This window comes from Lepidochelys kempii, chromosome 5, assembly GCF_965140265.1.
Source record: "Lepidochelys kempii isolate rLepKem1 chromosome 5, rLepKem1.hap2, whole genome shotgun sequence".
NCBI lineage: Eukaryota > Metazoa > Chordata > Testudines > Cheloniidae > Lepidochelys > Lepidochelys kempii.
This window is the reverse complement of record NC_133260.1, coordinates 13,269,984-13,414,162: the sequence shown is the minus strand read 5'-3', so window position 1 is coordinate 13,414,162 and position 144,179 is coordinate 13,269,984. Positions and strand designations below refer to the sequence as shown.

The 144,179-nt window shown below is 44.5% G+C and overlaps 2 protein-coding genes across 2 annotated transcripts; both read left to right on the top strand.

Annotated features, from left to right (window-relative positions):
* Nucleotides 1-41,599: 41,599 nt before the first annotated feature.
* On the top strand, nucleotides 41,600-143,385 carry LOC140911113 (lipoxygenase homology domain-containing protein 1-like). Its single transcript, XM_073343459.1, has 13 exons — nucleotides 41,600-41,689; nucleotides 44,822-44,938; nucleotides 67,576-67,699; nucleotides 75,561-75,769; nucleotides 85,156-85,341; nucleotides 92,719-92,846; nucleotides 97,636-97,753; nucleotides 109,383-109,560; nucleotides 116,361-116,546; nucleotides 129,816-129,986; nucleotides 133,496-133,634; nucleotides 137,692-137,853; nucleotides 142,823-143,385. Exons 1-13 carry the CDS (start codon nucleotides 41,648-41,650, stop codon nucleotides 143,301-143,303), a joined length of 2,241 nt encoding a protein of 746 aa, XP_073199560.1. The 5' UTR covers nucleotides 41,600-41,647; the 3' UTR covers nucleotides 143,304-143,385.
* Nucleotides 55,338-65,381, top strand: LOC140911695 (lipoxygenase homology domain-containing protein 1-like). Its single transcript, XM_073345235.1, has 4 exons — nucleotides 55,338-55,421; nucleotides 59,292-59,454; nucleotides 63,430-63,584; nucleotides 65,163-65,381. Exons 1-4 carry the CDS (start codon nucleotides 55,338-55,340, stop codon nucleotides 65,379-65,381), a joined length of 621 nt encoding a protein of 206 aa, XP_073201336.1.
* Nucleotides 143,386-144,179: the final 794 nt, after the last annotated feature.

Below are 144,179 nucleotides of genomic sequence, written 5' to 3'. Positions count from 1 at the left end.
CAGTGGGAGGAAACGGTGGGACACTGGGAAGGCGGACATGAGGGTGAGTGATAAAGTGAATGAGACAGAATAGGGACAGGTGTGCTTGTCAGCCCCACATTCCCCTCCCATGTGTGTGTCATGATCTGGGCCCCTCACCCACCAGCCTATCTACACAGGTATAACCCCATTCCTTGCTCCCATCATGTGAGCCGTGTTCTGGAGGGGGCTTGTCTATCTAGGGAGTTTGAGTCTCCTCTCCTTATTTTCCCATGTGAGCTGGGATATGGGAGTCCCTGTCCCTGGAGGAGTTTGAGACCCTCACCCGACCCTCCTATCTATCTGAGTCGAGATTGGTGTTTCCCAGCCAATGGGAGCTGCGAAGCTGGCACTTGGAGTGGAGGCAGTGTGCGGAGCCCCCTGGCTGCCTCTATGCATAGGAGCTGGAGGGTGGACAAACCGCTGCTTCTGGGAGCCGCACGGCACCATGGCAGGCGGGGAGCCTACCTTAGCCCCACTGCACTGCCAACCAGATTTATAACGGCCCCGTCAGTGGTGCTGACCGGAGCCACCAGGGTCCCTTTTCAACCAGGCATTCCAGTTGAAAATTGGACACCTGGCAACCCTAGATACAGCCCCAGTAAAAATAGAAACCCCCCTCCCCAGCATTTCATTAAGTTCACAGCTTCTAGCAACTTTGAAGTTTGAAACCCACCCTGGACAGAAATTTGAGAATGATCTGTAAACATCTGGGGAAATCTGCCTCTGTCAAGATTCTTGTTTGTTTGCAGGGGGACGTTGTTTTGTTTTTGAGAAATGTAGTCTGAGGGCAGCAGGATATTCAGTAGGTGCTGAAACTATGTTTGAGAAGAAAATAAATTACACATGCAACTGCTCACTGGGAAAGGAGGGTGATTAGAGGTGCAACAGTAGCAATGAGGAAGAGGGGTTTGGATCTATAGTGAAGGATATAGCGTATTATGGGGAGGGGCATACATGGGAGTGGGTGGCAGGGGAGGGATGAGGGTTTGGGGGATGCTGGTAAATGGGAGGGGGAAGGATTAGGGTGAGTGAGAGGGGAGACAACAGGACGGGAAGCAGAAGTAGGGTGTTTTTAGGGGTGCGGTAGGGATCTGTCAGCCCTGAATTCTCCTCTTCTGTGTGTGTGCTGGGATCTGGGAGAATGCTACCCCTCTGCAGGGCCCCTCTCCCTGCCGGTTGTGTATCCTGAGACATGGGGGACCCTGCTCCTCTTGGGGTGTGTGAGCCCCGCTCCCTGCCCCTCCTTGTGAGCTGGGATCTGAGGTTTGGAGGGGCTGAAGGTGACACAAATGTATATTTAAGGTACATATCACCCCTGGGGGAATGGTCAGACTGTATGTGGGAGGGTCCCGGTATAGAGTAGGGGTGAACTGGGTGAGCCAGGGACAGCTGGGGAAGCCTGGGGGAAGCCGGGGCAGGAGTCTGATCTGGGTATGGGTACTGGGTAATTGGAGTGAGGGGCTGTCATAAATATAAAGGGAAGGGTAAACACCTTTAAATCCCTCCTGGCCAGAGGAAAAAACCCTTTCACCTGTAAAGGGTTAAGAAGCTCAGACAACCTCGCTGGCACCTGACCAAAAAGACCAATGAGGAGACAAGATACTTTCAAAGCTGGAGGTGGGGGAGGGGGATTGTTCTTAAGATCCAAGGGTTTGGGTCTGTGTTCACCTATGCAAATTGGTGAGGATTTTTATCAAGCTTTCCCCAGGAAAGGGAGTGCAGGGCTTGGGGAGGGGATTTTGGGGGAAAAGACGTTTCCAACTGGGCTCTTTCCCTGTTATATTTGTTAGACGCTTGGTGGTGGAAGCAATAAAGTCCAGGGACAAAAGGTAAAATAGTTTGTACCTTGGGGAAGTGTCAAGGTTCCTCCCCCACTCTGAACTCTAGGGTACAGATGTGGGGACCTGCATAAAAAACCTCCTAAGTTTATCTTTACCAGCTTAGGTCAAAACTTCCCCAAGGTACAAAATATTCCACCCTTTGTCCTTGGATTGGCCGCTACCACCACCAAACTAATACTGGTTACTAGGGAAGAGTTGTTTGGACCCGTCTTTCTCCCCAAAATACTTCCCAAAACCTTGCACCCCACTTCCTGGACAAGGTTTGGTAAAAAGCCTCACCAATTTGCCTAGGTGACTACAGACCAAACCCTTGGATCTTAAGAACAATGAACAATCCTCCCAACACTTGCACCCCCCCTTTCCTGGGAAATGTTGGATAAAAAGCCTCACCAATTTGCATAGGTGACCACAGACCCAAACCCTTGGATCTGAGAACAATGAAAAAGCATTCAGTTTTCTTACAAGAAGACTTTTAATAAAAATAGAAGTAAATAGAAATAAAGAAATCCCCCCTGTAAAATCAGGATGGTAGATACCTTACAGGGTAATTAGATTCAAAACATAGAGAACCCCTCTAGGCAAAACCTTAAGTTACAAAAAAGATACACAGACAGAAATAGTTATTCTATTCAGCACAATTCTTTTCTCAGCCATTTAAAGAAATCATAATCTAACACGTACCTAGCTAGATTACTTACTAAAAGTTCTAAGACTCCATTCCTGGTCTATCCCCAGCAAAGACAGACTATAGACAGACACACAGACCCTTTGTTTCTCTCCCTCCTCCCAGCTTTTGAAAGTATCTTGTCTCCTCATTGGTCATTTTGGTCAGGTGCCAGCGAGGTTACCTTTAGCTTCTTAACCCTTTACAGGTGAGAGGAGCTTTCCCCTGGCCAGGAGGGATTTCAAAGGGGTTTACCCTTCCCTTTATATTTATGACAGGAAGTTTTAACCTAAGCTGGTAAAAATAAGCTTAGGGGGGTTTTCATGCAGGTTCCCACATCTGTACTCTAGAGTTCAGAGTGGGGAAGGAACCTTGACAGAGGCCCTGCTCAGTGTGCAGCTCAGGCTACATAATCTAGGTAACATGCAGCCCTGCAGTAAGCTGTTTCCTGTCGCAGCACTACAGGGCAGGAGACTACAAGGATCAACTTCTTATGTGTTAATGGCTTCTACAAGCCAACTAATGGCTTGATGGGATGGGATGCGGGGGAGGAGGAAGATCTGGAAATGTTGGTGGGGGAGCTACATGTTGTGGGAAATGGCAGGACAGGTGGTGGGGAAGGAGCAAGAGAGACACCGCTCTTCTCTCACATGCTTTAAGTTATTGTAACAACCATGTAATAAAATTATCACAGTTTTGGGACTTAGACTGTGGATGAGATTTCTCTCACCCACCCTGTTAATAACTACATACTGCAAACATTTCAAAGCACAATCATTATCCCCATTCAAGTATAACTAAATGTACAGGAGTGGAAGGGGTACTTAAGGATCACATAGTAATGTGGCCTAGTGGAAAGACCACTGGTCTGGGACTATTCCTAGCTTTGCAACTGGCCTGCTGGGTGACCTTGGGCAAGTCACTTCACCTGTCTGTGCCTCAGCTTCCCATCAGTAAAATGGGGATAATGATGTAAAGTGCTTTGAGATCTACTGATGAAAAGCACTATATAAAAGCTAGGTCTCATGATTATTACCTAGCCAAAATAATATAACAACTGCAAACCTAGGAGAGAACTACAACTGTCTAAAAGACCACTAACTCCTACCATGAACATTTCTCTTTTTATTTAAAAAACTGGGGAATGAAATGACATAAAATGCAATGAGTAGCTTGTTCAAAATATAGTGTTATTAAATGGCAAAAAAATTTGTTAACACAGAGTTAAGCTTGTTAGGCGATAGCTCATGCTGTTTCAGAAGGTCGAGTTCAGCAAAAGTCAAACTCTGAAAACCAGGAAATAAATAGTTAAGGTAAATGCCCATGTAACCTTAACTATGCCCTCTTTGAGCGATGTGCCAATACTCCCATAACACACACACACAGACACACACACACGCTCCCACTCTGCCTTTTCACTCTAATGGACAGGTGCTACCAGCACTTGTGTTGTGCTCAAACACTGAGCCTGCTTGCCTGACAGGTGACCACACTTAGAAAATGTAACAATCACTTCAAGCCCTTTTACGACCCCTTCACACTGTTACACAAGACACCACCATAACCTATACTTTCCTATACCAACCATTAAATCCATGAACTGCTCTCATATCCCACTTTGCTAAGGACAATACCCATGGCAAGAACACCTCAGTGCCCTGCTACTGGCACAAGCTACACAATTCTGTACTGAAATGACAAAGACTGGAACCTCAAGGTACACATGCACCTCTTTCCTTTGATAACACAGAGGGGGAACTCAGCCCCAGGTCTCCTCATACCAATCATAGCTCTTCCAAACTGCTCTATCTTATTTCTCCACCATTTAATACAGCTACACCTAACACAGTGAATGCAGCTGGAGTAGATGCAGATAATTCCCAGTAGCTATTGCCAGCTCCATGGGACAGAGTTAAGGTTACATGGGTGTTTACATTAACTCTGTATTTTCTGGTTTTCAGAAGTGAGAGTTTTGCTGAACTTGACATTCCAGAGGGGCATAAGCTATCACCCGGCAACCTTAACTGCATTAATAAAGTGTTTTGCTATTTAATAATGTTTTGTTTGGAACAAGCTGTTCTTTGCCTCAGCATTTTCACACTGGTCACAGCCCCTGGAGAGGAGGCTGTTGCAGGGGCCAAAGCCATTTGGACTTGCTGAGGTAATGCGGTTGGTAAATAGGATGGTAGAACCTGATGATCCAGTCTAAAAGTGAGATGAATCACGGCATTCCACACTGAGAGAAATGCAGGCGTCGACCTGGCACTTGAAGGAGGTACCGATAGAGAAGAGAGGACAAAGGGGTAGCTCACCCTGAACTGCAACCAGGCTAAATCATAGTTTAAGCAAGGGTGCTGCCCCAGAAGCAGTGCAGGAAGCAGTCTGTGACTTTGAGGTTCATAATGTACCATTCCGTCTTTGCCTGACTGTGATGGGGCATGTAACCTGCACCCGGCCTGCACATCTCTCAGCATGCCAGTGTAGCTATGCTAGTGTGCACACTGGTGGCCAGGGTCAAGGCTCTGCCCACTCCCCACCCCATCCTGCCCATGTGTACGGCAGAGGGCATCACAGCTCTGCAGAGGCTATATCTATCTCTGTGCTTCTACCCATGATCGGGTATCCAAGGCAGGGAAGTAAGTGGGTGCCTTAAGTCCCTTAGTCTCCTGTACAGCTGCACAGGATGGGCTGCTTTGCCCCTTTATTACCTTTCAGTGGGGATGATGATGTCTACCTGCCTCACAGGGATTGTTGTAAGAATTGATGACTTTTCAAACTCTTGCAAGGTGCTGAGCTTCATGTAGCTCAGTAGCAATTGTGCTGCATACAGGTGAGTGAGTTTGTTTGCACCTCTCTTTGTTTAGTTCTGAAAATCTGTCGTTACTGGTATCTGGCTCTAACTAGCTCACATGTATCTTCTCGAGTGCTTACAGGTTACTCCTGTAGCTGGTTGGCTAGCTTGCAAAGAATGGGGAAAAATAGGAAGGAAGCCTAAGGCTGGACTCTCTCTTTCTAAAACATATCGGTCTGTTTATTGGTGGGTTTGATGTCTCTTCGCCCTGAAGCTCTTTCTCAAGTTTGCAACCAATTTTCCCTTCTGAATTCTTTGGTAATGTGCAAGAAAGGGGAACCAGAGTTGGTGTTTATACTCTGGGTTTTTCTCCTTTTGTCTGTAACAATGTACTGACTTGTGGCATTAGTAAAGTAAAAGCCAATACATTAGCAAAATTACCTAGTGAAAGTTTGAGCTGTGAATCAGAATGTTTGGAATTAATTATGGAAAATGAAATAAATTTCAGTTACAATAAGTTGCATTCTGAAGTTGCTTTATTAATTTGTGTCTTCACAGTGATAAAGTACCGGGTAACCGTTTGCACTGGGACAGTAAGCGGAAGCGGGACAGACGCCAACGTCTTTGTCAATCTCATTGGGGACCAGGGAGATACGGGGGAACGTATCCTCTATAACAGCATAAACACCATGAATAAATTTGAGAAAGGCAGTGTAAGTTGGCCCCGTGGCCCCGTAAGCCTGTCTGAGCATGCTGCTTAAAAAGTGCGACAGTTGGCAACTAACTGAGCTCCTTTGGGAATTGGGTTGGGGGGATGTAGTTCCTAGGACTGTTTTAAAACATTGCCGACACTATCTTGATATCACAGGAGCTACATGTTGCACTGAGGCATAGGAGCCGCTGCAACCTCAGGAGATTCAGCTGCAAGCTTGGCACTGATACTTCTTGGGACAATGGGGGTTAGTGGAAATCATGTGCATGGCAGAGGTGTCCTGATAGGTTTTGAGTGGAGAGAGGGTTAGGTGAGGAGGATGGTGAGAGGGAGGAGTGTCCTTTGCTTGACAATGTCTGGATGTGCATTGTCTGGCCACACCAGAAGAAAGAAAAGGAGGACTTGTGGCACCTTAGAGACTAACCAATTTATTTGAGCATAAGCTTTCGCGAGCTACAGCTCACTGCATCGGATGCATACTGTGGAAAGTGTAGAAGATCTTTTATACACACAAAGCATGAAAAAATACCTCCCCCCACCCCACTCCAAGGTAACCTATTTCCCCTTGTTTTCTCCCAATCCCCCCCCCTCCCCAGACGCTCCTGCCAAACCCTGGATCTGCACTGGAAATGGCCCACCCCAATTATCATACACATTGTCATTATCATACACACCAGAAGAAAGACAGGAGGCAATGGATGTGATGTCATTAGGTTGTAATTTTATTCACTTTAAATGTCTGGGAGTACCTGGTAACCAATTGTACAGTGCAGGTCATCATCCTTTCCTTAATCATTTCCACATGATCCCCAACTAAGTCCCAGCTATCCTGCTGCTGGGACCCCGCCTCCCTCCTCTCATAAGAAGGGTAAGGGCACTATAAAAGGAGAGTGGGTCAAGCTCCCCACTTTATGAGACACAGGAACTCCAAGCCCCTCTTACTCAGCTTCCTTAAGGGACACTTTCCATCATCTCCTTTTCCAATCCATTTTATCCAATCACCATGGTCCCTTCCGTACTGAGTATCTGCATTGGACATCCACCACAACTTTTACAGACTAAGTGGTATTAGTTGCACCCCCGCCCCCGCCCTTGCTCCCTCTCACATGGTCTCAGACCTGCTGTGAGGAAGGTGAGAAAACCCAACTTGCCTTGGCCAATTCATCAGTAAGGAGAAAATTCCTTCCCAGTGCCTCAAGGAAAAGGGCAATGAGCGTAATGCCCACAGCGGGTCAAGAGAGGGCCCAGTCCTTTTGCTATGTGAGTCCAATGAAGTTAAAAGAGGGCCTCCCCAAGGTTGCATGGGATATAAATACCCCTGGCCTCCATTCTTCTGGTCAGCAGGAAGGGCAGAGCAGTTACCTTCTTCTGACCTGGCCCCAACTGCTTCCTACTCTTCCTGTCCATCCCTGTAAGCTTTTCCCTACCTCCTCACCCATTATAGAGAGTCCTTAAAGGGGCAATGCCCCTTGTCTCTCAGCTAGCTGGACAAAGACCCACACACACAAATGGAAGACTGCGGTGAGCACTTTCATAGCATCCTGTAATGAAGCGACTCTCGTTTTGGTCTCTAGGCTGAATGTTGACTGTTGTGATGGTTTCCGGGAGAGGAGAAACTCTAGGAAACTCATCAGTCCTCCAACAATGAAAGACAGACTTCCCCCATGATCTGATGTTGGGGAGAGCAGGATATTTGGGCAGGGGAGGGAAGAGCAGAATGTTGCAGGTAAAAATCAGAAATTCATTATAAAACCAGAAGGGACCATTTGCGATAATCTAGCCTGACCTTCTGGGTAACACAGGCCATAGAACTTCCCTGAATTAATTACTGTTTCAACTAGAACAGATCTTTTAGAAAAACCCATCTTGGTTTAAAAGTTGCCCATGATGGAGAAACCACCACATGGTAAGTTGTTCCAATGGTTAATTACCTTTCCTGTTCACATTTGCACCTTATTTCTTCAATAAAATGTTTCTTCTGTGTGTTTTATTCTCATTTCCACCCCACTCGCATTGCCACACCAAATTTTCATGTCATTTTCATGCAGTTATTTTCTTGTCAGAATATCGTGTGTTTTTCTGTCCTCCCTGGAGGGCCAGGGCCAGGGATGGAGACTGTGCACTGCTTCTGTGCAAAGCATGGAATAATAGAAAGGCTTACTAGTAGGTAAGGCCACTGCATCATTAACAAGCAAATAACGCACTGATTTGACCCATGGGGTCAACCTACTTAATATGCATTCAATTGTGCCTGACACTTTGGATTTCTGGTTTTCAGTTTAAGCTGTTAAAAGCCAGGCATGCATCTCTAAGGGAAGAATTTGAGAATCTGATCAGAGAATCATTCAAATTTGCCATTTGTGTGTGGATTTTTTTAAGTCATTTTTAATTAAAAATTTTAAGTGGCAAGAAAATGTGAATAGGAAAAGTGAGATTTTCAAAACTGGCCATTTACGTTGTTCCTGCAAAATATACAGTCACAGATGGGACCTGATTTTACATTTCTAGAGCTTCCAAACTCCCACTGAAATTCTTAGAAGTCACAGGGAGTTTTGGGGGCTCCCAGGATGCAGAACTGAGCCCTTATTGTGTCTACAAAACCTGTAGTTGTGCACACAGTTGGTATTTGCATGGCAGGATGCATAGCTGTGCTTGAAAACTGTGTATTCAACTGCATATTTACTCATGCAAATGTGCATTTTGCAAGTGTAATGTATGCACATACATATTTTTTCAGACACTATTTATAGGCCCAGTTTTGAAAAGTAGGCCCAAAATGTAAGAGGAACTTTAAAAATATGGGATGATTTATTCCAGTCTACAAAGTAATAATTTTTAAACTGGAGGAAAAGTTACCTCTTACCAAATGATAGCCAAGCAAGTCTCATTTTTCTGTTAGTTTGGAAGCCTGTTTCTGTGATGTTCCAAAATCATAATCATCATAGTTCATTTCCACCAGAAACATATTTTAAGCACAGATAATACCTAGTTTCTGACTTATAAGAATGAGTTGTATGGCAATGTGCATGAAATAAATAGTGGATAATAGCAAAAATAAATTTTAGAAATCCTGTTCATACTGTAATAGCAGCCAGACTATATAAACTAACCTGGGATGCATTAAAGAATAATTGTTCTTTTGGCACTGAAAGCTGGTGAGTGAAACAGAAAGATATACAGGGCTTAACTCTGACCAAACAGAACATGTCCATTCAAAAAAATGCAATAGTTTAAATAAATTTAATCAACTAATCAATCAATTAAAAATTAAAAATAAATAAAAAACAAAAATAAGTAAAAATAAAAAAGTGCAAACCTCTAATCTAGATGCACTTAAACCAGTTTAACCCTATCTTATATTAGTTTCGCTTAAGCAGGTAGTTTACCGATGCAAGCTAAACTGATGTAAGCAAGGGTTAAACCAATTTAGTTTTTTATACATTAGCAGGTTGCACTGATGTAATTTCATTGACTTAATTTATACAAGAGTATGGTAAATGCTCATTTATTTACACCAGTGTATGCTAAGTGATCTTAGAATCAGGTCCAGTATAGCCAACTTCATTAAGTTAGGTCAAACCTGCTAGGTTTTGATCAGTGAATAGGTATTTGTGAGTCTGATCCTGTGACCCTTTCTTATGTACGTAATTTTTGCTCACGCAAGCACACCCATTATTTTTAACACTTAAAAGTTCAGTAGTATGTTTTTCTGCCTTTTTTTGAAAGGACAGTTTTGCTGAAATCTTTTAAAACATATTTTGAAAGTAGTGGCTGATATTTTTGTAATACTCTTTCTTGGTTGGGAAAATTTGTCACCCTCCTAACCCTCTATCTGGACATTAACAAAGACAGGCCGCCACCAGCAGCAAATTTGTGCTTTCTGTGGAGAGAAGAGACAAATGCACAACAGCACTATGTTCCCTCCAATTTTCTCCTGCCTAACCAGGCATTAAAGCAAGGGGCCCTTGTGATTGCATCAGGAGCACGGTAAACTACAGTGGTCCTCTCTGTGTATATGTCTGTCTAAGGTACTTATATGGCCCCATTACTGGAGTACCTGAACACGTCACAATCTTTACATGTATTTATCCTCATAGTGCCCCCTGGGGTGAGGAAGTGCCACCTCCATTTATAGTTGGAGAACTCAGGCACACAGAGATTTACCCTAGCTCCCCAGGAAGTCTGAGGCAGAGCAGAGAACTGAACTTGGGTTTCCCAGATCCCAGGCCAACACCCTTAGAACTGGACCATCCTTCCTCCCTACTAGGGGGAGGTATGAGACTATGGGTAGGAGTAAGCACCCAAAAGCTCTGGCTGCCGTTGCTTTATCAATCCCACCCTATGAGTCTAGCACAGATGTTCCGGTTCATTCTTTGGTAAATTAACTTGAACTTAATGCATTCACCTGCTTCTGAGGGATCTTCTCCATCCTGCAGCTCTGGGATTGGTTTGATCACAGTAATAAATGCTTGTGTTTCGTTTTGTTTCTTAGGAGCAATATTCCCTAATCTTGTTTCTTTTTCTCTCTGTCAAAGGCTGATGAGTTCTACATTGAAGCAGTGACTCTGAAGCAGGTGAGGAGGGTGAGGATAGGGCATGACGGCAAAGGAGGAAGCAGTGGCTGGTACCTTGACAAAGTGATAGTGAGGGAAGAAGGGCAGCCAGAAAGTCAGGCTGTGGAATTCCCATGCCACAGGTACTGGAAATGATGCTCTCAAATGATGCCTGTATTTACTGATCTGTCACACTTCCAAGAGCCTCATTACCGTTCAGGCTTGGACTCTTCTGAGCTCATCTAAATCCTGCCAGATAATTTTTTTGCTTGGCCTCAAAGCAAAATGTGTGGATTGGGAGATTAAGTATAATATGGCCCTCTCCTACTAAATAGGCAGCAATCTGAAGAATAAACTTTACAGCCAATGGGGCTGAGGATTTCCCAGAGACAAAATGCAACCTTCTGGTGATGAATCCAATGTCAATGCAACCTCCTCCTGCAGGAACATTCGCATTGCTTCTGCAGCCTCCTACTTTTGTTGCAGATGGGGGGCCTTCTTCTGCCCCCACATGCATGTCCCATGATCCTGAGAGCTGCGGCATGCTAGTCTCTTGTTGGGAGTATGCAAAATCGATAAGATGCTGTCATTAAAACTCACCACTGGAACGGAAGTGCAGATCGCCCAAGGGCAGGTGGGAATTGAAGAGAAAAGGGCCCGTGACTCTGCCACCCAGGCAAGTTACAAATGTATTCTTCTCTTTCCTCAAGACAATAAGTGGCCGGAAAGAAGGTATGAAGCTTCCCTTGGAGAAGCTATAGCTAGCACTCATTTTCACATCCCACACACAAGTGCTAGCCAGTATCTGCCTCAGTGTGGAGAGTGCAAATAATCAATAGCTAGGTGGAAACATTGCAGACACAGCTTCAACACAGAGTCCTGGGTCCTTCAAATCCCACCTTTCTTTGCAGAGGATTTCATGCTTTGCAGGGTGAATTCCACGGAATAACAATGAATTCCTGTTTTTAAAAATATAAGGCATGCTCTTCCCACAGGACTGGTAGAATTTTATATACTAATATGATTATTCTCAAATTGCCAACAAAGGTAAAGCCACTGAGTCTGATTCTGATCTCATGTTGGTATAACCGGCAATTACTCCCCTGAAGTCAGTGTAAAACAATGTGAGCTCAGAATGAGGCCCACTGAATTACTAAAGCCACATCACATAACAGAGAGCAGAGCCAACTTGCCAGTGATGTAGAATTTGACACGAGATGCGACATGTTCATTGCAAAAATTGGGCAAGTTTCCAAATTATAGCCCCCTTAACCACAAAATAAACCCATCATGTTATGATGTTACCACTTTTTAATACCCATTTAATAAGTTAACTCACAATATAGTAACCAGACAGGCATTGATTTGGACATGAAATGTCCACATTGAGAACTGTTATGCTGAGTATCTTCAGAGATCTTCACAAGTCTAGCCATGTGATACATATAGCTCACATTAATGGCTACTTCTGAATAACCTCATGACTGAAGCCACTTAATTAATGGCCTTCATCCCCTTGGGATGAAGATCCTGTTCTAGTAAGGTTACGCTAAAGCACTTGGCACACCATCCAGTTGTGGAAGAAAAGATTTCATTGACCGTTAAAAACAACAACCATAAACAAGAGGCTGCAAATTAAGACCTGACTGTAGACTATCCAGCTTGCACATTCAGCCTTCACACCATGAATCACTGGATTCTGCTCTTCTTGTGTTTTCCATGATCTGTTGTCCAAGTGAGACCATTGTCACTCACATGGGTTGTTTTGCTGTCCTTGTGCCACCATTATCTGTTCCTCTCAGATGGAAATGGTCACATGACCAACAGAGTGGGAGTAAGTGGAGTACTGTTCCTACCACTGCCTCTGGTGCCTGCATCTTCTGCAGGATCATGAGAAAGTGGAGCAGAATGACTGTCTACAGTTGTCGTGGAGGCTGGAAGTATCTGAAGGCAAAGGTGCTCACCCACTGCATCCTCCATAGGAATGAATAAACTTCTCCATGACCAGCAGCGTTTGGATGCTTCCATTCCTGCTGGCCAGGGATACCTCCAATTCCCTTGCTGCTCTGGATATCATTCAGAGAGGCCTGCTCCTCCAGGATACAGATACTTCTAGAAACCTGGCTAGGAGGAGCAGCCCTTTCTTAATGAGCCAAGGCAAGCAAGTGGTAATGAGAGGTAGAGACTACAGTTCAGAAAGGCCAGGGAGAGCATTTGTCTCAGTCAATCTGTTGCCAGCTGGTGGATATGTTGTTGTACCCATCACCCTTCTCTTCTGTGGCCTTATCATGTTCAATTGTTACCTATAGCACATTGACAAAGTCCAGGGGAAATAATTTTTTTTCTGCTGTGTCCTGTTATTTAGGACTGGTCCAGGGACATGCTCTGAGCTCAGCTGCTTCTGCTGTGATCCAGCAGAGCCAGAGCACAAATACCTTCTTCCAACAGGAACAGATTATACTGGTGCAGAAGATGCTAAACCTTCTCCCACCGATCTGGATGCACTAAGATATAGGAAATACTTCCATTGTGGGGTGCTGGTTACACAGCTCTCATGATGTCTGATGCCGCAAGGACACCAACATGGATTTCCTTTCCATGTAACACACTGAAGTCTGTTTTGTTCTTCTCATTTACGTGTATAAACACGTGGCTAAGATTTTTATTAATTTAAAAGCTTTTAACAATAAGCATTTATGTAGCACTGGAGGAAGATGCACTAATTAAATCACAACAGTCCTACAAGGAGTATTAGCAAAGTGAGGTACAGAGAAACTAAATGGATTAACAGTGAGTTTGTGGCAGAGCCAGGACTAGAATCCCGGAGTAATGTCTCCCAGTCCTGTGCTTTAAACTACCAAAATAGTTGCTGTAAAGAAAATGTAATGGCTCAGAGTTATTCTCAGAGTCAGTGCATTAAAAATGCTCCTTTGAAGTACATTTCCAAGAGCTCTGCGTAAGCTCAAAAGTGTGACTCTCACACCAACAGAAGTTGGTCCAATAAAAGATATTACCTCACCCACCTTGTCTCTCTAATATCTGAGTGTTCTTTACAGAGTGCTAGCTCATCATTCAGATGCCTTGAAATTTTTTATGACTTTCTGACATTAGAATAATTCAGATTTTTTCAAAGTGAATCACTGAACCATTCAGTGCAATGACTGAAGCCATCTGTATATTATAAGTACTTTACAGTTTGGGTGCTATAAACATAAATAGTGCTCACAATAAAAAGGATAAATGAAAGGGCTGAATCAAATAAGAACCACCTTTCCCACCCAAACCTAGAACCACACCTATATTGAGGATCAAAGCTTAAGTTTTTTATTTTTCATTTTCACTTTGGGGCTTTGTGCAAGGACAGGAGCGGAGGAGCTGACATTCAGTAAAAGAGGCTGCTTTCATAATATCCCAGGCAGAAATGAAATGGAAATCAAAGACAGCCCAATCTCATGTTAGGCCACATCCTCAGCTGGTGTAAATCATTATACCACCGTTGAAATGATTTTATACCGGCTGGGAATATGGCTTGATATTTCTAGCTGAGCTTTGCAGACCCAAGAAATCTGAATATTTGTGATAAGCTTTGGATAAGTGTCCAAACCTGACCCGAATCTCTGAACTTCTTGTGGTTTTCACATCATTGTGTGTTTTGTAAATATTTGTGCAATATGGGATTACAGAACATCATTTTAGCCTGATAGTGTGTGTAGCTCAGAGTGGTACCAGACTGAGGTATGTGTGTGTTAGAAATATGTGGACAGATGTATGTAAACTACCTAGGGATTATTGATGATTTTACATTGCAAACCAAATGCTTCTACAAGCACTTTGTACAAGAAGTACTTTGGCTGTTAGGTCGAATGAATGCTATTTTAAATGGCCTGATGTGTTTAGAATGTGTTGATCCATTAATGTCATGTGTTTATATATAACCTAGTTGACATCATTCTAAACCTTGTTCATTATACACAGAGTTCTTTTGTCCCTCCGAATTTTTGCAAACCTTGCTGCTGGGCATGGGAGGTACCTTGAGCTTGATGTACAAGGGACAAATATGTAGATACAAGTGCTTTATGGCGTTCCATTGTGACACCAGTGGAACAACATTTGAATGGCACGTTGTGCGGGAAAAGGAGAAACAAGAATGTGTTGCAAATCAAAATCACTCATCTATTATTATTCACACGTCTTCATCTTGCGCTGCTTGAGGAGACGGTGTCCTTGCCACAGCCTGCTAGTCTTTTGGTTAACACAAGATTGGGCAATGGTAGCTGCCTTAAGTCATTTCTGTTGGTGGTCTATCCCCATCTTTCTTTCACCAGCCTGTAGCAAGCTTTCCACACCTGATTTAAACTCTTCCTTGCCTCTTCATCAGTAGCCCCCGGCAAAGAGCAAAGCTCTTCTCCAGAGCAGTCTTTCTTCATGAATTCCCTTGCGGCACTCCCTTCTCCACCAGGGAAGCAGTTAATATTTTCCCTTCTGCACCCAAAGTTCTGTTTCTTGTGGAAGACATTTTGATTCTTTCACCTTGGCTCAGGAGGTGTCCTTGGATTCACTCCATATTGGGTGATTGCACCAGCAACAGTGAAGGATACAAAAACAACCACATATACACCAGCAACAGAGGAAGCAGCTTCCAAGATGACTGATGCTAGATTAGCACAAAAAGCAGCTGGCATAAAGTCAGCTATCCCAGGGGCTTCTCTCTTTCTGAAGGGCATTCTGAATTGAGAGGATCATGGGGTGGGCAGAAATTAAGTTCTGTTTTCTGGGGGCACCCCATTTAAGTTCCATGTATGCAGAGGCATCTTGACTTTTGTGATGACTTAATTCCCTAGTTGTTGGATACCTGTCCAAGAGTGGGACCACTGAATCAACATCAAGGACTACACAACACACAGGTACTAAGGATCAGTTGCAACAGGTAAAAAAACCCCAAACCAATGACTAATACAAAGACTTCCTTCCGTAAGACACATGTTCTGGTACGCTCTTCATGTGTCCTCCATACACTCCACACTTGGCTCCAATTCTTTACATCAATCTCTCATTCTTCAACACAGATAGCTGTGCTTCTATATCCCTACAGTCCATCTCACTCACCAACAAGGGCGAACATCGCACCTGATAACCTACCACAGTGTTAAACTGATATTTCTTCATGCTGATATAATTACCGCTAAACCTCTCCAACACACATGGCCACATGTTTTACAGAGTGAAAGGGAAGAATACTGGGTAGATTACATACCCGACAACCAACAAAAGATTAGTGGGGAGACTGGGGTGGGGGGAATGGCATTACATGTGTCTCTCTTCTGCATGCTGCCGGGCACTTAGTCTTGCTGCAAAATCCTGGTGGCTATTTCATGTTCCCCTTATGAATTCTGGGCTACAGAATATTCCTGGGGCTGTTGCCAACTCTGAGTTCTGCTTCGTGTTTGGTGTTCCTGCAAACTGCTGTTTCTTCCACATAGCACCTGTGCTGATATTATTTCTGTGTGCAGGGGTGGGTGCAGAAAGGAGATTCTAACTCTTTTTTTTTTCAGATGGAGGGAATTAGAACCTGACAAATTAAAAAAAAACTAGCAAAACTGGTGGGAAAGGGAGTTGGTAGCTCAGGGGATTGATCATTGGCTCTGGATCCCTTCATCTCTAGATCACCATTCAAATCCAGATGGTAGTGACTTTGAAGGTGTTACAGCTTGATGAGTGTTTGGCCTATGAGAAAGGAAAAGATGGTCTCATTCTAATTGTTGGTTGATATTTGTCCACATTCTAAAACCACCGCCTCATCCGCTCTCATTGGCTTCCTTGTAATAGCAGTCACAGCAGCAAAGCTGAAGATTGAATATGATGGAAACTGAACTGCCCTCTCCCTTTGTGTAATGGGTAAGGATGGAGTACATTGACAGAGGACAGTGTGGGGAAACTTGCCTTGCTTCTGCGCAGCACTTGTTCAGTCCACAGTTCTGTTTGTGCCAGTTCTCTCTCTCTAATTAGCCTAATGATTTGCTGTTACATGAATGTTGTGATGCAAATATATTCCTCCCTCCCTCCTGTGTTAGCACTCCAGGGTGAAGCATGCTACTTCCACAGCACATCCAGCTCTGAAATCGAGAGGCAAGGTCCAAAAATATAATTCAGCTCTTGTCTGGTTTCCTGGTTACCCATAGAAAGCGTAGGATGAAAAGATAAAGGAATCGGCAGTCATAAGAAAAGATGTCAATAGCCATATCTGATATTATTGTCAGAATAAAAGACAATAAGAATTTCTGGATAATGGGCAAGATTTTCAAAAGGCCCAGCCTGTTTGCCGGAGTGATTTGTATCTGCTGAATTTACACCTTCTATGTAAATGCAAATGCGAGTCACAATAGATGCACCTCTACCTGTGTTGCAAATGGAAGATGGACCTTTTGAAAATATTAGCTGTTGGTGAATTTAGACTAATGTGTGACTGCTGCAGGGTTAGATCACACTCATGTTAACTAGGTCTCGTCTTCTTCACAGATGGATAGCCACCTAAAAATGTCACTTTATCTACACAGTGTTACTTTTTGTTACATACTGTATCTGTCTGGACCTTTAAAACCCTGAATGTGGTAAATATTAGGAGATAACTTACTTCTATTTGCAAACCAGATGGCTTGACAAAAATGAGGATGATGGTCAGATTGTTCGAGAGTTAGTACCGGCTGGGGATTCACCGATCCTGAAAAGTGAGTTTGGTCTGGGATGAAGAAGGCTTTGGGTTGGGCTATTTATTTATGTTTAAATTAACAGGAAAACTACAATATTTATACCAATAACATCTAAGAAATGTGTGCTGGGCCATATGGGGGGAAATCTCTGATCTTTAAATCATAGTTTATGAATGGCATTAATTTGCATACAAGAGGATGACCGCTACATTTTTGTGTAATGGAAAGAATTTTTAAAACATTTTAAGAATGGCTTGTTTTGTGTGACTAGAAATTGGATCCTTAAACATTTGTCTCCTGTGCAGGGTGAATTCCATTGAATAACACTGAATTTCAGCCAATCCAAAAAAAAAAAAAAAAAACAAGACAAAGATGACAACCCTCCCTTATCAGGATTTTAAGGCATCAAGAGTGTAATTTCCTAAAACATTGCTAAATGAGAACAAGAACATAGCTCTTAGTAATTATTTTGCATGCAAAAAAAAATGGCTAAAATCAAACTGTAGGCACAAAAGTAGATAAAGGCTACTTCAGTTTCTAAAAAGCTTACTTTTTTGTGTTTTGGTGGTAATCTAACCCTGTGGGTCTGTCATCAGACATTCTCAGTCCATTTGTATATCTGTTATGTTTTTCACCACTTGTATAGCTGGTGAACACATCTCATAGGTTTATGAGCTCCTTCCAGTCTGCTCCTCTGGGCAAGACTCTGATGCAAATGTTTCCAAGCCTCTCTCATTCATGCTTGTGTTCTATTCTAGTTTGCAGCAAGCTTCAGTGATTCAGGATGAACTTTGGCAGTGCATCATGTGTCTGTGTTGTGTACATTAATATCTCTTTAGATGTCAGCTATCACATCAGTGTGAAGACAGGAGATGTTCCTGGAGCCAGCTCAGATTCTAAAGTTTTTATCAAACTGTATGGTGACAAGGCAAACACCAGCAAGGAGCCTCTGTTAGTTTCTGATAATGACCTAGGCAATTACTTTGAACGTGGGCGAGTGGATGAGTTTATTTTAGAGACACTGGATATTGGAAAGGTAAGACTTCATTACAAGTGGGTCAGTATTATATGCAAGTGATTTGTGTACTAATCAGCACAGTACTAAGGGAACTACTGCACTGAAATAGAATCTGACCTTTGGACAAAATGTTACAAACCACATTTTCAAATAGGCTGCTACAATTGCAACTAGGGATTTTTCATAGATACCATGGTGTCTGCACATGTAAGGCAATGTTTCCATGTGCAGTGTGGCTCTCTGGCTACCTAACTGTCCAAATTGCATGATTAAGGGAACATTGTATGTTCACAAGATGATACATATAGAAAAGGTTTGCATGCACACAGTGAAAGAACAGAACATACGTGGGAAGTAGATTTTTATTTTATTAAGTAAATGCCTTCCTTGTTCCCCTCGCCCCTTTTTGCTTTTTCTTTTCAAGATCAACCGACTTCTGATTGGACATGATAATGCAGGGCTCCGATCTGGTTGGTTCCTGGCTAGTGTCCAGATCACAGTTCCTGTCCATGGAAGGCAGTACATGTTCCCATGCAACCGATGGCTTGACAAAGACGAGGCTGATGGGAAAGTGGAGGTGGAGCTCTACCCAAGTGAGATTGTGTCCATTGAGAAATGTGAGAGAGCAAAGCATTTGATGTTATTGTTATTATTATTAATATTATTATTAATAATAATTATCTGTATTATTGTAGTGCTTAAAAGGCCTTGGGATGAATCAGGACCCCATTGTGCTAGGTGCTGTACAAACCCAGAAAAGACAGTCTCTGCCCCAGTGAGCTTACAATCTACGTATAAGACAAGAGATAACAAATGGATACAGACATATGGACAAGGAAACAATGATGCAATATTGGTCGGCATGATAGGCAGTGGTAGCAGCACACTGTTTGTGAAAGTGAATGATAAAGCCCTGTTGCTGTGGTCATTTACAATCAGATGAGAAAAAATGAAAAAAAAAAACACAAGAAAAAAACACTCTCGGGTTTATTCTTGCATTGACAGGGTTATTGCTGAGATGATGATGTAATCGGTCTCCTCCATATCTGACTTCTGAGATTCTAGGAAGAACCTAGGCTATGGCCAGGCTCAGTGCAGTCAGACACTGGGATTCCCTTGCTGCAACATCAAGGCCTCTCACTGCTGACCTGCAGCTACCATGCTCTTCCAGAGCAGCATCCTCACACGGCTCTTCCAGTTCATTACAGTCTTGACTTGCAACAGCATCTGAATTTTCAGTCCCTAGTCTCTCTTGAGGAGAGAAGTTTTATGATAGATACGGATGAAGATCCATTCTGGTTTTGACTGACATCAGTACATTAATTTTCATTGAGAACCAAGATTAAAAGTTGACCTCATGTCCCAAGGAGGAAAAACGTGGTGCATTTCCCCACTGCTCCATGTAGCTCCCTGCTTGCTCCTGTATGATGGAGAGGTTCTAACCTCTCCATAGTTAATGTGGCAATGAGGTTCAATTTTTAAGGCCCTATTAGTACCCCTCTAACTTTGAGTTGAGAAATTCACTTGACCTGACAAGCCAGTGGTCTGATGGAGAATATTTTTATCATCCGCTACTGGACCAGGCCAGACTATTTTTCTTGCATGAAAGGAAATTCAGGATCTGGTAAAATAACTCCTCTTGCATTCTCAACCAAAGTATTCCCCTTCAGGGAAATGTATATAGGTCCATTTTCCAGGTGGGGTAAGAGCAACAGAGTTTCTGAATGACTTGCCAAGAGTCTATATGGGAAGTCTGTGAGTGGTAGACATTTGGGGTATGTCTATGTTGCAGCTGGGAACAAGCCTCCCATCCTGGGTAGACAGACTTGCACTAGTTCCTTTGGAACTAGTGGGCTAAAAATCCCAGTGTGGATGTTGAGGAGTGCAAGCCTGAGTCCAAGGTCGCCTGGACCCCGTAGGTCTGAGCTCATGCAGCTGATCCAGGCTGCAGCATTCATACTGCTACTTTTAACCTGCGAACTGAATAGAGCTAGTGTGAATTTTTCTACCTGGAGAGGCACGCACCCAGCTGCAGCATAGACATGCCCATATTGTATCCACTAGATCATTCAGACTGATCTCTGTACTGAGTTTGGCTACTTGTAAAATTAGAACATCAGACAAATAATAATGTTTAGCTTGAGTTTGGAGAGCTGCAGATTTTTAAAGCCGTATTATTAGACACATTTTGCATGTGGTTTTACCAAAGCAGAATGTGTCAGAGCCATTTCTGGGAGGTACCCTTGAGATAGGCACTGGCTGTGGAGCCATGCATTGTTTTATACATGGTAAAAAATATCCTTTGTGTATTATAGACAATAATTAATTTTCATCTCAAAGCAATTCTATGCACTTCACCATTAGCAAACCCACCCCAGAATTAAACTAAGGAGCTTTGTGTATTAATTCCTCCATTACATTTATTTTTTCTTTTGGAATAGTGGTAAATTATGAGGTGTCTATAGTTACGGGGGACATGCGGGCAGCAGGCACCAATGCAAATGTCTTCATGCAGCTTTATGGCGAGACTGGCAAAAGTGAGTTGATCACCTTGAAAAGCAGGTCAAACAACTTTGAGAGGGGAGCAACCGATATTTTTAAGGTATGATGAAGGCAGCCTTTACTGTTTATCTGAAGGGAAAGAAATGAGAACCAAAATAATGTACTTTTAACAAAATGGCAAAGCATGTTCACTTTTCAACCTTCCTGCTCGACTGGCTTTTGTACTTCATGAAAAATAGACTAGTCTCCCTTTCAGGTTTCCATGCACTAGTATTTAGGATGCAGGCACCGTAGAAGAAAAGAAGTATTCATTTTAGCTTTGCAAAACATTTGTAAACCTATATTTTTGGCCTTGATCTAGTGGCATTCTCCCTTAAGTTTCAATTAAGCTTTTGTATTTAATCGAAAAAGCATGCATGACATATTGTCATGCTTACTTTGGAATGTGCCATTAATCACACATGGCACTTGCGATAGAGATACACATGATTGGCTCAACTCTGCCAATCCTTGCTACTGGAATTACTACTCTTCGTTTCGTAGGAAAGTGTACTCAGATTGTGCTAATAGTGTTGGGGGGTACAGAGCCATGTCATCCCAGGAAGCATGCTGTTTTTAAGGGGTGCATCGTATGCTCTTCTGTACTTTATCTGTTGAAGGTGCTAACAGTACCCTCCTACCATAGTATCTGAGCACCTTATGGTGTCTCTATTGTATTCTTCCTTGACACCTCCCACCAGGGTTTGGAAGGGCAGTGCTATTATCCCTACTTGCAGAGGGAGAACTGAGGCACAGAGAGACTAAGTGACTTGCTAAGGCCACATGGTAAGTCTAGTGGAGAAGAGAATTGAACCTGGGCCATCTGAGTACTAGGCAAGTGCCCTAACCTCTGGGTCTCAGTCAGCCTGGGCCTAGCAACCAAGGAGTTAGTGCAGGAACTGCCGGCCAATGCTGATTGGCTGCCTGACAGCACCTGGGAGAATAAAAGGGCTGAGGGGTGGGGCAGCTGCCAATGGAGCAAGGTGGTTAGAGAAAGAAGGTCCTGCCAGCAAGCTGATGAGAAGCCTCCCCCGGGTGACAACAACCCAAAGAAGGGCAGATCAGAGGCACAGGCTGCAGAAGCCTACAGAATCAAGAGAGGAAGGAAGGAGCTCAACAGGGGGATTGTTGAGGACTGATTCTGCCTGCCTGGGTTCAGGGCCCTGAGCTGGAACCCAGTGGAGTGGGTAGCCTGGGTTCCCCTACCTAACACTTTTTAAAGGAAGTAAATAAGAACACTTAGGAAGTCCAGGGTCTAGCTTGAATGAGATGGATAATTAATGACTTCGTCACACCTCTCATAAGCGGGAAGCAGCATGGTCAGGAATAGGCCGATGTGTGTGCTGTTTCTTTAAGTCTACTGAAGAAAACTGGGCAGAAGGGAGGGATAGGTGTGGCAGGGTCTAGGCACAAGTCCTATCGTGAAGGAGAGTGAGGGATAAAATGTTTCCTTTGTTCTAATAACGTTCCCTGTTAAGAAACTGACTTGTTCAGTGCTTCTTTACCATTGTCACATTATGCCTTGTACATGTAGGGATAAAGTGAGAAAGGCTAAAAGTCAAGTAGAGTTGGACCTTGCAAAGGGAATTAAAACCAATAGTAAAAGGTTCTATAGCCATATAAAGAAGAAGAAAACAAAGAAAGAAGAAGTGGGACTGCTAAACACTGAGGATGGAGTGGAGGTCAAGGATAATCTAGGAATGGCCCAATATACTTTGCCTCAGTCTTTAATAAGGCTAAAGAGGATCTTAGGAATAATGGTAGCATGACAAATGGGAATGAGGATATGGAGATAGATATTACCATATCTGAGGTAGAAGCGAAACTCGAACAGCTTAATGGGACTAAATCGGGGGGCCCAGATAATCTTCACCCAAGAATATTAAAGGAATTGGCACATGAAATTGCAAGCCCATGAGCAAGACTTTTTAATGAATCTGTCAACTCAGGGGTTGTACCGTATGACTGGAGAATTGCTAACATAGTTCCTGTTTTTAAGAAAGGGGGAAAAAGGTGATCCAGGTAACTACAGGCCTGTTAGTTTGACATCTGTAGTATGCAAGGTCTTGGAAAAAATTTTGAAGGAGAAAGTAGTTAAGGACATTGAAGTCAATGGTAAATGGGACAAAATACAACATGCTTTTACAAAAGATAGATCGTGCCAAACCAACCTGAGCTCCTTCTTTGAGAAAGTAACAGATTTTTTAGACAAAGGAAACGCAGTGGATCTAATTTACCTAGATTTCAGTAAGGCATTTGATACCGTGCCACATGGGGAATTATTAGTTAAATTGGAAAAGATGGGGATCAATATGAAAATTGAAAGGTGGATAAGGAACTGGTTAAAGGGAGACTACAGAGGGTCATACTGAAAGGTGAACTGTCAGGCTGGAGGGAGGTTACCAGTGGAGTTCCTCAGAGATCGGTTTTGGGACCAATCTTATTTAACCTTTTTATTACTGACTTTGGCACAAAAAGTGGGAGTTTGCTAATAAAGTTTGCGGATGATACAAAGCTGGGAGGTATTTCCAATTTAGAGAAGGACCGGGATATCATACAGGAGGATCTGGATGACCTTGTAAACTGGAGTAATAGTAATAGGATGAAATTTAATAGTGAGAAGTGTGAGGTCATGCATTTAGGGATTAACAAGAATTTTAGTTATACGCTGGGGACGCATCAATTAGAAGTAACGGAGGAGGAGAAGGACCTTGGAGTATTGGTTGACCACAGGATGACTATGAGCTGCCAATGTGATGTGGCCCTGAAAAAAAAGCTAATGCAGGCTTGGGATGCATCAGGAGAGGTATTTCCAGTAGAGATAAGGAGGTTTTAGTACCGTTATACAAGGCACTGGTGAGACCTCACCTGGAATACTGTGTGCAGTTCTGGTCTCCCATGTTTAAGAAGGATGAATTCAAACTGGAACAGGTACACTGAAGGGCTACTCGGATGATCTGAGGAATGGAAAACTTCTCTTATGAGAGGAGACTCAAGGAGCTTGGCTTGTTTAGCCTAACTAAAAGAAGGTTGAGGGGAGATATGATTGCTCTCTATAAATATATCAGAGGAATAAATACCGGAGAGGAAGAGGAATTATTTAAGCTCAGTACCAATGTGGACACAAGAACAAATGGATATAAACGGGCCACCAGGAAGTTTAGACTTGAAATTAGATGAAGGTTTCTAATCGTCAAAGGAGTGAAGTTCTGGAATAGCCTTCCAAGGGAAGCAGTGGGGGCAAAAGACCTATCTGGCTTCAAGATTAAACTCAATAAGTTTATGGAGTAGGTGGTATGATGGGATAACATGATTTTGGTAATTAATTGATCTTTAACTATTCATGGTAAATAGACCCAATGGCCTGTGATGGGATATTAGATGGGGTGGGATCTGAGTTACCCAGGAAAGAATTTTCTGTAGTATCTGGCTGGTGAATCTTGCCCATATGCTCAGGGTTCAGCTGATCGCCATATCTGGGGTCGGGAAGGAATTTTCCTCCAGGGCAGATTGGCAGAGGCCCTGGGGGTTTTTCACCTTCCTCTGTAGCATGGGGCACGGGTCACTTGCTGGAGGATTCTCTGCACCTTGAAGTCTTTAAACCATGATTTGAGGACTTCAATAGCTCAGACATAGATGAGAGGTTTATCGCAGGAGTGGGTGGGTGAGATTCTGTGGCCTGCATTGTGCAGGAGGTCAGACTAGATGATCATAATGGTCCCTTCTGACCTTAATATCTATGAATCTCAGAGCACTTTATAAAGGTTGGTGTCATCCCCATTTTACAGATGGGGAGATGTAGGCACAGAGACAGAGCCGTCCCTAGCAATTCTGGGGCCCTACGCAGCCCCCCCTGTGTGGGGAGGGGCGGCAGGCCAGTGGGCTGGAGGCCTCTGTGGGGACCCGGGGGGGGGGGCAGGGCCCAGGCCTCCACAGGGGGGCAGGGCTGGCTTGGGGGGGAAGGGGAGAACCACCTCCCGCACTCACCAGCAGCGCGGCTGAGGCTGGGTTGCTGCACTCCCGCTGCTGGTGAGTGCAGGCCCAGCCCGGCTGCAGAGCTCAGGGGAGTAGGGGCGGGGGCCCTGGGCAAGAGCCGGAGCAGGGGCTGGAGCAGCACGCCGCTGCGCAGGGCACCAGGAAATTTGGTGCGCTATGCAGCTGCGTACTTTGCGTATGGGTAAGGACAGCCCTGTGCAGAGAGGATAAAGTGATTTCATTCGGTCCCCAGAGGCAGAGCCAGAAATAGAACCCAGGTCTCCTGGGTCTGAGTCCAGTGTTCTATCCACTAGGTCATACTGCCCCCGTGAGACAGAGATATGCATTCCTTTCTGGGGTCTGCCACTGCCTTGCTTTGTGTGTTTGTACAGCTCTGTTAACCTCTCTCAGCCTCCGTTTCTTCATCTGCAAAACAGGGACAACTCCTTTGCGTGTCTCGAGATCCTTGAATGACCAGCACTTTATAAACACTTATCATTTGTTATAGAGACAAGGGTGATGAGGTAATATCTTTTATAAGACCAACTTCTGCTGGTGAGAGAGCCAAGCTTTTGAGCTATACAGGGTTCTTCTTCAGGTTAACATATTTCTAGGGTTAACTACTTAAGCTAAACATTCTGCTCCACCTTGTATTTAGCTGTGATATTCTGAGTTCATTCCCCAGACCTGAAGAAGAACTCTGTTTAAGCTCAAAAGCTTGTCTCTCAGCAGCAGAAGTTGGTCCTATAAAATATATTACCTCACCCACCTTGTCTCTCTAATATCCTGGGACCAACACAGCTACAACAACACTGCATATATAATTTGTTATAACATTTCAAATACCAGCTGTACATTCGTCTGTTTCTAAAGTAAATGATCTTCTCCTGACATATTAAATCTTACAGATTTTTATCAATCTTCTACGTAAATCACTCTATTTACATAGCCATGATTGTTTTCTATTAAATGCTTACACAATTTGGAAACCTTAAGTTTAATGTGTGTGACAGGGTCGGGCCAGATGGCAATAAGAGAGTAATAGAAGGCAGATATATTAGCCCCAGGCTAAGTAGGTCCCTTTTCCCTGGGTAAGGTAACAGGGAAGGTTCCAGAACAATCAGGAACCTTCTGGAGACAATTAAGACAGGCTGATTAGAACACCTGCAGCCAATCAAGAAGCTGCTAGAATCAATTAAGGCAGGCTAATCAGGGCACCTGGGTTTTAAAAAGGAGCTCACTTCAGTTTGTGGTGTGTGTGTGTGAGGAGCTGGGAGCAAGAGGCACTAGGAGCTGAGGGTGAGAAGGCGTACTGCTGGAGGACTGAGGAGTACAAGCATTATCAGAGACCAGGAGGAAGATCCTGTGATGAGGATAAAGAAGGTGTTGGGAGGAGGCCATGGGGAAGTAGCCCAGGGAGTTGTAGCTGTCACACAACTGTTCCAGGAGGCACTCTAGACAGCTGCATTCCACAGGGCCCTGGGCTGGAACTCAGAGTAGAGGGTGGGCCCAGGTTCCCCCCAAATCCTCCCAACTCCTGGTCAGACACAGGAGGAGTCGACCTGGACTGTAAGTTCAGAAAAACGGCCAAGGTGAGGGCTGCTGTGAAGCTCCAAGGTGAGCAAATCCGCCAATAAGCACAAGACCCACCAAGGTAGAGCAGGAACTTTGTCACATGTGTTACCCAATTTCTGCAGTTTTCCAAGTACACAAGGTAGAAGTTTGAAGCATTAGGAGATTAAGGATCTCTATCTTTCCCAATATTAATATTTACAGGAAGATATGGGAAAGAATAAGACCGTATGAACTACATGTTAATGAGACAATGCTATCAGCTACAGACAGGGAATGCTGAATGCACATGAGCTGGGAAAAGAGAGACACTTTTCTCTGTGCTGCGATAGGTGGATCAATTTCAGTTTCCTGATAAACATCCCTTTTACAATTGATTATTGTTTTAATCTGATAAAAATGCTTCTAGGCTGAAGCCTTCTATGCTAAAATGCCAAATTAAAGCCTGAAAAAGAAAATAGTCACAGGGTTCCTAGCATATAAACTACATATCAACACAAAAACCCACCAAAACTAAAAGTGTAATTGGTTATGGGTCCACCATGCTGAGAAGCACTTTTTAATGCAGTGGTGCTCAAACTTTTTGGGCTCACAACCTATTTATAAACCTTGATGGCCTGTCGTAACCCAGAGATCCCCAAGACACCCCAGATCCAATACTCTCCTACCTCCGGGCAGGGGTTCATCCAGGGGTGGCAGAGCTTGGAGCTAACATTTGAGATATGATCAACCAGATGTGAACTCCGCAGGCCACTGGGGGGAGGATTGGCAAACCAAGACCCCCCCAAAAATACAGCTCCCCCATATGGCCCATGGGGGACAGAAAGTGAATTGGAGGGAATTTGGGGGCCTGGAGGTGAAATGGGGAAATTGGGGTCCTGGCAGTGTAGTAAGGAAGGAAATGGGAGTTCAGCAGGGGGCCCCCCCACCCCGTTTATCCCAGAGTGACCTGCTGCATCCGACGCAAACAGACACCAACCACTCTGTCCCACCGGGTTCAGCTTCCCACATTGGGTGTTATGACCACTGCAGTTGCAACTCTGTTCAGATTTGGCCCACTCTTCTTGACAGGGGGCCCAGCCAGGCCAAATTTGTGTGAGGGGAATTACGATTTGGCACAGGAGATCGCAATGCCATTTGCTCAAATTTGTTCTGATTGGCCCCCGTCTTCATGACAAAGGGGTGGCTGTGCCAAACCTGAGCAGTGCTGTGACCCCTTGCACCAGGTCGCAACATCTGGAGTGGGAGCTGAGCCCAGCCAGCCCTGCAAGGCATTGACACAATCTGGCGACCCAATTTTGGGTCACAACACACAGGTTGAGAAACCCCATTCTAGTGGAGCAAGTTACTAAATAATTTGGGCAAATAGTCTAAAACAATGAGGTGCCCATTCTTCATATCTGCTTTACTGGCTCGAAAGATCTACTCCTACGCCTCCCTGTATAGCCTCTATCACTGTAGTGTCTGAGGATGGTACAATCTTAATGGAGTTTACCATCGCAGCACCCCTGTGAGGTAAGGAAGTGTTATGGGGAACTGAGGCACAGATAGATTAAATTACTTGCCCAAGGTCACACAGGAAATGTGTGGCAGAGGTAGGAATTGAAATCACATCTCTTGAGTGCTAGTTCAATGTCCTCGCCACTAGAACAGTCTTCCACTTTGACTGGCTTACCATACTGCATTGCTAATATTTATTTAAGGAGCACCATATGTATATACAGCATTTTACTGATCACCTAACACCCCCGCCCCCCAAAAAAAACCCCAATAGTGCAAGGTCCACATCCCAAGAAGCTTGCAGACTGTTAGAGATTAATACAATAGTCAGCCCAGTAATTTAACAAAGGCACAGCTACAATGTTGGTGAAAGCAGGAGAGGCAGGACTGGTACCCAGTAGACCTTAGTTTGGGTGTCTCTGCCACAGATGTTCTGTGTGACCTTGTGCAAGTCACTCAGTCAGTTTACATGATGTTTGGTGGAAGAGCACTACACAGTAATTTAGAACAGGAAGTGAAAAAGAACAATCAATCCAGCTGAAACTGGGGAGTGGGGCAGGAAATGACTTGAGCTTCACATCTCACAGCCAAGCTAATAGTGAGGTAATAGCTTTGGGTGTAATGATCCATGTTGAGTTTTAAGCACTGTCGTTGGTTATTTGTGAAGAGAAGACATTTCATGTTCTCTCAGGCCGTAAACTTTTCTTTGGTGGCAGGTAGAGGCTGCAGATGTTGGCAAGATCTACAAGCTCCGAATTGGCCATGATGGGAAGGGCATTGGGGATGGCTGGTTCTTGGAAAGTGTCACTCTTAAATGGATGGTAATGAAGGTGAAGGAGATGGAGAAGAAGAAGAGGAAGAAGAAGAAGAAGAAGAAGAGGAAATCCAGTGAGGAAGAGGAGGAGGACTCCCAGCCTGAAGAAGTGATGGAAGTCTGTAAGTTCGCGGCTCGCCGCTGGTTGGCTACAGATGAAGGGGATAAGGAACTGGTTGTGGAGCTGACACCCGAGGATGGATCTGAACTTGAGGGTAAACTTCAGCAGTAAATACGTGTCCCTAAGTGTCTCATAATCAATAACAAAAAATTTTTACATTAAGAGAGCAGTACACAGTTAAGCACTCAAAAGTCTGGAAATGCCATAAAGTCCTATATACCCCCTTCTCTCTACCCCCTGGTGCATTCAGAATAGCTCAAAGAATGTGCTTCTGCCAGGCTGCTACACCACCCCAACCCCAGTGAAATGAAAAAAACCAGCGAATTTAACAATGAGAAAAACATGTACTTTTCACACAGCATGTACTTCTAGGGGAATCCTGTGCAAAAAAAAAATCTGCAAACAATATTTAAAAATTCTGCATATTTTATTTGTCAAAATAACACAATATAATCACACCAGTTTCAATTATTTTGGTAATTTATTTCAAAATACCTCTCAGCAAAGTATGTCTGTAACAATTCAGGCAACAAAAAGAAAAGATTCAGGAAATGTCTGTTTGACAAATAAATTCTTTAGTAGGCATATTAATACAGAACATTGAGTGATTCATTTAAACTACAATACAGAAACATATTTCCTGCACCCCTCAGAAGTAGTGCAAAAGCCTGGGGGAGTCAGGGGTAATGAAAGAGCTGAGGAAGAGGGAAGGAGCCTGGGAGTGAACCTGGAGGGTTGGTGGATATGGATGGGAAAAGTATGGAACAGGATTTTTTTGTGGGGAGAGGGATTGTTAGGGAGCTGGGGTTCCTCCCCCATGCAGACCCTGGCTGACCCCTAGCCTCTCCCATTCAGTCAGACACATCTGCCCCTGTCCCCATGTGGCCTTGCAGCCCTCCTTCCGCATGCCCATGTGACCCTCCAGCCCCTCTCCCCCAAACTCATGTGGTCCTGCAGCCCCCCTCCCATTCAGTTCATGGCTCAATGCTGTCACCTCTACCTCCTGTCTGTCCCTCCCACTAGCCCTTCTGAACCCCAGTCTGTTACCTTCCTGTAGCCCCATGTGCCCCCCTCTGTCCATGCTGTGCCTCCTCACCTGGCCCCACTGTGAGGAATGCATCCTCTTCCCCAACCTCTCTGCCCTCTGGCGGCCCTCTCTTCTGGTGCCACAGCAGCCCCTGGCCAGAAAAGGGAATAATTGCAGTGCCTCTCCAGCAGAATCTATATTCTGCAGAGAAAAAAAATCGGAATGAATTCTGTACATGCGCAGTGGCACAGAATTCCCCCAGGTATAAGCATGTCATTAACCTGTGGAGCTTACTGCCACAAGATATCATTGAGGCTAAGGGTTTAGGATGGTTAAAGAAAACCCAGATTCAGCATTTATATGGCTAACAAGAATGTATGACATTACAATAGATAGGGTAAAAAATAAGATCTAAATCCTTATGTTCACAGAAGCAAACATGGGGGTTTGGAAGAAAAGTCCTAAATGGCTGGGTTATTCCACAGTGGTCCACTAGGGGTTTCTTGAAACTTCCTCTGAAGCATCTAGTGTTGGCCACTGTTGGAGGCTGAATATTAGACTATATGAGTGTAAGTGTAACCCACGCACCTCCTGGGTGTGGTGTTCTGTCCCATCTAGTGGCACTGAGACCACTTAGAGAAAGAGATTAATGAGTCTGTTCTACAGCCTTAGTTAACAGCCATATGGCTTTTAGTTCATGCACTAGATGCTCATGCATTTAGCTCCAAGGGTCCCATGTTCAATCCTGCTTGCGGATGACCAGGGTCTGTCAGCATTACATAAGCTGGTGAGCAAATAACCTGGGTAGGGAAGGTTAAAATAAAGCTCAAGTAAGAGTTCAGTTCAAGGCCCTTTCCTCAGAGCTGGCTTTATTATCACAAAAGGATTGGAAACAAGAGCAACCAACTCAGAACAGTTGGTCCCAGCCAAGCTGGGAGGGCAGAGGTCACAACATTCTTCCTTGCTTTCCTGGCTTACTGACAGCTCCCGTGGAGGGACTTCCTCCAGGGTCTTACCTCAACTCTTACCTCCTCTAGAATGATCCAGAAGCATTCCTTTATATAGTTTCTGGCAGGCAATCACATGACAGTCACCTGATCCCTCTCCAGCGTCTGGACCACAACTCGGAGCAAACCTCATCTTAATGGGGCTGGCGATGCCTGTGCTTATAGGCCAGCATGTTGTTATAATGGACTACTGTCTGATCCAGCATGACAGTTCCTATGTTCCTATGTCATCTCTTCTGTGCAACTTCACTTACAGAGAACACCTATGAGGTCCATGTCATCACTGGGAATGTGTGGGGTGCTGGGACTGATGCTAATGTCTTCTTGAGCATCTATGGCGAAGGAGGAGGAGACACTGGTGAGCGCCAGCTGAAAAGGTCCAACCAGCTGAACAAATTTGAGAAGGGCCAGGTAAGGCATTAATTAGTCACTCAAGCAAACAAAAGGCAGGTATGATCCTCTGTCCTTGAACACAAGCTTCTGGTCCTTCATTGCTACATCTTCTCAGTAAACCTCAGGCTTTTCTTTGAATTAAAAGTTCGGACATCTGGTTTTCTCTCTCAAACAAATAGAGGTGGGAAATACCTCAAATAGAGGAGAGACAGATTAAAGCTGAAGATAATATGATTTTAATATCTGAGAAAGCACAAGAGAGTTTGCACTTTTTTTTAATGGAAAAAATACCCTGTCCAGGGCACTGACTCCCCGTAGGCTTGAGTGTGAAACACTAGTCTGCCTCTGTTTCTGCTTTTGCAGGAAGATATATTCACCATCAAAGCCATTGATCTGGGAGTACTGAAGAAACTGCGGATTCGTCATGACAACTCCAGCAGCAACCCAGCCTGGTTCCTGGACAGAGTGGAGATTGTTGATCTCAAGAACAACACCAGGTGAGCAGATTGCTGCTCTCCATGATATTGGATGCATGGGATTCATACTTCTGGTCAGATAAATATAAAGCCTTAGAAATACAAAGAACATAGTGATTTTGTTACATGTGTCATGAATTCAAACTGGATGATCCTCTTAGAATGCTAAAATAATGGTGCTGTTGGATGTGGGGATGGCTCTCTCAGACGTGTGTGCAGAGGACCCCGGCTCTGTGCAAGAGGGAGGAAGATGGTATAAAGATGTGTGTGCAGGATGCACATCGTTCCCACTGTCATCACCCATCCAGAACTGTGCTGAAAAGGCACTACAGCTCCTGTCTCTGTTTCCTTTTCTAAGACTCCCCTTCACGAGAGCTCCTGGGGTAAATTATCAGTGCAAGTAGCCCTGGGAGACCAGCTCTAATGGTGTCAAACTGACTGGGAGCCTAGAGCCAGTAATGAGGCAGCAGTGTTCAATACTGATAGCTTTGGGCTCTGGGAAATCCCCTGAGATCTTCTGGGATCAAAGTGAAACTCGGGCCAGTGAAGTATGGAAGCAGAATTTACCATTTCTTCCAGGAGGAACACACTCCACTTGAAGGAATTCCTTGACCTATGGGTTCCCTCCTATAGCTTGTACTCTGGAAGCTTGTGACCTAGCACTGGGTTTGCTTTTTACATATATGGGGGGAAATAAACCAATGGGCTAAATCCAAAGGTCCTGACCCAGGCAACTTGAGAGGGAGCCGACTGAGTAAAACTTGAGTCCCCAATCCATCAGAATGCTTAAGCATGTGCTCAACGTCAAGCATGTGAATAGTTCCACTGACTTTAGTGGGGCTTCTCCCATGTTAAAAGTTAAGCATGTTCCTAAGTGCTTTGCTGGTTTGGAACCTGAGTGAGGACATCAAGACTCGTTCCGTTGTTTGTAAATATGGAGTATATTTTACTGTGAGACTATCATTAACCCTTAGGTTATTTATTTGCTTCTGGGCCTCAAAATAAAATGAGCCAGGTGGGACTGACAACTTGACACTTCGTACCTATCAGCAGGCATCAGTTGCCAGACCTGGATAAGTCCACACAAAGGGAACAAAAGACAAGGAAGGAGACACATTTATGCTTATCAGCTTTGAGTGCTGTTACTCTTTGTTAACTAGCCTCTCATCTTTGGTAATGACTGCTGTTCATATCTGTGAAGTGCTTTGAAGATGAAAAGTCCCGTGTGAGTGCTGTGTACCACTGGTTTCAGAGTAACAGCCGTGTTAGTCTTTATTTGCAAAAAGAAAAGGAGTACTTGTGGCACCTTAGAGACTAACCAATTTATTTGAGCATAAGCTTTCGTGAGCTACAGCTCACTTCATCAGATGCATACTGCTAATAACCACTGTTATTCTTGCAGGTATTATTTCCCATGCCAGCGGTGGTTGGCAGGTGAGGAAGATGATGGTCAGATTGCCAGGGAGCTGGTCCCAGTGGATGAAGCATTTATAAGGAAAGATTCGGACAATGATAACCAGTCCCTTGCATCTCTGGGCCTGGAACAGAAAGGTTTGCAGCAGTCTTGTGATTCTTTCAATAAGTAAAAAGGAAGCCAAGTTATGAATAGCTCTAAGAGTGTTCTCAATTATCATATTTGTTAGGCCATGAAAAAGTCCCCTCCTAGATCATGAGATTATTACGTGTGAATGAAATGTGAAATACTCAGTGTCCTGTAAGCCACGAAGCCCCACCCCGACCCCATTCTCGTGAACTGTAATCACCTTGCAATACTGGACCCAGCGTGTGGAAAGGTTTCAGAGTGGTAGGCATCCGTAGAGTCCTCATCTGTTTCAGTCTCTCCCTTTCTCTTGCAAAGGAGCGAGTGCTGCGATACATCTGAACTGGAATACACAGCCACCATTGAAACCATAGCTGCTTAGCAGTGCTAGTTAGCAGTGGGTACAAGTCTGGATATGAAACTGGCCGGATGTCAGTGACTAAAACCAGAGACTGTTGCTATCAAGGAAAGGAACCTGAAAATGTATCTTTTTTTCATTCAGTACCCTGCTGTCTTATGATCGGAGGTGGTGGTGGCCCACTGGGGGCCGTAAGCAGGAATATTCCCACCCCCGCACACACACACACAACATATACTAAAAAAGCAAATACGGGGGCCCCCTTGAGCTGCTCGGGGACCTATGCAATTGCTTGGTCAGCTTATGCCTCATGCCAGCTCTGCTTATGTTTATCTTCCTGAAACTACCTTGTATCCAGTGTGCTTGATTGTCCATGCCGACAACTGAATAATGATGCCACCATGGGGCCTGATCCTGCAAGATGCTGAGTGTCCTGGATTTCCACTGACTCCAATGGGAGTTGAGAGCCTTAAGCTAAGCGCCTGTGTCCATATTTATATGGCTGAATAAGTGGGCTAATTTTCAAAAACGTTGAGCACCCAGCAGTTCCCATTGACTTCAGTGGGAGCTTCTTGCTGCTCAACACTTTTGAAAATCAGGACACTCCTTTGGGTGCCTAAATATGGATCAATGAGTCTAACTTTAAGCACCCATGTTTGACAATCTTGGCTTAGTATTTTGTCATGTTGTGGATACAACTTCTAGGAATTTCCACAGTTCTTAAGAGTTTGCCACACTTTTCAGATGATGGTGTTGTGGGAAACTATACAAATCTGATATAGTGAAGGGCTGTCTGTATATATAAAATCCGGTGCTTTAAATGAAATGTTATTGTAGATTGCAGCAAGAAACAAATCTGAGAAGCATGTGAGACTCCCAGGAAATAAATGGGAAGTCTGAACAGCTCTCTCGTCTGTAAAGATGGAGAAAGCATTACTGAATGAAGAGCGGTCGCAGACCCTGCAGCCCACAGTCCTGTTTCACCCTAGCAAATACCAGAACAAACGACAGGAATTACTGTCAGAGCTTTAGGAATACACTCTGACTGTCCAAAATAAATAAATAACATGTGCAATGAAACAAGAAGAAATAGAATTAGTAGCTGCTCAGTGTTCACACTCTCAAATTAAGAAATGCTTTTTGACAGCTAAATCAACTACTTATACTGTGAAAGTGAAAACCGGGGACAAGAAGAATTCTGGGACAGATGCCAATGTCTTCATCATTCTTTATGGAAATAAAGATGACACGGGTAAGAACCAAGTATAACCCATGTGAGAGAGATGGGGTCCATGCTGTTGGTATAATTGACTGAAATGGCTGAGAAGAGTTTGGGGTTTTTTTTTTGCTTTCCTCAATACAGTATCTGTTCTCAGTTAAGATGAATTCATATTCTTGCTGTAAGTCTTTTTCTTATCAAAGTGCATAGGAAAGCCAATGTTATTTAGCATTTTAGTTACTAGGGGATAGAGCCTCAGCTCCTGTAAATCACTGTCATTCCATGGGCTTCAATGGAGCTAGGCCAATTTACACCAGCTGTGTAAGCCAAATTGTTGACAGCATAGATTAAAACAAAGAGTAGGAAAACAGAACACTGGGTCTGGGTCAACTCATTTGTATCCCAGCAAGGGATACAGCCCACTCTAGAAACCCAGCTTGTCTTCAACTGCTGAGATGTTGCAAAAATATTTGATCTGTTGATGAGCAAACCCTGTTGGGACCGACATGATGCATATGTAGTGAATCTCAGTATTTGTGAAAGTGACAGACAGTGAAGAGAAGTGTAGGGCAAATTCCCTTGCACAACTTTCAGAGTAGCAAACGTGTTAGTCTGTATCCACAAAAAGAACAGGAGTACTTGTGGCACGTTAGAGACTAACCAATTTATTTGAGCATAAGCTTTCGTGAATTACAGCTCACTTCATCAGATGCATAGAATGGAACATATAGTAAGAAGATAGATAGATATATATATGTATACAGAGAAGGTGGAAGTTGCCATACAAACTGTAAGAGGCTAATTAATTAATATGAGCTATTATCAGCAGGAGAAAAAAACTTTTGTAGTGATAATCGAGATGGCCCATTTAGACAGTTGACAAGAAGGTGTGAGGAAACTTAACATGGGGAAATAGATTCAATATGTGTAATGAACCAGCCACTCCCAGTCTCTACTGGAACCCAAGTTAATGGTATCTTCTACGCAAAAGAATAAATGGACACAAATCTGACATCAGGAATCATAACATTCAAAAACCGGTAGGAGAACACTTCAACCTCTCTGGACACTCAGTAAAAGACTTAAGGGTGGCAATTTTGCAAAAGAAAAGCTTCAAAAATAGACTCCAACGAGAAACTGCTGAGCTTGAATTAATATGCAAACTAGATACCATTAACTTGGGTTTCAACAGAGACTGGGAGTGGCTGGGTCATTACACATATTACACATCCAATGAAGTGGACTGTAGCCCACGAAAGCTTATGCTCTAATAAATTTGTTAGTCTCAAAAGTGCCACAAGTCCTCCTGTTCTTCTTGCACAACTTGGACCACATCTCTAGCTGGCCCTTCCACAGCATAGCTGCTGTGGCACTGAAGGGAGACCGCTCAACTGAAGAAAGATGTGATGTGTATTTTGGTGTGTGTGTGGGGGGGTTATATACAGTTGAAAATCTAGGGTTCAGTGTGACAAAGGACAGGTTGGAAACCAGATCTCCAGGGATGAAAGGCCATTTATTACACCGTAGGCAAATCCCCCGTTCCTGTTTACAATCCCAAAGAATTGATTTTTATACACTAAACCAATGATACTCAGACTGCAGCTAACAAGCCGCAAGTGGCTCTTTAATGTGTCTCCTGCGGCTCTTTGAAGGACATGATATTAAAACACTGTGTGATTTAATTATTAACCAATCTAAGTTATTAACCAATCAGCATAAGTGCTGGAAGTAGGTGTGTTGGGGATGCTGCCACACCCCTTGGCTTGAAATGATCCATCATACACAGAGTTTACAGTTGGGTTCAATGACTCTCAGCCCTCCCCCACTATACAAATTGTTCCAGCACCCCTGCCAATCAGGATGCTTTTACTATGTTATTAACCAATTATAGTTGATACAGTAATAATACTTGGTCTGTCATTTTACTGTGAGAATAATTATATATACACACACACACATCTAATCTATCTATCTATTAAATGAAACAATGAGTTCACATTTTTTGGGTAATGCTGATTGCTAATTTGGCTTCAACCACTGCGGTCCGAGTATCATTGCACTAAACAATATTTGTATGTGCTACAACAAACAGGGATAATCAATCTAAAGGCCTCCAAAACTAACAAGAACAAATTTGAGCGTGGGAAGGTCGATGAGTTTACAGTGGAGTCTGTGGACATTGGAGACCTGAAAAAAATAAAGATTGGCCATGACAATAAAGGTAAGATGACCTGGCACAACATAGCTTTCCTTGTTCCACATGTGGGGGTTATATTTGGAAATATTCATTTCATGACTTATTTATTAACATGCTGGCCATTACTATCATCATGTGCTTGGTGCTTTGCAGACAAATGTACAGGTCCTTTCCCCAAGGAGCCTGAAATTTAATTTAGACATGGTACAGCAGTGGTGGCAAATGAGGTGTAAGCAGCATGAGCAGTGTTGAAACACAGCTGTTTTTTCATCCTTTTGTAAGCTGTGATATTATAGCAGGAGGAGTATGCACCAGGGTGGAAAGGCTACCCAGGAGAAGTGAACATTGCAAGGGAATTGCTGTACAACACCATTATTCCATGAAGGGGTGATGCCAATCCTCTGTCTGGCTTTATAACCACCTTGTGGTATATATTCAGGGCATTCCGACCTGATTGCTATGCTTTAAAATGATCCGGATTTCAAAATGGGATCTGTAGATAATAAAACCCTGGTGCTAAATTCACACAAAGGGCCCAGATTTTCACAAGTGACTAGTGGTTCCAGGTGCCTCAGTTTTTGAATGCCTGACTTCAGACATTTTAAAGGGGCCTGATTTTCAGAAAGTGCTGCAAACCCTCCCTCTGATAATGAGGCCCCTTTAGTCTCCCACTGGACATTCAGACTCTGAGGCACCCCAAACATGTAGCCACTTTTGAAAAAATTGGCCTCAAGTTCTGACAAAAGAAGCAAGAGTGAGCGAGAGTCTAATGGTGATGGCACAGCACTGCCAGGCCAGTGAGCTCCTCCTGTGTGCTAACCCTGGTTTTAACTCCCTCTGGGACTTCGGACAAGTCACTTAGCAGTAACTTGTCTACTGCAAGTGACTTTTCTGTAGAACTGAATGCTAACACTTACCTCTTTCACAGGGATCTTGTGGGATGAATTAATTATTTCATTGTCTGTAAAGCGCTTTGCTGGTGAAAAGTGCTATTCACTCTGAGTATAATCTCCTGCTACAGGTGGCTCCGCTGGCTGGTTTCTGGAATGGGTGGAAATTGATGCCCCATCACTTGGGCAATGCCTGAAGTTCCCTTGTGGCCGCTGGCTGGATAAATCAGAGGATGATGGAGCCACTGAGAGAGATCTCTTCCCTGCAGAACTGCAGACAAAAGAATATGTTCCATGTATGTAGAGTTTTGCCTTGTGGCAGACATTGAATTGCTCCTCTCTAAGCCCCCTGCTTTCCCCTTTCCCTATTTCTGGGGGTGGGAATCCACTGTGCTTCTCATTCCTCAGGTTCACAACTTTGGGGCTCTCTCTGACTCTTTTCCACATATGCTGGCTGTTGCCAAATCTTGTCACTTCTGCATCCATGGGTTTTTTTAAAATCTACTCCTTCTCTTTATTAGGAAGATGGTCCAGTAGTTAAGGTGCTAGCCTGGGACTTGGAAATGAAGCTCCATTCCTTGCCCTGCCACACACTTCCTGTGTAGCCTTGGCCAAGTCACTTAGCCTGTCTGTGTGCCTCGGTTCTCCCTCTGTAAAACGTGGACAATAGGACTTGCCTTCTTCACAGGATTGTTATTAGGATAACTAACCTTAAAGACTGTGAGGCACTCAGATACTATCGGTTTATAGATTCTTTCTTCTCTCCCCTGCCCAAACCCTGGTTCATGCCATTGTTCCTTCTCACCTGGACTATCCTCCTCTCTGGCCACCCTGATCTTTACCGTCCCCTCTTCAAACTATCCAACAGTCAGAAGCTACCATAATCTTTCTCTGGTGATGCTCTGACAGTGTCTCCTCACTCACGTCCCTACCACCGCTGCTGCTCTGACCATGGCATCCCCTGTCTCTCAAGCACATTTGCACTTTCTTTCCACATAAAACATTAGCGGTGGAAGAAGGGATGCTCCTTGTACCCTTCCCCACCACCACCCCTTGTGCGTTCAGTCTGCTGTCAGACATAACTGGCCCCAGGTTTAGAATAATAAATAGATAGACACATGGGATGAATGTCAACCCATCGCAAGGCCTCTGCAAACAGATCACACTTCAGCCCTAGGGACCATCCATGTCACATTTCAACCCTATGGGACTTAACCAGTGCATAATGCTTGCGCTGATCCTCTTCAGAGGAGTGACTGTCACCCACAGTACCATGGTTTTGCTTCTCACCGTGTTTTTCCTGAGACGTATCACATATGGTGTTAAATTCTTGATACATAACTTGAGTGGGTAATTTATTAGGGGTATTACATGATGTAAGAGTTTCTGGAATGCCAGCTCTTCGTGTATAAAGCTTATTTGTGTCAGCAGCGTCTGGGACCAGCAATCAGGGCTATGTAGAAGGAGACTTGCAAGATGCTAGAACCAAGCATAAATACACAAGCACATAAATACACATGTTGTACTATTCACAATATTCTAATTTCCCAACTATTAACCTGGTGATTTCAAATTGCCACTAAAATGGTCTGACATGGTTCATGATCGCTCATGCCAAATTATTTCCCTGAGCATGGGAAACATGTCATTGTTGTGCCCGTTAAAACAGTGCCTGTGGGGTACAACCTGAAAATGAAAGGGGATTCTGACAGCTGAGAGCTGTGACCTTGTGTTGCTGATTCAGTTCTAAACCGATGTTAATATTCAAATAAATAAACCAAGCATAGCAGCCTTGAGAAGATCAGATCATTTTTAATTCATAACGCATAGCAGGCCATTTTGGTCTCCAGGATTAGTTCTTTATTTTTACCTATTGCAGGAAACTATTTCAGTTTATCTGCAGCATGGGCAAATAGGTTTCATTGGTTCTGGCAAAAAGAATATTAAGTACCTTCAGGCTGATTGTCTCTAAAATCAAATTTCTTCATTTCTGTTCTCCTGAGAGCTGTGTTTAGAAAGCCTGGATAGTTAATGAAGGATTATGCTCTGATATGCATAATCACAGTTACTCCAGCAATAATAGAAGTGGTGCCAGAAATACGCCATCTGTTCTGATCTAGGATAGTGAGTCCTGGAACTCCCAGCACCGTGGCATAAAGCATAACAAAAAATATTGAAATGGGTGGAGTGTGGGAGAGCACAGGATTATAAGCAGCTCAGAAAGATGCACAGAAAAAGGAAGAGAATGGTTGAAGTGGGGTTTGATAGACATGAACAGGTAAACCAAAGAGAACAGAAGGGCAACCAGAATGACAGAGTAGGGGTAGAAAAAATGGAAGCCCATGGTATGTGTATGGGCCAAATGCTGCACAACTCTAACAGAGACCGGTAGCATCCTGAGTGTGAGTCAGCAAAGATATTATTTCTATTTAGGGTTCAAGAACTGCAAAGAGGCCTTTGATAATTTGAAATAAAATAAATAATATTAACGCTGAGCTCCTGTCAGGCACTTTTCATCCATATACCTCAAAACGCTGAACAAAAGAGAGTAAATATTATTCTCCACATTGGGAAACTGAGACACAGAGAAGGGAAGTGACTTGCTCAAGGTTATGTAACAGGTCAGTGACAGAGCCAGGAATCTGTCCTGGTCTTGTGGCCCCCCAGGCCAGTCCCCTATATCCTGGGCTAGTCTATTTCTTACATCAGTAAGAGTCTGAAAAAGAATAAGAATAAGGAACAACTGTAGGAAGTATGGAATTAAAGGCAACAGTAAATTCTAGAGAGACCGAAGTAGGAATAAGGAAGGTTTAAAGGGCCCAATTCATTGTTGCTCTGCACGTTGTATAGTCACAGTTCTAATTAGGTAGCATTTTATGCCCACTTTGCACTACTGTAGGTGACTGGACAAGGTGCAGGGCATTGGAGAATCTGGCCTCAAGAGAACACTAGATAAAAGAGTGAAATGGAGATTAGTTCTTTAAAGCGAGAGGCAGGTTCACATTCCTTGCCCCCCCCCAACCCAGTTGATGTTACCTCCGCAAACTAATACTTAAAATAGTCCAAAAGTTTTAATGAGGTTTATATAGAATTTTTCATACCAGCTCCAGCTAGTTCAGTTTTGCCAGTTTGCTTAGTTACTCAAAAATCTTCTGAGTCTTTTCAAGACTCAGCGTACTGTGGGAGATTCATGTTTCAATGACTTTGCAGTATAAATATTCAGAGCTCTCTTGACTCCCAGGATTAAATCCAGTGGGTCAGATTCCAACCTCAGTAAATCAGTATGAATTCAGAGTAGCTCTGTTGGCTTCATAGATTTAAATGGAGTTCTCCAGATTTACACTGGTGTAACTGAGATCAGAATCCAGCCTGATGGCTTGCAACATAATGTAACAGTTGTACATAACTTCCGTGTGTATAATTCCTAATGATGCTTTGTAAATGTTGACATTTCTAATCTAGGTTTGAGTTTGTTAAATTCTAAAATGAATGATAGACTTTCCCAGTTGGAAGCCTGGCTTTTTGCTCACAGCTCCTGGTTTGTTTGTTGTTTTTCTCTGCTTGCTTTAGTTGTCCCTTATGAGATCACAGTTTACACCAGTGACATCTTTGGAGCTGGCACTGATGCGGATGTTTTCATTGTTCTCTATGGAAGTAATGGAATCTGCAGCCAACAGAAATCCCTGTGCCAGAACAAGAGAGAGCAAAGGATGTGCTTTGAGAGGAACTCAGTGGATCAGTTCATTGTGGAGGTAAAATAAAAAATATTTGCTCTTTTTCAGGAGCAATGATTGGGTGCGGGGTTTAGGGACACAAAGTGAAGAGAAAAGCAGTTGGAATGTGGAAAAACATTGAAAAAGGACTCTTCATGACAGCTGGGTGAAATTTTTTGGATGACTAATTCTGGACAAAAGGTTCATTTTTGGCCAACCTGAAACTATTTGTGAATTTGACATGAATTGTTTTGGTCATTCACAGACTGGCCAGAGAAGGAAGAGGTGGGGGTGCTGCTGGACCCTTATAACCTTTATCCCAGTAGTGGGGGCACTCATGTGGAGACCCAGGCTTGAATCTCTGCTCTGGGTTCAAATCCCTCTTCTGGGGTAGACCTCAAGCAGACTTTCTCAATTTACCAGAGAGTCTACAACATTCAGATATGGCTCAGCCCAAACAGAATATTTTTTTCCAGGTTTTGGAATTTCCACTGAACCAAAAAATCAATGACTTGCCCAACTCCACTCTTTACCTCTCTCCTCACAGGAGACTTGTGCAGGTACTGCAGTGAGGGAGGAAGGGTGCTCTAGTGGTTAGGGCATTAGCCTAAGACTTGGGAGTCTTGGATTCCGATCCCAGTGCTGCTACAGACTTCCTGTATGATCCCAGGCAAATCACCAAGCCTTCTTGTATAACCTACACACCTCCTGGTGTGTGGTGTTCTGTCCCATCTAGTGGCACTGAGACGACTAGAGAGAGAGAGAGAGTTAAATGAGTCTTCTGTACAGAATTTGCTAAGAGCCAGTTGGCTTTTAGCTTATGCTCTAAGCTCCAGAGGTCATAGGTTCAATCCCGCCTGCCGACGGACCAAGTCTGTCAGTGTTACACTTGCACCTCAGAAACCCATCTATAAAATGGGGATAATAGCCCTCTCTCACAGCATGTTACAAGGATAAATACCCTTAAAGCGCTGTAAGGTGCACAGATACAGTAGTTGGAGCAACATAAGATAGATAAGTAGCAACCCCTGCCATTGCTTGCTAAGGGCCTCATCTAGAACCTTTAATCAATTATAATTTCTCTTCCTCTCTCTTTGGTACACTTACACATATTCTCACTTCTCTCTGTCCCTCCAATATTTTTAAAAGGAAACACCTTCTAAGAACCAAAGGTAATATCTGAAATTGCATGCACAAATGGGGGATCTATATGCACCATTTTGTGGGTGTACTTTCAGAAGGCACTTCAAGTTACGGAGGTGTTTAAAAATCTGGCCCTATATGTTGTTTCTGTTTGATATTTTCATCCACTGCATGTGACAGAGACTAAGTTTCCAGAGGGACTTAAAACCTTTCTGTGTTTCTTTTCGTTTTGTTGTGGTGGTGTTTTTTTAATAATCAAGACCAAACCTTAGAACATTTTTAAACAAATTAAAATATTTTCAGCTCAAATTGTTGTCCTAGGAAACAAATCACAATAAACCTTCCTCTTTACATCTTTCAAAGACCAGAACTTACCTCCATGGAGTTTCCCTGGAGTTGTCGATGATGGAGTTTGCCATTAATCAATCCATGTGTATAAATCTTGAACTGCACATTATTTTAACGTTGTAACCCTCAGGATTTATTTTCCCTTTAGATGAAGCTGAGCATCAGTGCATTTGAGATGAAGAAGATGAAAATGCAGTTTGTTCTGTGGATTTAGAAGGACATATTAACTGGTCCCCAAAATTTATTTTTTTCTTTACCAAACCACAACAAAAAAGCAGAAAAATATATTCTTCTTTCACCTATTTGTGAGGATCCATAATTTGAAGCTCAGTAGACCTTGAAAATAATGCTGGGATTTCAGAAAATACAGAGCTGAGAATTGCCTTTTTGTTTTAGTGGTTTTACTGCCGGTGCTGTTTGGCATTCTGCAGAAGGGGCAATAAAAGCCTTAAAAAACACATTACCAGCTACAGTTCTGAGTGGTGATTTTCTGGAAATGCCTAAAGCGTTGCAATAAACACATCTTTTTTTAATAGCCATCTTTACAGTCACGTGCCACTTCACTACTATGTATAGATTGAATGCCTCATTGAGGGATGGTTATTCAGGCTGAGCAGAGGAAGAATTACATCGTTTCACCTATATTAATGTTTTTGGATGAATTCAGAGAATTTTAATTTTTATGCTAGTAAGGGATTGATAATGCTCGCTATAGTCAAATCAGGTAGAGTGAATGCAGACCTCATGCAAGCTTCCCTATCCAGTTCTGTTGCAGCACCAAACCCTGAATTGCAGCAACCAGTCTACTCCAATTCTCTGTCTCTCCTGAAATGAAACACACTGTGCTTTTGTACATGACAGTCTTGTCATGTTGGGGGCAAGTGGTAGGGGAGCTAAATTGATACCTGCAAACTTTTAACGTTTGCAAGATCAAAAAATAGTTGGTATACAAAGCTCTGTAGGGAAAACACTAGCTTAACAGGCCCCTCCCATGTGAAAAGGAGGCATTCGATCAGTGCTGATCTACACTCAAGCTGGCACTGAAATAACAAAAGGTACAAATCAAAATCAGTTTCATGGTTTAGGTTTACAGTTTTATTTTCAGAATATAAGTGGCTAAAAGGGCACCCAGAAAATTAGTGGCTATTTAAAATATTGATCTGTGTGATTTGCTCAAAGTGTCAGACTGAGTCTGTGGCTGAGCAAGAAAGAAAAAGCAGATTTCCGGGATCTCAATCTTGTGCTTTGATTTCAAGACCCTCCTTTCCCTGTTATAATCATGAATCAATAATCTAACACAGAGCTGTAAAAAAAAAAAAAATCAAACCACAGTAAACTTACAGCTTCTGAGGATTGGTTCAATTCCAATTCCATCTGAAGAGCTTGAGGAAATGCTCCACGCACAGACTTGCACCTATTTAACAGAATCTGTTCCCAAAATGTAGTTATTTCAGTGCAAGTCAGTGTGGACGCACTTATTTCAGAATAAACACAATGTTGAGCCCCTCATTCCACTTGCATATGGATGCTACGGTGAGGCTAATATTTGCCCTTTTGGGAACTTAATATAGACTGAAAATAAGAAAATGGATAACGAATCAGTGGATCTTGGCTTTAGCTGTAAAGGAACTGAGGCTGCCGCCTATTACTCACTTCATAATCTTTTCTTTGTTTCCGTAGCTGGAGGATGTTGGAGACACTATTGAGAAGATTCGTGTTGGGCACAAAGGCGGAGGGCTTAATTCTGGATGGCATTTAGATCGGGTGGAGATACGGAGACTTTTGCCAAATGGGAAGGTAGGCATTGAATCTTTGGACTTTGTGGAAGGCTTCCAGTGGCAGCTGCTTCTGCTTCCCAAAGTGGAGCAGCAATATACCAAGAATGATTAAGAGTGAAAAATGACTCCCCAGAGAGCAATGCTAGCTAATGAAGTAGCAGGAGCTTGGGGACTCTGGGGCAAACATTTATTATGGTGGTTTATTCTTCAAATGTTGATTCTAAAACTCTGCAGCTTAACAAAAAAAAAATGCTTAACCTCCTCCCCTCCCCCATTCTTAATGCACTTGTTGGGTAGAATAAAGGTATCAGGGCTCACGTTAGAGTAAAATATTTCAAGACTACGGATGGTTAACAACAGATTGATGAGCAACCAGTATGTCCGACTGATGGCCCAGTTATCTGACTTTAAAAACTGCGGACATGTCTGCTTTCGGTAGCTACGATAAAGATCGCATGGTGGTTTTTGTAAGGGTAGACTTTTCCCCAGTTATCTTGGGAAAAATTTCCCCTTCCACCACTGTTGCGTAGTGCATGCTGGCTACCATCCTCCCATCCCAGAGTTGGCTGCATTTCAGTGTTGTGAAATGGCTGCTGTATGTGTAGATTGTAAAGAGTTTGGGGAACTTTGGAATGACTGTGCACTGTGTAAATACATATGCCATTCTGTTGCTTTATAGCTGCAAAGGCCAGGGGAGAATTTTCTGTGAGGCAGGAGTAGTGAAAGGAAACCATAATCAGCCATATGCTGCCCCCTTATGTGGGGCATGTCAGGAGTGTCAGAAGAAATCTTCCTGGTGCGGAGCACAACAGAGATTGTGGGATGCTCCGGGATGTGGTTCTGCCACTGGTTGTACTGGGGAGTCTGTTGTAAATTTGGGTAGCCCTTGAGGCTGTCTAATTTATGCCAGGAAGGTGCACCAGCCCTCACTAGCCTGGTATTGTTCCCTCACTACCTCTGGGCTGCTGCTTCTCTGCGGCACCTCCTGTAAGGCACAGGGCAGAAACTCTCCCAGGATGTGTAATGCTCCATTTCTGTCTGGAGAGCCTTGCAGGTTTGATCCAGCTACCATTTTGTTCCTGAGCCAGACAGGAAGCTCTTTACCTAGGTCTGCAAAAGGATTTAGGCACCTAACTGCACTTTAGACACCCAAGTTTGAACTTCAGATCCCCCCACACAGTTGCTGCCCAAGGGCCTGAGGTGCCTACATTTCCATAGATAAAGTCCTTTAGGTACTAAATCTCTGCCAGTGGGCATGAGCACAGCTGCCTCAGTCCTACCACGCTTCACTGGGCCAGCGAAAGAGAGTGAGAATGACCCCCTAGCCTAGTGGTTAGGGCACTCCCCCGGGATGCGGGAGACCCAGCTTCAACTCCCTGTTCCAATGACTAGTTCATTATTTATACAAAGTTTCAGTTTCAACAGGAGAGATGGAGGGAGCCTCCCTTCCTCTCCCCCTCCTCTGAGTACCCCATAGCCCAGTGGTTAGGGCAGAGGTGGGCAAACTACGGCCCACGGGCCACATCCGGCCCGCGGGACCGTCCTGCCTGGCCCCTGAGCTCCTGGCTGGGGAGGCTAGGCCTTTCCCCACTCCCCTGCACCCACGCCGCAGCATGGGCAGTGCTCTGAGTGGCGGGGCTGCGCGCTCATGCAGGGGAGCGCGGCAGCATGTCTGGCTCCGGCCGGGCGGCGTGGCTCCCAGACATGCTTCTCTGAGTGGCATTGTAAGGGGGTCAGGTGGTTGGATAAGTGGCAGGGTGTCCTGAGGGGCAGTCAGGGGACAGGGAGCAGTTGGATGGGGTGGAGGTTTGGGGCGGGGGTGGTCAGGGGACGGGGAACAGGGGGCGGTTGGATAGGGCAGAGGTTCTGGGGGGGCAGTCAGTAGATGGGGGGGTTAGGGATGGGGGTCCCGGGTCAGGGGACAAGGGGCAGGGGTAGGATGGGTCGGGGGTTTTGAGGGGGGCAGGGAGGGGGTGGATAGGGGGCAGAAGCCAGGCTGTTTGGGGAGGCACAGCCTTCCCTACCCATCTGTACATACAGTTTCGCACCCTGATGTGGCCCTCGGGTCAAAAAGTTTGCCCACCCCTGGGTTAGGGCATCCTCTGGAGCGGTGCGGGTTCAATTCCTGCCCCACGTTTGCACAAAGGGGCTTAGGCACCTCACTGCAAGAGAGGGTTCCTGGCTGGGAATCCCCAGCAGAGGTAGGTGCCTAACTCCTTTTGCGGGGTTGGGTTTAGGCCACACCCCTCTCATCAGCATTTCCTTCTTGGCTAGTTAAGGTAGCTCCCTGTTGAATGTGCTGTGTTTTGTGGATCTCCAGTTTGTAAGGGCCTATGGGCAGGTCTACACTACAAATTTACATTGTGCAGCTGTGCCACTGTAGTACATGATGAAGATGCTCTAAGGCAACGGGAGAGAGCTCTCCTATTGGCTTAATAACTCCACCTCCGCGAAAGGCGGCAGCTATGTCACGGGGGAAGGTCTCCCGTCAACATAGCACTGTCTACAAGGGGGGTTGAGATCAGTATAACTACATTGCTCTGCGGTGTATGCAAGTAAGTATGTAGTCTAGACCAGACCTAACTCTGCCCATACATTGTGTAGGGAGCTTGGCCACCTAACTCATTAGGCAGCGGGGCACATAAAGTTAGGCTCGGCATTGCAACACGTAAGTCCTCTTTGTGTATCCAGCACTAAGTGAACAGCATTATAGGATGGGGATGGAGGTGTGTAATGTCTACAGAAGAAACATATATGTGAATGGGGAAAATACCCCTGTGTTGACTGTAAAAGGACTGGTTCTCAGACTGGATTTACATAGGACCCTACTACGAAGTGGATAATGGAGATGACTGAAGCGCTATAAATGCACTTTGGTAATCAAACATGGGTGAACTTGTAGCAGTTGACTGAATTCAGTCTCCCTGGATTGGTAGCACTTATATTTCAGATTGCAAAGCCAAGCAAATATAGTGATGTATTAATACTATTGCTACTGCTCTATTGCTGTTGATACTACAGTAACATTAACATGGAAGCTGTAGTCACAATTAGGTACAATGATGACACATGCTTATTATTTCTTACTGTTTACCTTCTTCATCCCTTGAAATCCTAGCTCATCTGTTTGTGGGACCCAAGGGGTAGGCCAGTCATAAATATAAAGGGCAGGGTAACCACCTTTCTGTATACAGTGCTATAAAATCCCTCCTAGCCAGAGGCAAAGTCCTTTTACCTGTAAAGGGTTAAGAAGCTAAGGTAACCCCGCTGACACCTGACCCAAAATGACCAATGAGAGGAAAAGATACTTTCAAATCTGGACGGGAGGGAAAGGGCTTTTGTCTGTCTGTGTGATACCTTTGCCGGGAACAGATCAAAGATGCAAGCCCTCCAACTCCTGTAAAGTTAGTAAGTAATTTAGCTAGAAAATGCGTTAGATTTTCTTTGTTTTGGCTTGTGAAATTCGCTGTGCTGGAGGAATTGTGTATTCCTGTTTTTGTGTCTTTTTGTAACTTAAGGTTTTGCCTATAGGGATTCTCTATGTTTTGAATCTGATTACCCTGTAAGATTATCTTCCATTCTGATCTTACAGAGTTGTTCTCTTATCTTTTTTTGTTCTTCTAATAAACTTCTGTTTTTCAGGATCTGATTGGGTTTTTGGGGTCTTAAAAATCCAAGGCTGGTTTGTGCTCATCTTGTTTATTCTCAAGCCTCCCCAGGAAAGGGGGTGTAAGGGCTTGGGGGAATATTTTGGGGAAATAAGATCTCCAAGTAGTCCTTTCCCTGATTATTTGTTAAATTATTTGTTGAATTATTTATTGGTGGTGGCAGCGTTTTACCTAATCCAAGGGAAAAGACTTTGTGCCTTGGGGAAGTTTTAACCTAAGCTGGTAGAAATAAGCTTAGGGGGTTTTTCATGCGGGTCCCCACATCTGTACCCTAGAGACAGGCCAGAACCTCATCCAGAGATCTAAACTTCCCTTGACATCCCTCTGAACTTTGGAAGAATTTGGATTCAGATCTGACCTTTACAGACCTAGCCCATCTCGAGTTTCAATGCAGCTGTCCTTATTCATAAAGAACAAGGGGAGAGAGTTATAGAAAATGACACTTACATATATGTATGTTTGCTGTAATGTTTTTTACAGTTTTCCATGCACACTCTTTGCATCTCTATGCATCCTGTCCATCCAGCTCAAACAGCCCTGTCTCCCAGATAACTCAGTGCACAGGGATGCTGGATCCAAGAAAAGCTGAAGCGATATTAATTAATAGGGTAATGCTTTGAGGAGGTGGCAAGCACCACCATTTCACCTGGAACCAGTGGTCCTTGGGTACAGCTGAGAACCTGCTTGACACAGGGCATGGCTCCTTTCCTGCCTTCTTCCCCACAGAAACAGGACAGGACGGACTCCTGATGCAGTATCCACTAGGCCCTTCTCCCATCTCCTCCTCTCCTTCTCCAAGATTTTGGCATTTTTCTTCACTGCTCCCGTAAGGTTTCAAAATTATGCTAGCCCACAGTCCATAGATGGGCAGTCTCTTTTTATACGTCCCTGTCTCCCACATTGGTAACAGGTAATTTCGCGCCTCCCCAGAGGGGACTCTTGTTTTCTTCTCTTTTCTTCTCTGTAGATTTCACCCCTAACACTTTTCCAACCCTCTTTCCAGCTCAGGCCTGTTAGACAGACAAACCCCCTTGCAGGGAAAATCTACTACCTCAAACTCTTCCGTGAGTTTCACCACTGCCTCCAGGGCTGTAGTTCCTAACCCAAAGATGAGTGTTCTCCTGGAGGCCATGTAGAAATTGTTCAAGGATTATGGAGTCCGTGATTTTGCCCACAGTCTGAGTGCCTGGCTTTAATCAGTGGGTGGCCCAATCAGTTAACCTTTGGGCACATGCCCTGGGCTATACAGATCTGGCCCATCTAGCAGCGCAAAACTTCTGCTGGTATTTCTCTGTAGACAATCCCACATGGTCAAGTATGGCTGCCTTAACAGCATCATAGTCCTCAGCCTGTTTGCTGCCCAAGACCATGTAGGCCACTTGAGCTTCTCCTGCCAAATAGGGTACTAACTAGAGAGCCCACGTTCCTCTGTCCCAGCCAGCTCCCATTGCTACCATCTCAGATATCACTAGAGAAGCACTGGGTCATTGGCAGGCACCTTTTACACAGGCTGACCCCCTGGCTCCAGTTACCATTCCCCATGTCGGGACTCACCAGTCTCGGAAGCAACTACTGCTGCATTTGTGCTTAATCCCTGATAAATTCCTGCAAGCTCCTCTGTTTCTCTGCTTGCCAGGCCAGCAGGGATTCTCTGGCCAGTTTGTGTGACTGATGGAAAGATTTCATGTTCTGCTGCAGCTCCTTCTGCCGTCCACCTGCCACTGCAGAGTCTGCTCCATCATCCGGATGCCAAATACTCGCAGAAGCCTCCCCCCTTATGCCTCTCAATTGCCACAGTTGTCGGTAGCTACCGGTGTGGTGCTCCGCTCTTGTTCGATGATGATAACAGTCAGCTGCGTGCGTGTTCCCTCTGTGTGCTGCCCCAGCTCTGCGCAGATAGCTACCACCACAGACCCCGAGAGAACACCCAAAAACCACAGACTCTAGTAAGGTACGAAGGAACCCGAGCCAGGTTTATTGTCAAACGAAGCACAGTAAGAGTTCCCTATAGACTCTACAGGGCATACTACGAATTTGTGCTCCCTGGCAATGGACACAGCTCAGTCAATGGCAGGACACTCCACTGCCCCCGAGGCTGGACAAAGATGTGCGCTCCGGGACCTACTTTTATACCGTTGCAGGACAGATTACTCATCATAGTTCAAACGAATCTATCCATCATGTTGTCCTTTTGACCCTGTCATTAAGATGCACCTGCCTGTTCCTTGTTATGTCTATGGAGTGTCTTGCCGCCGTCTTTGCACAAGTTCCTCTCATTAGCACTTATGTGTGTGAGTGCATGTGCCTCTAACAACCTTTTCTTGCCAACTTCTGTGAGTGGGACCTGCCTCTGGCTCACAACCCAGCTTTGCTTATCACTGCCTGGAAGTACTTTGGTTCAGGCTTTACTTTGTTTCAGGCTTCAGGCCTCAGACTGGGCCTCTGATACAAGAATTTATGTTTCAGGGCCTCCTCTTACTACAGCCCCAATTCAGGGAGTCAAGATCTCGGGCAAGCCCCCACATATCACAAGGCATGGCTTCTCTCCTGCCTTCTTCCCTGCAGAAACAGCATGGACTCCAGTGGCTGTGCCTTCTCCTTATTCTTTTATGTTAAGTTCCCTCCACCACTTCTACAACAATCCGTGTGCAACAGTTTATTTACAGTACCAACAGCTCTTTCAGCCCTCTCCCCAAGAACTGAGGGGAACAGAGGTGTCCCTCCCTTGAGACCTCCATGTTACTGAGCTCAACTTGCCCTGGTCCCCTTCCTCTCCTCACCCTTGGCACTTCCTTCCTACCTCTTTAACGGCCTTGGGCTGATGGGGTAATTGGCTCCTTAGATCATCAGCCAGCCAGCCTGATTGACAAGTTATCCCCCGCCAGCTTTCTCCAGAGGAACTAATTAATATCTGAGTGATCAGAGTGCAGGCTCACCTGTTTGCACCTTGCACTCTGTCATACTGTCCCTTGAACTTTAACCTTTGTCAATAGTTCAATAGGAAATGGAGGCCCAGCAGAGAGAGGAGGTTAGAGCTGCCTAGTGCCTCTCTCTAGCGACCTTAAAGAAGTTTTTGGAACAGTGCTGTGGGCAGACTGCGGAGGAATCTGCACCCGTTTCTCAGCCGTAAGAAAAGTTGCCTCCATATGAGAGAGTTCACTAAGGAAAGGATATAATAATCTTTTGTTTGGAACAATTTTGTTTTAAGTGAATCAAAGGGTGAGGATGAAAAGAATTAGGGCATATAGTTTGAAAGATACAGTTGCTGAGCATGGGCAAGGAATTGCTTACAATCAGTCTTATAACCATAGAAGGATAATTGCAGGTGGCTAGCACTGTTGATAGACACAAAACACCCATCAGTGTAAAGCAGCGAGTCAATAATGCACGAGCACCATACGTTAGGTGGCTGATATTCTTGTGTATGCGAGTCAGCAGCACCGGGAAAATGCAGCCAAACCGCAAACTAGCAGTCATCTCTATCATGTTTCATACAAGGGAGCTTTTTCACAACCAGACTTTACAGTGCCAGTTTCCCAAAGTGGGGACATGGGGGGTTGTGCCATTAGGCTATGGTAGCAAGTCTGGGAGCATGCAGGAAAGGATCAACCTTTCTGGACTTGAAATATGAGCTACATTCAAGGACATGCAGGTTCTGTCCTCTGCCTCTTTGTCTGTTCTTTTGTGCAGTGCCCATCTATAACCTCACCCATTCTTACAGCTTCAGCTACCATATCTATGGTGTTGGGTTCAGAAAGCTGCCTCTCCACCTGCAGCTTCTACCCTCTGCCTCACATTTGGGACTTTCCAACATTTAATCCTGGAAAATCTGCTCCAATTTAAAGTAAACAAGCGTGTTTCTCATGTCTCAGCCTCCCACTTTCTGTTATCTCTCCTTTGTCCATCACCTTCAAACACTGCACTCTCCCCTCTGGTACCCAGGCTCTCGCACACAGTTTCATTTGATTCCTCCCTCCTCTTTGGATTACTCTGTTGGCTTCCTTGAACTTTCTTCATCAAATTCAGGGCCACACCTTCCTCTTCAAGCCTCTGCACAACTCCATCACTGCCTACATTTTCTCATTTCCTCCTGCTGCCTATCCTTCTCCCACTCTACCATTCTAAACACACACTCATGTCCTTCTCTCACGCTCATACTTGCCTCTGCTTCCATGCCACCCACTGTGTATCAGTTTGCAACTGGCATTTTTACAACAGCATAAAGGTGCTTTTGCCATACAACTTATTTCACTCGGGGAACTGGTACAATCAGTACTATTGAAAGCATATTGGTGGTAGAACCTGCATCTTCACTCCAAGAGTTTGCTGGCATAGGTCTTTCCTGGTGTAGACTGGGCCTCTGAGAGTGATTCAGTATTTATTGAAACAGAGGAGCGCCACCTGCTGAACAATCAATATAATTTCCTGAGGCCCACAAGTGTTCCTCAGAGATCTCCCATCCAAGGATCAACCCAGCCCGCTCCTGTTTAACGTGTGATAACTGATTGGGTGACAGCACAAGGGGTGGTGTTGCCAGTTCCAGAGGGGTAAAAGAAACGGGCGTTTGACTCTATGGGGAGTTTCCAGCGCACCATGCCCACGGGGAAATATGCTTCCTGCCTGCTTGCCCCTATCAGGCCCACATGTTTGACTCAGCACTTTGGGCAGCTTCACCTGCCCAGTGTCTGGCCGTCCTCTCCTCGGGCAGGGAGGTGGGTTCTAACCCAATCAGCCAGGCCATGGTTAAATCAGCATTTAAAAGACGTTAAGTGAGAAGACTGAGCAGAAAAGCCTCACAACTTAAGATAAAGCAGAGAGATCCACAATTTTGCTGAGCTTTGACTCTGGCATGTGGAAAAGAAGAAAGCAGAGCACTGCATGATGCCACTGTAATCAACTGCAGGATATTATGACCTGCCACAGGATAGCAATATGCTGCCAAAGCTTCTAAAAGCTGTGCTACCTGATTAGGCTGTTAAGATGTATCTGTATGTTGCAAAGGAAAAAATGAGGTCAGTCGCTTTTAGAGTAAATTGAAAGCACATGGGTAGGAAACTAAGCTCATTGCATATCAGTAGAACGCTGCCTATGCGTGTCAATTATATCTGATCATTATATTTCATTTGCTATGACTCAGACGGGGCAAGCACTGAGTTTAGCAGACTGGCATACCGCCTGTAGCTCAAAGCCAAAAATCAAACTCGAATGAAGCAAATCCCAGTTGTAAGCACTGTGAGATTTTACAGTCGTTACCATAAAATAATACACTTTGTGTCACTGTAATAATAATACTATCACTAACGAGTCAGCTCCAATGGAAACTGTGGCAATGACATGGAGACTAGTGATTACAATACAGGTAACGCTTGCCCTGACTACTTTATTTCCATCATGCAGGCTTTTAAGCTAGAGTCCCCCAAATATCATGTAACCTAATATATAATGTTCACAGCAATGACTCAGGCACATAAAACCAACCATGATAACACTATCAGCATTTAGGATCAGTTAAAATTTTAAGCAACCCGTATGTTCCTTCAGTCGTGCCTTTAATGATGAATCACATTAGGAATCTCTAACTGTAATAGAGAATACCAATGCATAGGCACAGTTACAAAATGTCATCTCTTCCTTCTCATTGACACTAGATTATAACGTCAACTGGTAGTTCTAATTGTAATGAATGGTTTGGAACATAGAAAGAAAATACTGGTTACATTTTCTGGACTGCAGTCGTTATGTGTAGAGCTGTGCAAATCCGTGGATATCTATTTTTGCGATCGTGGATCAGATGTGGATACAATTTTTGTATCTGCATAGGACTCTAAATAAAGGATTTTGAAGGCAGGGAAGCAGCTGTCTGCAGCTCATAGTCTATGAGGCTGCTTCTTCGCCTTCAAGATCCTATAATCCCTCTACCCCTGTATACAGAGAAAGGGAAGGTGATAGATCAAGACAAGCAGCAAAATCACCCCCATGCTCCTATCGCAGCGGTTTAAGCAGCCAAGCAATTTAGGAAACCTATCCGACTTCATTGCCATATCAGGTCACTTGGAGAGGGAGGAAGCTGCTTCTGCATAGTAAGTCAGTAGCTGCAGACAGCTGCCTCTTGATTTATCAAGAGGATCTCAAGTATGGAGATGATACCGCCTTATTTGGAGAAACTACTGATCAACTGCTGCTAATGCTGCAAGAGCTGCGACAGACTGCAGAATCTATAGGACTTAAAATAGGTGGTGATAAAATCAAACTATGCATGCCTCCTGTAAAATGGAAATGAATGACCTGTTAACACTGCATGACGATGACAATGGCATTGACTGGGAGAATAGTTTTATCTATCTGGGTAGTCAGTTGAAAGCAAGAGGTTCGGTATCCAAAGTCATACGTCGGATCAGTCTTGCATCAATGGCATTTCATCACTTTCAGCGGCCTCTCTTTTGGCAGTGGGATGTAATAATGCAATAATAATGGGAACTCTGTTATATGAAGCAGAAACATGACTGTAAAAAACAGCTGAGGAGACTAAATAGTTTCAGTGTCAACAAGTTATGGCATATTCTTAACATCCGTTGCTTTGATTTTTATCACAAACAAGGAAATACTTAGATGATCCCGGTAAGTTGCAGTCTTCCACCAGTTGAGAACAAAATGATTGCAGTGGTCAGATCATATCCAATGTGCAGACGAACCTATGCTTTTACAGAAGGATTGTAGAGATGAGGAAATAGAGCACAAATCTGACCATGAATGAGGTTGGAGAAGGAAGAAGACTTACAAGGGATCATTCAAGATGGAAGTCTGTTCTACATGCCACCTCCTCCTACATCCCAGGTAAAATGGAAATAAGAACTTCATTTGCAATAATCTAAAGTCCTATTTGGTTTTGTATATTGTCAGTCATACAGGCCATGCTCCAAAATGCTTTAGAGTGAACTTTTGCAAATACAGGGTTAAATAACAGCTCTGAGAGGAACAGCAAGATGAATGAAGAGGCATATGCAAGGGAGAAATCATGTTTCTGGAAAAGATTTGGAATGAGAGGAAGGTTGTTCTAAATGACAGATGCTGCAGAGGAGAAGGCTCCTGCAAAAGCGATGGGAGTGTCGGGAAGTATAAAGAGGATGACAGCATTACAGCAGAGTGAACAGGGAGGGTAGTGGAGAGAGTATGATAGGAGAAGGAGGGCTGGCTCTCCACCAAATGACGCCCCAGGCATGGCGAGTCTTTGGCATCCCCCCTCCATTTGTTAAACTTTTCAATACCTTATTTTTTATTGTATTTGTAGCCCATTTCATGACTTTGATGCACAATTTGCATGCATGATTTGTCTCTGTCATATTGGATGATAAATTTGCACGCTAGGATCTGTAAGTGTGTATTTATTCGTGCCATGTATAAGCAAATAAAAAATTGTTTTCTCTAAGCTTATAGAAACTTTTTTAATGTTACAAATAACTGAAATGTACTAACATCAAGAAATGGAACTGTGCACCAACACTGGGTGGATCAGTATTAAACACTGTTACAGTAGGTTACAGTAGGTGACAACTTTAGAATGTTAACCCTAGTCCATTAGTTCAAAAGGTCACTTTTCTCACCTTTGTCCTCGTGAACTGTAGCACATCGTCGGAGAGATCCAAAGACTGCCCAATGGCATTTTCAAGCAATCAAATAGCAAGCAATGTCAGTGCATCATTGGCCATCATCGATCAAAGATACGTTTTAATGAGCCTGAGCTTGGAAAAGCTGTGCTCACCACTCATGACTGTGACAGGCAGCGTGAGCAGAGTCCTCAAAGCTATCCACACATTAGCAAAAGTGTCCTTGAGCGCTGCCTCATGAATAAATTGGAAAATTTGAAGTGGAGAGTGCTTCCCGTATGGCAAAATGTGACAGAGGTCGTCCAATTTGACATAGAGGTCTTTATCATTGAGGTCCAAACATTCTCCATGTGTCAGCGTCCAGTGAAGGTCCGTATAATTGTTCAAGAGTGTTTTCCTGTCTGCTGGCAGCTTACTAAGATCACAGGAACCCCCCTCTCCAATCTTTTCGTAGTGCTTCATTTGTCCAAACCTTTCTTTGATGGACACTCGAGCAGAGTCAATGAGTGAGCAAAAAAACTCCCTTTTGAATTTGTCTTCTAAGCTTCCCATCACCTCATCTCTGCTCTCATAACCAAACTGTCTCTTCTTCCAATGAATACGAGTTTCCTTGAAGACAAGCTCAACTCCTAAGTTTTCGGCCATTTCTTTGGCAGCAGTGATGACATTTTCAAATCCATTGTCTCTGTGGGCCACAGTGAAATCACGGCAGCTTCTCATTAAAGTAGTAGCGGTCACGATGTCCATTGATGGAGTTTGTAATGCCTGGCTTACAACATTTGGTTGGAACAGGATATTGTGCCAAACCACAACTGAGACCAGAAATTTGAAGTCAATGATCTGGTTTGCCAGGCTTTGCGCCTCCTGTTGGATTCCAGCTTTGACTTTACTTGACTGTGGCAGTTCCATCAGGGTGTCATAAACCTCAGTTACTTGATACCTCACTGGCTTTATACTGTCAATGAGGATCTCCGAGAAAGTGTCACTTAGCAGCTTCCTGGTCAGATTTGTAACATTGTCCATGAGGATCTTCCACCTGATAGTTGATGCTGAAAACAGGATGTATCTCCTTTGCAGTACTTCAAAGAGAGATACTGAATCTGAAGCAGATGACACTGGTCCTGACAACCAGGTTGAGTGACTTGCAGCCACAAGGCATAAAGAAAACTCTTGGATTCAGCACAAGGATCCTTGCCTGGACAACACTGTTTCTTCCCTTCATGTTTACACCATTGTAGTTGCCTTGGCCATGGCAGTCCTGAAGCTTTATTTTACTCTCATTCAAAACATTCATAAAGAGTTTTCTTAGGCCTTTTCCAGTAGCATCGTACACAGACCGGAAACAGATAAAATGTTCCTTTACTTGGATACAGCTATCCTTGTCATCAATAAATCTTACTGTAAATGACATCTTTTCATTATGACTAATGTCGGGAGAGCAATCCACTATTACGGTGTAGTACTTCACTTTGCGAGCTGCATCAATATGTTATCAAGCCCCTTCTTTGCCATAAGGTCAATCAATTTGTATTGAATTGTTTTGCAGCAGTAATGATTCATAGCTTCTTTACGAACTAGTTGCCATAGGTGCTCACACATGACATCATCGTATTTCCCAAGGAGCTCTACCAAACCGAGGAAATTACTCTTATGTTTGGTGAACAACTTATCTGAGTCCCAGAAAGGCTAATTAGTCTATGCAAGGAAGAGGGTAATTGAGATCAGAGGCTCAAGACTCTGCTATCAGACAGAAGCAAGTCCATGGAGGGTTTCAGAAACAGGGAGCACTATGCTACACAGGATCTTTAAATGAGTGGGAATGCTTGTGGAGTCATTTGAATATAGATTCGAGATGGCCCTACAGAGAGGAAGGGTAGTCCGGTGGTTAGGGCACTAGCTTGCAACTCCAGTGATTTTGGTTCAAGTCCCAGCTCTGCCACAATCTTCCTGTGTGATCTTAAGCAGGTGGATCAGAATAGCACTGTCCTACCTCAGAGAGGTGTTGTGAGGATAGATACATTAACAATTGCGGGGGGACATATAAGTACCATCGATATAATTGTGTATAAATGTTACATGACAGACAATGGCACATAGCTGTTTGAAAGACAACAGCATGGAGCTGCAATAGTCAAGGTGAAAAGACCTGAAGACCTGGATGAGGATCCCATTTGAGATGGAGTCAAGGCAGTTACACATTCAAAAGCTTTTTCTTCCTTTATGCTGTGTAGTTTGTGGGTGGTCTGGAAGTTAACTTTGTTCTGTTCACACTTATGGGATCTGCAGTTTACATGAAGATTTATGTCCAGTTCATACAGAGTTACCCTGGTTAAATAACATTTTGAAGGCCTTGAAGAAGCCTGTTACTTCTCCTTAGCAAGTGATCTCATAGATTTTATTTGCTGTTCCACTGTTTTCATTTCTTCCTTGATAGGACAAAAATCATGCTTGTTTCTCCTAAAGTAAAGTCGAAACAAAGGAAAAAATTATTTCCCTTTTTTTCTTAAAGTACTCATGGGAAATGGCTTGAGAGTGCTTGAGTATTAGTATTTTATTGGGAAAAATCATGAAGTTTGCACTTCAGCAAAATCCTGGAGTATGTACTCAAGCAAAACTACTGACTTCAAGGAAAGTATTGTCTGAATAAGGACTGATAAAGGGTTGCAGGATCCTGCAAATCCATATTCACAAACGTCTTCAGTGAGAGGATACTACTGGTAATAATGGTTTTCAGGATCAGGCACTGAACCCACTGAAATTAGAGAGGGAGAATACCTATTGGATTATATAGTCAATCCCCTGTTAACTAGTGGAGTAGTGTACTCTGCATTATTTACTGCTTTGGTTAGTCTCATTTGAGTGCAGTTTAGCTTTTGATACTGAATAATAGAAAGGGTTTTATTACCTAAAAGTATACTTTGTTCTGCTTCATTGCATACTCGCATTGTCTGGTTGTTGCACTTAACACAGTTTTTAATCTGTGCATACACACATACTGGAATTCACTGTGCTTGCCAATCAGTGGCTGTGTCCAATGGCTGAGAAGCAACTAACTAGTTCTCCCTCTAAAAAAGAATATGTCTTTGTCATATTACACCAGGGTTCGGAAACAATCACATTTCCATGTCAAAGGTGGCTTGCAAAATCTGAAGATGATGGCGAGATTGTAAGAGAACTTGTACCATCTGATATCTTTACTGAAAAACTCCTGAAAGACGGGACACTAAAGCAGATAGAACAGGAAGTTGAAGAACCACTGGAAAGTAAGTAAAATTCCACCACACCTTGACTTATTATTTTGTCCCTTTGGAACAAGCCATTTGGATATGTAGTTCAGGTAGATACATGCTACTAAAGGTTGCTTCTTTGCAATTATGGCCATTGAGTGAAAAATCAATCATTTAAACTGCCATATTTTATATGAAAAAGCTAGTATGTCCCATCTGGATTACTGTAACATCCCGTTCTCTGGCCTCCTGGGTGCCCAACATGCTTCCCATCCAGTCCTCACAAACACAGCTGCTACAATCATCTTCCCTGGCTGCTGTTCTGATTGTGTCTCACATACATCCTTTGAATTTCTCTATTGGCTCTCCTTTACACACAAGTTTCCAACATCTTGTCTTCCAGGCCCTGCAAATTATTTGTCCTCATCTAGTTATCTCTAGTCATTTGTCCTCAACTAGTTATCTCTAGTTATTTGTCCTCATCTCCTGTCGTATTGTCCTCCAACCGTTCTGCTCCACTGACCAGCCTTGATGCCCCATTTGTAGCTTTTTTCCATGATTGTCTTTGCACTTTCTTCCACACTGCCCCTTAGGTACATAACACCCTCCCAGACCTGGTCTGCAGGGCAGCTACCCACTCCTTATTCAGATCCCTCTGTAAGTAGGTTGAGTTCCTATCCTACTGTGAACAGAGAAGACGAATGCTATGCAACATCTGGATTTACACTCTTCCTGGTATTTGGCTTTCTAACATAAATAGTAACCACACAATATAAATTTCAGCCTCAACTTCTCCCTCAAACTTGGCTGTTGCTAAGGATTTCTCTGCAAGACCTCCCTGACCCAACCCTTAGTTACCTCTGCCCTAGAGAGAGATTCTTACCCCTCTCATATTCTGATTGGAGCTAATTGAATCCAACTGCCAGTATTGCTTGCCATCTTCTTTCAGGGTTCAAGTACCAGGTAAGAGGACGATTCAACCATGGAAATCATCTAGTCCAGTATTTCTTATTCTCTTTCTCAGCCTGATTTGTATTTACACTATGCCTAGGGCCCTACCAAATTCACAGCCATGAAAAATGTGTCACTGACCTTTTGTGTGTTTTTACCCTATACTACGCAGATTTCACAGGGGGAGACCAGTGTTTCTCAAATCGCAGATCCTGACCCAAAAGGGAGTTGCGGGGGGAAGAGGGGGGCGGTGTCGCAAGGTTATGCTAGGGGGGTCGCGGTATTGCCACCCTTACTTCTGCGCTGCCTTCAGAACTGGGCAGCCAGAGAGCAGCGGCTGTTAGCTGGGCTCCCAGCTCTGAAGGCAGCATCCTGCCAGCAGCAGGGCAGAAGTAAGGGTGGCAGTACCGCGACCCCCTAGCAATCCCACACCAGGCCATTCTTACTTCTGTGCTGCAGCTGGTGGCAGCTCTGCCTTCAGAGCTGGGCTCCCAGCCAGCAGCCGCCGCCCTCCAGTTGCTCAGCTCTGAAGGCAGCGCCGCTGCCAGCAGCAGCACAGAAGTAAAGGTAGCTGTACTGCAACCCCCCCTAAAAAAAATTTGCGACCCCCCCCCCATGCACAGAACTCCTTTTTGCGTCAGGACCCCTACAGTTACAACACCATGACATTTCAAATTTTAATTGCTGCAATTGTGAAATGTACGATTTTTAAAATCCTATGACTGAAATTGGCCAAAATGGACCGCGAATTTGGTAGGGCCCTAACTATGCCATTCTGTCAGTGTACATAATTTATGCACCCCCCTAAGGCCTTTTATAGTTATAAGATGAGCTAGCAGGTCAAAGTGAGGACTAGACAGGAGCCTGGGGTTTACCTGAACCTGCTAACTCCTATTACAATTACAAACTGCTTTGTCTTCATTAGGATTTTACCTCGTGTTAGTTACCAGATGTTAACTAACACCAGGTAAGAACATGTTTTTTCTAGTGAAGACAAAGCCTTAGAATATTAAGTTCTTTGAGTCAGGGACTGTGTTTTCTGAATTGTTTTTACAGCTGATTTTGGGCACTAGCCCAATATAAATAATAAAAAATAACAGATTCCTTCGCTATAGTCGTGCATTTTGTCCTGCAGAGCTACTGAAATGATATGCAAAGAATCAAATTTAATAAACTGATTATGCAGAACATATGTTGGGACCACTGCACTCATTATTAAAATGCAAAAAGAACAGGAGTACTTGTGGCACCTTAGAGACTAACAAATTCATTAGAGCATGAGCTTTCATGGGCTACAGCCCACTTCATCAAATGCATAGAATGGAACATATGGTAAGAAGGTATATATATATACATTCAGAGAAGGTGGAAGTTGCCATATAAACTGTAAGAGGCTAATTAATTAAGATGAGCTATAATCAGCAGGTGAAAAAAACTTCTGTAATGATAATCAAGATGGCCCATTTAGACAGTTGACAAGAAGGTGTGAGGAGGATACTTAACATAGGGAAATAGATTCAATATGTGTAATGACCCAGCCACTCCCAGTCTCTATTCAAACCCAAGTTAATGGTATCTAGTTTTGCATATTAATTCAAGCTCAGCAGTTTCTCATTGGAGTCTGGTTTTGAAGCTTTTCTATTAGTCTCTAAAGTGCCACAAGTCCTCCTGTTCTTTTTGCGGATACAGACTAACACGGCTGCTACTCTGAAACCTATTAAAGTGCAGTTATTTCTTGGCTGGAACACCACAGTTTAACTGAGTATAGCAACGCTGCACAACAGTTTAGGACATAATGTCAGAAAAGTACTTTATTCAGTTGAAACTGCAGGTGAAATTTAAGTAGGTACATTGTAATTAACTACCCAAATTGGAATTTGGCCAGCATGCCAGAGTTAACACCTCTACTCTGATGAAGAATGCCAAAGTATCTTTGATAACCACAAGCCATCAGAATATCTTTTGTTATGGCACCTACTGCAGCATAATGCTCTCTGTGGTTAGTGAAAAAACAAAGCAGGAAAAGTGAAATTAGTGAAATTGCAAAGCAGGAAAAGTGAAATTATTTTCAGAGCTAAATGAACCTGATCCGGCTCCCACTGCAACCACAGGGAGTCTTTCCACCTATTACAATGGAAGGTGGAACAGCCCCTGTATTATTCTGAGAGCTAAGTGTGAAAGGATTCTAATAAAAGCAAAAAAACCCACACCTTATCTGTGAAGCTATTAATGTACACAAAGTATCCCACCATCAAACATGGTAAGTCTCCATACCCCAAGTTTCTGTGCCTCCAATAAAAAGTACAGCTTTTTCTCCTTCTCATTTTTGAATCGTGTGGGAGTAGCATGGAAAGCTGCCAGTGAGACTCTCTTTGGGGTTTACATGGCACTAATGTGAGTAAAAATCTGTTAGCTGCTATTTGCTTTTCCAGGGAACATTCTTTCAGTCACTGTTTGTTCCCCTCATGTAAATGGGGCGAAGCAGATACATGGAAATAGCTGCATTTAACACATTAGAAAAGCACATTACTAAAGATTGTTATGAGATTTCATTGGATCACTGTTGAGTGAGCTCAACAAAGAACATACTTAAACAGTAAAACTCCAACATGTCTTTAATTAAATATTGTCCGAGCAACAAGATTCTGGAGTCTGCCCTCTTCTTTCAGTGCCGGGAATTTATACGGGTAAGTCCCATTAACTCTGGTGGAAATTTCCCATTGAAATCCCTAGAGCTTGTTTGTGGAGGATAGAATATTAAGAATCCACAACTCCAGACCACTTAACCCTCTCATATGCAGTGGAGAGCAGATCCTGAATCCTAATCATGAAAGACGCTGCATTCACTCAACTCCCATTGACATTAGATGAAGTCAGTAATAATAAGGATACTTAGCATCTTTAATTGCACGTTTTGTGTCAAGGCACTGTAGAGACATTAACTAGGTGGAAGTTCATGGGAGCTCAGCACCTCTTACACTGCCCTCAGCATATAAGATTAGGCCCTGAGAATCCATCTGCTCCCAAATCATATATTTAGATATCTGTTTCTTTATATAGTTCATACATACAAGATAACTGTGTTCACTGGCAATATCTATGGCGCTGGGACAGATGCAAATGTTTTCCTGACTATATATGGAGACCTCGGGGACACCGGGGAGAGAAAACTCAGCAAGTCTGAAACTAACTCCAACAAGTTTGAAAGAGCACAGGTAAAGATGAAACTGATTGATAACATTTTCCAATTGCAGGCCTTAAGCAAAGCGATGAACAAATGTTGTAACTGCTCTTCCCTAATGGGAAGTACCAGTCTGCAAGGATGGTCAGAACTGATGGATCATATTTATTACCTCTTAAAACATTACATTTTCAATTTAATGTTGGTATTTATGTACTACAATGATAGGCTCTATAGCAATCCCTAAGATGGACAAGATCTTTCTTTGCTTGGAATCAGTGAGATAGGGCCAGTCTGGCCCATACCAAGCCTCCTATATTTCAGCTGCAAAACTGGAAGTATTCAGTGCTTAATTTTTGCCAGGGCTAAGCCTGGGCACCTCTTGGCTTGGCGGTTCATAGCCCCGGCACCTGTGGGCTTGCTGCATCCGTTATGAAAGTAAACCAATTGCTTGAGCCCGGCACCTCTTTCATTACAAATTAAGCATTGGAAGCACCAATAATTGAGGGCATGGTTACCATCCCTTGAGTTGATTTGTATCTCCTAAAAGGGGGGCAGCTTTGGTGAATCTGACTATAATGTGTATTATAATTAATATTGGGGCATCATCTTACGACAGCTTTTTGTAAGCTCTTAACGTGTGATTCTACTGTGAGAAGTGATGTAAAAATGGCACTAGGTTGTTCCATGTTTGTCACTCCATGATTTCCAGATCAGTGTGCTCAATTTAAAAGTTACCAACAGCCAGCCCTGCAGACTCCATATTATATCTGAGGGTATGTCTACACTGCAAAGAAAACCCACCCACCAAGTCACAGAGCCTGGGCCAATCAACTTGGGCTTGTAGGCTCAGGCCGTGGGACTAAAAATAGCAGTATAGATGTTCATGTTCGGGCTGGAGCCTGGGCTCTGTGACTTTCCCTGCTCACTGGGTTTTAAAGTCCAGCTCCAGCCCAAGTGGGAATGTCTGCACTGCTATGTTTAGCCCCGGCCGCAGCCTGAGCCTCGTGAGCCCAAGATAATTGGCCTGTTCTCTAAAACTCGATGCCGTGGGTTTTTCTTTGTAGTGTAGGCATACCCTGAGAGTCAAGCGAGTTTCTTTCCTGCTAATTTCACTAGCAATTGCATATGCATAATAACCAAGTACAGAATTTTCTCCATTGTCTCCAGTGTGTTGCACCAGGTATAAATGATGGCAGAATTTGGAGCTGCAATTGAAATGTAGTTAACAGTTCAGTTGTTGTGTTAACCAGAGGAGAATCCAGCTCACTTTCTCTTAGCTCTGTTGTCCTTGGTGAGCTAACAGCAGTAAACAGTAAAATTTTACTTTTGACACTAAAGTCAGCAGATACCAGCTCCAAGTGCTCAACACATCTATTCCCTTTGAGTAAGAGGGTGAGTTTTTACATAGTCATGTTCACAGCACAACTGCACTTTAAACCTCTCCCTCTCAGGACAGTTTTAATGGACACAGAATCTTTTACAGACAACTCTGCTGCAGCTTTTAATCAATTACTGTCCAGTAAGGCTGGGTTTACACATGCATTGTACTCCATTGTATACATTAGCTATTGTCCATTGAGAGAAACTATTGCTATTAAACATCCTGTAGGAGGATAAGTTCACAATACAGGCCGTGGACCTGGGCATTATATACAAGATCAAGATTCGTCATGACAACACCATGCTGAATGCTGACTGGTACCTGGAAAAAGTAGAGATTCTGGATGAAACCACAGAAGAATTGTACCTCTTTCTGTGTGAGCGCTGGCTTTCTACAAAGAAGGAGGACAAAAGGATAGAGCGGACACTTTATGAACAGGTACAGTAACAACAGCTAGCGCAGTGATCCTGACCCGGGCTTCTGAGCACTATCACGTTGCTGCTAATAAAAATGAGATGCATGGCCTTTCATCTGGTTGCAGTCCAGCACAGCTCATGAGTGGCCTGACCATGTTACCCCCTGAAGGTTGTGTTTTGGCCTACGTAAAATGAATTGATGGTTCTCTCTCTGGTCCTCCATCACTGACTTCTTTTGTTTGCAGTCTCAGTGGAGAGGCCAAGGACTGAATGGTTAGTGGAGACTTACCCTCTTCAGATCAGGAGCCAAGTGCACTGGCAGGGCTGGGTAGAGAATTCTGCAGTGTTGCTGCCTGCGCTGTCCCTACCCAGCGGATAAGTAATAGATTTCTCTCTCTGGAGTTATCAAGCCAAAATTCCAGGTTTCACGGCCCCTGCCTCTCCACCCATCAATCCTAATCATCGAATAGGGCAGCACCTTTCATCAGCACTAAAAATATGCAGTAAAATGTCCTCTTACCAGCGCCTGGAAAGGCTCCGTATGTATTGTTTAATCAGTCTAATACAGCTAATTAGAATTCAAAGTACATGTATTAATTAAAATTAGCAAACAGGATTAAGTTAATAGGTGCTTCTTGCCTTTACACAGGAAGGCACAGCACTGCAGCTGATTAACGTCTGTTGTGTTTAAGGGGTTTGCTTTACAAAACATAGTTACATTTTAATTGAAAGTTACTACTAAAATTATCCAAACTCATCCCAGGTATAGTCCCAGAGAGGTAAGCAGGGATGATCCTGGTGCCTTGCATCTAATATAATTACAGTTCCCAGCAAAGAGTCCTCTGAGTTCTTGTGGTCACACCCACCAAATTGCTCATATTAATTCCTTTTCAAAATCAATTAGATAAAAAAATGAAATGGTTGTGGGGAAGTATTCTCATGTTAACTGGGCTATGACACAAAACCCATCTTCAATAACTGTTCTAAAAATATAATAGCTTTGACATTTAGGATTATTCAGCTTTGTAGCTTTTGTTTGACCTTTGACTTTTGTGTAGTGTGGATCAACTAGTCCAACAGCTACAGTGTATGTCTTGTTCAGCAAATCTGCAGCTACTCTACCTGTCTACCTTGCCTGTGGTCATTGCTCTCACATGCTGTCTAGCCAAGTCACAACACATCTTTGTTATGTACATTAAGCGCATGCCAGTGGCCTTCATTGTAGCTGTCAGGGTTCCCTCCCCACTCTGAACTCTAGGGTACAGATGTGGGGACCCGCATGAAAGACCCCCTATGCTTATTTCTACCAGCCTAGGTTAAAACTTCCCCAAGGCACAAATTCTTTGCCCTTGGAGGGTATGCTGCCACCACCAAGTGATTTAACAAAGAATCAGGGAAAGGACCACTTGGAATTCCTATTCCCCCAAAATATCCTCCCAAGCCCTTATACCCCCTTTCCTGGGGAGGCTTGAGAATAATATCCTAACCAATTGGTTACAAAGTGATCATAGACCCAAACCCCTGGGTCTTAGGACAATAGAGAAATCAGTCAGGTTCTAAAAAGAAGGATTTTATTTAAAAAAAAAAGGTAAAAATCACCTCTGTAAAATCAGGATGGAAAATAATTTTACAGGGTAACAAACGATTCAAAAACACAGCAGAACTTCCTTCTAGGCTTCGTTTCAACGTTACAAAAAACAGGAATAAACCTCCCTCCAACAAAGGAAAAATTCACTAGCAGAACAAAAGACACACCTTGCCTGGCTTTTACTTACAATTTTTGTAATATGAGAGACTTTTAGGATGGTTTATAGGAGAAGGAGTTTTCTGACCTGATGCTTCTCTGCTTCCCGAGAGAGCACACAAAACAAAGCCTCCCCGCCCCAACCCCCCGCCAAGATTTGAAAGTATTTTCTTTCCCCATTGGTCCTTTTGGTCAGGTGCCAACCAGGTTATTTGAGCTTCTTAACCCCTTACAGGTAAGGAGGAATGTATGGTTATGACAGTAGCACTCATGGAAATGGTGGAGGTAAGGTCATTACAGTAAAGTAAATGGATGAGCTGTAATAAATGATGAAGAGTCATGCTCATGAGAGCTGTACTCAGCAAAAACTACATGGAGAGATAGAGGGATTTCATGTTATGTTGTTTGAGGCATATAGGAACAGCTGGCAGTGCAGTGAGCACTGAACCTGGTTACCTTCACATGTGTGTGTTCTAATTAGAGCTATGATGGTGAACGGAACAGCCTGGGTGGCTCATCTCTCAGCCTGAAGAGCCAAGATAGAAATGCAAATGTGAAGAATAAGAAGAAACTCAGCTTGAACGGGTCTGCCCAGGAAGGCTCATGTAAGAGAACTGTGTGTGTGTCTGGATGCACGTGTGTGTTCTTGATTTGAGTTCTTTGGGCCATGTGTTTATAGTGGTGAAGACCAAAGTGGGGCAGAAAGGTAAATTGTTCTGGTCATCCTGCAGCTGTACCCCCTGGGGCTGTGATCCTATGGGATCTCATAAACTCAGCAGAATCAGGCTGGATCGGTGCTTGGATCTGTTTGTGTATTGCTATTTCTATAGTGGTCTTCACCATAGCAACTGAATAATCCTGCACAGTAAAAGGCACTTCCTATACTTCCAGACTTCTTCTTTCCCTCCCGCCTAAATCTAGGTTATATAGCGCTAGAGCCCGGGGATTGAGTCCTTCATCTCCTGTGAAAACAAATTCTACAAGCAACGTGTTTTGTGTGACATGAGCACATAACTAGATAGATTCTCCAAGAACACCCTCTCCACAACCACCCTGAGGTGAAACCTGCACGGGGGACTTCTAACACAAACCCAGAGCTCCTTAGGAAGCAGTGTGACTGGTTCGTAGGGGGTGCTCTTTTCGTCAAGTCTGTGTTGACTCAATACTTTCTCATGGTGTTGCTGAAAGTGCTGTCTTTTGCACGAGACTCTTGGTGGGCATTAAAAATCCCATGACTCTCTTGTAAGAGTTGGGGTGTTAACACTGATATCCTGGACAAATTCCAGCTCACGCAACTGCATTCTGACTCCTTAAAATCCCCCCTGCATTTTAATTTGGAAAAGGGTTCTCACTTCCCCTTTCCTAATCTGCAGTGTAATATTACTGTCAGCTGCTAAACAGCTGCTGTGTTTCATGCGTTGCCTAGGGAGGTGGTGGAATCTCCTTCCTTAGAAGTTTTTTTAAGGTCAGGCTTGACAAAGCCCTGGCTGGGATGATTTAATTGGGGATGGGTCCTGCTTTTGAGCAGGGGGTTGGACTAGATGACCTCCTGAGGTCCCTTCCAACCCTGATATTCTATGATTCTATGATTCTATGTGTGCATTTGGTTGTGGGCAAAGTGATCCCTGCGTATATTGTTTGTTATCATTTGTTAAGCACTAATTGTGTGATTGGCTTTGTGCAAAACTCAGAAGAAGATTTCATCCCAGGCACATGGAGCCTCCTTCCAGCCAATGTCACCTTGATATCTAAGTATAATGCCCTGATCTTGGATGGGTGACCAGGGCACGGGGAACCTCACATATTCCACTTAGCACCTACTGGCGCAGGGACCAGTGGCCTCAATACCCCTGAGTGCTAGGATAATACAAGAATGAAGGAAAACCCAGGCAGTCACTGGCCCTCCTGGGGTATAATAGCAGGCATGTCTAGATGGTTGTGAGAAGGGCAACACCTCCACTAGACTTGTAGCCAATCAAGGGGGAGCAGCCAATCGTCTAGACTCACAGGATTTGAGACAGGCAGGTAGCCCCTTAGATGGACAGGGCTTTTTGGGAAGACAGCCACCTCCCAGACACACAGAATCATGCACCAGTTCCCTCCTCCACCCTCACCTTCCGGACACCAAGGATTTGAGAGGGGGAGAGGAAAGGCAACTTTCTGGGAGGGACAGTATTGGTGGAAGAAGTTGTACAAGGCATATATAGTTTGTGCATTCAAGTATGCAAAGCTCTTTGAGATCCTTTGCCATGAAAGGGGCTATATGTATGTAAGATGTGTTATCACCAAGTAACAGCCTCTTCTGTATGGGTTAGAGGATCGATTTCCAGTGAAGACTTTTACTTGCTGCTTGTATCAGATGCTCTTCCCAGCTCTCGCTCTCTCCCTTCTGAGGCCTCATGTCCTATGTGGCACATTAGATCTAAATTAAACTCTGTGGGCCCTGAAATTCTGTGGCACTGTTTGCCACCCGCTACTCTTATCCCATTCAAGACCCCTCCCTGCACGGCACAGTCAGTACAGTATGAATGGCAGTGTTTAGTTAATTTGATTTTCAATTCATTTATTTTAATCTGCCCCCAGATTTTCAGTGTGCTACAGATTTTGCTCCTGCAATGCGTAGCTGCATTGCAGAAGCTGGCAGGCTGGTGATTTCATAGAATCATAGAATATTAGGGTTGGAGAGACCTCAGGAGGTCATCTAGTCCAATCCCCTGCTCAAAGCAGGACCAACACCAACTAAATCATCCCAGCCAAGGCTTTGTCAAGCCGGGCGTTAAAAACCTCTAAGGAAGGAGATTCCACCACCTCCCTAGGTAACGCATTCCAGTGCTTCACCACCCTTCTAGTGAAATAGTGTTTCCTAATATCCAACCTAGACCTCCCCCACTGCAACTTGAGACCATTGCTTCTTGTTCTGTCTTCTGTCACCACTGAGAACAGCCGAGCTCCATCCTCTTTGGAACCCCCCTTCAGGTAGTTGAAGGCTGCTATCAAATCCCCTTACTCTTCTGCAGACTAAATAAGCCCAGTTCTCTCAGCCTCTCCTAATAAATCATGTTCCCCAGCCCCTTAATCATTTCCGTTGTCCTCTGCTGGACTCTCTCCAATTTGTCCACATCCTTTCTGTAGCGGAGGGCCCAAAACTGGATGCAATTCTCCAGGTGTGGCCTCACCAGTGCTGAATAGGGGGGAATAATCACTTCCCTCAATCTGCTGACAATGCTCCTACTAATGCAGGCCAGTATGCCTTTAGCCTTCTTGGCAACAAGGGCACACCGCTGACTCATATCCAGCTTCTCATCCACTGTAACCCCTAGGTCCTTTTCTGCAGAACCACTGCTTAGCCAGTCGGTCCCCAGCCTGTAGCGGTGCATGGGATTCTTCCATCCTAAGTGCAGGACTCTGCACTTGTCCTTGTTGAACCTCATCAGATTTCTTTTGGCCCAATCCTCCAATTTGTCTAGGGCCCTCTGTATCCTATCCCTACCCTCCAGCGTATCTGCCTCTCTGTCTTTAAAGGCTCTCTTCCCAATGACAAAGCCTAGAGACTTAATTTTTTAAGAAAGTGAAAGCATTGATTATGGAGCATAATTGTAAACCAGCTGCTTTTAAAATGGGGTATATTGGGGGGCCATTTATGCACCTTCATGATCTCAGTATGCATGGGCCCTGACAGTATTTTGCTCTGTGTTTATAAAGCACCTGGTCACCGTGGCATCTGTACAAACATGCAGCATTTAACAGCCAAAAAACCACGGCTAGTGTTACTGGTTCTCCTCTCTTGCTTTTTCCATTTTCAGGCTTAGGTTATGAATCTGAGTTTATGTTGCCCAACCCACCCTGTAACCTACTTGTCTTGGTGCCACTCAGATCTTCCTCTTGTTCTGCACTCATTCCAGGATGAGCAGATCCAGTGTTGTGCTCGTGAAGGAGGTGTACTCACCACCTGTAGCACGCCCTTGTATCCGGGTGCAGTGCTGCAAGGATCCTCGTCTCCAGTGCCTCCAACTGGCTGTCTGCCTCTTGCCATGTCTTCCGTGCCTCAGCTCTCTAGCCAAGTCCCAGGAAGTTCAGCTGGGAGGGTCATAGGCAAGGCTGAGCCTGGCCTTAAAGAGCCAGCCTTCCTGTGACAGTGCTGCAATGAGAAATAAGTGAGGTCATTCTGTAATTCGCACCTTCCTTCTGATACTGCTTCCTCAGCGGAGGAATGAATAACTGCCTTGCATCCATCATCTGGGCATTCCATGGAACTTCCCAAATCACGTGTAAAATCTCAATGTCTTCCATTCGGCACCATCGCTAATGGAACTGTAATGGTTTCCGTGTTCTTTTGCAGGTATAGCAACTTTTAGGCCTCCAGTACTTTCAATACCTGGAGAAGTACCACGTCCCCAATAAACGAGAGAGGTTGTCCCATGCCCCAGAGGAACAAACAAAGACGTTATTTTGTAGTGGTCAGGGCACAGGATTGCAAGCCAGAATGCCTCTGCTTAACTCATTGGATACCCTTGGGCAGGTCACTGAGGCCCAGATTCTTAAAGGTTTTTAAGCATGTGCTGTGCTCAGTGTTACAACACCTAACTGATTTAGGAGCTTAAATCTCATTTTCAAAAAGGATATAGGCACTTAAGAGACAAAATCCCATGAACAGTCAATGCGATTTAGGCTTCTGGGAGCCTAAATCACTTGTAAAAAAGGAAACCTAGGCTCTTATATCAGTTTGGCGTTGCAACGCTGAGCACAGCAATGCTTAAGTACCTTTAAAAATCTGGGCCTTAACAACTCTCAGCTTATCCGTATGTAAAATGGGGGGTGATAATACTTTCCTAGCTCACGTGTGCTGTCAGATTTAATGCTTGTAAAGTGCTTTGAGTTCTTTGAATGGAGCATGCTATTTAAGTTCTATATAGTATTAGCAGTAATTGTATGAAGAAAGCCATTTTAACCTACCACAGGATGACAGAATGAAATGGTCTTCCAGTGGAAGCACTCTCCAAAAGGAATTCAGAATACTCTTTAATTAAGGTGGGAGGCTACAGCTTGACATGTCTTGTGGTGTGTGTCAAATGTATGTAACCCACATTGTGATCTTTTCAATGAAGAGGTGCCATCATTGCATTGCTTAAACAATTGTACTACAGTGAATTCATTGCACGCTCATTACACTGATGTGCACAATTAAGCATAATTGGTACTGTATAGTGTAGAATAATTCTTGCCTAATGTTTAATTCACTTCTGTGCTGTTACAGTCAATTTCAGAAGCCTGAAATTGGGGTTGTATGAAACTCATTGGTTTCAGCTCACAGAGGAAAGAGCAGATTTAATTTGCATGAAGTCATGCCCTGGTGTAAGTTTCAAGTTCAAACCAAAAGCAAAAACTTGATCAACACCACTGTGCTAGAATCATAGAAATGTAGTGCTGGAAGGGACCTCCAAAAGTCATCCAGTCCCGCCCCTTGTATTGTAGCAGGGCCAAGAAACCTAGACCATCCTTGAGAAGGGTTTGTCCAACCTGTTTTTAAAAACCTCAGTGATGGGGATTCCACAGCTTTCCTTGGAAGCCTGTTCCAGAGCTTAACTACCCTTTATGGTTAGAAAGTTTTTTCTAATATCTAACCTAAATCTCCCTTGCTACAGATTAAGCACATTGCTTCTTGTCCTACCTTCAGTGGACATGGACAGCAATGGATCACGGTCCTCTGCATAGCAGGCCTTAGTAGATTTGAAGACTGTTCTCAGGTCCCCTCTCAGTCTTCTTTTTTCAAGACAAAACATGCCTAATTTTTTTAAAACTTTCCTTATAGGTCAGGATTTCTAAATCTTTTATCATTTTTGTTGCTCTCCATGGGACTCTCTCCAATTTGTCCACAATTTCCTGAGGCGTGGCACCCAGAACTGGACACAATACTCCAGCTGAGGCCTCACAAGTGCCGAATAGAGTGGGACTATTACCTCCTGTGTCTTACATACAGCACTCCTGTTAATACACCTCGGAATGATATTAGCCTTTTTTCCGCATTGTTGACTCATATTCAATATGTAATCCACTGTAACCCCCAGATCCTTTTCAGCAGTACAGCCACCTAGTCAGTTATTCCCCATTTCGTAGTTGTGTATTTGATTTTTCCTGCCTAAATGAAGTACATTGCACTAGTCTTTATTGAATGTAATCTTGTTGACTTCAGACGAATTCTCCAATTTGTCAAGGTCATTTTGAATTCTAATCCTGTCCTCCAAAGTGCTTAATCCCTCCCATCTTGGTATCACCTGCAAATTTTATAAACCTACTCTCTACTCGATTATCCAAGTCATTAATGAAAATATGGAAACCTTAAATCAGTCCAGAATCACTTGAACCTCGGCTAAGTGTTACTCAAAAGATTTGTGAGCCTTGCTCCCTGTAACTGGGTCTCAGTGGGTCACAACTGAGGATGCCAACTTCAGGACAAACTGCTGAGAAACAGGGGAAACACAACCTAAAACTGGTGGTGGTTATTCCATGAAATATACCAAACCAGCAACAAAAATAAACTTCTGTTTCACTGCACTGGCTACCAAGAAGTCATAAAAGCAGTTTCCTTGGGCATTTCAGTTCTTATGTCACCACCAAAATCACTGGATTTAAAGATGAGTGGTTCTTTACAACCAGTCTCATCAAATAAAAGGTTCTTCTGATCCCAAAGGACTGGCCACACACCCAGGTCAATATATGACTTAGATATTACCCAAAAATCACACTGATGCCAATCCTTTAGTATCTAAAATCGAAAGGTTTAATCATAAAATGAAAGAAAGAAAGGCGAGAGTTAAAACTGGTTAAAGGAATCAAATACATACGCCAATTGCAAAGTTCTTGGTTCAAGCTTGTAGCAGTGATGGAATAAACTGCTGGCTTGTTAAGTCTCTGGTTGCTTCCAAATCATTGGAAGGACCTCAGTCCCTTGGTTAGAATGCTTCCATTAGTATAAGTCCATAGTCCAGAGGTTTGAGCAAGACAGAGGCAAAATGGAGCTATTTCCAGGGCCTTTTATAGCTTTTGCCATGTGGAGGGAATCCCATTGTTCTCACTGTGGAAAATTACAGCAACAAGATGGAGTCTGGAGTCACATAGGCAAGCTATATGTCCATGCATTTTGCTTACTCACAGCAGGAAATTCCATTAAGTGTAGATGGGCATCTCCCATGGTCCATTGTCAGTTAAATGTTCTTTTGATGGGCCACTCAATTTGAATAGTCCCTCCAAGATGTGCTGGCTACCTACTTGTGGGCATTACCCCAGGGGCAAACATTTGAAATCCAGGTATTGAGCCAATACTTATAACTTCAAATACAAAAATGATACATGCATACAGATAGCATAATCATAACCAGAAAATCATAACCTTTTCATAGACATCTTACATGCCACATTTTGTACAAGATTTGTTGCAAAAATATAACAGTGGTTGCAACAATGATCTATATCATCATATTTTAGTCAGATAATGCCACCTCCCTCCCCTCTCCCCCAAAAAAACAATCTGTTGATTAACCTCGGCCAAGTTTGGAGTTTGTGCTGAGGTACATTTCACAGAGTTTTGAACATATTTTGTTGTGAACATGTTGTACAGCTTGGCGTGAAATGTTCTGAGAAGTCATAGGTGTATTCATCATCTTTCTCTTCATCGCCGAACAGACGTACCCAAATGGGCTCTTGGAAACCACTTGAAAAGCAGCCTGTCACTGGAGAAACAGCTCTTCCTTACTAACAGCTGAGCTGAAATGTTTCAAAACCACTATAAAACTACCTAGGGAAGCTCCGAAGCTATGGTCTGAAGGGTTTTTTCCCCAAATATATATTATATAATGTATAAATATTATTCAGTGTCTAACCTTTAATATGAGAACATTCATAGTTTTCCTTGACTATGTAAAGGGACACTGGAGCCCTGAAAGTGCCCCATGTATCAAAGTGATCCTTGAATAAAGAACAAGGAGGAACTACAGTGGTACTGGGGATGTTCAGTCAATGATTCTGTTTGGCTTGGCGCTAACAGAGTTTTTTGTGCCTTTGTTATCCTATGAGTGTGTGAACTCTTTGGTCTGCTGGCCTATTTATGATGTAGGGCCTGAGTCTTGTTGACACTAAGGTCCCTTAATGTAAATCAAAACCAGGCCCTTAGTCTACACAGGAAAATTCTGCACTGAAATGCACCCTGTGTAACCTTATGGAACTGAATGGGTTGCGTGGGAGGTAAGTGAAGGCAGAATTTGGCCCTGTGTGTGTGTATATGGGAAAATTTCCCAGCACACATTCATAGCCCAATCCTGCAAGGTGATGTGCATCTCACAGATTGAGATTACTCAACACCTCTCAGGAGGCACTCCGCACCTTTTAGGATTAGACTATTGGCACTTGAGATGTTGGTACCCTTGCGTCTCTGTACACGTTTTCTGATTAATGGAACTTTGTCCTTTGCAGTGATTCCATATCACCTCATCATCACTACTGGCACAGAATATGATTCAAGCACCGAGAGCCGAGTTTACATCATCATTACGGGTCCTCAGAAAGTGCAGACAGGCAGAATGTGGCTGGATCTCCTGAAAGAAAAGAAACAGTTTGCTGATGGCTCCGTGGAGAAGTTCTCTGTTATGGGATTAGATGTTGGGGAGATCAAAAAATTGGAGGTACTGTGTGAACAAAGAATGGTCATTGGAGCATGTTTCACCTATCTTCAGTATAGTTAGAAAAGGCCAAAAGAGGAGGTGTTTGGATCCAGAATAGAAAATGGGGTTCTCTCAAGTTGTTCTCTCACAAGATTTCAACTACACCCAAACCAGAGTCAGCAAATAAGTCCCTTCTGGTTTTGGATCAGACTTAGAACCAAGACTTCAGAGGGCAGGTTCAAAATCTGCAAAATTTAAATGCCTTTGATATTGATGTCCCAGTTTTGTCCCATCTCTAATAAAATGACAGTTGCTCTTCCATAAGACGGTTGTTTGAACATCTTCAAAGTAAATTTGTTTTTTTATCTGGTGCAGTTATAATTTATCCACAGGTGCAGTAAAAATAGGCCCAGGGATTTCCCTACACCCCCCCCCATGGGGGTGTTTACCCCCTCTCCTGAATTTCCCCAACACCCACCCCAGTTTTGTGAACTAGTTACATGCAGTGTTGCCAATGTAGTGATTGTTTGGAAATGTGAATTGAAATCGAAACATTGATACACACTTTAAAATCATATGCAGTGTATGATAAAATACGTGTATCTGAAAAAGTATAATAGATTTGAAAAGTATGAACGTAGACTAGCTTCCTTGTACAGCTGTTTATGACAATGTCAGTGCATTCATTTCCGTGATGTTGGCCAACCTAATCATTTCAAATTATGATTTGTAAGCAAAGTCTAAATGAGCTCTCCCTGACAGCTAGTGATGAGCTGGGGGCTGGAGGGAAAGGCTTCAGGACCAGACTGTATTTACATTCACACCTAATCTACCTAGGTATCCAGCAAACAGAGCTATGTTGCCCAAGTGATAGATTTTGGCTGGGGTTGGGTTACAAATCATTTGAATGCGAGGGGTAAAGAAATGTTGTTATTCTTATTGTATGAGTAAAGGGCAGTAGCACTGTACTTTAGCCTGTGCTGATTGAGGGCATCACGAGAGAGGGTGGGGACAGGTGTTTTGCTTGATGGTCTGCCTGAGTCACAAGTACTATTAGACCTGCCCCTCTCCACTGTTTAAAGACAGAGCTGATTAGGCTCCATAGATAGTCTTTGTTTTGTTAAGTGACCACTACAGCTGAAATCACTGATAATCAGGACTAAATGCTTAGACCTGCTGTGGGACAGAGTTTCTGTGGAAGAGACAGCCCAGTCTGCACTAACAGTGAGGTTCCCCCACTGAGAACTCAGCTAAAATCACTGAGAGCTGGGTGGAACCTCAAGAGACCAACTCGCAGAGGTCACAGTGGCAGATGGCAGCAGAAGATGACGGCGCAGGGCCATTGGCAACAAAGTGATGGAGTGAACGGTGGCACAACGAACAACAGCGGCCAGAGCGAACAGTGAGCAGCTGGAGGAATGAGCAAGGTGCCTTCTTGCCCCCCACCTAGGAGGTGAACTCATGTGAAAGCACCTCTGAACTCTGAGTCTCCACTGACCAAGGACAACACCAGTGAGTGATAATGAGGCTGTTACTCAACACAGTTCTTGCGAACAAACCGGGCCATGGCACCGTACTTTCTATTTAAGCAAGAGATACCACACACTATAGATTGGAGGCCAATGTTAAGTGCATTGTCACTTGTTCTGAAGTTGAACAGTGGTTCCAAACAAGACCAGCAAATGTTCACTATCTTTCTGCAAGAAACTCAACTGACTGGCTAGACGCATGTGGTGCAACAGTGAAAGACTCAACAGTTGAAAAAGTGAAGAACTCTCTCACCACATTCAAAAAAATTGCATATGTGGCTTATGAATGCACCAATGCAAATGATCATCAAGCACTAAGTCATTGTGTACGTTATCTTGATGTCAGTGGTAGGCCAGTAGATGCATTTCTAGATGTTCAAGTTATAGAAGAGAGATTGGCTGCATCTGTGACAACCCGCATCTTAGAAGAGTTAACTGCTTGTCAATTGGACCCCAAACAGATGGCTGCTTGTGCTTTTGATGGAGCTGCAAACTTCTGTGGAAGACATGGTGGAGCACAAGCTTTGCTCAGATAGAAGTGTAACCCTAGTCTCTCCTATACACACTGCAGAGGCCATCTACTCCAACTAGCACTAGTACAAGCTGCAGACTCTTCAAAAGACATTAGAAAAGCTATATATTTAATGTCTTCATTATATTCTTTTTTCTGCAAGAGTCCAAAAAGACTGAATATCTTGGAAAATATAGAAGATACACTGGGACTGAAGTTCAAATTAGTCCAACTTTTGGATCAATCAGAGAGCTGTCCATTGAAAAAGACTTCAATCCAGAAGTTGACTAATAAAGGCATTTATACTGAATCATTAAGTGAAGAGGACGAGAAGTGTTTGTTAAGACAACTGAAAAAGTACACAGACTTGATTCTTAAAAATCTACAACAGCGACTTCTACATTCTACTCAACCTCTATGTAGCTTTTACAGATCCCTCTCCTATAAAACACCGACAGTTGAGTGGAGTGAGGCACTACCAGCAATGGGGCTGCCATGTGCTCAGGACAGAAGAGAGAATTTGCACACAGAGTGGAATATCATACGATGAATGAATGAAGATTTGACCTCAACTTCTTTTTTATCATCACTAGTGGCTCAACTCGATCTTTATGCTATGTTTCCTGGGCTGAAAGAAGTAGGAATTCATCTCTTGCTACTCCCAGTCACAACAGCTACAGCTGAGCGTTCTTTTTCATCATTGAATAGAATTTTGTGTTTTGAAAGAAGTCGCCTTCTGCCTGATCATGTGAATGAACTAATGAGCATATCAATTGAAGGAATGGAAGTACTGGACATATGAGAAGCGACCAAAGATGAATGCATTGCATTCAAGAAGTTCATTAACAGAGTTGTGCACAATTATAACAAGAAACCAAGAAGGATGTAGATGTAGTGCTTCATAGAAGGCTTGAGTAGCCAACTTTAATTTGTGTGATGATTGTAAAATCTAATCAAATGGTCATGAAACATTTTTCAGTTTTTACTATGGTGCCATGCAGCCCACCTTCACCCTCACAGTCTCACCCCTCAGCGGCCCTGACCTGCCGCCCCCCTTGTAAATTTGAACACATACACCCTAATTTCAATTCCTGGGGAAAACACTGCTCCTATTCTCTATTCACCTTTTCCCTTGTTGATTTTTGCAGTGCTTCCCTCTGAGTTTCATAAGCTGCCTCCAGTGAGAAAAACATCTTGTATAATTTTCTAGCTAAACATGGAAATTGTTTTCAGAGCTTGGAGGGCCTCAAAAACGAGAATTAATCATGGCTCATAAGCAATGTGCACAGATCAGAGCTCCTAGAAAAGGAACCTTTCTTTTTTTATCATTGTTATGGCTCAGGGAGACAGAATTTACATAAACTCCCCATCACTGAGTTTAAATGTAGTATGAATCGTCAAAATATGAATAATTCTTGCTCCACATGGCAGTTACCACCTCCTGAAAGTTAACCCAAGTCCCACAAGTACTGCAGTCTTTCTGCAAGCCGAAGCCCACCAGGACTGAGGATTTCAATAGGCAGTCCATTCCAGGCCATGCCCAGCTGTTGCTGTTAACTTTCCAGATGTGCTGACAAGCCTTTTTAAATTTTTTTGTCTAGAGAGAGAGAGAGGAGTGAAATATACAAAGAGAGAGAACTCCTAAACAAATTGAAAAGGAGTACTTGTGGCACCTTAGAGACTAACCAATTTATAATATATTATAAATAATAATAAATAATAAATAAATAATAATAAATTGGTTAGTCTCTAAGGTGCCACAAGTACTCCTTTTCTTTTTACGAATACAGACTAACACGGCTGTTACTCTGAAACCTAAACAAATTGAAAATCTCTTGAACTTGCATGCCCTGTTGCAGCAGGTAATGGTTAAAGTGTAATGCTTCCATTAACTTCCATTCAAGCAATGCATTCTGACACCTTGAGCTGTGCTTTCTAATAGCTTTTAGTTTATTATCAAGCCACTTCCTTAATGCACTCTAAGTGCCTAGTTATTAACGTTAGGCCAATTTGTATCCAAGCATTTTTGGTGCAGATTTTCAAAGTTAGGCAAGTTATAACGCCTCTTCCCCCTCCCTCTCCAGTGTATGTTTATATGTAAATGTACCTCTGACCTGGGCAGGTAAGTTGTGGGTGAACAAGTATTGGCCTCCACCAAACTGTTCAAGAGGAAAGGAGAGAAAACCAGCAGTCTGGGGAAAGAAGGATAAAGAAATGAGCAGGAATGGTGGGAGGAAGAGAGGGAATGGGGAATCAGAGAAGGAAGTGTGAAGTAGGTAGGGACACTGTGAGAAGGGAGACAGGCAGGACGAGGGGAGAAAATAATAGAGAGGAAAAGGGGGGAAGGAAATGATGTGAAGGTGAAATTGAGAGAGAGAGAGAGAGAGAGAGAGAGAGAGAGAAGAATAAAAATCAAGAAATAACACACAGCTTTTAAGCTAGCCTCTGGCCACTTGGGCTCCTAAAGCCTCAATAGGCCCTATCATTATCCTATCCACCCTCCTATTCATTTGCCCATTTTTCCTTTTTAATGTGCCCTGCCTCTGTTTTGATAGTCACCCACTCAGGGTTTTGTGCCTCTTTTCATGCCGTCCCCTGTGCCTGGAAAGTCTCTCCTGGTTAAAATGCATCTCAGTATGACATCCACAAGCCAATCTGCATTGGCTGCCATGGCACATGTGCTTCTTTTCTTGTACAATATTGTACCCTTTAGAGGTACTGGGGAAGAAAATTGCTTGCTAGTTATCTACTTGGTGGAGGTGAAGAACACCTGGGTATTTGGAATTGGCATTTGCTTGCTATTAGCAGAACGTGAGAGGTTATAGACATAAATTCTTGAGCAGAAATAACAAAGTATATTGCAGAAGATGCTGGAATAGTCTCTGTACTCTGTTCGACTGGCTTTACTAGCATAGTAATATCTGCACTGTGATGCAGTTTGTAATCATGTATTTTAAAGACAGACACAATGAAGATTTGAGTGATATGAGAAGGCCCCTTTGCTGCCTGCTTTGCCTACATCTCTAAAACTTTGTCATGATAAATTTTAATTTACACATTGAAATAAAAATAATGTGGACACCTGGTAGTCGCAGGAAACGACAGGCAGGCACTTGGTGAACACTGAATAGTGCTTTCTTAAACTCATGTTCATTTTTTTCTCCTAATAAAGAAAAATAGCCCAGCATCTTTGATTTCGACTGCCACAGAGAATCACAATATTATTTAAAATTCCACATTTCCCCCTGTGCATGGGGTGTCTTTCTTGGGCTGATATGCCAGGAATCTATGCCCTGTCCTCATTCAAATCCCTCCACAAGATTCACCTCTGACATGATACCTACCAGAAAGAGCCGAGCTCATTTCGTTGTTACAAATTCTGCCCCACTGTGCTGTGTGCTTGACCTGATCTGGAAAGACACTGAGCATTCTCTGCTCTCAGGAGTCCGGGAGATTCTCAGCACCTCCGAGCATCAGACCCTAACCATGTAATCTCTTTGCTGTGACCTTTGTCTGTTCTTTCCCCTTCTGTTTTTTTAGTTTACCCTATTGTTGTGTCACATCTGAAATTTGATTGTAGGCTCTTAAGGGCAGGCTCCCTGCCTTATTATCAGTATTGTGAAGAGCCTAGCAAACTTTAGACTCTGAGAAATAACAACAGTGACTAGGATTTTCAAAGCAGCTGTGAGGTTAGGCACCCAAGTCTCTCTGAAATTCTGCTTCGTTAGGATCCTTTCAGCATCCCAGCCAGAAATATCATCAGTCTTCCCAGGTGGTCATTATGGCTCTATGTTCAGAGACTACCCTCTGGTGTGATTATGACTTAAGACCATGCAATGTATTGATGTGGCTTATTGCACGATTCATTTTGAAAAGGAACAAATATGACAGCTATTTACCATTCCTGCAGGCTCAAAAGTAACCTGCTAAGAAAACTCAAAATTAAATAATCCCAGAGTTATGTTCTGAATGCCGCACTGACCATGCTGTAGGGGTAATTCAGCACTGAACTAAGTTTTAACTCCAGTCCTCAGACCAATGTTTAAAACCTTAGGGTTGCCGACTTTCTACTCCCACAAAACTGAACACCCTTGCCTCATCCCCTGCCCTGCCCCTCCTCTGAGGCCCCATCCATGCCCTGCCCCTTCTCCAAGACCCCGCCCCCCACTCACTCTATCCCCCTCTTTGTGTTGCTCGCTCTCCTCACCCTCACTCACTCACTCATTTTCACCGCATTAGCTCAGGGGGCTGGAGTGCAGGAGGGGGTGAGGGCTCCAGTGGGGGATGCAGGCTCTGGGGGCGGGGGGGCGCAGAAATGAGGAGTTCAGAATGCAGGAGGGGGCTCCAGGCTGAGGCACTTGGTTGGAATGAGAGAGGGGTGAGGGCTCCAATTGGGGGGTGCAGGCTCTGGGGTGGGGACCGGGATGAGGGGTTTGGGGTGCAGGAGGGGGTTCTGGGCTAGGGGGTGGAGCTAAGGGTTTTGGAGTATGGGAAGGGGCTCCAAACTGAGGCAGGGATTTGGGGTTTGGGAGGAGCTACGGGATCTGGGCTGGGGGGTGTGGGTTCTGAGATGGGATCAGAAATGAGGAGTTCAGGGTGCAGGAGGGGCTTGGGGTGTGTGTGGGAGTGAGAGCTCCAGCTGGGGGTGTGGGCTCTGATGTGGAGCCAGGAATGAGGGATTTGGGGTACAGGAGGGGACTCCAGACTGGGTCTGAGGGGTTTGGAGTGAGGGATGGGTGTGAGGGCTCCAGCTAGGGATGCAGGCTCTGGGTGGGGCCGGGGATGAGGGGTTTGGGGTGCAGGAGGGTGCTCCAGGTTTGGACTGAGGGGTTCGGAGGGTGGGAGGGGGCTCAGGGCTGGGGCAGGGGGTCGGGGCACGGGGGAGGGGTCAGGGTGCAGGCTCTGGGTGGCGTTTATCTCAAGCAGCTCCCAGAAGCAGCAGCATGTTCCTCCTCCAGCTCCTATGCGGAGGCACAGCTAGGCTACTCTGCGCGCTGCCCCATCCACAGGCGCCACCCCTGCAGCTCCCATTGGCCACAGTTCCCTGTGCGGTGCTGCAAACCAGAGATTCAATGGCCCGGTGAGCCTCCAGGATCCCTTTTCAACCGGATGTTCTGGTCAAAAACCAGACACCTAGTCAGCCTAGAGGACCGATGAAAGTCTGCTGGTCTTCTGGATTCTCAAAGGTAGCCCAGAATGCAAATGTTGATGTCAAGAGGTGTCCCAGAATGATGCCTAGTGGGACATTTGTAATGAATTGAGACAAGAAGCAGACTTTCACAGGAGTCCCAACAGAATTTCCCCTAAAGCTACTCTGTGTCTGCTTTCTAGGACTTCCCCATCCTCCTCATTCCTGGCATCTTCCTACAGATTTAAAGAAACAGTGCACGTGTTCTCATAAGGGCTGCTATGTTGGCAGGGAGGGTGCGGAAAAGCAAGTGCATTCTCCACACCCCCCTCGGAATCTGAGAATTATTGCATCCACTGTGCACTTGAACGTCCCGAGTGGTTAGCATCAATTGTCTGCGGCTGCACAGACATTATCGGTGTAATAATATTCCTAATAGGAGTGATGGTTGAGACTGTTTGATAAAATGATCATTTGTTTTTGGGTGGAGTAAGATACAGACCTCTCATCCTCGATAGAGCTGTTATTCTTAAAAAGTTATTTTATATTTAGAGGGGTTCAGAAAATAATTTGTAATAGTTGAGAGCTAAGAGTTCTGTATCTCTTAATGATGCATAAGTTTTGCTTTGAAAATAATGAACTGCAGGCAGCTCTTATTTCCAGCCTGTTATGAACAGATTGTTCATTAGAATGACTGACGGAGAGAAGTTTGCTTTTTGTGATTGGGATACAGAATTATGCTGTTAGGGATGTGCTAAGATTAATCTCCCCAGTTATTTAACAGTGACACACACGTTCTTGGAGAGGAGTTTGAAGGATTAGCAGTTGACTGCAGCTGTACCATCTCCAGCTGTGATGTGTCAGATCTCATAGGCGAAGGCTGGGAGACGCTTCAAGGAGGTGCAGAATGATGATAACTAAATATGAGGCATTCTTCACACTGAGTCAGTACTGAACCAATGCTCAGCATAGTGCTGGGGTTACTGTGCTGCTTCGGGACCAGCTTTCAGCTGTCTATCTAAGATAAGCAGATGGCACCATCACCATAGTATCTGAGGGTTTGTCTGCATTGTGGCATGGCCACTGCTGGCCCAGGTCAGCTGACTCAGGCCATGGGGCTCTAAAGTCTCAGTGTAGATGTTTGGGCTCAGGCTGGTCTCTCTGAGGGAGCTGACCCAGGCTCCGAGTGCCATGGATGTTTTAATTGCAGTGTAGACGTACCCTCAGTGCCTCACAATCTTTAATGTATTTATCCTCACGCCATCCCTGGGAGCTATGGAAGGACCATTATCTCCATTTTACAGACGGGGAACTAAGGCACAGAGAGACTAGGTGACTTGTCCAAGGCCATACAGAAAGTCTATGGCAGAGCAGGAAATTAAACCCAGGTCCCCCAATTCCTAAGCTAGTGCCCCTTGGACCAGCCTTCCAGAGGTCCTGGAACCAAATGGTCATTTAAAGATCCATTTAATATTTATAGTACAGTAGCAGTTAGAGACTCTGATCAACATTGGGGCCCCACTGAGAAGCAGACACAGTTCCTGCCCGGAAGAGCTTACAATTCAAGAAAATGAGCCACATACCAAAGTTAGGGAAGAGGGAAGCAATCCGATATATGTATTTTTATATACAGACATACATATGGGGGGTTGGTGTGTGTATGGGAGGGGGTGTATGGCCTTACAGGGTGTGATGAGGCCATTCTGTACATGGGGAATGGCAGGGAAGAAAATGCCAACTAAGCGGAGCCAACAAGTGGGTGGTCATAACTGCTATTGTTGGTGGAGTGGAAGGGGGTGATGCTGTAATAGGTGTGGTACTTTTTGCAACAATAGGGGTGTTTCTTGACCATGTTTCAATGTGGGCAGTTGCATTCTGCCTTTTTAATATCACTTTTCCCACACACACACACACGTATATACAATTAGGGTATTGTATTGTCCTTCACTTCTGTCTAGGTTTTAAAATCATGGCCATCAGTATGATATCTGAGCACCTTAACTAGTATTAACTGCAGTGGACACTGACATCCTTCCTTTCATGTAGAAATGTCATGCATTGTTTTTCATCTGCTCTGTTCCATCCTGGAGGTGACTGCATTTCAGCAGTACATGAAATAAACTGGCTTTGGCTGTCATTACCAATTAAAACATCTGGTCTGATCATTTCCTATTAGGATCCCTGGATACATCTATACTTCCTTTAACAGTCAATGTTTTTATCTCTCTGAATGTTGTAGCTGGGTCATGATGGTGCCACACCAGAGAGCTCCTGGCTAGTAGAAGAGCTAACACTCATTGTGCCCACTAAAGGGGTCATGTATACCTTTGTCTGTAAATGCTGGCTGGCCAGGGATCGAGGGGATGGTCTCACTTCACGTGTCTTCAACATCCTGGATGCAGATTGTGTTAACATTGGCCACAAGGTATGTTCTAAGATGTTGTTACTCTTTAGCAATTAAATTAAAACCTACCTCTATATAAGTGTGTATGTGCCATATATGGTAACAGATTATAACATAACTACAGTGAATACATTTGTAAACTACTGTACTTTCTACATGAGGTTTGGGTTTCTTATTTTTAAAAGGTATATTTATTATTTATTTATAATTTTTGCTTAGTATCATTACCTGTGATAAAGCACTGTATATATTTACAATTCTAAAAAAATAATTTCTAATCTGTTATATTGTATGCACAGGAAATAATTTCAAAGTTAACAAAGTAAGATGTGACTTTTTGTTTGAATGAAGTTTGCGGATTGTTTTTGTACAAAGTTTGTGTTTCAGAAAAAAAATATTTTTGTTTTTGCTCAATTAAAAGAAAGCATCTGGAAACCATTAGACTTTTATAGCTTTGCTTATCTGTTGAATCAAGTACCAAATGATTTAAATCAAATATAGCCAAGAAAAATTAAAAAGAAAAGACAAAAACCACTATATATATATATATATATAAACATTTGAGATGAGATGTTGTGTGCTATATTTTAACCCAATACAAATTTAAAAAGCCTGAATTATGCAGTCCTTGGAAATAAGATTCATAATGGAAATACTAGCAGACAATAATGTTGACGAGTGAGACAATAATACAGTTTTGGTCTGAAATCTCTGTTGGTAAATCTATATTCACAGCTAAATCACCCTACTGGTAAAACAGTAATTTCATACATTGCTCCTGACTTGCAATTAAATGAAATTTACTCATAAAATCTTTTTTGTACCCCAGACAAACAGAAGTATAATAACATTTTCTACTGACAGACACAGCCACTGCACACAGCCTTCAACAGTAGAACCTAGTGCACTCATAAAGAAGACTTTGGGCAGAAAACCGGGACTAAGATCTCCTTTATCTGAAACGTTCCACCAGTTCTTTAACTTTCACCTTGACAGCTTTCAAAGAGTCACACCAGAGACCTCCTCTAATGTGTCATCCATAAATCAATATTGATGCTAATTAAGGTTTAAGCTTAGTTTTCCATTAAAAGCTCAGTGTTGCCCACCACTTCCTTAAGTTTACCAAAAGTAATTCCACCCACCTGAAATCTCATATGTGAAGTTATGCCAGAATTTTGCTGGAAAATTTAGGGGAAATTAGGGACAGTGTCTGAGAGCTGAGAGTTCAAATACTGAAGGGTAGGTTTCACTTTTCGAACAGTTCATAACATATCCTGTCCCATCTTTCCTTATAAATGTCTTGGATCAGAAACTCCAAATTTGTTGGCATTGGTGAGGACTGGCACCTTTAACTATTTTTGGAAAGTTAATGGTATGATTTTTCTTCACCTCCTGCACAGCTGCCGCATAATTTAAATGTATCAGTTTTAATTTATTTTCCCTCCTATTCCTTTGACACTCTTGAATAATGTGGCATCCATGACTGATGCCTATAAAACCTACATAACGTATCACACCAATAAGGAGTACAGTGTATTGGGACAGTTTCAGATATCCCTCCACTGATAAACCCAAGGGCCTTAGTTACCATGAAAAACATCTGCAAGAGTGCCTAAGTGACTTAGGTAACTAAGTCCCATTGACTTTCAGAGGGACTTCTAGGTCACTTAGGTGCTTTTTGAAATGTTATTGAGAGTCCCATGGAGCATTGGGACTCAGGGACCTAAATCACGTAGGTGCTTTTGAAATATTTTACCCCATGAGTCCAGCTGTTTACATCTCAGAGAAAGAGAATAAAGTAAAACTAATATGTTGAAAACGACCCCAAGTAGCATTCCTATGCATAAGCTGGCACAACTTTAAAGTCTGATATCTTGGGACCTTCCAGAGCTAGATGCAAGTACTGTGTATCGCACTGGGAGAGTGGGAATCTCCACTTTGCCATGGCTAAGACACCCAATTCTGCACTTGGGATGGAAGAATCCCATGCACTGCTACAGACTAGGGACCGAGTAGCTAGGCAGCAGTTCTGGAAAAAGGGACCTAGGGGTTACAGTGGATGAGAAGTTGGATATGAGTCAACAGTGTGCCCTTGTTGCCACGAAAGCTAACAGCATTTTGGGCTGTATAAGTAAGAGCATTGCCAGCGGATCGAGGGACATGATCATTCCCCTCTATTCGGCATTGGTGAGGCCTCATCTGGAGAACTGTGTCCAGTTTTGGGACCCCCCACTACAGAAAGGACATGGACAAATTGGAGAGAGTCCAGCAGAGGGCAACAAAAATGATCAGGGGGATGGAGCACATGACTGATGAGGAGAAGCTGAGGGAACTGGGATTATTTAGTCTGCAGAAGAGAAGAATGAGGGGGAATTTGATAGCTGCTTTCAACTACCTGAAAGGGGGTTCCAAAGAGGATGGATCTAGACTGTTATAAGTGGTACCAGATGACAGATCGAGGAGTAATGGTCTCAAGTTGCAGTGGGGGAGATCTAGGTTGGATATTAGGAAAAACTTTTTCACTAGGAGGGTGGTGAAACACTGGAATGGGTTACCTAGGGACATGGTGGAATCTCCTTCCTTAGAGGTCTTTAAGGTCAGGCTTGACAAAGTCTTGGCTGGGATGATTTAGTTGGGGATTGGTCCTGCTTTCAGCAGGGGGTTGGACTAGATGACCCCCTGAGGTCCCTTCCAACCCTGATATTCTATGAGTCTATGGGTATGTCTAAAGTATGAAATTATTTCGAATTTATTCTATTTGAATTTTCTGAAGCGATTTTATACATTTGGTCTTCTGTATCCCCAGTAAGTGCATGAATCTGGCACACTGCATCCACAGTACCGAGGCTAGCATCGAATGTCGGAGCGGTGCACTGTGGGTAGCTATCCCACAGTTCCTGCAGTCTCCACCGCCCATTGGAATTCTGGGTTAAGCTCCCAGTGCATGACGGGGCAAACACATTCTCACAGGTGTTTCTGGGTGTGTGTCGTCAGTCGCTTCTCCCTTTGTGAAAACTATGGCAGACAATCGTTTTGCGCCTTTTTGGCATACAGACGCCATACTGCTTTTAGCAGACAGTGCACTCCTGCTACTATGAATCCACCCCGCATTTCCTCTTGTAATCTCTAGTATCGACTCTTTCTCTTCCTCATCGACCGCTTCCACTGCCAACTCTGCTCGGCCATCATGAACCGAGCAGCACACCTTCTGCCGCCAACTCTGTTCTCCCGCTCTTGCCGCGCTACCAAGCTTCTCCATGTTGTCTGTCCTGGGCTCCCGCCTCCGTGAAAGCTACAGAAGACAACCATTTCCCGCCTTTTTTCGGCTACCGTGAACCAAACAGCACCTCTTCCACTGCCACTCTGCTCTCCTACATTTCGTGCCCTTTTCCCAGGAATACCCATGCAGGCGCACCATAGCCATAGAGCCCGCTCAGATCTCCACTGCAGTTTTGACCATTGTAAATACCTCGCGCGTTATCCAGCAGTATGTGCAGTACCGGGCGAGGAAGCGACGACAGTGCGATTACTATACTGATGAGGACATGGACACAGACGTTCCTAGAAGCATGGCGTGTGGCGATGGGGAGATCATGGTGGCGTTGGGCCAGGTTCATGCAGTGGAACACTGATTCTGGGCCCGGGAAACAAGCACAGACTAGTGGGACCACATAGTATTGCAGGTATGGGATGATTCCCAGTGGCTGCGAAACTTTCGAATGCATAGGGCCACTTTCATGGAACTTTGTGACTTGCTGTCCCCTGAAGCACAAAGACATCAAAATGAGAGCAGCCCTTACAGTTGAGAAGCGAGTGGCCATAGCCCTGTGGAAGCTTGCAACACCCAACAGCTACCGGTCAGTCGGGAATCAGTTTGGAGTGGACAAATCTACTGTGGGAGCTGCTGTCCTGCAAGTAGCCAACGCAATCATTGACCGGCTGCTATCAAGGATAGTGACTTTGGTAAATGTGCAGACCATTGTGGATGGCTTTAATATGCTGGGGCTCCCTAACTGTGGTGGGGCGATAGATGGAACACATATCCCTATCTTGGCTCTGGAACACCGGGGCGGCCAGTACATAAACCACAATTTTTCCATGGTGCTGCAAGCACTGGTGGATCACAAGGGACGTTTCACCGACATCATCGTGGGATGGCTGGGAAAGGTGCATGACACTCGCAGCTTCAGGAACTCTGGTCTGTTTAAAGAGCTGCAGGAAGGGACTTACTTCCCAGACCAGAAAATTACTGTTGGGGATGTTGAAATGCCTATAGTTATCCTTGGGGACCCAGCCTACCCCTTAATGCCATGGCTCATGAAGCCGTACACAGGCACCCTGGACAGCAGTCAGAAGCCGTTCAACTATAGGCTGAGCAAGTGCAGAATGGTGGTAGAACGTGCATTTGGACATCTAAAAGTGCACTGGTGCAGTTTACTGACTCGGTTAGATCTCAGCACAACCAATATTCCAGTTGTAATTGCTGCTTGTTGTGTGCTCCACGATATCTGTGAGAGTAAGGGGGAGACGTCAATGGCGGGGTGGGAGGTTGAGGCAACTCACCAGGCAGCCAGTTTAGCACAGCCAGACAACAGGGTGATTAGAAAAGCGCAGCAGATTGCGCTGCACATTGGAGAAGCTTTGAAAATCAGTTTCATGACTGGCCAGGCTACGGTGTGACAGTTGTGTTTGTTTCTCTTAAAGTTACCTGCCCCCTATATATATGAAAGGAAATAAAGTCACAATTGTTTAAAAACTGTTTTTTATTATTTGTTGCACCAAACATTGAGAGAAATCAGAAGCTAGATGGCGGGGGAGTGGGGGGAGGGATTGGGTTATGGGGGTGGAGGAGGAGGGAAGGACAAGTCCAGAAACCAAATCAAAATTTTGGATATGCCAGCTTTCTGCTGCTTGTGCAATCCTCTGGGGTTGACTGTGTGGGTCCCCTTAGCCTCCCCCAACGTGTTCTTGGGCGTCTGCGTGAGGAGGCTATGGAACTTGGAGGAGGGCGGTTATACAGGGGCTGCAGTGGCAGTCTGTGGTCTTGCTGCCTTTCCCGCATTAGATCCATCATACAGCGGAGCATGTCAGTTTGCTCCCCCATAAGCTTGACCATAGCATCCTGCCTGCTCTCATTGCGCGTGTCCCTCCTCTCTTCGTATTCATGTAATGCTTTACGCAACTCCGCAATTGTTTGCCTCCACGCATTCAGCTGGGCCCTATCAGTGTGGGAGGACTGCATGAGCTCGGCGAACATATCGTCCCAAGTTCGTTTTTTCTGCCTTCTAATCTGGACCAGCCTCTGGGACGCAGTAGATAGGGGCCGGGTTGAAACATTTGCACTGGCGGGAGGAGAAAAAGGGGAGGGTGGTATTTTAAAAGATACATTCTAGAGAACAAAGGGGACACTCTTTCTCAGTGAAACAGGCAATTCACAGTAAACAACACATGTTCTTTCTGTACAAGGTCGCATTTTGCTTCTTATACTGAAGTGCCTGCCACTTTGGTGTGAGTAAGCCATCGACGTTATTGATGCGGCTGGGCAGCAGAATGCAGCTTGCAGGCAGCCATGGTAAGCCCAAAGAGCACGCAGGATTCTGCTTCTTCCGCATTCATTTCAATGTTTTCAAACTGCCAGGCTCTCTGGGATGATCGCTTCACACAACACGCTCCCCCACTCCCCCCCTCCCACTGCATGGCTCCAATGAGGCTCTGAGCAAGGATGAGCTAGCCCTTTAAACTAAATGCGAACAGCCCAGCACAGCTGGGTTTTCCCCCACCGCGTGGCTCCGATCAAGCTCTCACTCACCAGAAGTGCCTTCTCTGGGGTGATGGTCCGGGAGCATGCCTTGGGAGTGGGGGGAGGCTATTGTCTCCAGCGTTAAGAATAGTTTCTGGCTAGGGGAGGAAATGGATTCCCTACTTGCTGCCTGTGCACTGTCCTCCTCCTCCTCCTCCTCTTCGTCCTCCAAAAACTCATCCTCCTTGCTCCATGCTACTCCCCCTTGCAGGTGTCCACGGACAGTGGTGGGGTTGTGGTGGCATCACCCCCCATAATTGCATGCAGCTCACGGTAGAAGCGGCATGTATGGGGCTGTGACCCAGAGCACCGATTCGCCTCCCTGGCTTTTTGGTACACTTGCCTGAGCTCCTTGATTTTTGTACGACACTGCTCTTTGTCCCTGGAGTAGCCTCTTTCCGTTGTGGCCCTGGAGACTTTAGCATACGTATTTGCGTTTCTTTTTTTGGAATGTAGTTCTGCCATAACAGATTCGTCTCCCCAGCATGCAATGAGATCCAGCACCTCCCGTTCGGACCATGCTGGAGCTCGTCTGCAAATCCGGGACTGCTTAGTCTCTGTGATGGTGGACTCTGCATGGTCGCCTGTGATGGTGGACTGTGCTGATGGTCACCTGTGCTGATGGTGACCAAACAGGAAATTCAAAAGTTCCCGGGGCTTTTACTGCTAACCTGGCTAGTGTATCGGAGTTGAGAGTGTTGTCCAGAGCGGTCACAAGGGAGCATTCTGGGATACCTCCCGGAGGCCAATAATGTCGAATTCGACCACAGTACCTGTAACCCGGAACTGCGATCTCGATTTTAGCACTACTCCACTTGCCAAGGTGGAGTACAGAAATTGGATTCAAGAGCCCCTTAAATAAAAAAAAAACTGGTTTGGTGGTGTGGATGGAATCAGTTTTATTTCGAAGTAACTCGGCTAATTCCGAAATAACCGCATACTGTAGACCAGATTCTAATTCTTGCTGTGCAATGTGGTGAGATATGTATCAGGCTTTAAACCTGTCACTGAAGCAGGACTGAATATTGTCCACTCTGGGCATCAGAGCAGTAACGTTTGGGGAGGCAGGTCACGGGGGATACTGTATTTGAGGAGAAGAAACAAACATTTTCCTACAAGTTGATTTTTTAAAGTGGCAGCAGTTTGAAGCTGCTTGGGGCGGGGCTGGAATATCGAAACAGTCTCGAGGGAGATGGATTTCTGGGCAGAGTGCAGATGAAATAGACAAAGCTGTATGATCATTGCCATTTATCTCTGCCTCGCAGTTCATCAGATGCCTATCACTTCCAAAGTGTGTATGGGTGTAGTAATAACAGAGTCTCTCTCACACTCAGACACATTGTGGGGGCTGTCAAACCCCCTGAAAAGGGTTAGGTGATGAAAAAGGAAAATATTTCATAATACGTTTTGGCCAGTAACTTTGCAATAGAAAATATCAGTATAAAGGGAACCGGTATTAAAGGTACAGTGCAATGATAACTACACTTAAAGAAGCAGACAAACTGCAGAGTTTGACTCGCTTTTTGCTTAGGCTTTTGTTTGGATCAAGAATAGCTGTTTGCAGTGAGACGCTTCATGATTGTTTCAATCCTTGCCAGATTCTATATGAAGTTACAGTTGTGACTGGAGATATCCAAAATGCTGGAACGGATACCAGTGTTTACATGACTCTCTTTGGATTCAGCGGGAACACTGAGGAGATGCGGCTGGAAAAAAATGGAGAGAGGTACAGTATCTTGTCCTCTTTGTTCCTTAAAAACAGGCAACAACAAAGCTCAGCTTTCAAATTTAAACACAGTCAGGGCCCTGCTCCTGCTCCCACTGAAGTAAATGGCAAACGTGCCATTGACCATTTCCAAGTTGTGGTATCGGACTTAACAGCGCAGTGGGAAGAAATATACTGTGCAACAAGTGATATATCATCCTTGGGCATTTGCACAAATCTTGGAGTTTAGCCTGTTTCTATGCAGTCTTAAAACTAGACATTATAAGGAAAATTGTGAATACAGATGCTCCCCGGGTTACATAAGACCCTACTTATGCAAATTCGCATTAATGGAAAAAGTTCCATAAACCAGAAATAGGATTTTCGAGTTGCAGAAATTTTTGCGTAACGTACAGGTATACATTTCCGACTTCTGCAAAATTCAAGTTACGCAAGGCTTTCCGGAACAGAACGATTGCTTAAGTCAGGGGGCATCTAAAGTCTTGTGTCAGCTACAGCCAGGGTCCTATATATTCCATGGTATCATAGGAGCAGTATCTGATGTGGAATCCCAGGAGAATCTAAGATTTGGGGATTTTATAAATTTATCTTTCATAGTTGTGAAGAAAATGTAAAAAACACGGATTGAATGTAAACTGACACTGTAATTCTGCTGACAGAGCCATGTGGACTGACCCACCCATACCAAGGGGAGGTACTCTGTAGCCTCAAGATAACCTTTGTAATTACTTCACTGATGATCACTTTCACAGACACAGCTAAAATATGTACCTTATCATCCTAATCTGACTCCATCACCTTCCCAGATGCCAAAAGCTCAAACTGACCCTTACTCATCTGCCAAAACCACCAGCATCCTCGCTGATATCTTCTGCCATCCAGTTGTACCTTATCAAAATGTGAGGACAGCATGGAATGAATATCACAGGGATGACAGCAATGATTGTAAAATTCCATTTCAATTTTAGTTAAATAAACCCCTCCATTTTTAATATTTATACGAAGCTGCCACAGCGTTTCCAGGCTGCCACACCAGAAAGCTGCAGGATCCAAGGATCTAGCCACAGAATTAGATCCAGTTTGCTGTAGGGGACACCAGACCTTTGACCACAGCCTGGTAGCATGTTAACTGACTGAGTTCTGGTTCTGTGTATAGCACACTGACTAGTACTACTGAAAATAAGAGCTCTGTGGCCAGGATGATGAAGAGATGGTATATTTTCAGGTGGCAGTAAGGAATAGTTACATGGGCAAGTATATTCAAAGGACCTTGATGCCTTCCTGTGTTTCGTTATGTAACGAGAAGGGTGCTGTTGTTTTGTTTTGGAAAGGTAGATCGCATTTACCTCTGCCTAAAATCTCTTCATCATCTTCAAAGGACCCAACCCAGCAGAGTGGATACGCTCCCTTCTGAGCCATGCAGGCTACAGAATGCCATCGCTTTTGGATCCAGACAGAGACACGCAGAAGACAGTTTGTTTCCAGGCATGCTCAGGTGCTTTTAACCTCAGAGCACCAGAGAGATGACCTTCCCCCGCCTGCTGCCCTTTGCAGCTCCCTACACTTTTGTGGGTCTGTCTTCCAGTGTTTTAAGCCCAATGTGCAACCCCAGCAGGTCAGGGAGGGGGATGGACTGTTGTTTTTCTTGTTTAAGAAACAAAACCAGTCACGTGTCAGCTGAAAATGCCTATGAGGGATGGGGAGAGACTCCCAGGCACTGGAGAGGAGTCCTTCAAGATAGCTGTAGATATCCCAAACTCCCCCCGTTGACTGAATAAGCCGGGAAATAACTTACATTACTGTAACTACTGAGGGAGGCCCACAGAGCTTCTATGACTAATTTTAAAGAGACCTTACCACAACATACTACATTGTGTGCTGTGACAGGGCCCCACAAAACATAGTGAAAAGCAACAGAAGCAGCAACGAAAGTACATGGCCAGCGAGTGACGCCTAAGGAATAACGGCTAATGTGTGCAATATATAAAGCAGGTTTGCACATACTGTAGCTCTCCCACAAGATGTCACAGACCAGAGCATGGGCAGTCAAGCCTAGTGCTCGGAGCAGCCGCTGTCCAGCCTAGTGCTAGAGTCGAGATCCAGGAGCCAGAGCTGAGGGTCAGGAAAAAGGAGTCAGAAACCAAGTAGGGCTGGAGTGGACTGGAGCAGGATAGGAGCAAGGCTGGCGCAAGGCTGAGAACAAGGCAGGTATGGAGCGATTGACGCTGTGGGCATACACAGTGAGCATCCCCTGGCTGAGTGCTACTAGTGGTCTTTAGAGCAGTCCTGGCAATGCCACTCAGCCAGTCAGACCATCCAGCTAATTAGGGGTTAACTAGCTGCTCCAGGCCCAACTGCAGGCCCTCATTCCTGACCCAAGATTGATTGTAACCTGCCCATTACTTGCATTGGCATGGCTGTCCTTTACACCCTCATCAGACGGGAACTTTACACAATGTGCACACTGCCTGTTTACTTGTAATTCCTGTTGTCTCTCAGCCCAGCAATTCACAACACAAACTTCCATTGATTCAAGTCCCATACGGAAACATCTGTAATCATCACACAACTGGACAGAGAGAGGGGGAGTAGAAGGCACTGAATACAAAATTGTTAAAAGAGACACTTCATCTTTATTGGGGCCATCCAGTACCAGCTCACTGACAGGAGCTCGCCACCTTACAAAGAAACAACTCTCTAACCTGTCACAGATTTAAGGCGATTTTAGTTACATTACTGTTTATTGCCCAGACCTCAAGACAATAGAAACATTTTTTAGTGGAGGCATGGATAGGAAAGCTTAATGAAATCCTGCAGACAAATGGTTCAGTGTCCTGAAGAAGACATTTTGCCAAATACTTTATCTCCTCCAGTATTCCTTCCCTGCCCCCGCCCCCAGTTTTTATTCAGATTTACAATTCTTATGTTCATGCTCATATAAATTAGGGATAGAAAAGACCAATTAGGTCCTCCAGTCCATTTCCTTAGGGCGATTGTTTCCCTATAGTGTAATGAGTTCTTGTGAGTAATGGGTTGGATATGAAACCTACAAATTCTGAACAGGATATTGACTGATGACAGGAGGTTGAAAGAACGGGTTGATGGGAGACTGCTTAGACTAGAGTTATTTAGCCTGGAAAGGACAAAAGTGTGATGGGGCATAAAGCTTTACAAACAAAGGTGTCCGTAATGAAAAGTGATGGTTTGCTCCTTTTCATTTTGTCTTATAAAGTTAGAAACTGGAGAATCAATCCACTTATATCATGAAAGGAAATATTATTTTCCACAGTGTATAGTGAACCTTGGAATTCACTACCACAGAAAGGAACTGAGGCAAAGAACTTAGCACAAGTTTTCATGAGGGTGAGGGTGAGGTAAATTTAATCATTAATTCCTAGAAATGTACCTGAGTCAAAACCCCACACCTGATGCCTCTGTAAATCTGGGGAATTTAAAGTCTGGATGAAAATTTTGCAGCTCATGCCAAAACTATTGGTAGCATCTGCAGCTATGCAGGCTGAGATAATGGCTCAAGGATAATCAGATTTACTCTATAGGGTGTAATCTGACCAGAGGCTGGAAAGAAATGTTTCCCTCATATCACAGAGTTTCACAACTGGTAGCAGATACAGCCCACTGCCAGGAATGGGGTACCATTACTATTTATTATCTAGGCTGTAGTAGTGCAGTGTACAAAGCTGTGTCCAAACACATGAGAAGACACATGCCCTGTTCCCTAAAAAACCTCATGTTCACAACTTTTAAATGACGGACAAATGGGAAGACCATATCACACATAAGCAGAGGAGCCAGAGTGATGGCTGGTCGTTCCACTGTTGATTTGGGGAATAGTTTATGCAAATATTCCTATCTCCAACTGCCCTGCTAGCTAGTGATTAGTAGTTGGCTATTTTCTTGTAGGTCTATAGCAATCCTGCCAGCCTGTGTGGGATATTACAGGGTGGGCCTGGGGGATGCATTGACTGTAGACAGCCTGCAATAACACATGCTTCTCACTATAGGTGAACAGTGGCCCCTCTGGAATCAAAGGTTAAACTCCTGTTGACTTCAATGGGTCCAGGATTTCTCACTGTAAGCATAGATACTAAGCAGCTGGTGAACTAGACACACACTTAACCAACGTACTACATCATTCAAGATGCACATTCCAGCCCATCAGTTGGCCCTTTTTCCCCTGGTTGCTCCTCAGCAGCAAAGGCCAATGTTCCCTCTACTCTCTTCTCCGCATAGTGCAACAGCATGACAGAATACAACCCCTGGCTTGAGGCCGAGTTTCCAAACACTAGCCTGTCCCAGGTGTAACAGGAGATGGCTTCAATCTGCAAACCTCAATTCCAGATTCAATCTCTCAAAAAGTTTGGGGATATGTAGATGAGGTTTGTAGTTTTGCCCCATCTCTACTAGCAACACAATTTGCATGTGCACGGTATAAACATAGTTATATCTGTGTTACAACCAGAGTAATGAGCCGTGCTGTAGATTAGCTTGGGCAACCTACAGTGGGGTTTGTATTGGCTTAATTCTCAGGGAAAAAGAATCTCTCTCCCAACTGGGCAGGGGAAGCTTGCCAGAACCGTGCTAGCATGCAATAACCAGACTGGGAAACTCAAGTCCAGAACAGTGCACATAGAACAGGTGGTTTACAACCATTTTTACTGAGGTTGCTGGCCTGGTTTGAGTTGTAGTATGCACAGAGCATGGTGAATGCATCAGCACAAGAAACCAAGCCAGATAATACAAAACCTGCGTGACCTTTTAATTTCTCCAGATTCGAGAGAGGTCAGGAGGACACTTTTATCATGGAGATTGCAGATATTGCACCACTCAGGAAGATGAGGATCCGGACTGATGGGAAGGGGACACGTCCAGACTGGTTCCTGGAAAAGGTAACATGGTTACTTCATGCAGTACACAAATCTGAACTCTGTTTTATCGAGGCCCCAAGCCCTAGTGGCGGGAGAGCAGAAAGGGACCAAGCTGTGAGTAGGAATAGTTGCCTTTCTCATTCACACCATAATTAACATTCTTGTAAAAAGAACAGGAGTACTTGTGGCACCTTAGAGACTAACCAATTTATTTGAGCATAAGCTTTCGTGAGCTACAGCTCACTTCATCAGATGCAAGTGAACTGTAGCTCACGAAAGCTTATGCTCAAATAAATTGGTTAGTCTCTAAGGTGCCACAAGTACTCCTGTTCTTTTTGTGAATACAGACTAACATGGCTGCTACTCTGAAACCTAACAGTCTTGTAGTGTTTCTTTCCTTTCAGTTTCTGAATTCTTATCCCGGCAGAATCTGAGACCAAGGAGATTGGAGGGTGCGGGAGGGGAAAAAATGCAATGTATAACTTTCCCCAAATGGAGTCTCTGCTGTTAAACGTCTGTCTTCCTTACTAGGAAAGAACGCTGGCTCAGTGCCAGTGCACCTGGAATATGTTATGGACTGTATGATGTAGTGAGAACATCTAGAAAAACTGAGCTGCTGTGTGTGCATTGAAGAAATGATCATTCACTAGCAAGTGTGGGTACATAGTACCAGCTGAGCTGGCTGGTGCATTATAAAAAGACAGTTCTGGGCAACTGTAAATCCTGTAAAACTGGAATGCATCTCCCATCCCCCACGCAATTTTTTTTCTTTTTTCGTATGGCAACTATGGATTATTTTCTCTCTTGTGTTTCCAATGGAACCAATAATCTGGCTGCGCTGGGAAGAGGGATCAAGAAGCATATGGGGCAGCACTGCAGTGGGGTTTCCAGGTATGGGATGTAGCAAAGGCCATCACCATAGGTATCACAGACAGCAGATACTTAGGGGGGCACATGCTGCTTCTTCCTAAGGCAGTGTCAGGAGCATTCGAAGGTATTCCCCATTCAGCATGGACTAAGGCATTCTGCTTGCCTCTGCCCTGTGTAGGCTGCAGATGCTAGAAGTGTGCTACTCAGCTGCCATGAATCTACACCCTTATCTTAGCATGCCAGCGACAAGTAAAGCCAAAATTGAGATACTTAGAATCCAGATAATTTTCCCCAGGAGATGAATTTGTGACAAGTCACATTTAGGGGTTGCTGTATATCTCTTCAGCAGCAGAACTGTTTCTAGGTTTGGCTGTTTTTTGTATTGTTTTCTAGTTCAGCTCTTGAAAGGTCTGTGAGGTCTGGTCTACACTACACAGGTCGATGTAGGGCAGGTTACGGTGACCTACTTATGTCAGTGTAAACACTACAGCCTCGTCGCGCTGATGTAAGTGCCCTACTACAGCAACATAATAACTCCACCTCCACGAGAGGTGTAGGGCTTATGCCGACGTACTTAGGATGTCACAGTGTAGACACTGCACTACTTAGGTAGGCTCTTGGCTGTCCTGTCAATTTCAGGGCTCCATGCTGGAGTTGTGAAACTGACAAGAAAGTTGGGCAGCTAGAGCCCAGCAGCCCCCGGCTCCCTGCCAGGCTGTGCGCACCCGGCTCCCCACTCCCAGGCAGGCTGCACCTGCCCTAGCTCCCCACTCAGGGAGCCAAGAAGCCTGGGCAGTTGCCCCCTCTCCCAGCGGGGAGATGAGAAGCCCAGATGGCTGGCCCCTGTTTCCCAGTGGGAAATGGGGAGGTGAGAAGCCTGGGCAGCTGGCCCCCGCTTCTGGTGGGAAACAGGGAGATGAGAAGCCCAGGCAGCTGCCTCCCCACTCCTCTCAGGGAACAGGGGCCCTGGCTCTCAGCCGCCCCACACTGCCCCTCTTCAGTCAGTGGAAGCACTCCTGGTGAGGACAGGCACCACCGACAGAAGGAGGGTAGTGTGGACATCAGCCACCACGGTAAATCAACCTAACATAGGTTGACTTAAGTCTGTAGTGTGGGCATGCCCTCTGAGACTCCAGACTGCTTCTTCCTCTGACCTAATTTTCTTGTTTGTAGCCCCATGGTCATTATTTCAGGACACAGGAAAGTTGCTCTACATTTGAACCCAAATGTAACAGTTTTTATTGCAGGGTCATTTCTGTTACTCTGAGTGAGCCTCATTTGTCAATTGGCAGATTCAGTAAGGGCAGAGTTCTTACACTCTCTCTACACTTTCCCCAAAGCATGTCAAGCTCATATATTCTGAAGTTTTCCTTTCAATCTTTAAGGGGAAGAGAGTGTTTGGGTGAAATTTTCAATGAGACTTAGCTTTCTAAGGTTATGTTTCTAAGAGCCGTAGGTTTCTAAGGGCCAGATTTCCAAAGGTATTTAGGCATCTCAAGATGCAGACAGCTGCCTAATGAGATATTCAAAAGTGCCTAAGCAGATGAGGTGCCTAACTCCCAATTAAATTAATAATCCTTCGTTACTAATGGATTGGAAAGTATTTCATTTTCATCATGTGATACAAGTACATCAACCTGCTTCTTTCCAAATACAGAACAGAAATATTTATTAAACATTTCTACCTTTTCAACATCATTATTAACAAGTTTTCCATCTCCTTTTAGTAATGGTCCTATATTTTTGTTAGGGTTTCTTTTGCTCCTAATATACTTTTAAAAAAACAGCTCCATTTTATTTTCCTTTGCCCTACTAGCCATGGATTTTTTCCATGGTGACTTTAGCTTCCCTTATCAATTTTTGTGCATATTAACTTATAATTTATATTCATTGCTATCTACTCTATCCCCCATTTTTTCTATTTGTTATGTATTCCGAATTTTTTTCTAATTTCTGCCTTCACCACTTAACGAGGATGGGCTTTTACTCAAAGTGTCCTCTTTCTTGACTGCAGAATTTGGCATTTTAGCTGTCTAATACCCTCCTCTTAAACAACTCCCAATTTTCATTCACATTTTTCTGTCTAAAATTTCCTCCCAATCAATTTTGTTCGTTTTCCTCAGTTTGGGGAAATTAACCCTTTTGAAGAACTGCTGCTTGGGACTGTCTTCTTTTTGCCCACATTAGACACAATTAGGTCATGATCACTGGTCCCTAAGCAACCACCCACTGGGGTGATTAATTCATCTTTATGCACATGAGCGAGGTCCGAAATAGAGTCATCTTATGTTGGGTGCATTTTGTGTTAGAAAATTACCAACTATAATTTTTAGAAACACTAAGACTTAAATACTAAGTTTTACTATTGGCTGCATGAGACCTACAACATATTTTCAAATTGAGGATGTGAAAACATAACTTTTATTTCCGTACACCTTACAGAGAGGTGCTTAAGGAGTAATGCATACTGTTCTCTAGTTTGATTTGGTGGTCTGTAACAGACCCCCACCAGTACCTTCCCCTAGGTTTGTTAGCTAGAGCATTGATTTATATGCATTCAAGACCCAGTGGTTCTGAGATATCAATAACTATAAAAAAGTTAATGGTATCTGTAATGCAGAGTGCCAGCTCTTTCACCCACTCTGTTCCTTCCTAAACAGGTTGTAACAATGTAATGATTTTAACACTCTAATAATGTGTCCCACAAGGTTTCAGCAATACCAATACCAATTATATCACATTTCTTCTCAGTGAGAATTTCCAGCTCTAATTGTTTATTGCCCAGACTCCTAGCATCAGTTTGTAAGCAACTGATATTTTCCTTCTCTTTACATTCTTTGTCACATTGGTTCAATTTGTTCATTAAAGGCTGAGTTTGTACAACATTCACCTCCTTACCATTCTCCTCTTGGATTGTTAATTTAACACCGTCCGGACTGCTCCAACTAAGAAGTCCATTGCTGAATTATCTGTCCACTCTGATGGAGTCACCAATGATGATTGCTTGTCTTCTTAGGACAGTTGAAGAATCTCTCTTGGTAGCTGATTGCTTCATACCATATCACAAGAACGCCCATCAAGTATGTCTCCTGTAGCATTCTGTTCCATTCTTCTAGAGATAAGTTCCTTGATAGTTGGCTCACTGAGCTGGCTCACTAGCTGGATTGAATGCCACCTGTTTCTCTTTCCTCCCTCTTGGTCTCAAATTGCCTATCTTCTTCTTTGGTTTATACTCTCTCCAATGGCAAACCTTCCCCATGTGGAATCTGTGGTGATAATTTCTGAATCTGGTTGTCCAAAAAGACTTCGTTTTCTCAGACACTACACTGTTGATACCTGTGCTTCCAGACTATGTATTTTGTCCTCCAGTATGGCCACCAGCTTGCATTTCATGAACCAGAAATCTTTACTATATTCCAGCAGAAAGGAAAACATAGCACATCCAAAGCAAAACACAGCAGTTGTTCTCTCGTCATTCATATCCACTACCTGGCATAGAACCATACTTAAAACAGAAGGAATCACACTTCCTATTGCAGTTCCCTCCAAAACTCCCCTGGTTACTCCTGTTCTCCTCCTTAAATGTTCACTTGGCAACTGACTTATATACTAAGACTTGCTGCTTAACTTTACCCCATCAGAGACTTCAAACACCAGATCTGATCAAAGAATCCCAGCCACATGGTCCTCATGGAGATGCAACAAATAGACCTCACCTGACCTGACCTGTTGACCTGGTAACCCCCAGCCACACAGCCCTCACAAGGTATGTCTTACACAGGGATTTAAAAAAACCGCTGCTGGCCCAGGTCAGCTGACTTGAGCTCATGAAGCTTGGGCTCCGAGGCTGAAAGATCACTGGGTAGACATTCGGACTGAGGCTGGAGCCTGAGCTGTGGGACCCTGCAAGGGTGCAGGGTCCCAGAATTCGGGCTCCCTCCCAAGCCTGAATGTCTACACAGTGATTTTTAGTTCAACAGCCCAAGCCCTCTGAACCCGAATCAGCTAACTTTGGCCAGCCACCATCATGCCACAGGTATTTTATCCCTGTGTAGACATCCCACAGAGACAGACAAACAACTAATGCACTACATTCTTTTTAATGCTTTTGAAAATCGGGGTTAGGGTCCTAAACCACTTGGGCACTTTTGAAAATTTTGCCCTCATCTCCTTTTTAGTACACAAGTACAGGAGAGAGGGAAGAAGCTGAGAAAGCTGGACTTCTCTATTAACTGTAGTGCAATTTTTCGAACATTCTTTATTGATTCTTTTTTCCTGGGGTAAAAGTACAACATGACATTCTCAACAAGTGAACCAGGACAGGAGTGATCCATAAAACAGGAGAAGGGAGCCATTGTGTGCCCTGATTTGTATTCCAAATTTGAAAATGTATGTAGCTTGGTGTGACATGAAAACTGATCTGAACCATTTCTCTCAGCAATGCATATTAAAACCACATCATGAAATACATGGGGGGATATTGCTAAAATCTCAGACAGATGGTTCACAGTTAGTGCTAACTAACTGTGGTGAAATGAGAAGCTAGATTAAGCTATCAACCCCATAATTAACCATTTGTTGCTCTATTTAGCCATAGGACATTCTCAGTTTTCTTGTTTTGTTGAAATAACACTAAATGTTCTTTTTAATTCTCTTTGGTCTTTTTGTAAACAGTTCGCTAATCATAATTTATGTTGCTTTTAGTTTACTAGAAATAGAAGTGCACAAATACCAATGAAAATGCATGAATTGTCATTAAAGATGTACATAGCCAAACTTACCAGCAGAAAAGGTATTTTTCTTCAAAATTCTTTTTCTCTATTTGAGATATGTTGCAACCCCATTCAGAATCTCAGTGGGGTAAATAACCTGATACTTAAGATCCAAACTGCATTAAAAATGCAAACGGATTTAAAAGTATGACTTAAAATATTTAAAAATGGATTGAAAATTATGGCTTCAAATATTCATGGGATCAAGATCTTGATGCATAGCATGTTGAGCAGTAGTCATCATTGTTCATAGTTATTTATATATCCCCAGACATTAACATGGCATTTTACAAACTTAGTCCCCGGTTCTGCAAACAGATCCCTATGTGCACACACAGCAGTTTGCAGCACTGGGGCCATGCAGTAAGGGGTTGAAAGCTCTGAAGAGCTTAGGAAAAAATTCAAAACTTGCCACTGATTTGGGGTGATACAATTTTGGGATGTCTACCTTGAGACGCTGAAGGCCTGATTTTTCAGAATGTTGGGCACCTATATCACCGACGGGAATTGCGGGTGCTCAGCACTTCAGGAGATCAGGCCCTGGGTGGCTGAAGTCAGGAGACCCAAGATTCAAAGCACTTAAAAGTAGAGGCCACTTTTTACAACTCTCCTGCTGTTGTCGGGGTTCTGGGCCACATGGAAGCTCCACTTAGTGCCTCAATGGTTATACCTATCCCCTACTGATGAGTCCCCTCCAAGGATCCTGCTAGCGAAGGTAAAGCATTTCAGTGGCTCTGGGAGGTGAAGTAGAGGGTTGGGAAGTAATGGGAGGAGATGAGGATTTGCTGAGTGGGAGAAAGGGAAACTGTTAGGCCTTTAAAATCTGGGCATTTGATTCATTGGGGGTTGTATAATCCATGCCCAGTCTGCTATGAAGCTGCCTTAAAGCACTCCTTGCATTGCATCCAATACCTGATAAACCGTCTGAGTTGGCATTGTTTGGTTAGAGTTTTCCTTTATATTATAAAAATTCCATGAGAGTTTGAGACAGTTCATTCAAAGCAGAGCCCGCAAGTGTTCTCCCTTTGCAATGAAGAGGGGGTTATTCTCTTTCCTTTTTCAGTGTCCTGATGAGAACAATCACAGAATCAGAATCTCGTTATGGATTCTTCTACACATGTGTGCTGGGCACTTTAAAGTATAAGCACAAACGCAATTACCCCCAGCATTGGTTTGTGTACATTAGGGAGTCTGCAGGCCCCCGAGGGAAGCTGTTCAGATTGGACTCTTCTGGCATATGTGGGTAGAGGTAAATTGAAATTATTGATGTACCAAACCTCTCCATTACAGTACTCAGTTTGACAGGTTGGATCACAGAAAACCCCTTGGGAACTGCCAGGTGATATGCTGAGACTACTTCTAACCTATTTTCCCTGCCACCTTGGGACTCCAGAACCTTGCCAGTTTGAGCCAGACATGCTAGCCTGTACAAACCCAGACCCAGGTCTGAACTACGTCCCACAAAAGCTGCAGGCTTAACTGAAAACAGCTTAAGAAGTGTTCCTGTCTCCAACACTCGGATGCCCAGCTCCCAATGGGGTCCAAACCCCAAATAAATCCATTTTACCCTGTATAAAGCTTATACCGGGTACACTCATAAATTGCTCACCCTCGATAACACTGATAGAGAGATATGCACAGCTGTTTGCCCCCCCCAGATATTAATACATACTCTGGGTTAATTAATAAGTAAAAAGTGATTTTATTAAATACAAAAAGTAGGATTTAAGTGGTTCTAAGTAATAACAGACAGAACAAAGTGAATTACCAAACAAAATAAAATAAAACATGCAAGTCTATGCCTAATACAGTAAGAAAGTGATTACAGATGAAATCGCACCTTCAGAGATGTTCCAGTAAGCTTCTTTTACAGACTAGTCTCCTTCTAGTCTGGGTCCAGCAATCACTCCCACCCCTGTGGTTACTATCCTTTGTTCCAGTCTCTTTCAGGTAATCTTTGGGGGTGAAGAGGCTATCTCCTGAGCCAGCTGAAGACGAAATGGAGGAGTCTCCCAGGGGCTTAAATAGACTTTCTCTTGTGGGTGGAGACCCCTCCCCATGCAAAATACAGCTCCAAGATGGAGTTTTGGAGTCACATAGGCAAGTCACAAGTCCATGCATGACTCAGTTTTTACAGGCAGCAGCCTTTGTTTACATGCTACCTTGAATGTCCTCAGGTAGACTTCTTATGTGGATTGGAGTCTTCCAAGATCCATAGTCCATTAAGTATTCCTTGGTTGGGCACTTAACTTGCAAATTCCTTTCTAAAGAAGCTGACCAAATGCCTTACTAAGGCTACTTAAATTCAAACAAGTACACAGCCAATATTCATAACTTTGAATACAAAAATGATACATGCATACAAATAGGATGAATATATTCAGTAGATCATAACCTTTGCAGAGATATGTTACATGGCATATGTAGCATAAAACATCTTCCAGTTATGTCATATTTACATTCATAAGCATATTTCCATAAAGCATTATGGGGTGCAACATCACACTCAGAGCAAAATAAAATTGCAAAATTGCTTGGGTGCAGATTAAGGCTCCTGCCAGTGATGGCATTCACTTAACTACACAGCACACTAGTGGGGCTGTATTTATACACACTGTTCCTGAAACACCTTTTTAAAAAAAAAAAGTGAAGGATTGTCACAGGGTGTGCCTGCCCTATAAGACCCCTGCTGGCCAATAATGGCAATGCAGGCACTCCCTGCTCTGTTTTCTCCCCTGAAGTGGGTCCTCTCAGCCTTCTCCACACAGGCTGAAGTTGGCAGCAGTTCTTTTGCTCCCCTTGGACTCCATCTTCTGAGCTCCTTTAAGTCTCTCTGCTCTGGGATAGAGCATTCCTCAAGGAACCCATTCTGAAGCACTTGGGGAGAGGAAGGTGATCATGAACAGTCAACATGGATTCACCAAGGGAAAGTCATGCCTGAGCAATCCGATTGCCTTCTATGATGAGACAACTGACTCTGTAGATGAGGGGAAAGCAGTGGATGTGATATATCTTGACTTTAGCAAAGCTTTTGATTGGATGAATGGACTATAAGGTAGATAGAAAGCTGGCTAGATCATCAGGCTTACAGGGTCGTGATCAACGGCTTGATGTCTAGTTGGCAGCCGGTATCAAGCGGAGTGCCCCAGGGGTCGATCCTGGGGCCGGTTTTGTTCAACATCTTCATGAATGATCTGGATTATGGCGTGGATTGCACCCTCAGCAAGTTCGTGGATGACATTAGGATGGGGGAAGAGGTAGATAAGCTGGAAGGTAGGGATAGAGTCCAGAGTGACCTAGACAAATTGGAGGATTGGGCCAAAAGAAATCTGATGAGGTTCAACAAGGACAAGTGCAGAGTCCTGCACTTAGGATGGAAGAATCCCATGCACCCCTACAGACTAGGGACCGAATGGCTAGGCAGCAATTCTGCAGAAAAGGACCTAGGGGTTACAGTGGATGAGAAGCTGGATATGTGTCAACAGTGTGCCCTTGTTGCCAAGAAGGCTAATGGCATATTGGGCTGCATTAATAGGAGCATTGCCAGCAGATTGAGGGAAGTGATTATTCCCCTCTATTCGGCACTGGTGAGGCCACATCTGGAGTATTGCATCCAGTTTTGGCCCCCCACTACAGAAAGGATGTGGACAAATTGGAGAGAGTCCAGCGGAGGGCAATGGAAATTATTAAGGGGCTGGGGCGCATGACTTACGAGGAAAGGCTGAGGGGACTGGGCTTATTTAGTCTGCAGAAGAGAAGAGTGAGGGGGGATTTGATAGCAGCCTTCAACTACCTGAAGGGGGGTTCCAAAGAGGATGGAGCTCGGCTGTTCTCAGTGGTGGCAGATGACAGAACAAGGAGCAATGGTCTCAAGTTGCAGTGGGGAGGTCTAGGTTGGATAGTAGGTAAAACTATTTCACTAGGAGGGTGGTGAAACACTGGAATGGGTTACCTAGGGAGGTGGTGGAATCTCCATCCTTAGAGGTTTTTAAGGTCAGGCTTGACAAACCCCTGGCTGGGATGATTTAGTTGGGGTTGGTCCTGCTTTGAGCAGGGGGTTGGACTAGATGACCCCCTGAGGTCTCTCCTAACCCTAATCTTCTGTGATTGACTCTCAAGCTGCTTCCCCTCTCACAAGCTCAGCCCCTCTGGGTTCCCTTTCCATCTTTCCTGCTCTGGGTAGAGCCCAGACTCCCAGGCTACTTCCTTGGAAACTTTTCAGAGCCTTCCACAAGAGTCCAGCTTGCCCCCTTGCCCCCAGACTTGTGGCTCCTCCCACAAACTGACTTTTCTTAGTCCTTGTTTGAGTTCCAGGAGTTTCAGGCTGTCTCCTGACCACAGTTAGGCAGCTAACAAGGGCATGGGGGCGGGGGAGGGGCTGACTGGCTAGCCCCAGGCCTCCTGATCCTTAAAGGAGAAGGCCACCCTCTTATAGAGATACTGAAGTTCCTGTCAAAATCCTAATAGGATCAACTATCATTTATTAATATATTTAGATGTAAAAACATTTTAAATATTGCCATCAGAGGATCAGGGGGCTTTGCTGAAAAATAGTTGAAACACAATTCACTCCCCCACTGGCATTGTCAAGCCAGCAGCCAATGCTCTCAACAAAAAGAACAGAAAACAAACAAAAAGAGCCCCACCTCAAAGCTAGAATCCTAACCCTAACCCTGATCCAAATGCAACGAGAATAACATTGGGCTCAAACCATGGGCACTGAGGCCCAGCTCCTTAAAGGTACTTAGGCTCCTAACTGCCATTAAAATGAATTGGAAACTTCAAGAGGAGAAATTGAGGGAGCTCCCCCCCCACATCAGACTAGCCCACAGCAGGGTGGGTAGAGCATGCTCCTGCTAGGTGGGAGACTCCTGTTCAAATCCATTCTCCCCCTCAGGCAGAGGGCAGCATTGAACTGTTGTCTCCCTCACCCCAGGTGAGTCCTCAAACCAATGTGCAAAAAATTATTAGGTGGGTGACACTACCACCTCCTTCCCTGCGCATCTTGTGTGGAAGGAGGCAGGTGCCTAAATCATGCTCACAAGGAATGACGTTAGCGGCCATGCTCCAGGAGAGGGATTGCTAGCAGCGATCAGTGACTCCTTCCAGCATGGATTTAGACTCCTATGTCCATGAGAGGGCTGCCGCTTCAGAAAGACCCCTCTCATCAGCATCCTCCATTCATTAGCTTAGGCAGCTCTCTGCCTACCATGCTGGCTTCTGTGGATTGCAGTCTAAAGTGCTTACCTCTCCCCAATCATTGTATAGGGAAGCCTGGACACCGAACTCAGGATTTGGATATTGCAGTGTTGTGCTGTGATTTATCTAGGTGCCCAAAAGTTAGGCATTGCAATGCTTTGCATCACAATGCCTGAGTCCCTTTGTGGATCCAGGCATGGCGGCTCCTGCACCAGGTATTTTCCTGAAAGCTTTGGTCAGGATATGATGCTACTCACAATGGTACCAGGATGCATGTGTGGGGCACAGGATCACTAGTACTGGGAACAGGGTTTGGTTGCATTTTACATTGAAGATAAATTCTTGCAGTTTTGGTTGCAATATTACATTGAAGATAAATTATTATAGTTTTCTTTTTCAATTGACTTTATTTTAAATCTCTCTAGTTTGGCAATACTGCCATATGCCAATCAGGTAGCACCATGCCAGGCTCCTCTGACTCACCGCTCCGCGCCCAGCCCCAGACAGCCTCTTGCGGGGGCCGTTGCCTTTCCATCATACGAAGGTCCAGCATTGTGGAGAGGATTAGCCACAAGGGGTTGCTCGAGAATAGCACACAGTACTTCTCCCATCCCAATGGAGCCGTCATGATACCAGTAAAAGTTGCTCAGAAGGAGCTGGTGACCTGAATACATGTGTGTTGGACTCTGCGCTGGTCTGTGTCCAGAGTTATACCAAACAATCTATCCACTCTCAACTGCACAGTGCTACTTCTAAGCCTTATCTCTGCCCTTATTTTAACCGTTGCTGAAATGCCTTCGTTTCCCCAGATCATCATGAAGAACCTGTCAAATCAAGAAGTGACCACGTTTACATACAGCGAATGGCTGTCCAAGCTCAGAAATGCTAAGGGAGCTCTTGTGTGTGAGATGCCTGCAGTGATAAATGAAGAGCAGATGATGGAGAATACCACATACACTCTTCAGGTTAAAACCAGTGATATTGGAGGTAGGGTCATTTTGGCTATTTCTGATTTTCTAGCACAAGGCTCAAATGTTACCTACAGATACAATCTCATATTTCAGTGGAAATTATGCAATTTCTTAGGGCAGAATTTAGTCCTACAGTCCTGGAACCTTGAAATCCCTGGAGGATAAGAGTGTCTTTATTACAGAAACTTGACATTATTCAGTGGAGAACAGAAAACCTGCTAGACAGCAAATATAATTTTAAGCCTCTAGGTCTGTATTTGACTGGAGCTGCTTCCCCTTAAAGAGTTAATAGGCAACAATTGCTAGACACATTGCTACTGTCACTGGTCCTTTCTTGATCGGGTCCTGCTGTTGTGTACAGCAGAAGGTTGTTCTTGTGGTTAAGGCTCAGGGGATCTGGGTTCAATTCCTTGACTTGCTACTCAAAGGCACCCAGAGTCTGTGGAGATGGATGCAGAAAATAACTCTATAATGAGAAATAAATGGGCCTGATTCTGATCCTGATTCCTGTGTGATTTGGGTTATTCCCTTAACTGCTTGGTGCCTTGGTGTATTTCTCTGTTAAACAGGGCTGATGGTATTCACTGTCCTTTGTAACATGCTTTGAGACCCTTACAGGGATGCTCTAGGTATACCTGGTTCTCCCTCAGTGCAGGGGACTAGACTAGATGACCTCTTGAGGTCCCTTCCAACCCCACAATTCTGATTCTATGAAAGTGCAAAGTATTTAAAGAGCATGAAAAGCCAGCCCAAGGGTAAGACCCAGACTGTGAAACTTTGGAAAAGTTCAGTTAATGACAGAAGAAAGCTGCAGAGCTTCAAATATCTCAATAAAATGTGCTTGCAATGCCATTTGCTGGGATCACTGCCTATTTCCATGGGACCCTCTCTCCAACTCCTCTGTGAATCTTACACTCATTTTACACAATCACTGAATGCCAAATCAGTCCAAGATACACTTTATCTCGTAGACACACTTTCTGACTGACTTAGCTCTGGATCTTACAACATTGCTCAGTCTTTTATTTCCCCCTTTCCAGCGCTGAATTTACACCATGTGAGAGATTTGTGTTTAGAATCTAAAGATCACCCCGACAAGGTGTCTTCGTGACATCGCACCGTTTTGCTGTGTCGCTGCCCACTGCGTGCCTTAAAAACATGTAGAGAGACAAGGTGGGTGAGGTATATCTTTTATGAAGAGGATCTCTGGATAGCTTGAAAATGTGTTTCTGTCACCAACAGAAGTTGGTCCAGTAAAAGATATTACCTCACCCACCTTGTCTTGCTGATATCCTGGGGCCAGTGGGGCTGCAAAACAGTAAAAACGTGTTGTGGAGTACTAAAAACAAGAGAAAGAGTGAGGATGTGTTGGTGTCCTAAATATAAAGAGAAGGGTAAACACCTTTAAATCCCTCCTGGCCAGAGGATAAACCCTTTCACCTGTAAAGGGTTAAGAAGCTAGGATAACCTTGCTGGCACCTGACCAAAATGACCAATGAGGAGACAAGATACTTTCAAAGCTGGGGGGGGGGGGAACAAAGGCTCTGTTTGTGTGATGTTTTTGCTGGGACCAGAGCAGGAATGCAGGTCAGAACTCCTGTAAAGGGCTAATAAGCAATCTAGTTAGATGTGCATTAAATTCTGTTTTGTTTAAATGGCTGATAAAATACGCTGTGCTGAATGGAATGTATATTCCTGGTTTTGTGTCTTTTTGTAACTTAAGGTTTTGCCTAGAGGGATTCTCTATGTTTTGAATCTGATTACCCTGTAAAGTATTTACCATCCTGATTTTACAGAGGTGATTCTTTTACTTTTTCTTCTATTAAAATTCTTCTTTTAAGAACCTGATTGCTTTTTCATTGTGCTTAAGATCCAAGGGTTTGGGTCTGTGTTCACCTATGCAAATTGGTGAGGATTTTTATCAAGCCTTCCCAAGAAAGGGGGTGTAGTACTTGGGGGGATATTTTGGGGGGGAGACGTTTCCAAGTGGGCACTTCCCCTGTTATTTTTGTTAGATGCTTGGTGGTGGCAGCATAAAGGTTCAAGGACAAAAGGTAAAAGTTTGTACCTGGGGGAAGTTTTAACCTAAGCTGGTAAAAATAAATTTAGGGGGTCTTTCAGGCAGGTCCCCACATCTGTACCCTAGAGTTCAGAGTGGGGAAGGAACCTTGACAGTTGGTGTGCTTGCCCTTCCATCCGGTATAAACAGTATGATCATAGTGTGAACTTTTTCTGCAATTCAGCCCTGGCTCACCATAGAAATGAGAGCGGAATGGGAGATGACAGCAGCCACAGACTCACCTCCTCTTCATGTTGAATGAAGGGTGATGGGTATGAATGATGAAACATTTTATTTCATTATGAGCCACGGCAGTTGGTGGGAGAGAACAGATGAAAATGAGAATGAGTTTGGTTTGGATCAAATTATACACTAAACTGGAATGCTGCTGTGCTTTAGCCAACATATCGGGGAGGGGTTCAAATTGTGAACCACGCCTTATGTATTTTGTGGTTACCACTTGTCTTCAGGAAAAGCCCTTCTCTCCAGGTAATAAATTGCTTGTTCGATATATCGAGCATGATGCATCTGCCACTGTCACACCGATGTAAACCAGCAGTAACTTCACTGAGCTCAATGGAGTTTCACTGGTGTAAAGAAAAGCAGAATCAGGCCCATTTATTTCTCATTATAGAGTTATTTTCTGCATCCATATCCACAGCCTCTGGGTGCCTTGGAGTAATTTAGACAATAACACAAACTCTGCTACCTATATTAGGCAGTAGCACTTTTGCCAGCCACCTTACTGCTCACCCTTTCCCAACACTTTAAAATACCTCAGTGTTACTCAGGCTCAAGAAAATGCTTGAGTCATAGATGGGCCTTCTACTGTGCTCTGAAGGTTGGCAAACTTGGACTGTGGCGGAGAAATGGAGATGATTCTACCACCCCTCCTGCAAGTGTGGGTCCTCTACTGCAAATGACCTGATCTTCAGTCTTCCAAAAACCAGACCTAGGGGCTGTCAGAAGTGCTTCAGCTGTCAGCATGAAGGTAGATAGGAAGAGAGAAGGTATCTAAAGCAACCAGGTCCCAGGTTATATTCCTTAAAAACAACCCCTTGAATTGCTCCCTAAAGCAGATAGGAAACCGGTACAGTGCATGAATGCAGAAATAATAGGTTTACAAGGGCCTGTTCTAAGATCCTTGGAATCCGGATACACTAATATAGTCTTTGGGTTCTAGCTCAGCCTAAGATAGGTGACCCTTTAAGAAGATGTGGGTGATTTTATGATGTCAGGGCCCTATCTTGAGGCATCCTTTTTTTAAAAAAAAATCCTGGCATGTCTATTTTGGGTTAAATGTACCCTAAGTCCTCCTTTGGGCCACTAGATAAGTGGCTTGGTTTTTGAAAGAGCTGGTCTCCCAGCAGCTAAGAAGGAAACTTGAGACAACTTCAGCTGGGCTTTCAGAGGTGCAGAGTAGTCATAACTTCAGATGAAGTTAGTGAGGGGTATATTTGGGTCCCCAGATATGAAGGTTCTCAAAATTTAAAGACACTTTTGAATATTTGTCTTTAAGAGACTTGCCCAAGGTAATGGTGAGTCCGTCTGGTTCAGTGGCGCAGTACTAGGCAGTGAGTGTAGGCAATTTTTACTTGAGAACATTAGAAAGGGAGTTTAGGGAGGGGAATCAGCAGAGAAGGAAGGAAAGAAACATGGTAAGAGCTATTCCTTTTTAGTGACTCAGGTTTAAACTATTTAATTCAAGATATGACAGACACATAGCTGGAAATAGAACCCAGATCTCTTGATGCTCAAAACCATCCTCTCTCCTTAGTGATCTTGATTTAAGTCATATTTCTATATTTTATTTGTAGCCATCAAATATGTGGCATTGCAAAAATAAAGATCCTGAACTAATAATAATATTGCTCTCTCTGTCTTCAAAACTCATTACTTAATGCAGCTGGCCTAAGAGGCGGGTAAATATTAATATCCCTGCTATTATACGATCCATTATTGCTGTTGTAAGCTCAGCTACAGTTTACAATTTACCTAATATGAGGTGATTGGTGCAGTCCGTTTCTAAGTGTCTGATCCAAAGCCCAGTTCAGGTCAAGGGAAAACTCCCAATGACTTCAGTGGACTTTGGATCAGGCCCAAGTCTGGTAAATTGGTACAGCTCCTCAAAGAGTAAAGGACCCACTCTGGCTTCTGCCACCAGGAGCATGACAGCTACCTCATCACGCTGACTTGACCTCTTTGTTTTGTTTGTCAATTGCATGTCAAATTTGCTGCAGCTCCTAAGTGTGTCTGACTGTTTCAAGGAACCAAAAAAAGTCAGCTAGGTGAAATAGCCATGGATTCAGCAATTTCTGTTCTTTTCTTTCCCATCTTGTACTAATTGCTTGTGAGGTTACTGTCACGGCATGAGGCCTTCATAAGCTGCCTCCTGCCAAGAAGGTTTTGCTAAAAGTCAGTTGGTTCTGTGTTTTTTTGAGACCCTGCATTAATTGGGAGCTTGCCTCTTATAAGAAAGTAGACTATTTTGCTTTCTTCATCACCTCAGCAAGCTTTAGGGCCATGAAAGGTACTGCCGACTGAACTGCATGAATCCCTGGTGCTGTGCTTTCCTTCCTTCCTTAAATTTTTCTCAGGGAACTGCTGAAAATTAGTCCCGATTTAACATAAGCAAAATGTCATGTGGATGTGAGACATTTATTTGACTGTCCTCTGCATGCAAGTGAGTCACTTTTGCATTGGTTCTGTTTTTCTTTATGTAAAGATGTATGTGGTTAATACAAATTTGGAAGAATGAGTTATAAAGTATTGTCCTGCAGTGAAACTTATTTTGTCACAGGCTTTCCAGGTTCCTCACATTTTCCCCTTGGCACTTGAGCAGAGCTGTACAAAAATCATTGTACAGATGATGGTTTTGCAATATGCTTGTACAAGAATTGGCTTGAGGCCTCTAAAGTCTGAAAAATTGGGGCTTCTAGCAGAGGGTGGCAAAGGCTGAGTTTCTTTGTGAGCCAAGTTTGGGTTTGATAGTCTCTTTTACAGTTGCCAGAATTAGAAGGCCCCTCAGGTCTGATGCAGCAATAAAGGTCCGGCCTCAGAAAAGCAAATTTGCTTCTGTGAACCAGTGCTTTATTATGGAATTATAGAAGGTGCCAGGCAAAATGCTAAAATGCTCATAATTTCACCCACGCCCATGTGAAATTCCATACTGGGTACCAGATTGGTATAGAGGCCATCTTAGAAATGCTTCCTTTCTAGATTGTTCTGTGGTGGGATGGGGTGGAAGAGAGACACATAATAGGTGAGATTTTCTAAAGCACTCAGTGTTGGCCTAATTCTGCTACCATTGAAGGAAGTGAGAGAAGAATTAGGCCAATGCTGAATGCTTCTGAAAATCTCACCCACTGTATTTATGTTAGATAAGCACAGGTGTGCATAGACACTGTGTGATGCAGCAGAGACTAGAGGCAGATAGGAAGAAGGTAAGGATGACGGTGCAGCTGGGAGAGAAACTGAGGGCACTTGAATGAGGCGTGCGGAGGGCATTGTGCTGAAGAATGGGGAAAGCAGATGAGTTAGAATTCTGGGAGAGACAGCAAGTGTCTGAGATGACCTCTCAAGGTCCCTTCCAGTTCTGTGATTCTATGATCAAGATAGAAGCAGTTTGGTCGTGTCTGTACTCCCTGTGCTCTTTGCTTAGCCCTGCACTCAAACCCCATGCTTGACAAAGGGAGGAAGGTAGCAGCAAGATGGGCAGTATCTGGGGGGCCAGCCCGTAGAACACGACTAGCCTCTCTCCCATGTGGGAGCACTTTGAGGATCAGTTTGGGGCCACTACTTGCCAGGAGAGGGAAATGGCAAAGTGGGAAAGGGCCCTGGCTGGCCAAGAGAGGCCTGTGGCAGTGAGGAGGAAGGTGTTCATGCCAGCCCACAAGCCCAACATAGAGCATTCCAACAGGTACTAGCTCCTTGACCACTAGTTTTTCTATGACTTTTGGCATCCTACTCTTTAAGCAAAGATGATACAAATCTCTTACTGTCGGCTTTCCTGCCCTGCCTTTAAGAGCATCCGTGCTGGGCCCCAGTGCAGTGCTCCTGCTGCCTGCCTCCTATGCAACTGTGTGTCCTTTGGCCTGTGGTGGTGCTTAGAATGGCTCCCAATGCCCGTGTTATCACACCATGCTATTTGGGAGATCCCAGGCTACCCCGTGAATTAGAACTGCACTACTGAATGGCAGGCAGTGGCAGGCAGCCATGTTCTTACTGTATTACTCTGGTACAGACACCAGGAATGTTAGGATGAAGCACTGGACTGGGACTTAGAAGACCTAGGTTCTGTTTCCAGTTCTGCCACTGGGCTGGCGGGTACCTTGGGCAAGTCACTTCACTTTCCCGTGCCTCAGTTTCCCCATCCATAACATAGGGATAATGACAGTGCTCTCCTTTGTAGAGTGCTTTGAGATCTGTGGATGAAATGTGCTATATAAGAGGTACGTATATTATCATAATTATTATGACAACTTGCATATAAGGACTTGCCACTCACACTAAATTTGTGGGAACAAGTTAAAAGTATCCACTTGTTACCTGCCTGCTGTGAAGCCTCTCTTTGCTGGTCCAGCAGAATCCTGCAAGAATCAATTCTAATCATCACCTCTGCCCTAAGAGTTTTGCACATTAGAGCAAGAATCCCAGTCACTTTTAGCCTGCCGTCTTTGCACCCATTTTGGTTGGCTTGGTAATTGTTCAGAGACATCATAGCAGTTACTGTGTTGTGTTTTGCCATCTCCTTCCAGGGGCTGGTACCGACGCCAACGTGTTCTTGATTATGTTTGGGGAGAACGGAGACAGCGGGACTCTTGCTCTGAAGGAGTCTAACAAGTCTAACAAGTTTGAAAGGAACCAGATGGATGTTTTCAATTTTCCTGACACACTGAGCCTGGGAGACCTGTGTAAGGTGCGCGTCTGGCACGACAATAAAGGTAACCAGACTGACGTGAGTGGCTTGGTGAAGGGTGGGGTGGGTAATGGTCTAGAGCTAGGAGAGGCAGCTGGGTCTAGTGGATTTGGCATGGACTCAGGAGTTCTAATCCCAGCTCAGCCACTGACCCAATGCGTGATCTGCAGCAAGTCACTTCACCTCTTTGGGCCACTGTTTCCCCTGCCATTCTTTGTCTGTTTAGTCAGGCTCTCTTCAGGGAAAGGACTCTCTCTTACTATAAGTTTGTACAGCGCCTAGCAAAATGGGGCCCCTCTCTCAGTGGCGGCTTAGGAGTGCTACTGTCATACCAATAATAACCTCTATAGCCGTCTTTATATTCTGCAACGTGCCAGACATCCGGCCTCTGCCATCCTCGCAACATGACTCGGTTAATGGAAAACTTTAGTAACATGACAGTACCACATTCCAGCAATTTAACTTCATCAGTCTGACACTGACAAGCAACAGAGTAATGTAGCTTGGTGTAATGCACTGAGCTTTAGAAGATAAAAACCATAAGGATCTATGTCTACCTTTATTAAAATCACTATATTATATGTATAGAGTTTGCAGGGCTCTGCCTTTTACTGTTTGAAACCTTACATGAATTAGGGAGCACAGCACTCGGTGCAGCTATATCCATTAGGGAACGTATGCAGATGCCAAGTAGCATGCTAGCAAACTGTCCAAGAAGGTATTACCATGGTTCATTGTGGCTTCATCTTGTATCTTGGCTAACAACTGAGTTTCTCATCTCAAAAAGAAGATCTTGCATTCACACTTGGTTTTCATTATAGCAATACATGTAAATGAATCAAATGCTGACTCCTCTTATTCTATCTCTCCTTACGGACAATATATAGGAATGGGGAAGGTTGTGACCCACATGGAATTAATGTAAAATCATCCTTTTGGATCAGAATCTCAAACTGAAGGGCTGTTTGCCGTTAGTCTCCAAATATAAACTTGTTCTGAAACGGCCAAGTAAAAACATAAGAAATACAAATTTTCACTCAACTTGGCCTCCATTTCTGCTTGCACACATCAATGCAAGCATAACTTTGGATCCACAATTATTTGCACCAACAACATAGGTCACTTAGGTGTGTGGTTTCTGTGTCTTCAAATTAGGGATTTAGACAAGTAACGGTCTAGACCAGTTCTCATTGAAGTCAGTAGAAAGACTCCTATTGACTTCGTTGGACCAGAATGGATCAATACTGAAGATTTCAGACACAATAAATTGTAGACATACAATTTTCACACAGTTATTTGTGTATACAATTTGCACCTGCAAATGTAGAGGCTCAAAATCTGAGCAGTATAACATGCCAGGTTTTTGTGGGCCTAATTCCGTGCTCACCCAAACTCTACTAAAGGCCAGCTCTCTATCTCTGATTGACTGAGCACTTAAACACTACAAAGGCGCTATAGAAACGCATGATAGCATTTTGGCTCGGCAGACAGTGCAGGCTCCACCTGATTTTTCGGTGCCGTGTTTGAAAGCAGAGGCTGATCAACATGGACATGCAAATCTGTTTTCAAAGAGGTTAGTAATTAAAAATATTACAAAGAGAATTTTTTCCTTAACAGAACTTTTATCTCCCCCAATGATAAATCATGCAATCAAAATTATAACATATCCATCGGACGCAAAGCAGATCTGAGAAAATAGCCAGTGTTTATGTATATATTCATATACTGCAATCTCAAATTCTTCTGTCTTCTTATTCCCCCAATGTATGTTTAAAACTGGATGTAATAGGATTTTTGCCAGATTTAGGAGCTGTAATTTTGGGCCCTATGTAAACTATCTACCCAGGTTTTGTTCAGTATAAATTTACTTTTTTTTCCCCCACTTCTAAGAATGAGAATTGTGCTTTAAATCAGAACACATGTCATCTTCATTGATCATTTTGAATTTTAATCCTATTCTCCAAAGCACTTGCAACCCCTCCCAGCTTGGTATCGTCTTCAAACTTTATATGTGTACTCTTTATGCCATTATCTAAATAATTGATGAAGATGTTGACCAGAACCAGACCAAGAACTGAACCCTGTAGGATCCCACTACATATGCCCTTCCAGCTTGACTTTAAAGCTACCCCAGGGCTCTGGCAGCCGGGCTCGGGCGGCGATTTAAAGGGCCCGGGGCTCCGGCTGCTGTGGGGAGCCCCGGGGCCTTTAAATCACCCCCGGAGCTACCAGCTGCAGAGGCGGCTGGGAGCCCCGGGGCTCAAGGGCAATTTAAAGGGCCCAGGGCTCCCTGCAATGGCCTGAGCCCCGGCCCTTTAAGTTACCCTTGGAGCCCTGCCGCCGCTACCCAAGGGCTCCGGCAGTTGGGCTCAAGTGGCGATTTAAAGAGGGCACCGGTGGCGCTTTAAAGGGCCTGGGGCTCCGGCTGCTGCAGGGAGCCCCGGGCCCTTTAAATCGCCAGCCTGGAGAAGCTGATCCAGTCCGGCATGGTGTACCGTCTCTTGCCGGTACACCATATCGACTTACTTTCACGTCTGAGTGGAGCACCCATAAGGGGACACATCTCGAAGAACCACAATTACTCCACAGATTGAGCAAGCATTTCTTCCAAATCCCTTCCTGGTTTGGGAATTAGTCATCAATGTGGAAGTATCAGGTTTGAATGTTTTCCAGTGTCTGAGGTTCCTGCATTTAAGTAACTAAAAACTCTGAGCAGTGACATTATTTCCCTACAGAATCAGAGTGACTTTTTTCTTATCTCTCCTTCCATCCTTCTTATTAGGAGAAGTTCTGTACAGTGTTTCTAGAGTCATCAGTTTCCAACTCTTGACCATCTCCATCACCTTGATCCAAAGAGATTCAAAGAGCTTAATTACTGAGAAAACACATTTCTCTTTATTGTCATTGAAGTAACAGAGAGAAGAGAGTCACCATGTAATTCAGTCCATTCCTCTGCCAGAACAGGATTGTGCCCTACATAATATTTAGTAGCGTGTTATCTGATCTTGTTTTAAATATCCCAAGTGCTTCTACCACTTCTTTTGGGTGACTCTTCCACAGGACAATGAATCATATCCACCTTTCTTGAGATAGACACAACTCGAGAATACCTTCTTTCTGACCACAGCTGATGGCCCTTAAAGGAACTTATCAGGTATGGTCCTACTACTGTAGGCCTTACATTGCCTAGCACTTGCGCTCACTATATATCACAATTCTGAAGGCTCCATCACTGTAGTATGTAGGCACCAACCCAATTCCAGTCCTTTCAGACAATAATAAAAGAATACATTATGAAAAGAAAATGAGGGACTCTCTGTGCCCTTACTAAAGATCTGTTTAAGTTTCAAACTCCAAAAGTCTTTTCTGAAGCCCTTTAGTCAACTCTTGATGGTTATCCACGTATTCTGTGAATCCAGTGCCCAGTTTTGTTCCCTGCCTTTTTAAAATCAGCCTGCTTGAATGTATCTTGAGACTCATCACATGGAAGTGGGTGAACGCACTGAGCTCCTATTTCAATAAGAGTTGTCGCTGTTCATCCGCTTTATTCACAGCTGGGGAAAAGGCCCCTTCCTTGTATTTGTCTATCACAGACATGTGCTGTGGGCTTTAGAGAACAAACAGAAGACAATCATCCTTCCCCAAAGAGCTCACAGTTTTAGACAGGATACAAAAAATTATTTAAGCAAATAACATTGGGGAAGGTAGGACAAGGGTCACATAATAATGCTACATGGTTACTCATGTCTATCTAACCTAGTTCATTACGGTAGTATCAGAACTCTCTCCCTCTCTCTGCCCCATAAGATTAAAATAACTCACTAGCCCATACAGGCAGTTGTAAAGTTATCTGTTCTTTAAAAGCATATCTTTACTATGAGCCTCATCTGTTATGCTGACCTACAAATTACTCTTTACGCATGCTAAGTGCTCTTACATAACGTGTGCCTCAGTAAAACATGAAATATGCTTCAATCACAAGATATAAATATTCATGGTAAATAGGCCCAATGGACTGTGATGGGTTTTTAGATGGGGTAAGATCCAAGTTACCCAGGAAAGAATTTTCTGTAGTATCTGGCTGATGAATCTTGCCCATATGCTCAGGGTTTAGCTGATCGCCATATTTGGGGTCGGGAAGGAATTTTCCTCCAGGGCAGATTGGAAGGCCCTGGAGGTTTTTCGCCTTCCTCTGTAGCATGGGGCACGGGTCACTTGCTGGAGGATTCTCTGCTCCTTGAGGTCTTCAAACTACAATTTGAGGACTTCAATAGCACAGATATAGATGTGAGGTCTTTTTTAGGAGTGGTGGGTGAAATTCTGTGGCCTGCGTTGTGCAGGAGGTCGGACTAGATGATCATAATGGTCCCTTCTGACCTAAATATCTATGAATCTATGAATCTATGAATCTATATCTTTAGCATCCTCAAAACACTGTTCCGTATTCACCCAGAGTAGTAAAGTGTTTTTGCACAGGAGGCTTTTAGAGGTTAGATTTTCTGCCTCGGTGCCTGCATGGAGTTTATGGTTAGATTTCACCTGAGTCAAATTCAGTGGTACTCAAGTTGTTCAGGCAGTGGAGAATAAAAATACGTCTGTTCCTAAAAGCAGTGTAAAAGATAAGCTCACCATTTGTCAAAAGCTGTTAGAGGCACTTGGTTACCTCTCTGCTCAGTGAGAAAGCGTGTGCTGTGAGATGCTGTTTTAATTGAGATGGAATAAATGGGCCCAAAGAGCCAAAGGTGTTAACATAACCCAGTCACTGTCCTACATGCAACAGTTTTAAACAAGGTTTAGGGTTTGGGACATAGAAACCTCAGCCTCAGCGCCATTGTAACCCATGCCTGCTTGGGATGGCGCTCTGTCCCCCTCTAGTGGCAGCTAGACCAACTAGAGATTGATGAGACTGCTATAGCCTTGGCTAAAAGAGATGTGTCTTTTACCTCATGCAGTACCAGCTCATGGATTAACTCCAGAGATCCCAGGTTTGATCCCACCCTATGACGCCCGGGGTCTATCAACTTTACAAGTGGGGGCTCATCAGGAATATCAACTGGGAAGTCTCTGAAGCTCAGGACGTACTTTCTCAGCTAGAGGAAGTACGTAACCCATGCCTGCTTGGTGTGGTGCTCTGTCCCCCTCTGGTGGCATCTAGACCAGCTTGAGCAGGGGTGCGCAAACTACGGCCCGCAGGCTGGATCCAGCCCACCAGTTGTTTTAAGCCGGCCTGCGAACTCCTGCTGGGGAGCAGGGTCTGGAGCTTGCCCCGCCCAGAGGTCTAGCTGGGGCACTGGGTTGGGGGCTGCACCACAGGGCTTGGCCCCACTCCGGCCAGGGCGCTGGGTCGGGAGCCACTCCATGCGGCTCCTGGAAACCGCAGCATGACCCTGCTCCAGCTCCTACGCGCTCCAACGGGAGCTGCAGGGGCGGTGCCTGTGGATGGGACAGCATGCAGAGCCACGCCTCTACGTAGGAGCTGGAGTACGGACATGCCACTGCTTCCGGGAGTCGCTTGAGGTAAGCGCCACTCGGAGCCTGCATCCCTGAGCCTCTCCCAATGCCCCAACACCCTGCCCCAGCTCTGATCCCCCTCCCGCTCTCCAGACTCCTCGATCCCAGCCGAGAGCACCCTCCTACACCCCAAACCTCTCATCCCCAGCCCCACCCCAGAGCCCCCACTCCCAGCTGGAACCTGCACCCCTTCCTGCACCCCCACCCCAGCCCTGATCCCCCTCCTGCCCTCCGAACCCCTCGGTCCCAGCCCAGAGCACCCTCCTACACCCCAAACTCTTCATCCCTAGCTCCACCCCCGAGCCCACACCCCCAGCCAGAGCCCTCACCCACTCCCACGCTCCAACCCCAATTTTGTGAGCATTCATGGCCCGCCATACAATTTCTATTCCCCAATGTGGCCCTCAGGCCAAAAAGTTTGCCCACCCCTGAGCTAGAGATTGATGAATCTTCTACAGCCTTAGCTAAGAGACACACATCTTCTCATGCAGTCGAGACTTATGTGTTAAGCTCCAGAGATCCCGGGTTTGATCCCGGCTGATGACAACCAGGGTCTGTTGGCCTTACAAGTGCGGGCTTGTCTGGCATATCAACTGGGAAGTCTCTGAAGCACACTTTTAAAAATCCTGTTAGCCTTTTATTAATGATGCAGAAAAGAAGGGAAAACAGTTAAAGCATTTGAAATGTAAAGTATTGAATGAGGCGTAACAGCATCCCTTGTTCCCTTTCCCTGTAGAGAGTCTTTAGAAGGAAAATATCCTGTCTGACAGTCTCTTAAAGGCTACCAATGAGGGTAGTAACTGTCCTTTGGGAAAATAAGTCAGTTGAGATGGGCAGGAGTTGTTGTTGCTGTTAAAGTCTGATTCTGTTTCCTAGAAGCCAGCAAGACAAACACACAAAGAAGGGAAGAGAAAAGAACAGAGAAGATAGGCAATGCTGTTTGGTGTTGATTCTCGCTTGTAACCTCACTGCTGGAGAAACACAAGCACAGCATAGAGTTCTGTCAGCCACTCCGAGACCTGGCAAACTTGTACCAGCAGCCAGCTGTTTAGGGCCTTTAGGGCCAGCTGCATTTAGCTGCCTCTTTCTGGTCACCGGCTTACGGCAGCTATGCTTCAAGCTATACAGACCTGGCCAGCTAAGCCAGACTCTTATTACACAGAAGGAAAAAGGTGAGGGATAGGAAAGAGAATAAATAAAGTGAAGAAAGAAAAAAACACACCGGGGGGTGAAAACTCCCCATAGTTTCTTATTTGAGGACCCCAAAAAGAGAATGATGGGTGGAATAGACTATACCCTCATTATTTTGTCCACCAGTTAAGCCTAAACTCTGATGTACCAATTTTGGTTTATTGCTTGCCATTTCCAAACTTTTCTTGTTTACCAGGTGTGATCTTAACACAGTCCTTGAGTTATATCAGTAGGCCTTTTTGTTTGGACTCATTGAGTCTGTCTTGCTTTATCACCTTTTCCCATCAACATTGGTTATTATAACTTATTGTGACTTTTTATGATCTTTCCACTTCATTTTTACAATTGAGCTCACAAATAGGATACGTTTGCAGGCCCATTTACCACAACAGAACACAAATGAAGTGAAATATACGAGACTGTTCTATTCCTAGCTCTGTCACTAGCCTGTTGGATGATATTAGGCACATCTTTCACCTCCCTGTGCCTCAGTTTCCCCATCTGTAAACTGGGGATCGTAGAATCATAGAAATGCAGGGCTAGATGGGACCTTGAAGTCACCAGGTCCAGCCCCCTCATTGTGGCAGGACCAAGTAAACCTAGACCATTCTTGAGAGGTGTTTGTCGAACCTGTTTATAAAAACCTCCAATGATGGGGATTCCACAGCCTCCCGTGGAAGCCTGTTCCACAGATTAACTACCCTGATAGTTAGAAAAATTTCCCTAATATCTAACAGAAATCACGCTGCTGCAGATTAAGCCCATTATTTCTTATCCTACCTTCCGTGGATATGGAGAACAATTGATCATCATCCCCTTTATAACAGCCCTGAACAGATCTGAAGACTGTTATCAGGTCCCCCCACCTCAGTCTTCTTTTCTCAAGACTAAACATGCCCAGTTTTTTTAGCCTTTCCTTGAAACCTTTTATCATTTTTGTTGCTCTCCTCTGAGCTCTCTACAGTTTGTCCACATCTTTCCTAATGTGTGACATCCAGAATTGGACACAGTACTCCAGTTGAGGCCTCATCGGTGCCAAATGAAGCAGGACAATTACCTCCCATGACACTTTAATTAATATACCGCAGAATGATATTAGCCTTTTTCACAGCTGCATCCACATTGTTGACTCATATTCAATTTGTGATCCACTATAACCACCAGATCCTTTTCAGCAGCACAACCACCTACCCAGTTAGTCCCTATTTTGTAGTTGTGCATTTGATTTTTTCCTTCCTAAGTTAAGTACTTTGCACTTGTCTTTATTGAATTTCATCTTGATTTCAGACCAATTCTCCAGTTTGTCAAGGTCATTTTGAATTCTAATCCTGTACTCCAAAGAGCTTGCAATCCCTCCTAGCTTGGTGTCATTTGCAAGTTTTATAAGCATACCCTCTACTCCATTTATCCAAGTTATTAGTGAAAATATTGAATAGTACCAGACCCAGGACAGACCCCTGCAGAACCCTGCTAGATACACCTCCCAGTTTGACAGCAAACTATTGATAACTCTTATTTGAATACAGTCTTTCAACCAGTTGTGCATCCACTTTGTAGTAATTCCATCTAGACATTTCCCTAATTTGCTTATGAGAATGCCATTTGGGACTGTCAAAACCCTTACTAAAAATCAAGATATAGCACATCTACTACTTCCCACCTATCTACTAGCCAGTAGCCCTGTCAATGAAGGAAATTAGGTTGGTTTGGCATGATTTGTTCTTGATACGGACTTCCTTTGGAAAGCACTTTGAGATCCACCGATGAAAAATGCTAAATAAAAGCACATAAAGAAAATATCTCGCTGACATACTGTCTGGAGTGGTTCACGCCTCAGGGCAGACTGTCAAAAGCAGGGTAGACACCCAGACTGGTGGTATGTTCTATTATTAGATTTCACCAGCCCCATAACAAATGTGAACTCCTAAGTATTGTAACAGTCTTACCATGTGGTCACAGAGAGATCCCCTTGGGCATTCCAATTTATCTTGCCACCTAGGCAAGCTGGACTTAGTGATGAATGGTAACTGACACCAAAGATCACAAAATATTCAGGTTATTGCCAGTTCCAACTGACCAGTCACTTACTCCAGGTCAATTCGTACCTCAGCTCTCACACCAAAGACAACACTTGTAGCCAATCCTATAGTAAAAACTAACTAACTAAGAATTTATTACTGGGAAAAAGAAATGAGAGAGTTATTTACATATTTAAACAGGCAACGTATATACACAATTGAATTGCAGTTTATGGTCCCAAAAGGTGACAGAGTTGTAGTAATCTGTCTGCACTGAATGTCTTTTAGGGCTAGTCCAGGTTGAACCTGGGGCTCTCTGCTTCTGTTTCCTAGCTCCAGCTCTGTGAGAATCCAAACAGCAAAGAGACGTAGAATTTTCATGTAAACGGTCTCTGTTCCCTTCTTCCAGAATTCCAGCTGACGGAACGAGCTTCCTTGCATGTAGCATCATATTATCCTGTGAGAGGGCCATTTGCTCAGTCTTTGTATTGTGATGCTTCACAATGGCCCACTTAGGTTTGATAGTCTTTCTTGATGAGTGTGGGAACCCTCTTCCTGCTTGGGTTCACAAGTTCGCAGCAAGCATTTTTACAGTTATAAAGCAAAAAATTTATCTATCACCTTATAGCACGGGATACAGACATTACAAGTAAGATTAAAACATGCAGCAATTTACAAGCCTTTATGGAGACTAAACATTGAAGACATCTTTACAAGTCTCTTGAACAATACTACCATACAGGTGAGCTGGGCTGGTTTCCAGCTATGAGTTTGTTAGTGTTCAGCTGACTCCTATAGCCTTGGCAAGTGCTACCATCTACCAGCCTGTCTCTCCCCACCCTGATGACCTCACACATTTGTTTTGCATTTCCGATCAATATGGTTTATTTGTATTGTCCCATTTTACAGATGATGCCTGATATGGTCAAATAGAGTGGTTGGTGGGCAGATAAGCAGGAGCAGTGTAGCAGGGCCATATGGATGGGAATGCATTATCAGATCTAGTGCTGGCAGTGGACAGTATCTAATGTTTTAGAGGAAGACTAAAAGAAAGCCATAGTGCACCCAGCAAATTGTGCAATGCTGCAGTGAGGGAATGGGGAACACAATTCCTTCTTGACCCCCTAAAACAGTCATTTTACTACCTGAAGTGGATTTTTTGAAATCTGTCTCAAGTACTAGCAATTGCAGATGTTATCATTCAGGGATGGCCAAACCGCGGCTTGCAAGCCACATGTGGCTCTTTTACAGTTAAAGTACAGTTTGTAGAGCCCCCCCACCCCACCCCCACACACACACACATCTCTGCCTACCAGACTTGGGGTTTCTGCCCTGCAGCAGGAGGACTCGGGGGGAGGGGGGCTCTGAGATGACTGGTGCCTACTGAGAGTGGGGGGGCACAATTTAAAGGTTCAGCTCCCCCCCAAGAGCTTGAGTCACCCGCTCCCGAGACACCTTCCCTCTTACATTCAGCGGCCCCTCCCTGCAACTCCTAGGTGTTAGTCCCGAGCTCCGTGGGGAGAGGCAGCAGTGGCTCTCCCTGCAGCTCCCACCTGTTTGCTGCTGCCTCTCCCCAGGGGCCACAGGGAGGGGCCCTGAGGAAGCATGTGACCAAGTGGGGCCAGCAAACCCTGACAGAAATCTGGGATCCTCACCCCGCACCCAGGCGTCATCTCTGGTTCTGCCCAGCAGTAAGGGAGGTCTCAATAACTGGGAAGGGGAGCTTATAACTATTTCTGAGTAAGTCTGAACTGGATTTTTCTCATACAACTGTAAAGGATCGGTGTCTGCAGACAATAAACATGACTAGTTAGTCTATGGGGCTGGGGCCATCTTTTCACACTTGCCAACTCCAGCAATCCCACGAACAGAAAACAGATGGAAGAACTGAACTGCTCCTTGTGGCTAAGGATGCTTGGAGGAGATAATACATCTCCCTACATGACACTAAATTGCACAACTGCCAGAGTCAAGCCAGCAAAGGGATTCTGTTTTCCCCAAAGCTCTTCTCCTCCTCTAATTACATTTGAAATGTTTTGCTTGCTATTGAAAAAGTGGGACCATGCAGGAGGCCTACGTGTCATAGCCATGGGTTTTATTAGGACAGGTTTGCTGCTGGGGATTTCAGTGACAGCAGAACAGGCTCGGGATTAAGTACCTTTTGTTAAAAACATTGATCTGGGTAATCAGCACTTGTTACGGTGATCAGAAAAAAAGCATGTTTGACAAAGGCACAGCAGTGACCAGGACTGTTCTTAAGACTAAGGTTGTACAAAAAAAGCAGTGACTGGTCAGTCACTTAGTACTTAATATCTTATAAAACTTCAGCAGAGACAACACACACATTGGTCTAAGTTCATCCCCAGCATAAGTGCAGCAAAGTCAATAAAGACCCTCTAAGCTTTCATACGGTGCACCTTGGCCTGGTCCCTTCTGTGCATCCCAAGCTCCTGTTGGCATCAGTTTTAGGTCTTCAAGGAACAGGTCTGTTACGAGCGTAAAGCACACCACGCACATTTAGAGATGAAGTCAGCCCTGGCGTCTACAGCTCCAGAGATCCCCAGACAATGGGATCAGGGTGGGAGAGGGAATCAGGTTGCAGGGTTGCTCGAGAGCAGAGGTTCTCAAACTTCTTTTGCTGGGTCCCCCCTTTGAAAACATTCCAGGCTGTGATGACCCCGCCCTCCCATTCTCGGTACCGGACATAGCTTTCGCAGCACCAGAGCAGATCCCCACAGAACTCACCATAACATGCCACCCTTAGTTCTGTGCTGCTGCTGAGAACTAACAGAGCTGAGCACCTGGCCAGCAGCCGCTGCTGTCTGGCCACCCAGCTCTGAAGGCAAGGAAAAAGGACAAGCAAGGAAAAATCATGGATATTTGTTCACCTTCCAAAAATCCACCCGGACAGAGATCGGAGGACAAAAATGAAAGTCATGTCCAGGAAAACCCGGATGTAGCCCTATTTTTTGTGATCTCATGACACCTCCCCCCCCATAGCTTTATGACCCCCTTTTGAGTTGGGACCCCCAGTTTGAGAAACACTGCTTTAGAGGATCTCTGCAGGACAGCTCACAGGGGCTTAGGACTGGTTAGGCCAAGGGAGGGGTGAAGCCGGTGGATCGGCAGAGCAGTGGATCCTCTGGCCTCTCTCTGCAATGGGGCTACGGTAGGGAAGCACACGGCTGAAATAGCTCCTGAGGAGCAGCTGCATGAGCTTGAGGTGCTCCCACTCTTTACCTTCCCATATCTCGCTAGAACCCAGCCCAGGCTGGGCTGAGGATCTGGCCCACAACTAGCTACATTCTTTTGCGGTTTCAGAGTAGCAGCCGTGTTAGTCTGTATTCGCAAAAAGAACAGGAGGACTTGTGGCACCTTAGAGACTAACCAATTTATTAGAGCATAAGCTTTTGTGAGCTACAGCTCACTTCATCGAATGCATTTTCCACTGAATGCATCGGATGAAGTGAGCTGTAGCTCACGAAAGCTCGTGCTCTAATAAATTGGTTAGTCTCTAAGGTGCCACAAGTCCTCCTGTTCTTTTGTGGTGTAACTCCATTGGCTTCAAAGGATCTGGGTCCATTTACAAAGACAGCTTTGAAACAGAATGCTTCAACTGAGGTTTCGTTCCCTGAAAGGCAGCTGTGCCAATGCAGCACCTTCTTACTCGGCAAGTCTGCTCCTGGGTGTACGCTGTCTGTGCAGCCCAGTGAAAACACGAGAATCATTGTCACGTATCAGGGTGCTGCTTCGTTCCCAACCCCAGACACAATGGGCCAGATTTTCAAAAGACACAGTCTCCGCCTCTTCACACTGGGTTTTGAAATTAAAAGTGTGGGGGATAATTAAAAGGTATCAATCCAGATTAAGTGTATACATTTATCTCTCTCTTCTGTAGAGAGAGATCTCTTATGTGTCTGTATGCATGTCATGGTGTGTGTGCACACACACACATATGATGGTCCCCATTTAAAAAGTCCAATTTACGAACAGTTACATTGCCCTGTACTTAGAATAGGAAATAATTAGTATTGCAGAGAGGTAAGTCTTGACTCTCTAATGGCATCTATGATGTATCCACTGTGAACTCTCCTCTCAACACGGAGCTTCACAAGGATATCTGCAATAGCAGCAAAGTGGGGTACAGAAAAAGAGTGGAAGAACTTACAGTCTAGTTCACTTAGTCTGACTCTACCCCAACATGTGGGGAGCCTTCTTGGGGTCCAGAGGAGGGGGGCTGCTGCTGCCTTACAACTGGCTGCCCTGCCTCCTTACTCACAATATTTCTTTTAATATAGGCCCAGATTCTGATCCCCTTATTCCTTTTTAGAAACCAATGAATCTAGTCAAGAGGGAAGGTGCCACCCAGCCAGAGTAAGAGGATCAGAACGTGGTTCTTATAGGATAAGCTCCACAGGGGAGCGACCTTGTCTTCTCTGCCTCTATACAGCACTGGGCCCACTTATGGCCCTTTCTAAACAAAGGACATACCTTTTCAGTGCCCACAGGTTCCTTCTGGTGATGGGTATGTCACCTACCCAAGCATTATATATTTGTTCTTTTTCACCAAAAAGGAGTTGCACCCGGCTGGCACTTGGAATACATCGAAGTGAAAGACGCCACCCTGGATAAGACTTTCCGTTTCCAGTGTGATCGCTGGCTGGCTAAAGGCGAAGATGATGGTCAGCTCATCAGAGAACTGGCTTGTGCCAATAACGACATCCTGGAACTGAAGGAGCGCACATGTAAGTTGGAGACTTTCTCTGAGAGTCATCGGATGTCTGGAGCTATTGAAACCATTCAGCTGAGTGTCACCGGACCGGCACTCGGTACTTCTCAGGATTAGTTTACCTCAGTGCCTGTAGAAACACAGCCCCATGGTTTTATGGGAGAAGATTTATGAGGGCGAAGCACACTGAGTCTCACTCTAGGCTGAAAGTGAAGGTGGCCCCATATGCATCTGTTGATGCTGGCAATATGCAGAGATGATACAAGGTTATGTCCTCATTAGAAATAATGGGCTTGAATCTTTGAGGTGAAAAATAAATTCAGTTTCCAAAGGCTTACAGGTAACATTGACCCAGCTGCCTTGGGGCTGCAAGCTTGACTGCAGGGTTTAAAACCCCATAGCCCTGATTCTGCTCTGAGTTATTCCTGATTTGACACCAGGGTAACGTCACTGATGTCAGTGAATTTACACACTGGACTACAAAGCGGTGAGGGAGAAAGCATTATTGTTTAATAGCTCCAAGGAAAGTACCAGGCATGTCACAGGTCCCTGCCCTGAGGAGCTTGGACAATTTATATCATGTCACTCAAGGTATATCTGCATTTGGCGCTTGGGGTGCGATTCCCGGCTCGATGAGACATACCCATGCTAGCTTTCATTGAGCTAACATGCTAATAACAGAGTGCAGCTGTGGTGATGTGAGCGGCTAGCTGCCTCAAGTACAGACGGATCTGAGACGCTAGGCGCATCCTTGTGACAGCTAACCTCTCCCACCACTTGTGCTGCTGTAGCTACACTCTATTTAATGCATTAGCCTGATGAGGAGACAAACCCATGCTAGCTCTGCAGATGGGCATTTCACCCCCAACTCCAAGTGTAGACACACCCTAACAAATCCTTCATCTTAATTCAACTCTCTCCATTCAATTGGACACCCTTGCATAATAGGCCATCCATCTATCTAAAGTACTTATAAGTTCAAGGCTCTTAGGCAAAGTAAGCAGTCATGGGATAAGAGGGGAGGTCCTCTCATGGATCAGTAACTGGTTAAGAGACAGGAAACAAAGGGTAGGAATAAATGGTCAGTTTCCAGAATGGAAAGGTCAATCGTGGAGTCTTCCAAGGATCTATACTGGAATCTCTGCTGGTCAACATATTCAGAGATGAAATGGAAAGGGGGGTAAACAGTGAGGTGGTGCAGATGATACAAAGTTACTCAAGATAGTTAAGTCCAAAGCTGACTGCAAAGATTTACTGAGGGATGTCACAAAACGGGTGACGGGGCAACAAAATGGCAGATGAAATTCAATGTTGATAAATGCAATGTAATCCACATTGGAGAACATGATCCCAACTATACCTATAAAACGATAGGGTCTAAATTAGCTGTTACCACTCAAGAGAGAGATCTTGGAGTTGCTGTGGATAGTTCTCTGAAAACATCCGCTCAATGTGCAGCAGCAGTGAAAAAAAGGGAACAGAATGTTGGGAACCATTAGGAAAGGGATAGATAATAAGACAGAAAATATCATAATGCCACTATATAACTCCATGGTACACCCACACCTTGAATACTGTGTGCATTTCTGGTTGCCCCAGCTCAAAAAAAGATAAGGGAATTGGAAAAACACTGTAGAGAAGGGCAACAAAAATGATCAGGGGTATGGAACAGCTTCCGTATGAGGAAAAATTAAAAAGACAGAGTGTTCATCTTAGAAAAGAGATGACTAAGGGGGAATGTGAAAAGGGTCTCTAAAATCATTAATGGTGTGGAGAAAGTGAATAAGGAAGTGTTATTTACCCCTTCACATAACACAAGAACAAGGGGTCACCCAATGAAATTCATAGGCAGCAGGTTTAAAACAAATATAAGGAAGTTCTTCACACAATGCAGTCAACCTGTGGAACTCATTGCCAGGGGATATTTGGAAGACCAAAAATATAACAGGGGTCAAAAATTAATCAGATAAGTTCTTGGAGAATAGGTTCATCAATGGCTATTAACCAAGATGGTCAAGGATGCAACCCCATGATCTGGGTGTCTTAAACCTCTGACTGCCAGAAACTGGGGCTGGACAACAGAGGATCGATCACTTGATAATTGCCCCGTTCTGCTCATTCCCTGTGAAGCACCTGGCATTGGCCAGTGTCGCAAGGCAGGATACTGGACTAGAAGATGGACCATTGGTCTGACCCAGTATGGCCGTTCTTATGGTTTTAAACCAGAATGGAATACAATATAAGTTACAATATAAAAATACACTCTCCTCAAAAATACACCCTTCTCAATCCATCCCCTCCTCAGCAGACTAAACAAAGTACAGGGGGTGGGTGGAAGATGAGCTTTGAAGCATGCTCAGGAAGTTAACAAATCCAAGCTCTGGCAGACCAGTGAGGGAGCAAGTTCCAAAATTATGGAACCCTCCTAGAGAATGCCTTGTCAGCAGCTCCTTCTTGTTTGTACTGAAGGCGCCTCTGTGGATCTCATCCATGGTGGCTTATGACAGATCGAGAGGTGATCTCTTAAGGTACCAGGTCCAAAACCAGTTAGGGCTTTATAGTTTAAAACCAACACCTTGAATTCTACCTGGAAGCTTACTGAAAGCCAGTGCAGATTACAGAACACTGATCTAAAGTGCTCCCGATGTGTAACTCCCCTTAATAAGCAGGCTATGGCATTATACACTAGCTGCTGCTTCCTGGTCCCAAGGTATAACCCCATGTGGAGCAACTTACAGCAGTTTAATTATGAGGTGGTCAAGGAATGGATAATTGTGAGAGGATTCCCACGGGAGAGAGAAGGTTGTACGTCATTTTGCCAGGCAGAGATGGAAGAGAGCACTCTTGGCTACAGCCACTGCCTGGGCATGTAGGAGCTGCCCACGGCCTAATACCCCGCCCCCGTATACGCACATATGAAGTGCACACCTGTTTCACAAATGGTGGTTGCACTCCCCCAGTGAGGGGTGTTCATATAAATTCTGCCAGTTCCTCAGCGGCTTCCACGACCCACCAACATGGTCTCAGTCTTGATGGAATTGCATCCAGTTAGCTCTCATCCAAGCCGCACTTTCATCTAGGCACAAGATTATTCATCCCCCTGCTCCGGCCAGGTGAGACATGTCATCAGCATACTGACTGTACTGCAGCCTCTGTCTCCTCACTAACCTTCCTAGTGGTCTCATAGCCAGGTTGCGCCAGAGAGGGAATAATATCAACCGCGGCAGCACACCTGCCATCAGGGCAGAGGGACAGCTGCTCACAACTGCCCTTTGAGTTCTCTGAAAGAGGAGAGCCACTCAAGAGTAGTCCCAGGCACTGCTGCTCATTGATCCACCGAAGCCTATTCTGTTTTCTGTTTATTCCTTCCCTGGGGTGAAATGTTGGCCCACAGGAGTCAATGGCAAAGTTTCCATTATCTGAAGGCCATAGTGACAGTCCAATAGACAAGTCTCTGTCTGGCCATTGTCATTGATTGCATCTGCTCTGGCTATTTAATTCTGTGCTTTAATTTTGCCTTGGAAGCCTATGAAATTGTCACAGTGACAAGTGACACAGAGGATGCAGAAACCAAGGAAAACATCTGGATCATCTTAGAAGGAAAGAAGGGACGCTCAAAAGAATTCCTTCTGGAAAACGCCTCCAAAAAAAGGAAATTCACAAGGTAGGTGAGATAGGCCTTGATGGGTGAACAGGAAGGGAATGTCACCAGCTGTGTCTCTCTTACAAAGGCCCCTCCTCCTTCCCTCTGGAGGATTCATGGAGCGGCATTAGGAGTGTCAGACCATTTCTTACTTTCCTTTCCGAAAGATACAATGGGCAGTAAAGTGGAAGAAAGTAGTAACATTTGTCTCGGGAGTCCAAGTTTAAGAATGAGCAGAAATGTCCATCTGGGGATTGGACTCGTACATGTATGTTTGCACATGTCCTTCAAAACTTAAACAAGGGTCCTGATACTTCAGGGGTTTGCCAGATGAGCCTAAAGGGAACCCCAACAGGCTCAGCTGGGAGGAGCTGTGGAAGAACTCATTTGAGAGAGAATTGTTTTTAACGTCTGACAGAAGGTTGCTGTGGTGGAAGAGAGTAAAAATAATTCCAGGCTAAATGTTGTCAGTGCTGTTTAGATCTGACCTGACATTCCAAATCTTTGGTTTAGGAACAGAGGTGAAAGTAAGCCGGTTCGCTCCGGCAGCTGCTACCACAGCGGAGCCCCAGGCCCTTTAAAGCTCTGCCAGAGCCCAGAGCCCCGGGGCAGCGGTGGCAGCCGGGAGCCCCCAGGGCTCCTCAGTGATTTAAAGGGCCCGGGGCTCCAGCCGCTGCTACCACCCTGGCCCTTTAAATACCCGCCGGAGCCCCACCGCCTCTACCCCAGGGCTTTGGCAGCAGGGCTCCAGCGGGGATTTAAAGGGCTGGGGCAGTAGGGGTGGCTGGAGCTCTGGGACTCTTTAAATCCCCGCCAGAGCCCCCCCCCATCCCTACCCCAGGGCTCGGGCAGCAGGGCTCAGGTAGGGATTTAAAGGACCCCGGAGCTCCAGCCCCCACTACCCTCCCGGGGCCCTTTAAATCCCTGCTTAAGCCCTGCTGCCGAAGCCCTGGGACGGGGGGGTGGGGGGGAAGGGCCCCTCTGGAAATTTAAAGGGCTGGGGCGGTAGCGGCGGCTGGAGCCCCAATCCCTTTAAATCCCCACCTGAGCCCTGCTGCCCGAGCCCTGAGGTAGGGATGGGGGGGGGGCTCTGGCGGGGATTTAAAGAGCCCCAGAGCTCCAGCCACCCCTACTGCCCTGGCCCTTTAAATCCCTGCCGGAGCCATGCTGCCAAAGCCCTGGGGTAGCGGCGGTGGGCTCCGGCGGGCATTTAAAGGGCCGGGATGGTAGTGGCGGCTGGAGCCCCGGGGCCCTTTAAATCCCCGATGGAGCCCGGCCACCACTACCCTAGGGCTCGGGCAGCAGGGCTCAGGCAGGGATTTAAAGGGCTCAGGGCTCCAGCAGCTGCTACCACAGCGGAGCCCCAGGCCCTTTAAAGCTCTGCCAGAGCCCAGAGCCCCGGGGTAGCAGTGGCAGACGGGAGCCCCCAGGGCTCCTCAGTGATTTAAAGGGCCCGGGGCTCCGCTCCGGTAGTGGCAGCTGGAGCCCTGGGCCCTTTAAATCACCCCCAAGCCCGGGGCTCCCAGCTGCCTCTGCAGCTGGTAGCTCGGGGGTGATTTAAAGGGCCCTGGGCTCCCAGCCACCACTGATTTAATTGGGGATCGGTCCTGCTTTGAGCAGGGGGTTGGACTAGATGACCTCCTAAGGTCCCTTCCAACCCTGATTCTATGATACTGCAGCTGGAGCCCTGGCCCTTTAAATCAAGATTTAAAGGGCCCGGGGATTTAAGGCCCTGTCTCTTCCAGTTGAGGCCACGCCCCCTGCTCAGGACTCCGGCGTACCGGTAAGTCCTCTAACTTACTTTTACCCCTGTTTAGGAATGAGAGATCTCTGCTTTAGGTCCTGGGTGCGAGAAAAGCAGAGAGAGAAATGATGAAAGAAAGCTTTATACCGCAGATATGAATGGGCACTATTATGTGTAGTGTATAGGCTGGCTGGGGGCACCTTCATGTAGAGGAAATGAATGAGAGTCCCTCTTCCACATTTGAAATCTACACCTGAACACACTCAGAACTGGTCAAACCCCTCTAGTTTTTAGTGTGCATGAGATAGGTTTTGTGTTGTTTTTGTTTATGGATACTGTACACAGTATGCTGCCCGTAGACCACAAAGAATATGAGAGTAGCCAGTTTGTTGTGGAAGGAGGGAGTGTTTCTCTGTCAGGAACTCAAGAGAGTTCCTTCCAAGGCAGGCAAACTTTTAAGTAAATTGGACTCTAATATTAATGGCATCAATGTGTATATAGCTATTTTAAACATCAGTGACCCAACAGCAAACAGCCATGATACGAGGAAACCTCCATCTGTTAAACAGTGCCGTGCTCCTGGTATGAAGCGGTTTGGCACAGTTTGGGGAAGGATAGGATAGGACTGCAATAAAAAGAAACAACTATCTTAATTCACGGAATAAGCAGATTGTCTATGGAGGTCAGGAAGGAACCTCCTCTATTTACAAAGTTGGCCAGGGGTATAATGGGGCTAGGATTCCTTCCTCTGAAGTATCAAACATTGTTTACTGTTTGAGGCCGACAACTGGATGAACTACTAGTTAAGGCTACGTTTTAGTCAGGGGTATATAGTACAAGTCATGGACAGATCACGGTCAGTAAACAAAAAATCATGGCCCGTGACCTGTCCATGACTTGTACCATACACCCCTGACTAAATCTTGGGTGCTGGGGTGGCGCATGGCGTGTAGCCTGGGAATCTGCAGCTGCTGGGGAGAGGGACTGGTGGCACACAGCCCAGGACCCCTACTGCTGCTGCTGGGGATGGGGTGGCCCGAGACTGCCCCAGCAGCAGCCGGTGTAGCTGGCCCAGGGGCTGCCCGGGCACCCGCGGCTGCAGAAGTCATGGAGGTCCTGGAAAGTCATGGAATCCATGGCTTCCGTAACCTCCATGACAGACTCCAATCCAGGGGTTCTCAACCTGTTTATAATAGCGGGCTGCATATGCGGCCCACAATGTATTACACAGACCACAGGTTGAGAACCACAGCACCCTCTCTCCTCCCCCCGCAAAACCCCACACAGTCGCCCATGTCCAGCACCCCCCCTACCCAGAGACGCCTCCACAGAGTGGGACCAGGCATGGAGCTCTGGGCACAGAACTGGACAGCTGGGACCCGGATCTGCCATGTTGGTCCAGGCAGCCAGACTGGGGATCCTGCAGCTTGGGGCTGGAACCCACCAGCCCGACCCACCACGCAGGGCCAGGCAGCCGGCAGCCAGACCCAAGTCACCGGGCCAGGAGCAGAGCCCCACCTAAAACCTGGGAGTGCAGCAGCATCCCTGCAAACTCCTAGTTTCCAGTGCCCAACCCCCTCACTGCCCAGAGCCCGCCCCCCCAAACCTGCCCAGAGACCCACTCTCCTGACCCCTGTTCCCCCTGCAACACTCACCAGCCCCCTGCTGGTAGGAACACTCCTGCAGGCTGCCTTACGCCCTCTCCCCCTCAGCCAGCTCCGCCCTCTGCCAGACTAGAGCAACTTTTGAATTTTTGTTAGCACACAGCTGGGCCGCAGCTGTGTGCTAATTGGGCCGGGGTTGAGAACCACTGGTCTAATCCAATAAGTCAGCTACTAAAGATACACAGGATACACAACAGAAGACTTGGCCAAAGGTTTGACAGAGATACATTGTTCTTAAAAGTCCATCTTAAGAAAAGCTTAAAAGCAGGAGGGGTAGTTTGATTAGTGGTTTTAAAAGCAGCTATGATTAGTAGATGTACAACAGATACAATATCTGTCAAGAAAAAGAATGAATGCTTTAGGGGAAAATAAATCATTCTTTAGCTTTCCCTATAACAAGGCAAATTGATTTTGGATGTGAATTAGCTCAAACATACCCTGGAAGTCCTAGTGGTAGTAATTTAAAGTGTCACCGTAACCAGGAAAAATACTGAATTTAAATACAGAAATTATACTTTGTGTTAAATAATTATGGGTTAAATCAAATGACTTTAAATGAAGGTTTGTTTTATATCTTTCATAGCCACGCGCAAATTACTTAATGCTAACATGACACAAGTCATTGCCAGTCTCCAGGATGTTAATTGAAACTCTTCTATGTTTCCTGCAGAGGAGCAACAGACAAATTTCTGTTTTCTTCAAAAAATGTTGGTGATATTGCAGCCATTTGTGTTGGTCACTGTCCAAAAGATGGAAGGAAGTCAACCACAAAAGCTGATGTGTACTGGTATGTCCGAGAGATAATCATAACAGAGATGGAACTTTGCAACAAGTAAGTTGCTTCCATCAAAACAGACATGCAGTATGCAATAAAGAACTCCAGGAGCTAAAGGCAGAATGGCCTGGGAGATTTAAATAGTATTGTAACCATATTTCTGAGGTTCTTCATAGTTAACCTTTCCTAGCCATACATGGTGAGCTTTAAAAATTCTTAGCATGTTTTAAAAACTAAGGGCAAGATATTTAAAACATTTAGGAGCTGCCGCAGACAAGTCTAATTTGCATGCATGGTTTCCATGTTTCTGGTGCAAAGTATTTGCATGTGCAGATGGATGCACAATCATAAAAATAATCAGCATGTATTTTGCAAAAAAAAAAAAACCCAAACCCAAACCCCTGCACTCCTAAACTTGTTGAAAATCTAGACCTAGTCATTTAGATTCTGTGGGCCACTTTTCAAAGATTGGCCTCTAAACTGCTTCTGTGAAAAGGACATTCAGGCATGTCAGTATTCAACATGGGAGAAACCTCAGATTTGACTCCCTTTGCATTGTGGGATGGTTCCGGTAGGAATCCTTGGATCCAAAAGCACCTCAGGCGTCATCTACAAAAGTATAACAAGGGAGACACACCTCTTCAGTGCGTCCTGCTGCTGTGTGCAGTACGGATAGACTTGCTTGGCAGGTCTTCTGTGGCTTGGCTCTCCAGCCAAGTCACTAAATCCAGATGAACACCTTCTGGGGTATATACCATCTGATAGATAAACAGCCCTTAGTAGGTGCCTTCCGCCCTCTCTTTGGGCTCCTAACTCAGTCCTGCCCGCTTTGTGGGGCTTATACCACTGTACTTCTAGCCAGTAGCAGAACACAGGCCCGCCCAATACTCCAGGTTCCAACACAGTGACCCTATGAACCGCCACAACATATTGCTCAATTTCAATTAGCTGCCACTTCTTTCCTTGGCCTTTTCCTACCTGTCCCCTTTTAGCTTCACCCTTATCTCAGGATTAAGGTGTTATGTCCTCACTCCCTACAAACCCAGCTAAGCAAATACAGCCAGTAACAGACTCTGGCTATCCTGTAAGCTCCTAAGGCCAGAGAGAAGCACCCCACCTTGCCCCCTCTAGTCCCAGCCAGGGACTGACCTATTTGCGTCCTGCAGTACCTTTTATCTGAGTCTGCTGGGCTCTGATTGGCTGCTTCCATGCAGCCTCGCTAGGCATATCAAGGATCCTCCCTCGCTGCTCCTTTCCTAGGGCAGGGTTATGGGGCCTCCAGGAGGGGGCCACAAAGGCCTAGTATGCCCTGTCACAAAAACCAAAAGATATTTTTATTCTCTGGTTTGGAGATGGTGGAAATTTTCAAGAGACTTCAAATCATCTTGGTAATCTCGTGTGATCGGCTAACCTCTCAGCACTTCAACTCCCTGGCCCCGTCAGCCTGAGCCCTTCATGTTCATGCAGCATTAATGAGCTGCTAGCATGGAGAATAGGCAGGAAAAGGAAAAGAATGGTCATCGGAAGAGCAAATACCTAATAGCTGTCAATCTTGGGCCAAAATAGCTAAGCAAGCACATCCAAACTATTAATGGATTCCTTTTCTTCTCTGCGATATTTCCACTACTGTTAAAGTACTTAACTTTAAGGGTTTCGTTCCTGCTGAGACAGTTTAGTGTTTAAAAAGAAATCCTTGACATGAGATTTTGATGTTAAGTGTCTCTTCCAGCAAATTAATCAACGGCTAAATCAAATCAGCCTGTAGAAGGGCCATGTTAATATTTGCAGAATGAAAACTCAGTCAGTCATATTCTTATCTCGCAATCAAGGGAAACCTGCAGCTCTTAACGCCCAACCCTGCAATCACAGCCACATGCTTGAGGCTATTGTGCATCGGAAGAGCCTCACTGAAACCAGTGTGGCCCCACAGGGGGGCAGAGGTCTTTTTAAGGCACAATTCTAGTCTTTTATTTAAAATGACATAGTAGAGCAACAAGATTCTGCAGTAAATTGCAGCCTGTCACAGCCCATTCTGCCCAGAACCCTGCCTTCTTGCATGTTCTCCATAACCACAGCCCTATCTAGCCACAGCTGCTCCACATTGCTGGATCAAGCCTTCAGCATTGCCTATCCCACAGGTTCAAAAATGATGAGTGGAGGACCCCCATTTCCCCTCCACCCTCCCCAAAAAAGAACCCAGACAAATTTAAAAGATTGACTTAACAGTCATGATTTTATTTTAAATTCTACATTTCGGTTCTTTTCCTTTGCCTTTTGGTTTTAGAGCCATTGGGATACAATTGGGTCATGTTTTCAAGCTTTTCTCTGCAACTTTGAGGGGTAGAAATTTACAAGAAAGAAAGAAAGCTGAGATTCTCACCTAATGAGACAATTCCCCAAGCCGAGGTTTTAAGGAAAACTCAGAATATCACAAAATTCACAATAAAAATCCCAAGAGCTGGCTACTCTGCAGTTGTGAGAGAGTTAAAAAAGCTCTCACTGGGAAGTACGTTCCCACCCCTGAATAAGGGCTTCAGGATTTATTCTCATCAGACCCTCCCAGGTACAAAACTCCTTTCCAAACATGGGCAGATATTTCTGTGGTTTCAGATGCATTAGAAATGTTGTAAGACATTAAGAAATATGGTAACACTATGGTGCTGAAGCAGCCCTTTCTTCAAGTCTTAATTTTACTGGTGCATAATACAATCCAGCTGAATTCCTTGAGGGAGTGCCTACTGCCGTTTGGACAGGAGAGGGAGGAAACTCAGGTGGAAATGACTTGCATCATTGCAAATAAAATACCTCATTAAAAGCCCAGTGTCCAAACCTCTGGCTGATTACCAGACACACAGTGATTTATGAGTATGTTATGTGCTTCCTCTACATCGCCAGGGGCATTCCAGTGGAGTGAAGGGTTTTCAGCATCTGGTACATATTTCAGTGCTTGCTGCTTCTTTTGTCTGCTCAGGATGAGCTAAGAGTTATAAACGAGGAGAGAGGGGACACACATATTTCCTACCCCAGACTTTAATATTCCCTCTTTTCCTGTTCTCCCTCACCTCTGGCCCCTTCCTTGTCATTCCATTGATGGTGGTAATTGTTGACCTTTACCTTGATTTGTGAGAGCATAGATGATGCACCTAACTTTGAAAACTTGCCCCTACGTTTGTTTGTTTGTTTTAAATCCAAAAGCCTGCCTGCCCTGCTGGGCTCTCCGATAGTAGCCATTTATGATATTATTTTTATAGCTCTGTAAGTGTACATGACACTTGACAGGCAAATAAGATGACAAGGGCACCACATTCAATTCTGGCATAAGTTGAGTGATTTCAGTTATCTAGGGACATGTTGGATTCGCCATCACTCAAAGTCTTTACAGCAAGACTGGATGCCCTTTTAAAAGCAATGCTCCAGCTCAAATAAAAGTTATGGGCTTGATGCAGGATTTGCTGTGTGAGGTTCTGTAGCCTCTGTGATGCAGGAAGCCAGACATGATGATCATAATAATCCCTTTGGCCTGAAAATCTATGAAAGTGGGACTTGAAAGTGACTTCAACAGACACTGCACCTGCTGGCACTGGAGCAGAATTTGGCTGAAGGACCCTGCCTGAAAGATATTTTTAAGCTGGTCTAGGCATAGGGAGCAGCATGGTCTGTTGTTTTTGATCTTCACCCCTAATGCCTAACTAAATGTGCTAGCATGACACGCCTGTCATTACACAACTCCCCCACTAATCTTCCCCTCGGCTCTGCAGTGGTACTTGGCCTAGCAGAGGGCAGCACTAAACCTGCAACATGGCGGCCTCAAAACAGGTTTTCAACCAGTGATCCGAGGAGGGGCTGTTCAGCTAGAAAGCCCCTTCCCCTTGCCACATTGCATGTACAAGATGGCAAATCTCAAGGTGCAGTTTAGGAAGAGTGAAGTCATTTAAACTAGCTGCTTGAAAGCATGGGATTTGAACACTCGTTCTACCAGGGTTGCCGCTCACACCTACAGCTACAACAGCCTTCAGAATAAGTCCATGATATCCATCAAACGTGGGTGGTAGGCAAAGCTTCCTCTTGGGGAGGCTAGCCCCCTGCCCACCTCTTCCAGCTGAGGACCCGCCTCCTCTGGCCGAAGCCCCGCCCCCACTCTCTGCTGTCAGCCAACCCCCATTGGCCCTGGCTGAAGCACCGAGCCTGGAGCCCCTCCCCTGTTCTGCCCCTTCCGCCCGTGACCCCGCCCATGGCTCCACCCTCTCCCACCGCCCCCCCCACTCCTCACCCATCCCTGAGACTGGAAAAGCTCTGTGCCCCCCGCCTCAGCTCCAGAGTCGCAGCGGGGAGCTCCTCCAGCCCTGGGGCCATGGTGGGAGGAGACTTTTTGGGGGGGGTCCCAAATCCACCACTGCCCCTCTCCCTTGGTGGCTGGAGGGTTGGGGGGAAGGCTCAGCCTCCATTATGCACCACCTACGCCAAAAAATCCAGTAAAAGCACAAGTAAAAGGAGCTGCCTCCACTGTGATTAGGCCAGGGCTGTCTGAGGGCAAGAGGGCAGTGGAAATTGTTACGGTTTGGGGAAAATCAGCTGCCACAGGACTTTTGAACTTCAGAAAAAGTTTAAGGGTTCATACACATACTGCGTAACTCAAGCCAGCTGTTTCAGCTCGGCGTGTTCAAAGGTGAGTGTATTACCCTGGGTAATGCTGAAATGTAGAAGAACTGGAAGGTTGAAGGGCTGAGCTGACTTTCTCTGACTGGAATTTGTATTTCCAGGGAGGCTACATATTTCAAACTTGCAAAATAATTGGCTATGTCCTTTAGAGAGTTTCCTGTAGCACACCGAGCAGTGCTGTTTTTTTAAAATCCTAGTATCTTCAGTTCAAGTCCCAAGCAAGGATATGTCCCTCTCATTCTAAATACAAGGTTGAAACATTAGTAGTAGGTGAATTTCTAAATCACCTGTCCCCATTATACCTGGGCATTCATAATGCAAAGCAAAAGGCCATATTATTAACACACTGTTAACTTTCCTTTGGCAGATATTTTTTCAAGTGCAATGCAAAAATTCCACTGAGGAACAAGAGGGGTGACTACAAAGTCTTTGAGTGTGTCAAGGTCATAGAAAGTTTTGCCAGCAAAGCCCGGAGCTTGGTGCCAGTCAAATATGAGGTCATTGTGGTTACAGGGTCTGAAAAAGGAGCTGGGACCGATGCCAATGTCTTTATCACCATCTTTGGAATAAATGGAGATTCGGGCAAGCGTGCTCTCAAGCAGAAGTTCCGGAACCTCTTTGAACGGGGCAAAACCAATAGGTTTTTCCTGGAAACCCTGGAGTTGGGGGAGTTGAAAAAAGTCCGGATTGAACATGACAACAGTGGCATAGCAACCAGCTGGTTAGTGGAGAGGGTGGAGATCACCAATTCAGCTACTGGAGTGACCACGATTTTCCCTTGTGGGAAGTGGCTGGACCGGAATAGAGGAGATGGTTTGACCTGGAGGGAATTATTTCCAAGATATTAACAGGGATTCATCTGCAGCCTTTAAAAAGAGCTGCAATGAAGATATTTATATTCACTGCAGAGGGGTTTTTTCTTACTGACTTCTTACACCGTTTTGTATCATGTTTTTCTTTTTAAAATATTGTATTTTATATTGAAACGATTTTAGTAGGAATATATACTCCCTGGATTAACATTTTATAAAAAGAATCATACTTTTTAAATGTGTATATAAAAATGTGAATGGCAAAATTTTTCTGGTCCACTGATTATCCATATCAAATCCGCTTCATTTACAGCTCAAAGGGTGTGGTTTTATGTGCCCAACTACCAAGGCTGGAAACGCCAACAGAGAACGGATGATCAGGCCGGCTCCTCTTTTAAACTACAAGAGGCTGCAGTAACAATTAAGCTGACATAGTCAAGGGGGTTGGTTATAGCAGTCCCAGTTTTGACCTACATCTAGTAAACGTCTCTATATTCGAGTGTGTATATTTGTTTTTGTGTACACGTGCAATGAAGAGTTGAAAGCAACAACCCAGATAAGATTTTCTGAACAAGAGTTTCAGCAAGAAAGTGAATCATCTAGGCCAGGTCTCTGCTGGTGTGAATTGGCCTAGCTCCTTTGATTTCAATGGACCGACCCCAGTTTACCGCGCCTGAGGATCGGCCCCAGTGCACAGGTGTTAAGCAGCTCCAAGATCATAGCTATGAACTGAACAACATAATGATTTTGTGCTATTCAGCTGAATACATTAACAAAACACTTACCAATAATCAATTCTGCTTTAGGGAAGCAGCAAAGAGCACATGTTCAAAGCTATCTCAGCATCGTTCTGCGCTGTGTGGCATGCATAGCAATCACTTGTAAAGGCAGCTGCCATTGATTTTATGGGGG

What these genes read in the sequence shown, in the direction of transcription:
- LOC140911113 (XM_073343459.1), top strand. Translation starts at nt 41,648, where the DNA reads ATGTGCTTTGAGAGGAACTCAGTGGATCAGTTCATTGTGGAG. An exon ending in TGGATCAGTTCATTGTGGAG is followed by an intron (nt 41,690 to 44,821) that starts GTAAAATAAAAA and finishes TTGTTTCCGTAG; the next exon opens with CTGGAGGATGTTGGAGACAC. An exon ending in GGAACTGAAGGAGCGCACAT is followed by an intron (nt 129,987 to 133,495) that starts GTAAGTTGGAGA and finishes TTGCCTTGGAAG; the next exon opens with CCTATGAAATTGTCACAGTG.
- LOC140911695 (XM_073345235.1), top strand. Translation starts at nt 55,338, where the DNA reads ATGAGGTTGGAGAAGGAAGAAGACTTACAAGGGATCATTCAAGATGGA. An exon ending in CACCTCCTCCTACATCCCAG is followed by an intron (nt 55,422 to 59,291) that starts GTAAAATGGAAA and finishes ATATTACACCAG; the next exon opens with GGTTCGGAAACAATCACATT. An exon ending in AGTTGAAGAACCACTGGAAA is followed by an intron (nt 59,455 to 63,429) that starts GTAAGTAAAATT and finishes TTCTTTATATAG; the next exon opens with TTCATACATACAAGATAACT.